The sequence below is a fragment of the Oxyura jamaicensis genome, chromosome 3, assembly GCF_011077185.1.
Source record: "Oxyura jamaicensis isolate SHBP4307 breed ruddy duck chromosome 3, BPBGC_Ojam_1.0, whole genome shotgun sequence".
Lineage (NCBI taxonomy): Eukaryota > Metazoa > Chordata > Aves > Anseriformes > Anatidae > Oxyura > Oxyura jamaicensis.
In genome coordinates, this window is record NC_048895.1 from 112,022,479 (window position 1) to 112,151,644 (window position 129,166).

Genomic DNA, 129,166 nt, shown 5'->3' on the forward strand with positions numbered 1-129,166 from the left:
ATAGACTTACTGAAACACTCTCCTAAGGGAATGTTCCATGTCCAAAAAAAATAAAAAAAAATAAAAAGATATTTCATGCCCAAAGGGAAACTTTCATGTCCTTCCTGACTGGGTTTTAATCCCCATTGCAGTGAGATTTATTTAGACCACCTGGCAGAATGATGGTAGCTGACAACACCAGTAACCAGTATAACCTCCAAGGGTATGTTTGTTGTATCTGACCAGGCACCTGGAGGTCAGGTATATGGTCTGAACTTGTCATTCAGGAATCATCAATAGTCCCAACACAAACAATCATATCCAAAGGCTATTTCACCCCATGCTAACAAAAAGATCTAGTACAAGTCTGAGATGAACCTCCTGCTGGAGATTTCTTCTTGTTGATTATTAAAAGATTTACCTAACTAGATGTTACTAGGCACATAAGCTTTAAACAGCTAATGATAGGTAAGTTGTATCCCATCCCATAAATGAAGTTCATGACTTCTTATTGTATAATAATTCAATATTACAATACAAAATACACTGTAAACTTTGAAGTTATAGGTAAAATCTATAGCTAATAAAATGCTAAAAATAAATTATATGAGACAAAATGATGACATTTTCAATTAGGTTTTTGCTTCAACAATAAATATCATTAATATTTAATTTGAAATCCACACCTCTGTTAATCTACTTAGAATAGCCTAGGAATTAGATATATAGTTACAGTTATTTATATAAATCATTTAAACTAAAACAATTTCAAACAGCTCAGAGTTCTTACTAAAGTTATAAAAGAATGAAGCCATTTAACCCGTGAAGGGCATGGAGCAAGTAATAGAAGTGGAATTTAAGAGCTAAATTGATGCCAATGCCACTAGACTGTTAGTCAAGGCAGAACATTTTCTACTTATTCCAATGATACATTCAACTTTTTTTTTTTTCTTTTTTTTTTTTTTTTTTTTTTAGGTGCTACTTCATTCAAAGTAAGGAAACCAACTGGGAATCAAAGTGGGAACATTTTTTATTCCAGTCTGGAAGGATTATATGGCATAGGGTACAATTTAACTATCATTAGGTGTAGAGAATATGGAGCTCTGAAGCAGTCAGTGCAATTTATTTATAGAGATTATAGTTTAAATTCATCCTAGATGCAAAATGTCTTTAAAATCTCTCCTGCTTTGCTTATGCATCTACGACATTCAAGATAATTTTATTTAACTAATAAAAATGATTCTTATAATGCTTGGTTTCTGTACTTTAATTAAATTCCAGGATCCATGCAAAAGCTATTTGGCATTTACTGGTAGGGGGAGAAGGGGAAGTTAATTAACTCCTTAGTAAATAATCAATTTATCATTCACACTTTTTCAACAAAACAGAAATTTAAAAATAAGGAACCTAAATGTATGTTATTCTGAGTTATTCTGTGTATTTGCTTAACTAAATTCATATAAGTAGACAATATCCAATATTTGCAGAAGGGTGTCCCTGATTCTGCCGACCACTGAAAATTAACGTAAAAACATACCAAGCAGGTTTTCATACTTCTTAATATTGTATTTTGTGAGTTCTTGAGAAGGGTAAGGTTGAAGAAATATATTCTGCTTCATGGATGATGAGCTTCATCAGGAGGAACCCCTTCATTGGGAGCAACTCCATTAGGGGGAACCCATCTATTAGGAGGAACTTCAAGACTGAGACCACTGAGAAACTCATAGAAGACTCATAAAACCTTTCACTGCTGGAAATCACACCCCTTCTCTTGACAGTCTTATGTGTTCATTTTAAAAGTTTTTGGTGTGAGAAGAAGTCTAATGACTTTCTTGCAGAAGTTTATTTCGTAGTATTCTATTTACCAAGGACACATAAAACATTAAATCTTCCTTGTTTTTGACTAAATTGCAAATATTTTGAAAAAAAAAGAAAAATCATGTCTGCTTTGTTCTTTACTATAGCATATGCAGACTGCAAGGAATATTTTCTTAGACAGAGCAGTACTGTCTCAAGCTGAAAGTACTGAAGTAGAGCATGAAGACCTGAGAAGTCTGCAGAGGGAAGAAAGTTTAGGGTTAGGTACACATCTCATAATACTCCACCATTTTCTAGACATTAACTGGAAATACATACATCTGATAGAAACAGGTCCAGTAGATTCCTAAAACACCTTGATGGTCACTTCTTGGTACAGGTATTAAGAGAACCATCTAGGAAAGGTGCCCTCCTAGATTTGTTGCTTGTAAACAGAGAGGGTCTCATGGGTGAAAAGGCAATTGGCGGCCATCTTGGCCATAGTGACCATGAAGTAGACAAGTCTAAAATCTGTTGTTATAGGAGAAAAAATGCCACTAAAACTTCAACCTTGCATATGGGGAGAGCAGACTTCAGGCTGCTCAAGGAACTAGCTAGTGAGATTCCCTGGGAAAGTGCTTTTGAAGGCATTGCGGTCCACCAGTGCTGGTCAATTTTTAAGTACCACCTGTTAAGAGCACAGGAACAGGCATTTCCAAAATGCCAGAAGTGAAACCTGTGGGGCAGAAGGTCATCTTTGCTGAGCAGAGGCCTTCTGGAACTTAGGCAGAAAGAAAGCGTATGGCCACTAGAAGCAAGGTCTGGCAATGTGGGAGGACTACAGAGATGCTGTTCACTATCGTAGGGAGAAAATTCATGTAGTCAAAGCTCAGTTAGAGTTGAAGCAGTCCAGTACTACTGGGAAGAATAAAAAGGGTTTTTTAAATATTTTAACAGCAAAAGGATGGCCAGAGATAACATCGGTCTATTACTTGATGGTCACATCACAAATAGGAACATAGACAGAGTTTTTTAATGCCTTCTACACACCTCTGTATTCAGCCATCTGATGATGGGCTCTGAGACTCCTGGAGCCCTGAGTTGGAGAACCATGACAGTGGTAATGATAAACTGCCAGCCAACCCTGAACCTGTGTGGGATTTGCTGATTCACCTGGATGCATATAAGTGTATAGGGCCCAATGGGATTCATCCCAGGATACTCAGAGAGATGCCTGATGTCATCGCAAGATCTTTCTCAATTATTTTTCAATGGTATTGGGAATCTGGAGAGGTCACAGTCAATTGGAAGCTGGCAAATGTTGTCCCAGTTTTCAAGGGCAAGAAAGAAGATACTAGCAATTACAGGCCTGTCAGTCTTACTTCAGTGCCTGGTAAAATTATTGAAAACAATTATTCTGGGAGTTATTGAAAAACACTTGAAAGACAAGGAGGTCATTGGTCACAGCCAACACAGGTTCACAAAGAGAAAAATTGTGCACCCAGAGGGTGGTCGGGCACTGGGACAGGATCCCCAGGGCACTGGTCACAGCACTGAGACTGACAGATTTCAAGAAAAGTTTGGACAACACTCTCAGATGTAGGGTCCGGTTTTGGGGTGGCCCTGTGTAGAGCCAGGAGTTGAAGACAATGAACCTTGGGCCCCTTTCAACTCAGGATATTTTATGATTCTATGATTCTAAGTTAAGAGAAGCACCTACTGGGTTTCATAGCTACTGATGTTTGAGCTGGGCAACCTGACTACACAGGAGATAGAACTAGAAATATTTAAACAGAGATGAATTTGCTTTTGAAAAGTTTTGTTTATCTTTTATTTCAATTTAATTAAATGCCATTGAGATCAAATGATGAGGTTTCTGCTGTGGTAGTTACTCAGGCGATCATTTTCATGCTGATGATGACAGAATCTTGAAGTCAAACCCAATAATTAAATTCAGCAAAGAACATCAGAGGAAAAATATTGACTGAAGCATCAATTCATGTTTTTTTTCAGGAGGTACAATATCTCATGCATTGCAGTGGAACCCGTTTGTAGTGAAGTCAATCTGATGCATATCATGGCTCGTTTTGGGGTTAACAAGTATGACAGAAGTGGGCACCAATTTCTGAAGATTCCTGTCATAAAGATATGAATTTTCAAAGGATCAAGGAGGAAATCACTATTGCAGTGATAGAGATTTCTGTAACTTGAGGTCAGTAAGGAGACAGTGATGTTTTATGTCCCCTTCAGGGTGGGAGAAGGGAGACAGTCACATTGCCCAACTTAATTTATTTTCTTATATTACCTACAAGCAATTATAACAATCCTTCAACAAATGAAATGAACAAAAGAATGATGATGGCCTTTTTTTTGGTCAATAAGTAGGAATCAAAGTTCAGAGCAGACTGGCTATCATGAAACAACACTGAGATAAGTTTTTTCAAATGGTAATTGGTCCTCAAGTAATGTCCTCAGGATAAAAGTCCAAGCCTGGACTGCCCTGTACACTTGTAAATTGGAATGTACTTCTGCTTCATCTCTTTGTGATTTACAAAAACACTGTGGCTAAGATAAGCCATTTCAGGCCTTAAAATGTAAGCTGAAGGATTATGTGACACGCCATAGAAACATATCCTATATGACACAGTAAAAAATAATAAAAAAGTACTCAAAAATATCTATTAATACAGAAGTTTTGTATCCATTATTATTATTGGAGTGTACAAATGTGTTCAGTCAAATTGCATGCATTTCTTCCACCCTGTTTAGATTTCTATCCCATTGTATCATCTTTTCATCCCCCACTCCATTTGGTTCCATTTGCAAACGTAATATTTCTATTCTCTGTTTGATCATCCAAGACATAACTCAAAATATTCAGTAACACCTGAACAAATAAAGAGTTCTGAGAAATCTTTCACAGTCCAGCCATTTGGAAAATGAAAAAAAATAATAATAATAATTACTTCCATGCAGTCCTTCTATGACCAGTTTTTCATCCACCTTATTTTGGTTTTACCAGAAGAATGTCTCTGCAGTCCTTTTGTGAGAAAATAATATGAAATAATGTCAGTAGACATCCTAAAATGAAGTATTTTACTAGCTCATCTTCCCTATTCTGAAGCCTCCTATAAAAAGAAATAAATTCATCTGTCATTTTTTTCTTAGAAAAAAACTCAACTACTCATTTTTCCCTATGTCCTTTCAAATTGTTATTGTTCAATTTTACCTGTTGTTGTTTTGTTTTATTTTTGAATTAAATTGAATGGAAATGAAGTATGGCTGGCTTGTCAATATTCTTTGGGTTTTTCTTCCTACTCTTCCCCTTTAAGAATGCTCACTGCATTTACTTTTTCCTACGTTATGGAATCTTATCTGACTTCCAGGAGTTCATGGACACTGAACAATAGCACCAAGATATTTTTCTGTAAATTATCTAAGAATCCAATTTTAATATACCTAAGTGTTCTCTGCCATCTCTCTTTTTTTTTTTGTCTGTTTTTTAGTTTTTATTTTCTGACATTCACTTTTTTAGCCATGTGATGTGATACAATTACAGTTGATCCTCTTGTTGAAAACAGAAGAAAAAGTTATCAATTATTTAAATCTTCTTAAGGCTTCTAACAAATAAGGTGGAAAAGAGGTTTATTAAAATACCTGTGTTGCTGAAAGATCAAGAATATCCAAGCTAAGAAAATGTTTATGAGTTGGTGTATAGCAGTGTCCATTCCCTCCCGTCAATCAGCAGAGGTTTTTCTTCTCTTAGGCTAGAATAGTACTGGACTCTTGCAACAGAGGATGAATGCTGAGAGGAAGTACTCTATCCTTGTCTACAACAGTTTGCAGAAACTTGAGGGTTTTGGTGATGCCTAGAATCCAACAAAGACAGAAGAATCTGGCTTAAGGAGGTGATTTTAGGAAAGCAATACATGCAGAAGGGAGAGGAAGAAATGGGGGGACACAGTGTTTGTGTACCTGGCTGGGCTGTGAATGATGTGATAATCTTAAAATTTTGGGGGATAGGTGTAGTACGTCAGGTCTTAATTGTCTATAAATCTTCTCACTGTTCTAGCTATCTGTACTAATTCCCATATTTCAAAAAATTCCAGGCTCATTCGGGACTGGGGTGCTTTTCCTGCAGTTGCTACTTCTCTTTGTTCTTCTGTATTCCTTGTCTCCTATAGAAGTTATCTGAAATAACACCTCTGGTTTTGACAGAGCTACCCAATGCAGCCATGGAAAACTAGATAGGCTATGTACAGAAAAACAGGAAAATTTTCTGGCTGAGACAACTTTCACGTCCAAGAGTTTCTAGAAAAACTTTTTCCAAAATAACAGAATCCAGGGGATGTTCCAAAGGATGGGAACCCTGCTGATGCACTTCAGTAATAACAAATGATGAAAAAGATCTCCTGGGAAAGCCAGTGTAACATCAATAACAAACCAAAAGCAGAAGAAAAAAAAAAAAAAAAAAAAAAAAAAAAAAAAAAAAAGAACAATTAATACAGAATTAATAAAGTGTAAATAATTAATATGGAGTATTACTAATTAATACTAGTCTCCAAATTTTTACAGAAAACATGTCTCATAAAACAAATTCAATTTAAATATTTGATGATTTTCCAAGGCTGGCTAATTAAGGTAACAACAAAGATGTAATATATTTAGACTTCCATACGGTGTTTGACTTTTTGCTGCATAACATTTTGATTAAAAAATTAGCTCCATATATTATAAATAAAGTACATTTTAAAGAGATTAAGAACAGGCTAATTCACAAACCTGAAAAAGAGTTTGTCAATGGGAAATCGTGAAAGGGAGAGGATGCTTTTAGTAGAGTTCTGCATGGACTGTTGCTAGGTCTGTTGCTAGTTTGCAGTCGCCATTGGTAATATTTGCAGATAACAAAAAGACTGTCAGCATGCTAAATAATGCAGAGAATGGAGCAACAGTGCACAGCAATTGCCATCACTCAGCAAGTTGATCCCAGACAAGGTTATTTTGCTAGTAGTGAGGAGGAATGGTGAGGAGGATTCTCTGGGCTTAGCATGTGAACCACTCCACATGAGCTGTGATGTGTTAGGAAAGGGACGGCAACTTCTGTAGAGAGCTGACTAGCAAATAGAGCAGGGAGGTGAGTCTTTGCTCAAGGACACACTTTTTTCCCTCTCATTGCCACCTCATTGTTCACATGTGATTTTTCCAGTATAGCTTTTCCTCAGAACAAATCCAATTTGCTTGGATTAACTCTTGAAGAAACACCTGTTTTAGCTCCTCCTCATTCCTACTGACCTTTATAAAAATATATTGTCTCTATTGTTAGAGGATTCTTCATTGTTCACTCACAGGTATTGGCTAAGCAGTTTTCCTCACAATTAAATCCATTAAATTAGTCCAGTACAATAAAAATATTTACTACAACTCAGAATTGCCTTCACCAGTGCATATATTGCATCTACTGTGTCAAAAATTATGAGCATCAAGAGTTTTCCTTAAAGTCAAGACGCAATCTAAGTTAAATTCTTACTTTGCCAGGAATTTGAGTCCTAAAAACTGAATTTCTAGCTAGTGTAAATGTAGAGAAGATCACTGAGTTCTTGTTTTTATGGAGAAGTAATGGTCCTTCCTTTTCCTAACAGCATGCTATTCTTTTCTTTTCTTGTCTATCTCTCAGTTCCAGCCATTCATAATCCACTCTTCTATTTTTCTATTTTATAGGTATCCCACAGGAGTAATGTGAAACATAATCAATCAGTGTTTGTAAAGCACTCTGAGGCTATCAGATGGAAGGAAGTGTATAAATGCAAATTGTTACAATTGCTGTTACACTGCTGCCAGGGGACCTGCAAACAGAATCAGGCCCTCCTATATGCAGAGATACACAGACTTAGTCACACCTTGTGAAAGCACTCAGAAGATAAAAGCTGAGGTACTGGTAGGAAAACAGAAGTTTAATGAAGTGTAAGAAAGGATGGTTCTAGGTTTAAGACTGAATTCTCATTTAAGATGGAATCCTTTGGTCTGCCACAGATTTTTGCCCAGTTTTGCTCCTACTATTGACTACGACACCTAGATTTGGAGTATAATTACCCTGGGTGATCTATATTAAGATGGTGATCTAGTGTTTCTGTACTGCTCTTATCATCTTTGTTATTTAATTCATTTTTTTATGGTGCAATCCATGTGGCCATTATTAGACACCCACTTAACAATAAGTAGATTTTGTATGATGATAGAAATTATGCCCATGTGTTTCCATTGACAACCAGGTAGGCCCAGACAACTCTCTGACATGTGGGCAGCTATATTTGATTAAGCAAATCCCATCTTACAATTCCCTCTATCAGTAAATTAAATATTGCCAGAGAACATTCCCAAGAAGTGGAATGCAATCATCTAATTCTACAATTTGTAGAACGGTCCCTGGAATGATTTTGGCCCAGGACAACCAGAGCTTTCCCAACCCAGTCCTGAGTGTGGTTAAAGATTCAGCACCAACCAGGGACCATTCTGAGCTGTCAGTTTGGATACAGCTACCCTATTGCAGAGGCTGAGAAACTGTAATGCCATAGACACAGCCAGGCTGTGCCAGCTGGCCCTAGGGCTAGAAAATGGGCTCTGGCACTGCTTCCTCGGATCCGCAGCTCAACACCCATCATAACTGTGGCTGGAAACATTTAGCAGTTTGACAAAATAGACCCAGTGATCCCAAGCAGGTAAGACACTTACAGACCCAATGGATCTAAGCTATTTGAGTAACATCCTATAGGAACTATGTGGCAGCAACAGGACCAGTTCCCCTCCAAGCCACATTTAATTGCTACATGTTGCCTCAGCCTACTTCAGTACCTTTTTGTGTTGTTTTTTGAACTCTGCATTACTCTTAATACAAACAGGCAGAAAGAAAGAAGCAGTGCTTGGACATTTGGCATGTACCTACATGGATCATGTAGGTTTGCTCTTCATGAACCCCGTTCTGCTGGTCCCCTTTTAGAAATAAATTAAGGCAATGCAGCTTTTAGTAATAATTAAGTGCATCTTGAGATTATTTTCTTATGTAAAGCATTCATTAATCCTCATGATACCTTTTACCCTTTGGTGAAAATGCCATGCCCCTTCATACCTCCAAACAGCCAACAACAGCACTAGATCAGATTTATTGCATATAGTCTGGTTTCACATTGGTCTAAAGAAATAAAATCCTGACACTGACTGCACTTAAATGATACCTTTGCTCCTTCCCATCAGTTTTGATATCAGATTCTCTAACTGCATTCAGCCCTGTCCTCAGAGGACACACAGCAAAGGCCATCTCAGGCCATCTCAGAAAAGGCAGAGTCAGGCTGGCAAAATTAGCAGAGCTAGCCTGTAATAGAGGAGCATCAGGAAGTCTTTTAGGAGGAGTTTTTATGATGATGATCTCTACCATAAGACCAATAGTATAATTTTTTCATTTTGAACCCAGCTTTGTAAGCAGAAAATGACACTGACACCTGGCACCAACTTCTGATTTGGGCTAAAGAACAACACTATCCTCAATTTACAAGGAGGGATTGAAATAATGCAAGGCAAGTATCCAAGATGTTGTCAGACCGAGGATTAATACCATCCATTTTCTTACTGGGATTCCTGTCCTTAGGAGTGTCTTTTCCAGCTTCCCTGGGATCTGTAGCATTAAAAATACATTGCAGCAGCATCACCAGGTCAGCTTGAAAACCCACAGGATAGATAGACTCTCTTTATGAAGCCCTCAAGGAGGACACTGATAGCAGGTATAATTTACACTTCCATAGATCTCCATCTAGAGATAGATTTTAACAGACATCTTTGTTTTCAAAGTACTTTTCCAAATAGTCAGGGACATGAAAATAAAGACATATGGTGCCTGAAGAAATGAATATTCATTGTTAGTCTTTTATGATTGTAGGAAGCACAGTAACAAGAGCTGAAAATACGAGTTTTAATTTTTGCAGAAGTGATAAGGAGAGACACATGTGGGAATGTCTTTGTTTGATTATTTCACTCATCTGAGGTAGCTTTCTCACTCATTTCCATTTTCTCTAACTGAATCAATATTTTCTCTCTCACAAAAGAAAACAAAACCACAACTTAACCTCCCCACCCACACAGAACATATTACTTAACTGTCTGCTGCTCCCAGCTATCTTTGCAAGCTGTCTTCTGTTAGCATTTTAATTTTTCAGTCCTCTCAAGAAATATAATACATTGACATTATGCATTTTGTGAAGCTCTTATTTGTCACAGATCTCTCAGGTCTTTACTAACACTAGAGGATTTTATCAGGTAACAGTGTGAATTAACTATAGCTGCTTGGAAAATGGCAAGCATATTTTTACAACCAAAAAAAGAAAACAACAACAACAAACAACAACCAAAAAAACAAACAAACAAACAAACAAACAAAAAGAAACCTAAGCAGGAGCAAAACATGTTTATTTATTTCTAGTACATTTCCAACAAACCTCCCAATTTCTGGAAAAACTGAAAATAAAGAAATATTTGGAAAATTATTCTGAAAAAATATATATATATATTAAAAACCTATTACCAAAAGCTTGATTTTTGAACTGGCAGATTCTAGTTTTCAAAACTAAAAGATAGCGTTTGTTGGAGAAGAGATAATTGAGTAAATGCAGAATTAAGCAGTAGTTATATGCATAATATATTTCAAAACCTGTTTTTTGTATGTGAAAGCATTTCATGTGTTACTAGCTTTATTCAACAAATATTAACGTTTTGATATCCCTGGCTTGGCAATCTTTACTCATATAAGTACTCTGTTACTCATGTGAGCAATGTCTCCAACTGCCTTGTAGTTACGCAAGGAAATAACACCTAATTGGGGATTTAAAACTTTTATACTGAAGCTGAACATTTGAAAATATATCAGAACATAAAGGATCTGATACCTGCTTCCTCCCATACAAGAATTTCAAAGACTCTTTATGCACCTGCTTTTGCTTCTACTATTACAGCCTTGTCTCCTTACTCACATACTGACTGACCATGGCTTTTGTTAATCTTGTTTCTGTACAACACCTCCACAATTTATGAGTGAAGGTTTATGGGTCCTGAAGTATCTAACAACCTCCCCAAAAGACATCAGTCACCTCAGTGTTTTGTACCCTCTGTTTCAGCAGTCAGCAGGTTTTTCTCACCTGTTGTCAAAGGAAAAAACAGCAAACTGAAACACTGGTGTGATTTTTTTTGTTTGTGCGTGTGTGTGTGTCTGTTTTCATTTGTTTATTCATTTATTGTACTCTGGAGCTTGCCCTAGCTATTACATCCTTCCTCCCATGCCCTCATTCCCCTGCGCTATCCTCTCCCCTTTCTTACCCCTGCCTCCTTGCCCATCTCCTGCATAGAGTAGGTCCTGCAATGTGAGGAAGGTCAGAACTTAACTGAGAACTGTGAACGAAGGATTTCCTCTTAAAATCCACAACCCTAAAACTAAATTCACAGTCACACTAGAGATTTTCCCACTCTGAGGTCAGAAATTCATTTAAGTGTACAGACACAGAATGCCTGTCTTTGTCAAGCCTTTTATCTACGCTTATATACATAGCCTCTGTGGCTAGTCTAATTAATGACACTATTTATTGTCTTTCAGTACCCTTAACTGTTACTATACCCACCCCACTATTAAACCACAACGACTTAAAATCACTATGTCAATAGAACTCTAGGTGTATTTACTTCTTTTTAAATAAAATTTCCTTGCTTGTGAATGTATGGCAGTCTGGCTTTTGAGCATCCAGCTCTTCCTTCTTCTGTACCTAGCCAGTGCACCTATGACTTAGGATATCTCTGCAATTAAATTTGTATTGCTTTGTCTGTCTGATATATCATGTTTTTCCAAACTCATGTCTACCTTTCCCTGTGCTTTTTTTATTATTATTATTATTGTGCAGAATTATTATTCCCAAATAATTTGTGTCCCTTCTGGGAGTAGGTATCTCAAATTTATTTTCCCTGGTTATAATTGCTGGGGATATTTTTTCCAAACTAAATCTTGTTTTCTATTTTGAATCTCTTTGCGGTTTGTTGTTTCTCTGGGCTCTAGACCCTGTGAACCATCATTCAGCTCCCCCAGCTAACATTCCTGATGTGTTTGTTTTTCCTCTTTAAAGAGGATTCATATGAGGACACCAGGGGTGTATAAATTTCAACATATCCCAATGCTGTTTTCAGAACAGGTGTTGATGCATGGCTTGTTTCTGAGGCACACTTCAAACTGACTTTGATTTTGCTGTTTAAGATGACCAGCGAAATGCACTGGTCACTTCATAATCTTAGTTACCTGTGGGCTACTAATGCCAGATCACACTTGGCTGTGGTGTACTCCGAAGGACAGGCAAGACCAGCCATCAGTGCTGTTTGGAAATACCCTGTCATCTTCCTGCCCAGGAAGGAAGCAGCATGTGCTCAGCTTTAACACCTTTCACCACGCGTTTATTTATTCCTTCTTTGCATGATTAGTGCTTCAGCAACGCCGTGTCTGAATGCTCCTGGCTGACAACATCTGGGCAGACAGAAGTTGGAGAAGGCCCAGAGAAGCTACAGAGAAAAAACAGCCTTTATGTTATCTTATTTAGACACCTGAAGAATCTGCTTCTCCTAGGGTGATCCTTGTGCTGGGTTCCTGAACTCTTCCTCTGGTCACCAGAAAGATCTGGCCAACTTCCTGAGCAATGATGAGCTCTGTGGAGAGCTTTCTGGGCAAGGTCGTGGCATCCAAGAGATGTGCTTGTAGCTTTCTCCCTGCTGGACCAGGTAGCAGCACCACATAAGCCACATAGGCAAAGAGTACCAAGTACCCAAAAGCTCCAGGCAGAGATCCTGCATCCCGTGCTGAAGCCCTCAACGTGAAGGTTTTCCTGCCAGTAGCACCCACAGTTAGATATTATGACATACTTTGTCAAAGGCTGTTATAAGCCAGCCTGTGTTGTGATGAGGAATCGGGTTCTGACTTCCCACTCAAGGTCTTGTTCATGTGTGTAAGTACAAAGGCTCAATAAAGCCTTTACATTTAGACTTTATTCACTGGGAGCACTCAACCATTGGCATAAGTGCATCATAAAATAGACAAAGAGCTGTAATTTGTACCAATGGAGCTTAGCATTTCCTAGGGTTGTTGAGGCAGATTTCCATCCTGGGGAATGCTTTAAGCTGAGCAAATGGGAGGCTGATAGGGTCTTTTGTATGGTATTCCCCACCTTCAACCGCTCCTTCTTGCTCTCTGTAAGAACACCAGCCCACATTTGCAAGCATCTCCAGATCATCAATATCTAGGTCACTAAATAAAAACAGCTTGAATTTGAAAGGCATGATGTGCTTGCAGCAACCATTCAAATATTTTTTAAAATAAGCCAGTTTTACCAAAGCAGCTGTGAATCTAACCACAGATTTTAGTGAGGTAGGTTACCAAACCGATGTTTCTGGACTACCTATTGCATCACTTAGATGTTCATCTTTCCACACTTCTGCAGGACCTCAGGCTTCCAGTATGAATGAATCACTGGCTCTGTGACTGGATACAAGCCCTACAAAGCCCTCAAAGATGAGGTGTTCCTGCGTATGTCCTGTCCATCCACACAGAAGTGTGAGGTGTAAGGGGGTCAGCATGTAATTGATGAAATAAATGGGTTTTCTCCAAAACACTGGTAATTACCTCAAGCTGAGCACAGCCTGCTGCTCATCTTGGGCATAGTGTGCTGAGAGTCCCAAGTTCCCCAGTTTCCACTCTCCCTCTCCTTGTTTCAGGAAGGGTTTATTACAGCAGAACCTTGCTCTCTCAGGCTTTGCACAGTGTTCTTGGTCCCATCCCCAAAACAATCCAATTACTGCTTGACAAAACTAGCTAGAGTATAGCAGGAATTTGATGGTGGGGATGCACCAAGCAGAGATCCAGTTCTGGGAATTGGTTTTAATTATATTCCTATGACTTAGACTTATGATTTAAATATAAGCCTCCTGCAAGGCAAATCCTGCCTTTTCTCCTGCCTTGCCTGCGAGGGGCTGTCAGGACTGCCAGGGATGGATCTGCTGTCCCAAGCAGTCCTGAGCGAAGCTCCTGGAGGAGCAGAGAGCTTCCTGCCTGGAGAGTTGGTGGGCAGCCCTCCTGCTGCAAACGCGTGCATTTCTCTGCTGCTCTCCCTCGGTCCTGGGAGCTGCAGAATTTCTCTGTTCTTATGTAATGGACTGTCGGTGCTTTGCTTGGAAAACCTCGTGGTTTTTTCCCAGCTGGAGGGGTTCAGGAGCCCTGTCCTACCTCTGCTGGGTCACTGCTCACGAAGCTGCTGGCCGTAGGGGCAGAGATGCCAGGCAGAAGGGCTGCAGAAGGGGGCACCGGGGCAGCTTCTCCCCTTTGCCCCAAGCATCTCCTGGAGCCACTTTTTCCCTCGTAGCAGCGTGGGGCAGCTTCTCCTGGGCGACCTCGGGCTGCAAACGAGGGAAAAAGGAGTGGGGGAAAATTTGGGCCGGGGGGCTTTGCCCGGAGCTGTTCTTGTGTCCCCTCCCAGAGCCCAGGCGGAGGCTGGGGCAGCGCTGGGTGCCTCGGAGGGGTGGTCGGGGAGGGGGGGGGATCAGCAACCTTGGGGACGGGACACAGGGAGTGGAGCGTGGCTGCTGCCGTGGAAAGAGCTTCACAAAGTGTCTGTGCAAAGCCCTCCTCCGGCAGCCGGAGGGGAGCAGGGGGACCCGGGCGGGCGGGGGTCTTGCGAGGATGGGACGGGAGAATGGGGACGTGGGGGGGCACGGCGGGGTCGGGGGTTGTTAAAATGCAGCATCATCTTCTCGCCCCGTCAAATTTCCCAGTGTGTGTGTGTGTGGGGGGAAGAAAAAGGGGCAAGAAAAAAAAGGCGGGGGGGGAAGCAAAAACCCCCCCCCTCCCCTCCTTTCTCTGCCCGGTCCCTTCCACCCCGACACTCACACACCACACACACACACACACACACACACCCCATTGATCAATATTTGGCTGTCTTGCTGCAACTTGCTGCAGTCTTTTAAAGGAGTAGTAGAGCGAGAGAGGGAGAGAGAAAGGGAAACTGACAGGAAGGGGTAAGGAGCTACACATGTCACATGTGCTTTCTAAGACGGCCAGGAGCATCTGCAGGCTGGATCTGGTGGAGGATGCTGCGGCAGGTGATACACAGAGGGCTCCAGTCGTTTTTCTACAAGCTGGGCTTATTCGTGAGCAGGCATCCGGTGTTTTTCCTCACTGTGCCCGCAGTCCTGACCATCATCTTCGGCTTCAGCCTGCTCAACCGCTTCCAGCCTGACACTGACCTGGAGAGCCTGGTAGCCCCCAGCCACAGCCTGGCCAAGATCGAGAGGAGCTTAGCCAGCAGCCTTTTCTCCCTCGATCAATCCAAAAGCCAGCTGTATTCGGACTTGCACACCCCGGGGAGGTATGGCAGGGTGATTCTCCTCTCCAAACCCGGAGGCAATATTTTGCATCAGGCTGATGTGATCCTGCAGATCCACCGAGCCGTGCTGGAAATGAAGGTGAACTACAAAGGCTATAATTATACTTTTTCCCATCTGTGTGTATTGAGAAATCAGGATAAGAAATGCGTGCTGGATGATATTATTTCAGTGCTAGAGGATCTGAGGCAGGCTGCCCTCTCCAATAAGACAACAGCCAGGGTGCAAGTGAGCTATCCCAACACTAAATTAAAGGTATGCTCTTACTGCATGCTTTTGCCAATTAAAGAGGCAGCACTTCATTTCTTGTCCTAAACAGCAGGAAAAATATAATCATATCTATCTCTTTCTCTCTAAATATGTGTGATCTGGGCTTTCCTCGGGAAGCAGCTGAAACTGGTGCCTTGCTATTGTTCTGTACGAGGAGGGAGGGCGGGGGACACGGTACTCTAAGGAACCAGGAGCAGCAGGGAGTGGAGAACAGCCTCGGGACCTTGCAATGCCTTGACGGGTTAATGCATCGGGAAAAGGGGCAGGAGGTCGCGAACTTGGGGGGGGGGGGGGGGGGGGCGGGGGGGGGGGCCCGGGGGGGCGGGGGTTTCACTGTCACCTATTCCAGCCTCACTGTCGTGGCAGGGTAATTTATCTTTCATATGGCCAGAAAAAAAGGTTTTCCTCAATGGCACAGTGAGCTCCTGTGTCTCCCTGCCTCTGTGAGTGCCATAGGAGCAGGAGGAGGTTTGGGCCAGGAGAGGTTCCAGGTGTCCTGCCTTCTTTCTCTGCTTCTTTACCTGCATGCAAAGAAGGGGAAGGGAGGTGGATTTTTTTTCTCTCTGTGTGAAAATAATTAGATCTGGTGCTGATGGATGGGCTGGAGTTTTGGGACAGATCCCATCAGCTAGAGGCTTCCAACAGAGGCAAAATGAGGTAAAAGGTGAAAGAAGTTTCAGCCCTTCAGTCCTAAAATAATAAATAATTCAGCACAACTATCTCAGCAATATTCCCCTGGCACACGAGCACCTCTTTCCTTCTCACAGGGAGCAATCAGGCTCACTAAACTGCTATGAGAAAATAAGGTGTGAAGTTTGCAGGTGCATGGTGGAAGAAGTTTCTGCAAATTACAGCATATCTGCATGCTCCCCCAACTATTGCAAGATTTGGTTAACAAAGTTTAACAAAATCCTTAAGATGCTAAATACTCATGCTCAGGACATAGGGAAGAAGACGTGGTCCTTACCATAGACCCTCAAGGATGGGGGAGATAGTGCTGTTTCGAGTACATCCACACCCTAAAGTTATAATTTCTTTCTTACTGTTTGTTTACTAGGAAAAAAAAAGGGGGGGGGGGGGGAACAACAACAACAAAAAAGTTAAGTCAGTCCCTGCACCAAAATCTAAAGCAGAAATATAGATTGATTTTATTGGTCTTTTTCCTTCAGTAAAAGGGATGGTTGGGGCATGTGGGATTTGGTCCCAAAGCTGTACATGTTACAGTAATTGCTTTGTGCAGAGTTGTGGTTGTTTGAGCATGTGTAAATGGAAAAGTGTCCTTGCTCCCGTCAGAAAGTCCTGAGTGCAAGGAGTGCTAGAAACACTGAGTTACTCTGGATTAAATACCCACGAATAATTTTTGTCATTTAGGTCATTATGAAAACAACTCTGCTATTAGAGAATAAAAATGCCCTCTTTCCATTTTTCTTATTTTTAAAGTCAAGATAAAACTAATTAGATGGAGACATAGATAATCTAGATTAATATTGCTATCACCCAGCCTCATACAGAAATAGTCATTCTACTCTTAATCCAGATTAATTTCCTTGTGTAGAGAAACCCTAACTGAGCCTGTAACAACTAGGATGGGGTCACTTGTGATGTGTTTTTTTACCAAGAGTGTGCCTACGGCTCATCCTTTTTTTAAAGATAAAAACAAAGTTCAAAAAAAAAAAAAGTGGAATGAATTATAAATTTAACAGAATAACCATGATTGGTAGATAATTCACACACACAAATGTTTCCCCAAAGCATGGTACCTCCAATCCTCCAACTAGCTGTTGTGTAAAAAGTAGATGTCCTTAAGTATCTGGCTTTAAAGTGGGATAAACCTGGGAGCTTCCTACCCACCTCTCGGTAAAGAAAGGTAAACCACCAAAATCTCTGGGTGCACTTTAGAGAAAAACTAAAAAAATACAACATGTGTCTGTGGAAAGGCAGAGTCCCTGATGCTGCTGGGAAAGAGACACACACTTTGCTAGGGTTTTTCTTTCTCTGGTACAGCAAGGACTCATTTGTGGCATCATGGTTCAGCCCTGAACCTTGGCTGGCCTTCAGCTACCCCATGTCCTCAGAGATTCATCTTCACTGGTCTCTTTGACTCCAGCTGCTGGGGACAAATTACAGCCAAGTCTGCCTGACTTTACCTGGTTCATCACACTGACCAGTCCACGTCCTTGGGAGCTATCTCAGCTAAACTTCCCTGCAAGCCATAAGGACCCACCAGAGTCTTCTAGAGTTTCCTCACTTTTTGGTTAATAGTAGTAGATTTTGCTGTCTTGTTCTTTTAAGAACAACCTCAGATTGAATAAAATTATTCTAAGAATGATCCTGTGGGTTTACAAACCATGAAGGCATCCCAGCTGTGGTTAGTTAGCATCTGACACGGGGCGAGTGTCGACCTGGACTTGTTTAGGAACCACAGTGACAATCTGGAGATGTTCCAGCCCCTCTCTTGCTCTGTCTGGGACCTGCAAAACCTCTTGTACTCTTTTCCTTCCCTATAAGCCAGATTTCAGCAAACTGCTCTGGTTTTGTAACAGCTGCTTTGGGGCAAAGTGTAATGAAACCGCTTAGCTTTTCCTGAGAAAATCTGTCTTTGTAGGGTAATGATCATTTAATCATTACTTGCTGAAGTATTGGAAGGTCTTATAGCCTTGAATACATCTATCTTCACTGCCCCTCCATAAGGAAGGAAGTCCTTGTCTCTCCATTTGGCAGAGGAGAAGTAGAGAGGTGGCACTTACATCCACCGTGCAGATTGCAGCATGGTTTCAAATGCCTAAGGTGGGTTTAAAATCCACTCTGGCAAAGCAGGGGTCAATGTAGACAGGTTTGCTCCTCCGAGAGGCTAGGTGAACCAAGCTGTATGGAAATCCCAGCTCCCGTTGCTTTGGGGACCCTGGCCAGCACCATTACAGCCATTGCTACACGATGCTGCAGTCTGCAGCCCAGCCAGAAAAGTGACGTGCCCAAGGTCATGCAGATAGACCGTGGCAAGTAGGAAACCATAGGTGGATGTATGAAGCCTGGATGGAGACTTATGAGATACGTCGTGGGGCAAGGTTGCTCGTGCTTTCCCCAGTCCAGGTGGCACAGCAGTGTTCCTGTACTTAGGTTCTGGATTGTGCCCTTATCACATAAACCAGGCAAATCTACCCTGAGCGCTGACCCTTGTAAACTGTTAACTCACACGTGTGGTCGCAGGTATGATGTTTGTCTGGTAGTAATCCCAGACAGTGCCGGGGCATGGCCTGGGAGATAGTACGAGTCAGGGTCCTTTCTTGGTACGCATATCTACTCCACTTTGGGGATAATAGCCTGTATGGGTAGTGCTGCTTGGGTATGTTTTGCCCCTGACACACGGCCAGAGTATGGCCTGAGGCACATTTTATTTATTAGCATGGATGGGCTTATCGATTACATGGGGAATGTTTCTTGTGTACTGTCAGATACAAGGAAGGAAACTGTGTTTAACCCTGATTTGTCAGTAACCCCAGCAAATTTGCTGTCTTTATCAGGGAACAAAAATTAAAAAAGAACACTGCAAAGAATGAAAATTATTTCAAAACACAGTCCTAACCCGGAAAAAAAAAAAATACATGCATGAATGTATTTTTTCCAAGTATGCTACTTTTACTGTTTCTTTTCATGTTTATTGTCTGAGAAAAGATAGTAACTTGGAACTTATTTCTCTGAGATCAGAACAAATAGAGCAACTGCTGGTTAGAAGGAGTCTTTGAGAGCAGATTGGTTTTCGTAATACTGCCTTCAATTATTTAAGTATCAGTCATTTATGAACACTACATTAAACAGCAGCCAATAAAACAGACAACTCTATTTTCACAATTGTGATAAGCACATTGACAGGATATTGAATCCTTTATTGCTCAAGTAGAAAAGTTACTTGCATTCACTTAACATCTTGAAACCTGTAATTGCAGATTTGTTACTGGCCAGATTCTCTCTTTTTTTTTTTTTTTTTTCTCACTCTAGCAGCTGTACTTCTTAATGAGTCTTGCTACATTTGCATTTGTGGAGTTTTTGATGCTCTAAGATTAAACCCTCCTTAAATAGCCCTGGCAGAGTGTCATGGGACAGAGGGGATATAAGACTGGAGCCCATCCACACAAGAGCGGGCATCTGCATATCAGCAGTAGCCACAAACTGATTATTGCTTCTGCAAAGTTGTTTCAGGTATGAGATCACTCTGACAGCAAGGACAAGTGTTCTCCAGATGCTTCCTTGGCGGCAGTGCAGCTCTGTACCCATTTATGGTCCCACCCACCCCAAGCTAAGCCTGTGGCTCAGGATCCTGTGAAGTGCTTTTTGGCTGGCAAAAGCTGCTAAGTCAAATCAAAACAATAAAATGTGAGCAGGGAGAGGATCAGAGGAGGAAGGCTGGAGGCAGCAGATAGTTTTCATCTCAGGCTCTCGGATCAAGACATGATTGGGCAGGCTGTGCATGGAGCAGGTGCTCGGTAGCATGAAAGCAAGGCAGAATATATTTGAAGGCAAGTAGCTTCTTCTGGCTCTCAGGCTGGGAAAACATTTTTCAAAAAACAAAACCAAAATGACCCTGTTGCTCTTCCAGCTGCATTTCTGTACTCTCCAGAAGGACTAGGTAGGGGTTTGGGCCCACCTCGCTGGAGGAGCTGGTGGAGCTGCTGTCTGCAGCGGGTTTAGCTGTGCCCTTGATGCAAGATGTCCCTACAGCTCTTGTGGTCAGACAGCCTTGCTTCCTTAGTGTGGGCAAGAAATGAAGCATTTCTTGCATGTTTAGGAAAATTCTCCACTCCTTCATGCACTCAGTACATTAAGAAAGGTCTCTTCCATAGCTCTGCTGGGCTGGGCACTTGTCTAAAAGGAAAGTCAGACCATCAGCCCTGGGACAAGTCCAGGGACAAGTAACCGAATTAGTCTGTACCAGGACAAGCTGTCCTAAAGTAAATAAATAAATAAATAAATAATAAAATGAAAATAAAACAGCAGGAGCAGAGCAGAAACCTCTCAAAGAAATGTAAAGTTTTTGGGTGCTCTTTTTGCACTGCCATTCTGCAGGGCAACACATCACAGCCATAAATTTCCCCTGGGAAATTAATAAATTTCCATCGTAACCCTAGCAAGGCTGTAAATAGCTTATTCCTTGAGTTGGGGTCTCACTCCTTCCCCTCTAACAGTTGAGTTTAGTGGCCACGATGATGAATGCAAAGAAAATATTCTCCAATTGCTCAGGGATTCAGTAGTGCAAAGCTTGTGTGGATAACTCATACTCAGAGGTCTGACAACTGACAGGGACAAGAGCCTTTAAACTCAGTCCTGTTAACTAAGGATTACTAGCAGGAGCAAATTTTATTATGTCTCAACCTTATTATTGCTTTTCAAGCATGCTACATATGATGCAGATGTGTAAAGAGGCAAAGTCTAAGAATCAGGCAACTGTGAGACATACTGTAATACAGGCAGGGTATAGCACCACAGACTTATAGTTATCTGCTATCAGATAGAGGACGTGGTCTCCTCTAACGTGACAGATGCTGGTTTTAATTTGTCTTTGCCCTTGACCTTATAGATGACCCTGGTCAGCTGCTTCATGCCTTTCCTTCCCAGCTATTCCACTCTTTAGTTTTGTCAGCACTTGCGGGGAGGGACAACCTTTTATGCAATGCCAGGCCATTTGGAGACCTTGCCGTGACGTGAATAATAATAAAGGAGCAATTAGAAGGTTGTTTGGGTTGAGAGTAAAGGAAGATGCAATTCCAAGTCCCAGTGGTCAGTAATAACTGCTCACCACTTTGGATCTGGGCTGAATGTCAACCAGAAGCCAAAGGTGGAAAGTCCAGTAACACCTTACTGTCTTCCTCTGTGGAGAGAAAAAAAAATAAATTTATATATATATATATATATAAGCATATATATAAAAAATATCTATTTGTTAAATATTCATAGTTAAACTCGTAGCTTCATTCTGTAATATGCAGGATGCTAAAAATGCCTCATTTTCTCTAGACATCCTCAAAGAGTGTTTCTATGCTGACATAACTTCTTCTAAACTCAGCCATTCCCAATGCCTTTCTTTCCAAAATATGTTCGGAAAGTAGAGGAGAGGAAAGGAAAGGCAGGACAGGAAAGGACAGGACAGAAGAGGAAACCCTTAAAAGGTGGAGGAACACTGTAAGGACAAGATGTACAAAGAAGTTCTTATATTTAACATCCTGTAAGCATATATATATATACATGCTGCATATATGTCATTCTTAGTAAATAAAAATTATGTAGATAAGGTTTTGCTGAATATTTTGAAAATACTAATCTAAAAAAAAAAAAAAAAAAAACAAAAAAAAAGACTATATTAAACCTTATCAGATATTAAGAGATGAAAGAGCCTTATGCAGAGGTCTGCACAGTTATCATTACAGAAGTAATGGTGAAAAAATTCTGACAGGTTTTCTGAGAGGAATGAAGTGTTTAAAAACACAATCATACATTTCTATAAAAGCTTTTAATTTATGCAGACCCCACATCCATTGCACCCTCCTGGTGCAAGCAGCAAGGCATGCTGTGCATGGCTGAGACTTGAGCTGAAAAGCAGCTTTAAATACCTATGAAACAAAGTCTTCTACAACTTAGGAAAGCAAATACGGTGTGTAATGGTAAAGAGAGAAGACAGAAAGTGAAAGCTGTAAAGTCTTTATACCTCTGTTGCTCACTGTTTTACTCCTGATCTCTGATTTTCTACCTACCAAGGTGCAAGAGGCTCATGTGGAGAATAGATAGTAAAGGAACTGCTTGGTAGAGGAGCTGTGAGGCATCCTGCAAAGGGAGAGAGCAGTGAAAGTGATCTGCTGTACTGCAGGGATGCTCAGATGCAGTGGCATGAGAATTAGTCTCACTTTTACACTGGTCGGGCCACTGGGGAGCAGGAGCTTTAGGTGAAATGCGTGGAGATGGTCTTTGATGACACTCACGAGTGTGATCTGGTAGCAGCAGGAAGATTTCCAGCTATAAAAAATTACTGTGGAACCAGCTCAAGGACAAAGAGAATAATTTGTCAGTACACAACTCTGGTATAGCACAGAGATTTTGCTGGAGATTTTATTCTCCTTGACCCTGCTCAGGCATTGGTGGGTAGTTCCTGCACAAGGCCAGCTCTGCAGGTCCAGCAGTGGCTTTGTGAGACATTGGCCAGCTCTCTCACAGCCACAAGGTCGGCCTTTCTCCCTGCTTTTGCATTTCTGACCCCAATTGTTCACTCTCCCAGTGCACTCTGCAGCCAGGGAGATAACATGGGATGGCAGATTGTGAGACTGGCACATCACTACCTGGTTTTTAGTGCAGAAGGGTTTTACTCCGGTAATGGGCTACAATTAAGATGGAAAAAGTCACAGGTGTGTAAAATTTCTTCAATTCGTATGAAGGCAGACATTCTGGCATCTCCCAGGATAATTTTTTTCTTTAATAATACCTATTGCACCAGCCCCAAAGCCAGATTGCTTGTCTGCTCTGAGGGCATCTGAGAAGGCAAAGGGCTGTCCTGCCTGCCTGTCCCATGCCTTTGAAGGTGATGCCACCTCCCAGAAGATTAAAGTGTAATGAAGCCTACCCACCTAAAGTAAGTAATTTGGGATTAAAGATTAAGCACCTAATAAATCAGTCCACCTCAATTAATTTCCTTGTGCAGCTGGTGGGAGACCTAGGAGATGCCACTGAATACCACCATGGGAAAGCCTGAATGGCTAATCTATATCCTTTAACAATATACAGCAAACATAAAAATCACCGACAAGACCAGTTCAGAGGGCACCTAAAAAGTTGCCCATGTGTAAGAGAGGGTCTTGCTTTTCTTGCACCTCATGTAGCTGTTCCCAACAGTGTTACACAAGTGCTGTGATTCTGGTGGGGAAGCATCATTCTTTCCATATATGTGGTGCGGTTTTGCATGTGTGTGAAGAGCTAAATAAAGGGCACAATGATTCTGAAGTGAGCGTGGACCGTTTTGCTACTTCTGTGCTAAATCACACATTATCTGTGCTGCTTGTAGGGCAGGCCCATAAAATTTCACCTGAATCTTTTTCTCTGAGAAGTTACAGTACTCCTGAAAATAAAGGCTTCTCTGAAATAATGTCTACCTTGCCTTTAGTTTTTGTCTTGGAGGGAGAGAAGTGAAGGGTGGGGTCCGATAGTTTCACTTGGACATATCTCCAGTTAAATACTTATATTTTTCTTGTTGCAATAGTTCTTTCAGAGTGCTATTTCAAAATTGTTCTAAGGTAATTTGCTCTCATATTATTCCACAGATTAGAAAATAGAGGATAAAAATAATACTTTAAAATGAAATGTTTTCCCACATTTTGAACTAAAATAACTCTCAGAACTTTTTCATGTAGAATTTCAAGCTCTGGGAAAGTGGAGATCACTCCGTTTTGAATAGTGCAGAGAAAGGAGGTCTTCAAACTCTACCCAGCATGTTTGCTGCATGGCTGAGGACACAACCCAGACTCGATGGACCTGAGTGTGCCCCCCATCAAGACACTCTGGCTCTTGTGAATGCCGTATTTCATTGCAGACCAAGGCACTGTAATGATGGCCCAAGTGATCCTCATTCCCAGATTTCAAAAAGGGTTTAGTTCATAAAGCAATATGCAGTTTGTTAAGAAGAAAGATGCTGTTAACAGTAGTTCATTATGCAATGCATAATGATCTGTTTGACATGGTCTGAGACTTAAATACAAATCACCTTTTTCCTAGACATTTTCCAGGACGTCTTAGAATAGATCTTGATTCATTAACTAAATGCATTAACAATTTCAGAGATGAGCAGATGCAGCATGAAAATATTATTTTTCTCCTTTAAATCCAAACTCACTTTTCTCACTTTCTTGACTCTTGTTCTGCTGAGAGAAGTACAAAACGACCCCCAAAAGAGACCTCACCACAAACTGTTCTGGATCCAAATGGCAAACACGCTTCTTCTCTTCAGGAGCAGTTGAGAAGTGTGGTATTAGATGTTCTACCAATGATATTTCTTCATTAACAAACATTAATTATCCTTTCCATAACTTATTTTCTATCTGCAAGTAAATTCTGCTGGTCACCCTGTTGATGTACACACAGTTATCATTGTAAATTGCATAGGAAGTTGGGGCACAAGCAAAGAAACATAAGCATTGCTGAATGTTTACAGATGTCTCTCCAAAGCATTCTTTCCCCAGGCGTCAAGATTAGCAAAAGTATTAGTAGGCTTTAGGTATTTACCCAAAAATAAATTCACAGGCTTGACAAGCTTAAGAACTCCCAGCCCTTCTGAAGTTTTGCTTGATTTTTTTTTTTTAAGAATTTAATTTTAAAGAATATATATATATATATATATTAACCTCCTAACAGAATCAAGCTTTTATTACTGCAACTTTTGCCATTTTTTGGTTCTAGTGTAAGATTTCGGAGGTGGGAGGAAAAGGAGTGCATCCTTGAAGGGAAAATGTGTTATATAAATGCCAAATGCGGTAATAGCATATGTTCAATGATCTTTTCATCAGAATATTCATCTCAAAAAGAGAGTTAAAACAGGTAATTTGTCACTATTTAACAGATCTGTACAAAGCTTTGGAATGATTCTGATACTTTTTTGTTGGAAAACCCAACTAATCTTTGAAGTAGCAAAAATGACAGGGAAAAAATAAAGGCAGAAAATGATTATTTATTTATTTATTATTATTTCATTTTCACTTCCTTTAAAGCAGCTAAGTAAAAGGTAACCAAGATAGAGAATAGCCCAGGATGAAACTCAAAGAATCCAGAGCATCCTTAAACCATCAGATCAGTTTGAACTAGGTCTTTCTTATAGCCTCTTCAAGCAGAAAACAGGGCAGGAAGGACAGCTGTTTTGTAAAGGAACGCTTTGCACAGTGCGATGGTGATTTTGGTGTGGGACCACATCTTCAAGAATTCATATTCTGCTGCAACTAAGATCTTCCTCATCACATTGATTTTTCTATCACAGAGGAGTGCTATGGTGCATCTGGAGAAATTCAGTCAAAGAGGTGTTAGGGTTTTATGGGCAATCTCATGCTTCTGTGCAACATTAAGAGGTCAAAGATTTACAAGGTTTATAAGGTCAGTCTAGCCCATTTCCTGGCTAGTATGGGGAAATCCTATTAGAAAAACTAATTCAGATTGGCTTGGATGGGAAATCAGTTATGTGGGTTGGAAACTGGCTGAACGATTGTAAATAAAGAATCATGATAAATGATAATGTAACAAGTTTATGGAAGGTATCTTTCATGGTATCTTGAGAATTTGCATTAGGTCTGGTCTCATCTAACATCTCTATTAATTATCGGAAAGTGGAATTGAACTGTGCAGAAATGGAATTCACAGATAGTATTAAACAAGGAGGAGCTGTCAGCAACAGCTGAGTCAGAGAATTTACACAGACACAACTGGAGCAGTTAGGAACCTGAGCAGAAAATAAAACAAGTTTCTGCAGAGTTTTGGTTGCATTCTGGTCTCCACAGGCCAATCTGGGTTTGTCCCTTGAAACAGATTCCTATTAGCTGAGTATTGCAAATGTTGTATTGAAGATACAGTGCTTAAATGGTATGACCAAGGTCAAAGACAAAGTTGATGTGAAAGTCAGGATTTTATAGCCCCCACGGAAAGAGCATTTGGTTTTAGTTCTGACTCTGACACTGCTTAGCAAGCATGGATATTTCACCGCTCAGTGCTGTCCTTCATCTTTCATCTTATTAGCAACCAATTTCTGCAGGACAAATATCACTCAATACACTAAATTTGAACAGTACTTCAGATGTTGTAACTGATGTATTAAATAATCGTGAAAACCTTGATAGATTTTCATTTTGTCTTGGTCTTTTTTTTTTTTTTCCTTTTTTTTTTTTTTTTTTTAACTTTCTAGAATGAAATCAGCTTTCTTCTGGATTTTTGTGCTGACTGTGGATTTTTAATGGGCTGGACTTGTAGTGGTTTTGCTATTTTGTGCTAAATTCCCCAGCACTTCGAATTGAAAAACCCTCATAAGCATGATGTCACAAATTGGCTCCATGTTGTCCCTGTTGAATTATGTCATTCGCTAATGAGGTTCTGGTTGTGCCAGAGAAAAATTCTTGAAGCAGACAGTATAAAAGCTCAATTGAGCAGGATACTTAAAAATATTCAGCTGGATCTGTTCTGATGCATTTTGGTCCCAACTGAGTGCAACTGTAGGCCAAAAGCTGCACAAGTCTCCAGGAATACATTGGTGATGTTTGTAAAATGGATTGTGGAGTCGGGCCACTTCTCTTTCTCTTCACAAATGCCCACAACAGCAGGACATTTGCTACAGTGAGTGGTACTTGGTCAGGTCTGGAGAATCAGACCCTGCCCTACCACCCATACAGGGAGACACTGTAGGAAAACTTATCCTAAATGCCAAAGACGGGATACATTTCTTCTATTTGAGCCCTTTTATGTTCACTATCTAATCTAAATATCTAATCCCAATGAGTAGCCAGAGAAGGGAATGATGAACCTTCAGAAGCAATGCATTTCTTTTTCTAAACATCTACATCAGGAGGAAATAAACTTGCTCCTTGGAGACATCACAGATGAGAAAAAAATGCTTTGATTATGCATTTACCTTTCAGTTGTTTAAAATTAGGCAGCTGAATTCCACTACACATTCATTTGGAAAAATAAAAGAAAAATCACATTAAATTTCCAAAAGCATGGGAATATACTAAATCTGGAGATCATTACAGCAAAGACTCATGTCAGGTGAAGTGTTTCTGAATGACCAAGGGAATAATCTATATTTGCATTGACTTGAGAGGAAAATTCCCAGCATCTTTTCATGGGGAAATTTGATGTTTCTTCCCAAGCTCATTGCAGCTTTGTTTCACATCAAATCTCTGTCAAGATTTTGGAAGACTTCTATGGAAATTATTATTGGACAGTTGCAAAGGATCTAAAATATATTAATCTGAATAAGGAATGAGCTTTCACTGGAGGATCCAGAATTAAATATCATCCTCCTGTAAAATAGGTTTCCAGATACTAGCAGTTTATTGCATAAGTGAGACAAAGATTTTGTAGTGTGCTCAGAAGACAAATATTGAGATTCTATCCTCTGGCAATGCTTTGCCATGTGTTTACTCTTTGGCTTATTTTATCAGATTTTTCCCTAATATTTATTTCTTTAAAATCCAAGATTGTCTAAATTACCACAAAACCCCACGATCTGCAGCATTTTTCTTTTAAATTAAAAGGCCAGTCATTACCTTTTCTTCCACAACTAAAACATTTCCAAATAGATTATACTAATATGAATTACAAAACCACTCTGCACTCCAAGAGATTTTGAAATTACTTTTTTAAAAATATGTATATATGTATATATATATATTTTAAAGATATATTAAAGTAACTTTAAAATGTCTATGTGAGTAAAAATTTGTGATGTCTTGCAGGGAAACATCCCAGATATAATGGCTATTAAGTTATTATTACTCTTATTATATACAATGAATACATGTTAAAGTCATTCTTAACAATGGAACTACATTAACATATAAATCTAGGAACATGTATAACTCAACTTTAAGCATTTAATGCAGGTATTTAAATTGGGATTTGAGAAATTATTGGCTTTAAGAAGATTAATACTCCCAAGAATGAGACCCTAAGACTGAAATCAGCCTCTGGAGGAACCCAGTTTTTCTCATCCACCTCAGCAGACAGCCAGGTGGTCCCGGCATTTCTAACCAGGTAGGCTCCGTTAGGCAGTGTGAGTCAGGGCTTCAGGGAATAAATTTTGACTTTTTAAGTTTTGAGTCTTGTTCTGGTTGAAGAGACACATCCAAATCAGAAACTCTGCTTGAAGTTAATAGCAGCTGTGTACTCACACGAAAGGACAAATACTGAGCCGTGAAATACAGCCACCTTGAGGATGAAATTATTCAGGTGTTGCGAGCTGACACTGCCACTGAACTATAAGCCTTGAGCTCAAGAATTAAAGAAACCCTGAGCCAGCTGGCAGCAAGGAGGGATTTTTTTTTTTCTTTACCTTCTCATTGAGTTTTGCATAAACCTGGATTAGTTTTCCAGTTCAAATTACCTCATTCCACAAAAGTTGTTGCTCCTGAGCTTGACGGAGATGAGGTGCAGGCTCAGGAAGGAGAGGGAAGGGATGCCTATTTTGGCAGCATCACCAGGTTATACCATGAAATACAGCAACTAGGGAAACTCCAGCAACAGAAGAGAAGAACTTTGGAGCATGGGCAGCTTCTCTAGTTGTGTGTTTGTAGAACACCTTGCATAGAGGGGTCTTGGGCCATGCCAGACCCTCATGGTGACCAGTGACTACGGTCTGAACTGAGATCTCAGCATCCTCTGTACCTCTTGTGGTTCCTCTCTGGCCTCAGCAGAGCTAATGCTACATCAAGATGAATTGCTCCCAGCATGTGGAGCTTGATAACGGCAATTGTTACCAGCTCCTGCAATCTCTAGATGAAGGTTTCAGGCTGATGCAAAATGTTCAGGTTGTTGCACACTGTTGTTTAACACTTGTTTATCATTGCAAATGTGCTCTGTGTTGTCTGAGACAGCATAAGTACCCTCTCCCACAGTATATGGTTGAAAAAATAAATAAATGCTGGGCCTGTAATGTCAGCAGTCTTCCTATGGTAGACCTTTGCAGTGATGGGAGACAATGAGAAGCCCAAAGTGGAGATGATAACATGAACTTTTATAAATTTTTTGCTTATTTATTTATTTATTTATTAGATTGGTGTAAGAATTAAAGAATACATGTTAGAGAATCACCGAATGCCACCTTCAAGTTTATGGGCTACTATGAACAAAAATCTTATCAAGTAGGCTATGCTTTACAAGGTGATCTCAAGACGTATTTTGCAAATAGAAAACTACCTGCTTATAGTCATGTGTGGGAGTGAAAAACCTCCTTGAATGTTTTAAATCCAAAATACTTTAGGTGGGAGTCAGCTATTTCTTATGCAGATCCAGAACCACAGCAAAAGTTATATTTTAGTGCATGAATACCGGTGTACTTAAATGCCTCATTCCCACTATCCCCTTCTAGATTCAGGACCAACCTTAGGAAATGAAAAAAAACTCAAAAACATCTGAAACTTGACATTTTTTTTGGCTCTCTCCATCTACCAAATGGCCAAGCTCATTATAAAACAGTGTGCACTGGAGGGGAGGAGGGGAGGAGGGGGTGCTTTAGAGTAGAGAAATGGCTTCACAGTGCCAATTTTGAGATTTATTTTATTTTTTTTGAAAGAGAGAAAAAAAATGATTAATTCTCTCATAAGAAATAAGAAATTTTCAGCAAAAAGCACAAAGTGTTCTTAAATGTAGCTGCTCTGTGCAGCACCTTGCTATACCTTATGGAGTGCTGCATGAATGAAGCTTTCCTGAGCAAGACCTGGGGTGAGAGGAAGCAGCACCCTGCATTCAAAGCCTGGGCTTAGCTAAGCCTGCAAAATTCTTAGCTGGAAGTTAACGTCAAAACCACCCGAGCCCCAAAATCTTGCCACATCACGCTTGTCTCTGTGATTTCCAGCATTTCTTTTTTCCTTGCCTTTGATAAAACATTATCACAGCCTTTCAGTACTTGGGCTGCTGGTCCCCAGAGAAACTGTGGAGAGCACAGACAAGAGAAAATTAAAGAGATGTTTGCCAACATAAAACATAATTAAAAAAAAAAAAAAAAAAAAAAAAAGCCCTCTTTTCTGTGTCATTATTGAAACTTCAGATTGTAAGAGCTTAAGTGATTCCTGTGGATCTGCTATACTCCTCACATCCTATTCTCTGCTGTTTGTTGTTTAACATTTCCATCATATGAAGTAATAAAAAAACGGCAAGTCCAATTCCTTTTGCTTCTTGTCAGGTTGTCTTCCTATTTCTTGTGTGTGTTGGACAAAACAATGTAGAGAAAACAATTAAAAGAGGTACACAGTGGGATGAACACAAAGCCAGAGGGCTTATGAACCTGTCAGCAAAAATCTGTGACCCATTTTAGGGACAATTTTTGTCCCCTCAGAAACCCTTCAGCTTGGATATGTGAGTGCATTAAGTTTTACTGTTTTGTTCCTTTTTTCTTTTGTTGATACAGAAAGACAGAAAGAAGGCAGGAAAGGAGTTTTATTGTCTTCTGGTGATTTTTTTTTTTTTTTTACTTTAGGAATTAGGTTCTTGTTCAGCCTGTAACTGCATGGACTTCAGTGAAGCTTTAAGATTAATCCAATACTAGATATAGAAAAAAAAAAATCAGGTGTAATATTGTCCTATTTACACTCATGAGGAGAAAGCCATGGTAGTCTTGAAATAATAAAATGCTCTTGGGTGTCACTGGGGGCAAGACAGCTTTAACTCATTAACCTTGCTTATGCTTTTCTGCCAATTTCATTCAAATCGCTGCATCTGGGAGAAAGATTTCTTTGTTAGAAATTGGACAGTTGTGTTCTTTCTCCCTTTCCAGTCTTTCAGTCTTTCTTTTGTTAAAGAACAGGAAAGCCCACTATACCTATGGAACCCCGCAAAGCATTTTCCAGCTGTATTATCTCACACACTATCTTGGTGCATCATGCTTTAGAAATGAAAACTGGACTACATGGACCATTGGTCTGCACCAATATATATATGTATATATATGTATACTAACTGTAATTTTCTTGCCTTCCTTTGAACATTTTTAGCATTGAGTTTGAGCTGTATGTGAAATCAAAATTAATATGAAGTATTCTTTAATAAAAAATATCCATGCTCTAGATTCCGAGAGCTTGCTAAATAAGGAAGTTGGCAACTGCATTCTTCCTTGACATGCCTGCATATGCGAGTGTGATGGGTTAATGGTCTATATCCAAACACTGCTGTTTTGCACATCTCCCCTGAGCCAGTGCTCCCTCCTTAGTAATTCATTCCTACTTTGGCACAAAGAAAATCCTTTGGGATGAACAATAGCTGTGCACAAGACAAAGGAGAAAAGCTCAACTTTTCCCGAGTAGCACTTGCCATAGGCATAGAAATGGTCCCAGTTTGCACAGCTGGAGGGCCACAATTGTACCATCCAATGCAGAACTCCTAAAGCCATGTGGTGTCTCATTTTGTAAGTCAGTCATAAAGCAGGATTTGAAAATATGAAAAATGTGAATTCTGTCCAGCTTGTTGATGTGAGGAAGCATGGAGGTCCTGGGGTAGAATAACAATTTTGGGGGGAAATCACCATACTTTACTATGAAGCTCCCGTTTTGTTGCCCTCCATCCCACTGCTATGGAGCTGGGCTGAAAATAGGGCAGCTGGGGGAATATTTCCCTGCTCAAAAATTTCCAGTAATCAGGCCATGGCTCCTGTGCACAGTAAAGGTAAAACACTCAGCTGCAGTCACAGTCCTGGCTGCTTTCCAGACCAAAGGCAGCACTGGAGTTACTCATGCCACCCTCTCCCACACTGCACACCCATTGCATTCCAGGACAGTGGTGAGACCGCCAACAATGTGGATGGGGCTTGAAGCACCCCTCACAGGTCCACACATATGTCTAGGGTGGCATGGTACATCTGCACCAGGCTTGCAAACTCCCGTTGCTTGGGAGCAGACATGGTGTGAAGCATGAACCAAGGGAACGGCATGGAGCTGGGACAGGGGAGGGTCAGGCTGGGTGTTAGGGAAAGGCCTGCAGGAGTTCAAGAAGAGTTGGGACAATGCTTTCAGACATGTTTTTGGGTGGTCCTGTGTGGAACCAGGAGTTGGACCCAGTGATCCTTGTGGGCCCCTTCCAGCCAAGGATATTTTATGATTCTGTAACTTTGGGGGGTGGAAATGCTTGAAACTTCCCTTTCTTCTGTGGGGTTGAGCTTAGGGTAGCTAAAGATGGCCAGGAGCACTCTCCTCTCTGCTCAGCACCCTGGGGGGGTGGGAAGGATCGAAGTTCTGTGGGTAGCAGCCCGCAGTGCTGCTCCCATGCAGGGCTGCGCTGAGCAGCTGCCAGTGGCACAGCATGGTTAGGCTGCTCGGCTGCTCACAGGATGCAACTGCTGCCTTCATTACCTCTCATGCTGTATATTCTCCCTCCAGGCTCTTTAAGGAATCCTTCTCTACAGTCTCACTTTTATTTTGCATTTGCTGCAAAGCTTACTCATTTTTTATTTATTTTTTTTTTTTTTTTAATTTTTTTTAATCATTTCACCACTTTCTTCCTATGTACCCTACAAAGCACACTCCCTTGTCAGTCAGTTTGCCCATAACCATCCCTTGGACATGAATTCATTCATGGGTGGGCAGGGGAAACTGCTATTCTGTGTTGATTATTTTTGCTGTCATCCTTCATCTTGGGGTATTTTAGAAGACAGTGTTATGGGATGCAGCCCGACTCTTTGTTCTGTTCTAACAGAAAAGCTCCACTCACAGGAAAAAGCTGTGAAAAGCAGAGTGCTGCACTCAAGGTGACTGCTTTCAAGGCTTTCCATCCTGGACAGGACAGAGCACAAGCTCAGAGGACAATAGAGCAGTGGGCAGGGAGCTGTGGCTCTGTGCCTGCTGGAAACAAGAGGACAGCAGTATTTTAAGACTGACTAGATAGATTTACACACCCAGGCTTAGGCACAATTTGAGAGGTCCTGCCGACACGAATTCCCTGGGGAAGACGAACCACTGTTGACGACAGCCCATTGTGCTGAGCCAGCCATTGCATGGCTCTTCCTCTCCTGTCGAGTAAACCATGTCACCAGTCCCCAGGCTGGGCACCCAAAGCCAGCTGTGCCCTTTATCCATCTTACATCCATCCCACAGGGCTGGGGTGCACCCACCTCCTGCTGCCTGCACTGTCAGTACCAATGCTATTTCCCTGCTGTGTGTGTGAACCTGCTGCTGGTAGAGGGAGAATTAATGGGCAGATAGATCAGCTGTGCCCCAGAATTACTTCCTAATGCTTGCAGTCCTTTCTGTGCTGCCTGTAACCTCTATCCTCCAGCAATTCCCTTCCCCACACCGGGGAGGTGTGCAGTCACAGTCAGCGTGGGTACTACCCGACAGCTTCAAGGACACCACTGTGTCCTTTGTGCAGGTTAGGCCAACCAGGGGCAAAGCTGTTCTGGGTTTGAGCTGAGCAATAAATTTAACCCTCTTTTCCCAGAGGAACTGGTCTGGGCTCTGACATGGACAAAGCAAGAGTTTGACCTTGATAGTGAAGGAGTCAGTTGAGCAAGGAAGAGCTTGAAGATAGGACAAAGAATACAGAGACTTGAAAAGCACGTGAAGGTGTGAAACAGCTTAGGAGGGAAGGTTTGGTGCAGAGTGAGTTGGTCACTGAGAGCACTTATCTTGTATTTTCTTTACTGTAGGACGTACATGGGAAGCAGAAGGAGAAGGGACACCCTTTTCAGGTTTCCCTCCAGCCTTCCCCTTTCAAAAAGTTTCACTTGATAGAGCTGCCTAGTTTAAAAACCCAGTGGTGATACCAGAGGAACAAAGTGGGGAAGACCACTCAGAAATGCTGCATGTCCAGCACCTGGAGTACTGAATCTGCAGAGAAGAGTTCTCTAATAGCAATCACACTTTGCTATTGCACCCTTATGAATTCCTCCACAATTTGATTTACTTGGAAGGAATGGATCTGGGCTAGGAATGATTTGCATTCTCTGTTATTAATCCTAGGATATATAAATATCTTGAAATATTTTTCTCCTGTTATTGTCTCTTTTAAAATTATCTGAATGAAAACTAGAAAACCCAAAACAGTTAGAGAAAGGAGCATGAGACCAGACTCATCAGAAAGAAATGCAGACATTTCTGGTTGTCTTTTGGGAGTTCTGGGTACACACGTTCTGCACTTAAAAACCACTCTAGTGGACCTTAATATCCCTAATAGGGTTTTCAAGCTCTGTATGTTTGTTAGCCTGTGGGACATGCCAGTGAAGGGGCCAACAAAAGCCAGGGATGGCAACACTGGCAGCTAGCTTCGTTCTTCCATCCTTCACTGGGGGTGGGTTAATCTCTCCTGACTTCTTAGCCTGATAAAATTTAGGATCATGTCTAAGTACTCTTATGGCTGTGCTGTAAGTGGAGAGAGACCTGCATAGGGCAAGTCTGTTTTCAGTTCATACCTTAGAATGGGGTAGATCATCCTCTGAACGTGCCTGCCTCTTCCCGATGGTGATAAAATTCATTTAGGCGAGTAGCTGGTGAGCTGAATATCACCATTGCCAAACAGCTGGAAATAACATAATTGCTCTTTATTGCAGCAGAGACCTAGGGTACTATTTCCTAGACAGCTTCTCATGACCATTTTCATGCATTTTATTTTTTGTTGAGCGAACATGGCCATTGATGCATTCCTGTTCCCAGTCAGCTGAGGTGCAAATTTACCTTGAATGTGTTGCCCTTGGGAATCACTTGTTCTGAACTGTTTACCCATAGCAGAGCAGTTCAGAAGAGTTGTAGATTTTCCTGAAGCATACAGGGACAAGCACAGCATTCAGACTGGTGGGTGTGCAAGAGCACCAACACAGCAATGAGGGCAGGCAAACTGCTCTACTGGCATAGATCAGCATTACATGCAACTGTTTCAAAGGGATGCTTCAGGAATTATTGGTAATTGGTGGCTTTGCAATTGGGATCAACTGGTGTAAAGTCTTCATGGATAATTATATTAGGGGCAGAGATGGAGAAATCTATTTGGTGAGGGAGAAGAACTCCCTCCAAAGTTTTACATTAAGTCTAGAAGGAGGCAAGAGCAACCCAATATGTTAAACCTTAACTAATGTTAAGGTAATAAGGAAGTATATTTTTTTGTTTGTTTTGTTTTTACCTTGAAAACCTTAGGTGAACTAAAGCAACAAAATTCATCCTAATCTGTGTGGATTTTAGTGTAGTACTATCTATGACCTGCATTTGGTAGAATAGGAATGTCCTTATCAAAGCAAGAAACGGCTGCATTGATCTCATTAAGATGTTTATCACACAACATATTTCAACAGACATCCCTGGTTGCCCTCTGCTGAACGTTTTTTAGCTTTTAAGATAAAATAGAGTTTAACTAGGATTTCATGCTTTGTCTGTGCATTGCCATAGAATCATAGAATTTTTTGGTTTTAAAAGGCCTTTAAGATCATCAAGTCCAACCATCAACCCAATGTAACTAAGTCCACCTCTAAACCATGTCCCTTAGTACCATGTCCACTATAATGTAGATTGATAATTAAATATCACTCTAGCTGATAAGAGCTAACAGCTAAATAAAAATAAAAAATAAAAAATAAATGAGAAATTGGATGACAAAGACCCTACAAAGATGCTTAGAATGGGAGTGGTATAGCAAGCAGTAGGGTGCTAAAACTGCAAGCTGGGTTTAAAGGTCCCAGCATAATTTAATAGTAAGGGAACATTGCTGGTACTTCTTTGGGCTAAATGCACAGAGGATCTATGACTAAATTAGCACCAGTAAAAGATATTTAGCTCACTAGTAGCAGCTGGTTTCAGCCTGTGATGTCCTGTCAGATGGCTTTGGGGTATCTAGGAAAAGAGAGAGGAGTGAGCAAAAAACAATACAACAGTCTCCACTGAAGCAAAGATTTTTTACTTGGCCTCTGTTAAAAATCAAATATCACATTACCCAGCAAGTCATTTATATTTCATACTATTTTTAAACATGCTCAGTTCTGGAAAGAATTGTCTGCCATCAGAATGGACGATGGGCCTTTTTGTACCCTAGTAGAACAGAGACCATGAAGCTTTGATTAGGCTAGAAAGTAAGAAAGAAAAAAGGAAAGGAAAAAGAAAGAAAGAGAGAGAGAAAGAAAGAGAGGAAGAAAGAGAAAGAAAACACGAAGTTACAGTCTGGGAATCTGAAATTCAGGCAAAAGAAAGTTATCATCTTGTGTTGTAGATGCCTTGGAGAAACATAGGTGTTAAAGGCTGTACAACCAATAAGTATTGTTAATGCTCTATTTTGGGTGTCTGCTTTCCTTTGTGCAAGATCAGAGAGTAGCAACATCTGCAGGTAAATCACAGAAGTAATCTGTAGCCTGAAACACAAAACTACTGTTATGAAATTTTAAAACCAGCATCATATCAACATATACCATGAAGAAGGTGCCAAATAATGAAAAATCGTATTTTGGGGGGTGGTGGTGGCTTGTTTGTTTGTTTGTTTGTTTTTCCATTGAGGAACTAGGCAGAATTAGGGATCCTGTTCAATAGCTCTTTGGTCTTCAGGACTCATCTGTAGAGGTCACTGTGGCCTCGTTTTTTTTTTTTTTTTTTTTTTTTTTTTTTTTTTTTTTTTTTCCCAAGCCTTAGGCCCAGTCCACAAGCTTAGCAATTCATGTCTGCTTCAAAGTGGTCCTGGAGGACAACTGAGAACTTGGGCTGCTGAATAACTCCCCTGAAGTGCCTACAAGTCATGGAAGGCTAGTTAGGTCCCTGGCTTGGAAGCCACTAGGAAATGCTAAAGGTTAAAGTGGCTATCCTTGGTCTCTATTTTTCTACACTTCAGTCCACATCCATAAAATAGGATGAATGGCAATAATTTTTCACACCTTTCTTTCTTGCTGAGGTTATAACCATTGATGTGTTAGCCCTGTCTAGGACCTTTCTCTCTCTTGCAGCATTTGAGCTGTATTATAAAAGTTCCCCATTTTCCCAAATGCCATGGTGGCAGTTTTATATTTACATGCTATAAAAGCATCAAAGGCAAAGCACTTGCATAGCTAGAAAGCCTTTGGGAGAAAGGGAATGAACAAAATGACCTCAAACAAATTCACCATCTGTGATTTCCTTGATTCCCTCTGAAAGCTCTCTCTCTATTTTGCTGACATATGAGCTGGGTGCCCTATTGTACATCAGTGTAACAAATAGCCGGTATCTTCCGTTTCATGGGAGATACGGCAGAACATGATTTATCTGTGCTTTCTCTGCTGCCTCTTTTGAAATGTTGCCATCGTTCGGTGCACTTTTCACAGAGGGGAAGGCAGATGGTCATCGCAAAGTTTCCTGTAACCTTGTGGTGCATGCTGCATAGTGAATCAATGAAATCTGAATTACAGTCCATTGTCTGAGATGGGAGCTGTGCTGCTAAAGTATCCTGCAGTGACTGAAAATGTTTGAATGTCAATACTGCATATATGCTGAGGAAATACGACATTTCTCCCTAAAATTTCAAAGCAGTGCCAAAGGGGATTTTTAACTGCAGAGTTGCATCCGATGTGAGCAGGGACTGCATTGCTCAAGATTTAATTACCAGCTTAAAAACATACCTTTTGTGAGTGTATGAGTGTTAGATATGATCCTCATTAGGGAAAAAAAAAAAAAAAAAAAAAAAAAAAAAGTAGAATTACTGAATCAAAATGGGTTTCTAACATTAATTGTCAGGGAGAAGGATTTTTGGAGTCCAAACAGCACCCACTGCCCCTCTGTGCTAGCTGTTTCAGCTTATATGACATCTGTAATGAGTCTTCAGGTGATTTGAGAAGCTGGCATTAGACTGCAAATCACCTTTTGTGTCAGCTAGTGCCAGGATACCTCGCCAGAAGCCATTATTTCAATGGGAAATAACAACTGGGAATAGGGAAAAAATGAACTTCTGAAAAGCACTTTGTCACATTCCCTGGGCAAATGCTGGAAACAGTATGAGCTCTTGCCATGAAAGCAAGCGTAGTGAGAAATTTCTCAGTGGGAGGATTGCCTCCTTTGCATACCAAGAGACAAAACAAGGTGAGTATATAAAACATTTTCAGCACTGTCTCTCAATTTCTGATATTTATTTGTTGTATGAGCAGATGTCCCAGAAGACATCTATGTTCTATAAAGCCTGGAACTTTGCTTCATTCATTTTTCCTTAGGATGGGAATCATGAGGAACAGCAGGAATAACCTCCCGCACAGGTCTGGCAGATTCAGGTAGCAACCTTAGTGCAGCACAGGTGTTTCTAGAAATGGTTAATGTTTGGCATGATAGATGATAAAAGCACCTTCCCAGATGTTTTTTCAGATGATGGCTCCGTGTGTGTGTAGGGGAGAGCATCACCCAGATTTAAGCTGTCAGTCAGCTCATTTCTATAGCACATCTAGGCGAAGAGTATTATCTCATGTGACCTCACTGCTGCAAGGTGTTTTATATATTAAATGACTTGAGAATTTTATGTTTTCATTAAATATAAAAGGAAAGAAATCTGACGGCTTTTAATCCCATTTACAGAAAAAAAAAAAAAAAAAGTGAAATGTTGTTATTTGGTGTTCTGCAGACATTTAATCCCTCATTTTAGAGTTATTTTGTTCTAAGAGATTACATGTGCTAGAACATTTTTATCCAATCTACTGAGTCTTCTTCCTGATGTGGAAGGGGAAGATCATAGTTATGCTAGAGAACTAGAATAACCCATGGCTTGAAAGTTTTATTAATTGTACCTAAAAATAAATAAATAAAAAATAAAAATAAAAAAAGCAAAAAGACAAAAAAAAAAAAAAAAGGCTAGGCAAGCAAACAACCACCAACAACCATCTAAATGTGAGCAGATAACTCTACTAAAAAAAAAAAAAAAATGGGAGGGACAGGGGAAGCAGCTGATTCTGAGTGTACCTGGTGTCTCCTTTAATTGTTTTTGTGGAATCTTCATGTTCTAGCATATACTGAAATAAGAGAGACCAGGTGAGGTTTATGTTCTTGAAATATAATCGTAGCTAAATCAAGGGCTAAGGTATATTCTTATTTCTGTGCCATCGAATCCATGAACTCTCAAATAAGCCATTGAAAGAGTCTGATTTTATTTATATTGTTCTAGAGCAAGAGTAGCTATTAAACTTTGCAGATCTGCCTACATTAAGGTACTCTTTGTACTAAGGACCCAGAACCTCATTTTTCTGTACATTTCCAACTCTAAAACCATTTTCTGAGTGTCAGAAAATTGCAAATCTTCCAGCTTCCAACTTTCATACTTCAGTAATTGGAGATTTGTTGTGGTCTGTCAAGTTAAAATGTGGAAAACCACTCTTCTCCCCTGGCATGAGGAGCTTGCATGCAACATTTCTGTCCCTGAGCATCTGGGACGGCAGTGAGTATCTGGGCAGTCCCTGAGCTGCAGCACAGAATTGCAAATGAATCTATAATGAATAAGAAACAGAGAGGTGTGGCAGGGACCAGGGATGTGACCCAAAGCCCACTGAAGTGAACAGCACAACTTCTATTGACTGCAGTGGCCTTTGAGTCAAGCTCTCAGCCCATCTGTGAAAGAAGGGCAGATTCAGTTGGTATCGCTGTGACACATCTTACGCAGGATAACCACATGCTCATCTTTTTACTTTCCCTCCCAGGATGGAAGGAGCAGTTTTATTGGCCACCAGCTCGGAGGGGTCATGGAAGTGCCCAACAGCAAGGACCAGAGAGTCAAATCAGCCAGAGCCATCCAAATCACTTACTACCTCCAAACGTATGGCTCTGTCACCCAGGACCTCATTGGGGAGAAGTGGGAGAGTGAATTCTGTAAACTGATGCACAAGATGCAGCTGGATCACCAAGATCTGCAGCTCTACTCACTAGCGTCCTTCAGCCTCTGGAAGGACTTCCACCAGACCAGTCTCTTGGCCAGGGGCAAGATTTTGGTGAGCCTGATGCTGATCCTCCTGACTGCTACCCTCTCGAGCTCCATGAAGGACTGCCTGCGTAGCAAACCTTTCCTGGGACTCTTGGGAGTACTCACTATCTGTATTTCCAGTGTCACTGCGGCAGGGATATTTTTCATTACTGATGGAAAATATAATTCTACTCTGTTGGGAATCCCTTTCTTCGCTATGGGTAATTATTTATCTTCATAATAATAGGATTAACAGAGCTTAATGACAGGATTGTAAATTACATCCTGGGTTATAAAGTGCAGATTTTACCTTGAGTGAAAGTCTAAGTTGTTTTCATCTTGTTAAATTGATCTGTGCCTTGCCAAAAAAAAAGGAAAAGGAAAACAAAACAAAGCAGTAACAACAATAAAGAGAGAATGACGTTGCTGGAATCTTGGCCAATATGAGAGGGGGGCAGTTTTATTGATCTCTGTTACAAAACAAAGGAGAAATTGTTATTGAAAACTAGTCAGCTCAGCACAGAAAATGGATATGTGTTGAACTGACTTGGATGGGAGGCCAGCCAAAAGAGTGAGTTAAAAAAAGGAGGACAACGTGGAAGGAAAGATTTTAACAGCCTTCCTAAGGAGGGCTTCTCTTCCAGCTCTGTCTGAGGGGCAGAGGGGAATGGGTTGGTGTAAGAATAAGATTGATGGACTTTATCGCAGAGAGGAGATTACAGCTGTGGCATTTGCCAGGCTGTAAGCAAAGGGGCTGTCAGTATCTAGTGCATAATCCCTCAGTTTGTGAAGTCCAAGATCAGCTGCAGAGATTTCCTTTGTGTTGCACCCTGGCAGAGGAAGGTGCAGCCAAAAAATGAACATAAAAACAGTTGTTTTAGCTGAATTGTTTTCATTATTTCCACACTCGTTTTGTTCCAGCACATTTATCTCATCTGTGTATTTAATTAGTTTGTTAGGAAGGTATGCTGGAAAGGAAGAGGGAAACATGTCCAAAATGGCTAGCTGAGGCAGTGGTGTTTGGTGCCATCACATTTACATCTGCCAGAGGTTTGCCGTATTGCTAGTGTGAACCCCACTTACAACTCTATGCAAAGTCTCAACAGAGGCAGCCCAGACCCCCAAACGTTATTTTTTTGAGGTCAGAAAACCTTATCTGTGGACATACCTCTGCATCTTTACAGTTAATTTCTTAAACTTCATGCTTGTGGTACTCAAGCTTAGCCCTCTGCTACAGTAAGAGATAACTAAGTATGCAAAAGCACAAGGTAGAGTTAAGATTTAGAGCAGGTCTTATATTTTTCTTTAAAACTTCACCCCATCAAAAACAAGGTTTACTTGCTCTTCCTTTCAAGAAAAGTCCCACAAGCATAGGCAACTTCCGGCCCTCTGCGTTCTATTTCATCTGTCCCCTGCCCATGCATCCATGTCCCTGATCAAGAAGGCAGGCTGCTTCTTTCTTGGTCTTGTATCCACCATCTCTGGAGCAGCTGGCCAGGGTAGGAAGGAACAGATTGGAGTGAATGGTCAAGAATCCAGCTGCAAAAGGGAAAAGTGAATTAAAAAGAAACACATGGATTTACAAAATTGGTTCCGCTTCATTAATGCAGATAGACAAAGCCATCCGAAAGTCTCTAATTCAATCATCAGCATTGTTAAATCCTGACAATGGCCCCAGAAAGTTTGATCTGTGCCAATTTTCACTCTTCTACACATATCCTATGCATGTTTTGGTGTCTTGCTGAAATGGTGTGGTTTGGATGCAGCATTTGTTTTTGGGAAGAATAGAATTTAGCTGCATGGTCCAGGGTTGGACCATTCCTGTTAGCTCCAGGATGAGAGGAGGACCTGAAACTGCTTTGTTTGAGGGATCTGTGTAACAGGATGGAGAAAAGATGGACAGTATCAAAGGGAAGACTCATGCTTGTTATCGGATTATGGTAACCTTTTGTTGGCTGTCAGGAGGTGTGTATCAACTAAATGGCACTGCCTTGCTTTGTGCAGCAAGCTGAAGTGAAGGATAAATATATATATACATATATATATATAGACAACCTGAAGTGGTGAAAAGCAACTTCCACTAATTGTTTATTTCTCTGCTGGCATCCCTTTTCAGACAGCTGTGGAGATCAAGGAACATGCTTTCTGCTTGAGTTGCCAATCCCAAGGAACAGCAAACACTATCTGTAGAAACTCATCTTCAGGCTGACCATCCATACATCCCAGGAGCATCAATTGTAATAACAGTACATTGTGCTTAATTCATACATATGCTGCAGTCCCAGGATTAGACAAGGGTAGGAGTTTCTGAAAGCAGAGTGGCTCAATTTCCCATTTAGGATGGTGGAAATTTAAGAGTTCACTGTCTAAGGAAAAGTACTATTTATAACTTCTGTTGTGCTTTGTACTTTTGTCACAGCCACTGCCAAGAGCAAAAGAACAACAAAAAAAAAAAAAAAAAAAAAAAACTCTCTTGAAATGAAACATTTCCAAGGATTGCTTCTGTAACATTATATTGAATAAACTTCATGTTGAAAAAGAATACATTTAAGTAACCTTTTACAAAAATTTCATTCAGGAATCCCAAACTGAATTGGAAATATATTAGAGATGTTACCAACAGTTTTTGGAAAATTTTAGGGAACAGTTTTATTGTTTGATCAACTAAAAGATGGGAAGCATGACTTTACAAAGTCGTACAAGGTTACTCCTGCAAAGAGTCTGATGCCTTTAGTACCATGAATGGTGGTGCCAGCTAATGACATCTCGCACTGCCCATGATATGCCCAGGGACTCACAGAAATAGGATCTTCACAGGGTAGAGATTTCTATAGAACCTTGTTTACTGTGAAGTGATCTAATCATTAGAATAGATCCATTGAAGACCCCAAGGCTATTAATTCTGCAGGGCAATGCATAACAATGGCCCATGTTGTACCAGTGTCCCTTGCTGGTAAAACAGTAGAAGCAAATAATGCATCACAAAATAATTCTGTGAATGGAAATAAAAAAGTCTGCAAAACAAAGTGTCCCAGAATTACAAATACAGATTTACAAGTCAGGCTTTCAAAGTCAAGCTCCTTAAACTGAAGAAGAAGAAGAGGAAGAAAATAAAATCAGGCATTTACATGGGTAAAACCACTAAGTGCATTGCTACCCAAAATACATGCACAGTCTGAATTCTGGCAGCTTTGGAATGATTCAACCTGACATTTGCAAAATCTTAATTTAAAGTATATTTTTTTATTCAGAAATAAACTGTTTATTCTGACATTCACTTCTAAAGGATTAATTTTAATGAAATTCTGTGTTGTTCATCTGCACTTCTTTTCATGAATAGCAAGATGCTGTCATGTGAATGACAGGAATAGAATCATAGAATCATCTAGGTTGGAAAGGATCTTCAAGATCATGAAACCCAACCATCGCTCTGACCTATCGAGTCCCATCAGTAAACCACATCCCTTAGTGCCACGTCTACACGTCACTAATACCTCCAGGGATGGGGACTCCACCAATTCCCTGAACAGCCTATTCCAATGTTTGATCGCCCTCTCCATGAAGAAATTCTTCCTTACATCCAATCTAAACCTCCCATAGCACAACAAGAGACCATTTCCTCAAGACCTATCATTTGTCACATTAGAATAATGCCTGGCCTTGTACAAATATTTAAGTCCATAATTCCTATCCTAGTGCAGAGCTTCTGTGAGTTTCAGCATGTGATAGAAGACTGAATAAAAGTGAAATGTTTAATATTTTTTATAAATTTAAACTGAATTACCTACACATTAATTATTTATGGCAGTCTTACCTGTAAGGGAATGATCTGCTGGGATAAAGAGTGTCTCTGAATATTAGGGGGAGACAATTAGCTCAGGCTGGCTTTTCTTTATTCTTCAGAGAGACAATCTTCAGCCATAATAAGGCCAGAGGACAGTGGCAGAGAACCCTACTTGCTCTGAGTCCCTTTTCCTAAAACCCTGGTCTTTTGAGGTGCCTCAGGAAATCCATTTTCCCCAACACAGTATCTACTCTGCTTTGTTCAAGTCATGAGGAGAAACTCTTAAGAAAGACCCTATGCAGCTACTGCTCTGAGTGCTAGAATCTCATTCAAGCAGGTGCTGACTTTTAGCTCTTTATACTCCAGTCAAATGTCTAAATATAATAAGATAGTGAAAAGGTATTTCTTTAGCTTCAGGGCTTGCTCCTTTAGGAACTGAACTGTTTTATTTTATATTTTTTGTTTGTTTTTAAGTCTGTTTTCATTAATTGCTATGTGAAATGAGAATATGGGACAGTCTGGACTTGCATCTAATGATTTATCTTCTAGGACAAATACAAACTGATATTTCTTCTGCAAGTTTGACACTAGCAGATCTATCATCACTGGAGACTTTTTGGAGATAGTCTCTGGTTCTGGATTAGTTCTAGACCTGAGAAATGTACCTAGTTAGATATTATATATGCCTTTTTTTGGTTTGGATTCACAACACAATTTCAAAGAGATGTTACATACCTGGTATAATTATGGTTCCCCATGTCTAATCATCACTAATTAATATAACCAGAAGGTTAACTACATAATTGAGATATTACTGCTCCCATGATTTGTGTTTTAATGCACAGGAACCAGACTAATATCATTAGAGAGACAATAATTTAACTCAGATGAGAATCTGACTGTATATTTTTAAGTACAGGTATATTAATTATGTCATTTTACACTATAATTATTTTTGGCCAGTCAATGAAGTACTTCATTATATAATGGAAATCTTATGTAAAAAAAAAGGTAACTACAATGTACTAGAGTGTAATTATGCTTTTTGTATTATAAAATAAGTGTTTCTTAGACAGATGGATTCACAGTGACATGGTATTTCCTCTCCTTCGTAATCCTGAAGATTATAAGATCTTTCTGGGAAATGCCACTTCTCTGAGTCTTAAGGCAACACTAAGCTCAAAGGATGCCCTACAACACATTGTATTATTACTACTACTAACAATTATATTGGTAGTAGTGCAGTAAATAGGTACAGAATCTATAGGAAGCTAGAGACTACCTGTTTCCATCAGTAAACCTATGCCTAACGTGAAAATGCTAAACAGCAAGGCAGAGATTGTGCCTACAGTGCAGGCCTTTCTGTTTAAATTCCCAGGTATTCCTTTCCTTAGCTGAATTATTCAAATGGGAAGAGGAGGCAAAGCAAAATCAGACAAGACTTCAGGCAGTTATTAATATTTCAGGTGGAAGCCATCTAACCTCTTTCAGAGGACAAATATAGCAGTTGTTAAAGCTATGACTGGTTATGACCTTTAAGTAAATTTTAGATGTCACAGCATTACCATTAGTGGTAAAATCATAGGAAATTACAGAAAAATGTCATAGTACAAATGAGAAAAGTATTTTGTTTTTAAATCTCAGAAGACAAATGTGAGGGCTAAAGTGCATGCTATCTCTAGTTTACCTGTACTTGACATACCTAGTATTTCTAACCTTAGAAATACAATTAATTTGTAATTGTATATGTTACAGTAGCTCATGTCCCCATCCACTTAGCAAATCATTAAGGATTTTGAAATACCTGTCCTTTATTAAAAAAATTCCGACCTTGACTCTTACCGTAGGAAATGAGAATAACAATAAAAACACAGGGAAGTGGGAGGAAAACAATGGAAAGATAAATATATATAAATATATTTAAAATAACCTGTTTGAATGGCCATATAACATAGATAATTCAAACCAATTTATTTATTTATTTGTTTGTTTGTTTGTTTGTTTTTCCTTGAGAGCAGACAACTAAAGTCTTCCTCCTACTGACTCCTGTGTGAACCTACGTGTCCAAGGTGAATTCTCCAAAGTCTTCCCTCCCCCCCCTTTTCCCCTCTCTTTTGTTAAAACAGCTTTCTCAGCTCTCCATCTGCAGACTAGTAGCTGTCATTTGAGCTGCTTCCAATTTGCTGCAAGCATTTCTGCAAGTCCTTTGAAAAAAAATAGTTTGATAAAAGAAGAGAACATGTTCTGAGTGAAAAAGTCAAAGGCTGAAAGGAATGGTTTTCTTTTGCACTTGAAAATGTATGTTTAGTACTCTTAATACACAAATTCTGTACAAATAGTAAAGGATGTTTCCTTTCAGGTGCCTCATGCATTTGCCTGAACACCTCTTGCTTTCATTTTTCTACCCTTTCATAGCAATCCTCATTCCTACCACTGGGTTATTTAAGGTTCTTTATTGGATACACCTTTTCTGCCCATTGATCTCATTTAACAGGAGTTTCATTCCTTGTACTTAGTGCGTATCGATGCACATCACATTTACATCTGGTTCATTCAAGATGGAAAGGAGCTGCATCGTGGCAGAAATATTTTAGCTCTACATATATCATCCCTAATAGGGCAATGTCAAATCCAGCCTTGAATAGCACCATTGCTAGCAGCTCCATAACCTGTCTTGACAGCTTGTTCCAGTGCTTAAATAGCCATATAGTTATACAGCTATTTCTTAATATTTTCTTTGCTGTAGTTTATGCCTATAACTTCAGAGTCTGTCTGGCCTGACCATGGGGAGCAATTTTTCACAGCATATATATATTTGCAAATACTTTCAGGCTATTTTATATGTAGGGCTGTGCATACTTTAGCATGGTTATCATTTCCTACCAGATATTTTTTCATGGATATTTTGCCATGGCTCATATTTTCTTGTGAACTCCATCCATCCATAGTGGCTTCTGTTTTTTGTTGGAACACTGTGGAGGAAAAATGCCGTTTTGCATTGTCCTTTATTTCAAGCTGGGCAGGAAAGGTGGGCTCTGCTGCCAGAGGCAGCATAGAGTGATTCTGTGCTCTGTCAAGCACACTATCTGCTCTCCATGGGTACCTTGTTCCTTTGTAGGAAAACACGAAGTTGAACTTCCATTTTTTAAGTGAAAATGAAATGCAGCGAATGCATATACCTTTTCCTGGAATACATCTTATGCACAATTAACCCCTGGAACTCACCACTGCAAGACAGTTATGTCCCAAAATTCAGCCTGATCTGGAAAATGGTGGATTGTTACACAGCCAGTTAAAATTTGTTATTCTGAATAATACTGCAACACTAAAAATTAATAGTAGGGAAGAAATATAAAAATTAATGACCAAGATCAAAATCCCAGTTCAAAAATGGTCACAAGGAAATTTCACTTGTGAGGAAATTTTCCCATAGCTGCCCTCTTTCTGTCTGATAATATTCTCCTGAAGAATCAGGAACAGGATACAGAACTGAATGGACCATTTGCCAAATATTTTAAATCATTATTTATCTGCTACGTTCATTGTAATATAAAGACTTTGTACAGAACTAAAAGCTTGAAAAATCTGTTGCAAATGCAAAACCAAGATGACTTTATTTGATATTTTATCATTTATATGTTCTCCATTGTGCAACCACTAGCCAGTCAAGGTTTTAATAATTCATTTTTCTTCAATTTCTGATCCTTTTTTGTAGTCCATTTTTTCTCCCATGAAGCAACTTCTCGTCTCAAGTGGGATAACTGCCTGCAGTTACATACTGCATGCTGAAGCCACAATGGCTCCAGGCTCATTCTTCCATGAGCAGCAACAAATAATAGCAGCAGCCTGCTTGTTCAACAGGTGTCTGCTGTTTCATTGGCATAACTCGGTGTAACTAGCCCTCAGACAAAGGTACACGCAGCTACTGCTGCTGTGACTTTCCATGTGTTAATGCTGCTGGATGTGGTGAAGCAGGCAGTGCTTCATCCATGCTTGGCTAACTGCAAGATGAGGAAGGACATGCTGCTATTTTGGATGCTCACAGCGGTGCTGAGGGTTGTACCAGCAATGGGTGTCAGCACAGGGCTGCATGTGGTACCAGGTGAGTGAGACAAAAATTCAGATCTTTGCAGCTTTGGATCACTAGAGCTGCACTTCCATTTTTGTTCCGCCAGAGTGAGGATACCATGCTCATTGCCTTGGCTGAGTTTCAGTGTGGATAATTTCATTTCTATCCTCTTCAAATTCCCCACCCGTGGGGTCTAGGAGAACTGTGCAGGTGTAGCTCTGTGCAGAAGTGTTAAGCAACTGCTGGTTTTTACTCAGACGTGGCTGTATTTGATTGGTGAATGCAATGACCACATTACATGGCTTGGCAGTCTGTAAATCATTGTCTTCCCTGAGAATCCGTAACTGCATCCTGGCATGTTCTCATCGCATTTCCCTGCAGTCAGCTGAAGTATTTCAGCAGTCCAGAATTTTATGCTCATACTTACACCTGAAGTCCAAGGAAGAGAAGTATTTCTTTATTTCTTTACAGTCTGATGTGCCACTTAGACCTGTCTATCCTATACATCCCTACCCATATTCAAACACAAATCTGCAACAGATATTTTAAATGCTGTAGCTTTTCCTGGTGTTTGATCTCAATAGCTGTTGATACCTTGCTTATGGAAAAAAACATTTTGTTAGCACAGCCATGATGAACCTATTGTAGAAGGAGTAATGAACTTCACTCATTAGAGAGAAGCAGTGACATATTTTATTGATGTAATATAGTGATTTAACAGTTTGATTGTAAGTGAAATACTGACTTAACAAGGCTCGATGGCAAGGTAGACCCAGTTATGCACAGAGGATAGGGTTAAACGCACTTGCCCAGGAGAGCCTCCCATTGAGTCAGGAGGATCAGAACAGACCCCCTTGCATTCTAAACTCCTTCATTTGCTAGCCGAACCATAAGACCAATCAGTACTATGTCAATTGGCAAACTTTACATAAATTCAGAAACAGCAGGTATAACCTACTAGAGCACTAAAGAACTTGCATTGCTTTATGAAGAGGACCAAATAGCAGATTACTGCACACCCTTTGAGATCCTAGATGGTGAAATTTTCTGCTTCTTCACATTTTAGATGATATTTTTACTATTATTTTGGAGAAATTGTTATTTTCAAGGGAGGATAAAGAGTTGCAGGAGAAGAATGCAGAGAGGTGTTGTGTATACCAGGTGCAGAGCATTGAAGCTTTTGTCCTTCTACAGTGACTTTTAGAACAGTCTAGCATGAGGTTTTTGGTTAAGGCATTTAAAACCTTTTGAAACCAGACTGAGAGCCCTGGGAACAAAAAAAGCTGTTTGTGCTTGGAGTAGATAACACAGCAAGGAGAAAGGTGAAGAGCAAAACCAAAATTCTTCTAATGCATAATATCAGGGGAGAAGCTGTAAGGGAAGACCCCAAAGGAGAGTTGCTAGCCACACTGCTGAAAGCATTACCAGAAATTGGGATATTGAAGCTAACAAGAACTGATTATGCTAGTCAAAAACAATGCAAATACCCCTTCTTTTACACTGCCTCTCAACTTCAAGGCACCACTTTTAAAAGTGAGAGAGGTTCTGAACTAACCTAGTCCTCATCTCTATGCAAGAGTACAGCTCAAAAGATCTCTTATATGGATTGTGACCTCTAACATACTTATTCTTTCCCTGGGGGGAAAGTAATAAAATTTCTTTACAGACTATTTCCCAAAAAATATAGAAAGTTTTTATGATTAAAATCTCTTCTGCCCTGCTGTAATTTTTGAAATTGGTCAAGAGGTACAAAAATAATAGGTAGTCAAGGACAAACAAAAAAAAACAAAACACAAATGCATTCCCAAAAAAAAAAAAAAAAAAAGGGCAAAAATATTGATCCTCTTTTTTATATAGTATAAGCAAAAGATATATATATATATATGCAGTAAACAGTCATGATTCAGCTTTCACAGCAATGAAATCATTAAACCTCATCCAACTGAGACATTCATTCAAAAGATGGAAGAGACATTTTGTCAGCTTTTAGAATATTTTCAGTACTTAGGAGACCTTTGCTTGTCTTTTGTGACCTCTTTTACCCAACCCTGTCACATTTGTATACCACTTCACAGGGACCTGACAGTGTACTGCAAAACTGTTGAAAAACAGAGAGCAATACTTGCAGATGAAGTTCTTCCATGACTTTTGTGTAAATGGTGTCTGTGACAGGGTCACTGATCCACTGATCACTTGAATGGAAGGTGGATTATAAGGTGGTACTGGACGTCCCTTATCAACAAACTTAGTCTGATTTTGTTAAGGGATGATCTTTATTTTCCCATGGAGATGACTTGATTTAACTTTATATGAAGAAATAATGATGACATGTCTCAGGATGATAATTTTCGCTCAGTATCCCTCTATTGAGTTTGTTATATGGCATAATGGGTAAAATTCAAAGGAAGCTTGAGATCATTGAATCCAACTTCTTGTGACTGCAGAGTCTCAATGTTACAATGTCTTAGATCTGAAACACAGTGGATCACCCCAGATGATATTTCTAAAATGTGGGTATCTGATCTAAACCCAAGGGTCATTTCTCCTGTCATAAGGAAAACAAATCTAAGAATGACTCTGCCAGGCTTGTCTATAGATTCATCTAATTGAATGCCCTATCCCTGCCCATGGCTGGTAACAGATACCTTGGAAAACACAGAAGACAGGGAAAGCTCACAGTTCCTGGACGGTTCCCTTGGTTCAAGGATCCACAGATAATAACTCTGCAGCTAGCAGCTCTCAACAGTTTTTCATTCAAGGATTTTGCTACTCAAAAGCCATAGGACCCATATATATGTACAGGTTTTGGTACCAATGACACAGAATTAGCAATTTCCTTATTTGAGTTCCTTAAAAGAAACAACTCCCCCAAAAAAACACGGAACAATAGACAAACCATCACTGTAATCTAGAAACATATGTGGAACTTAAACATGTATAGCTAACTTAAAATTTAGTTGACAATAGATAGGTAGCCAAAGGCATTATAGAGCAACATCACAAGGTAATTGCTCAAGCCTCTCCAAGACCTTAGCAGAATTCTGAAGCCCCTGATTAACCTCTGTAGTCAGTAAATCCAAACTGACCCTTGTTATCTGTTATCTGGATTAGTACAAAGTTACTGAGGGTGATATGAGCTTTATCTACACATATGGATTGCTTGAAGGCCAACAAACAATTTAAAAATATTCCTTTGTCATTTTGTGACTCTCATAAGTGCTTGGATTTATGTTTCCGAGAGTCTTCAGAGAACTGAGGATGCAGGTTCACCAGAAGTCAGCAAATTTAGACTGTTATTTCTCAAAAACTCCTTTGAAAAGAGATAGTATGTAGGAGTTCCAAGATTAAGAAACATTTTTTTCATTGAGAAAGAAAGAAAGATATCTGTTTCCAGTTATCATAATGTTTAAGTTCTTTACTTTCCATTTTAATACTTATTTTTCTTTCTTTTTTTCCCCACCCATTTAGAAGAGTGAAATGAAACAAATTGGAAGAAAAAAAAAAAGTATATGATGAAAGGAAGAATCAAAAACTTTTTCTTTTTGAACTGTAAAATTACAGGAATATATAAAAGATTTAAGTAAAAATAAATTGTCATCCTATTCAATATTAAGATTTTTAGGAGACAAATGTTTTATCACCTTAGATCAAAGATTTATCTGGAAAAGTCAGTAAATATGCAATAAAATGGGCTTTTAAATGGTGCAGTAATAATTCCCTTGATATCACAGAAAATAAGCCTTATCAGACACCGGATTTTTTAAAAATAAATCTACAAATTTGCACATGAAAAGAAACTATGCTGCTGTAGCATATTGAGATAATGGCAATTTGATTTACTTCTGCACAACATTTTGATACATGCATGTATTTGTACTATATTAAATCACTGTAGCTTCTATTAAATATAATCATGAAATATTAATTTACAATTGTACACTCTTCCTCCTGGGAAGACATTATTAATCAGGCCAAAAGGAGTTCCTTTCTGTGTTCTGGTGTGAAAAAGAAATCAATAGTAGCAAAACTCAGATAATGCAAAGTTTGGCAGATAATAATAAGAAGAATGCATCCCACATCATTATGCAGGCTTCTTTTTGTCAACACGTGCTTCATCACAGATAAGTGCTAGATTATGCATCTAGAAATAAAGAAACTATTCACATTTGCAAGATGAGGAATTGCATCCTGAAAACAAGAACAATGATATCACAGCAGATCATGCACTGAACATGAATTCCCAGAGTGCTGCTGTTGTTAACATGGAAGAATGAAATTGAAAGTGTGTTAGGAAGGTGAAAATAATTTGGTGAACAGCATTAGTAAAATGCTAATTAGCATTTTGAATTGATTCACCTGATCAGATGTAGATTTCTGTAGTGTAAGCAGTATCCATAGCTGAGCTGGTCTCCACAGACCAGTCAATGGTGAAAAGTTTGGATGGCACTGTTTAGCCCTTTCTTAAGTACTAAAAATAGACCAGAAAACTGGAGTTGTTTACTGGAAGAAATAGCATTTGTGCTGATGATTTCTTCCTAATTCTATGATCCTTTTGGACTTGTTTTTATGTCTTTGATAATATGCTTTTACACCTTTGTACTTTATTCAGTGGTCAGAAGCTTTATATTATGCTCAAATTTACTGTATATGTGTCCTTTTGTGTGCTAGACTCTATTTCTTTGTTCTCTTTAATACCTTACAAGGAATATATCAGGTTTATAGAAGTTATTTTGGATTTCTTTCTTCTTAATACAGACATATTAATAAGTGTTTGATCTTCACTTACCTATCTGATATACATAGAGGTTTCTAAACTGCTTTTTGAGTTTATTTTTCCCATAACTATTCTAGTTTTTAGTCTTTTCAGCACAACAGTGACTCATCTGGAAAACTCTTGTAGGCCTACATGTCTTTTTATTCAAACAGGTCCAATGCCCTCAAAAATTCTGGAGATCTATCATTATTCATACGGCTCACTGACTTTTGATCATATTTTCCTTGAACTGATAGAATGGTAGGAGTGTCTAGGTAGGAAATCAAAGGGATTTTCTTAAATCAAGACAATGCATCTCTTCCATTAGCTTTTGTTCTCCAGTTACTTCCATCCACACATTGTTCTTAGCATTTCTCTTCTATAAATCCATCCAGTGTTTACTACTTTGTGGCTAGGGTGGAGTCCCAGCAGAGAACCAGTGAAATGCTCATACATCTCTTGAATCATGTGTCACCTCTCAGCAAAGAGATTAATTTCATCTAGTTCCCTTATCTGGTACCTTGATAAGGGTATTCCTCTTTAATACTTATCTTTGTTTTTCTAGACATGAAAGCTAGTTTCAATGGTTAGTAATTGCTGTACTCCGTCTCTTCAGATGAACATCATGATTAGTTTTTCACCTCCTCGGTTCTTTGACATCTCTTTTTGTGTCTTTCCAATACAAACTGGCAGTAATTCAGTGAAGCTGGTCACAACCATAATTCTTTTCACACTGCTATGGTAGATGACAAGGATGAGAATTTTGGCTTTATGGAATACAGTGAAGTAAGAAGTCATGGTAAGAGCTAAAAATCAAGTTCTTGATCTGGGTTGTAGCTCTTGCTTCTTAACACACTCATTTCTTTTCTGATAATCATGATCTGAATTTCATAACAGCATAAAAGCCATATCCAGCATCTCAGATGGTAACATAAGAAGAAATAGGTCTCTTAAAGCTTTCTCTCATAACAGCTACACATTTTTGGCTGTCCTTGGTAGCTTGCATTCCTTAAATCATTTCTGGATACTTAATTTCCAGCTTTACAGACTAAAGCAATACCAAATCATTTGGGAACCCAGCACTTCCTGGAAATCAGAAAGTTCTGCTTTATGCAATCTGTGTTTAGAAATGTTAACAGAAGGCAGTGATTTTTAAGGAAAATTGAAGTAAAACTGTTCTATTGCTTTTTCCTTTTTTTTTCCCCCAATATGTGCAGTTTTATTTGCTGTTGATGTATTGCCATATCATTTGACCACTTCCTCACATTCACCTAATCATATATTTTTCTGCCTTCCTGTTTTTTCCTCCAACATTCCATGCTTCCTGTGATCCATGTAGTTCATAAAATGTTCTTTCATCCTTTATTCCTACAACCCTACATGCCCTTTTCTTTTTTAGCCTCAAACTGTGATCTTTGTTGTTTCTTTGTTTCCAGGTGTAAAGTTTGATTCTTCTTTGAATCAGACATGACAAATGAACACAAGCTTCCTCTAACCACTTTGTAGGTCTCTTCTCTGGTTCCTAAAAAAATTAGGGTAACATTTCCCCACCACCTCTTGTTCTTAGAGGCAGCATCCTTGTAAACCCTCTGAGTCAACATGCTTGTATGGAAATGCTGCCTGTACTGATAATCCTCAGATGAAGTGACTTTGTCCAACCATAATCCATAGTCTCCTTGCTGCCTCTTCATATTAGATAACTCTGTTCTTAAAACAAACACAATAAACTTCTCAATGATAACTAAGTCCTCGACTTCTCTGCACAGAGCATCAGAGGATCCAAGCAGCAAGTAAAGCTACAAGGAGAATTTGCTTCCAGTGCCATCCCATAAACCCTGCAATGTGCCGCCAGGTTGCCCAGGTACTGGTTTGTAGTAGCTTCTCACTCCAGCCCCTGGAATCTGTGAAAGCACAGCTCTGCAGTGGAGCTAGGTGAGGAGCACCAAAGGACCACACTGACTAGAAAGGCCTCAGCTCTGAGCATCCTGGAACCTTTTTCTATATTGTTGGAAATTATAGAATCAATGTTTTTTGTGTTTTGGAAGGACCCAAAGAGCATCCATTTCCAACCCCCTGCCATAAGCAGGGACACCTGCCACCAGACCAGGTTGCTTAAAGCCCCAGCCAACCTGGCTTTGAGCACTGACAGGGATGGGGCAACCACAGCTCCTCTGGGCAACCTGTGCCAGTGCCTCACCACCCTCATAGTAAAGAATTTCTTCCTAATATCTAATATACATACCCTCTTTTAGTTTAAAACCATTATCCCTCATCCCCCAAAAAAGAGTCCCTGCCCAACTTTCCTGCAGGCCCCCTTTATGTACTGGAAGGCCACTCTGAGGTCTCCCTAGAGCCTTCTCTTCTCCAGGCTGAACCACTCTCAGTCTTCTCTCATTGTTCTTCAGAGAACACAGTGGTAAAATAACCAAGGCTACAATATTCATCTGCACTTTGAGTCTTGGCTTTTAATTGGTGAAGTTCTGTTAGGCACACCAGAAGCTATGTCACTAACAGCATAGCTGGACTTGCCCATTTTTCTTCAGGCAGTATTCAGCTCTTAGTTTGTATTTGTCCCTCAGACCCTCTCTTCGCCTGTCATAGACAGTCGGTGTTTGCTGTAGGAACCTCCACTGACAGGAGGCAGATCTGTAGAGCTCCACATTGGGTGGCTTTTCAGAACCTGTCTCTGCCCTTCCTGCTCTGTAATGTTTGGGCCAGGAGGGGCTTACTGATGTGGTCCCAGAGTGAGCAGAGAAGTACACCATGAAACCAGACAGTTCTTTGTAGCAGACACTTCTGAATAATTGACTAGAACATGCTTGTATTTTACTGCTAGAAATATATATATATACTCTATTATACATATATTGCTGGTTTTGTAGTGAGGAAAAAAATATATATGTGATGTCCTAAAGAAGGGGTTTCTCTACTTTTGGGAAGATCAGAGACTTACTAGAAATACCTCTTAAAGGAAAGAAGAGGAAAATTTCTATTGCTCAGTGAAAAGATAAGTGAACAGGCTATGTGTCAGCCATGGTGCCAGCAGAATTGCTGGCAGCTTTACCTGAACAGTAGCAGTAGCAAATAACAGTAAACCCTAGCTGAAATCAGCATCCATCTCTTGAAGAATCTAGCTGAGGTCACAGCATAATTAATCTTAACTGGGATGTACGAACAGCAATGCCTTGAAGAGACTCACACTGAAAAGAATATATACTGTCACACCTGTGAGTAGGAAAATCATATTAAATTTCTTACCAGAAATGTTGTGTTATAGGAATAAAATTTGTTTAAAGATATAAGGCGTGAGCATCAGTCTGTAAGAGAACTTTTTTTGCATCTCAGAAGTAAGTGCATACAAAGCCACAAGCAAGATGAGGCTCAGCTACACACTTGCATGGTTACCAAAGTGCTATTGATTTGGTATATTCTTAATATACAGTTTAGCTATCACGTACTTTACACCAGAAAAGAAACTAACTGCCAGAAAAGCCCAGCAGGCTGTTTTACAGGCTGCTCCTGGGTTGTGTACTTATTTTGTGAAGAGCCCTACATTTTATATCTGGGACTGGCAAAGAGCAGCCACATTTGCAAGACTGTTGAAGCTTTATCTTGTTTGGCCCTCCAGCACTGCAATGTATTTAGGTAAGCAAGAGCTCTGAAATTACCACTTAAAAATGGATTACTTAAAACCAAATTTTCCTCTTTAAATATGTTTGATTGAATAGGTAAGAAGGTTAAACTCAGAAAATTACTGAACATGAGGTTTTTGATCTGAGAATTGAGCCTGGAATAAAAAAAGAAAATGTGAGCACCTTCCACCAATAGCACCTTCTTGCACAAGAATGGAAGATCTATATAATGTGGAGTAAATGTGGGAAGAAATAAGCTAGGTGAAAAGGAATCCTTCAATAGAAAAGCTCTGATATTGAAGTGAGCTCATGAGTTTCAGGAAAAAAGAAAAAATAAAGAACACCCAAAAAGAAACAACCACACACTCTGAATCTTCTATCTGTTCTGGTGAAGTTTTAATGACTTAAGTTACTCTTTGTGTTAGCTGAAATATTTTTAATATATTCCTACACAATCAATTTCTACTCTGAAGAAAAAGCATAAGTGATATATTTTCAGAAACAGCTACTGTAATTACACAATAGTTATGATGAGAGGATAACAGCTATATTGCTGTTAAGTTTGAGATACTTTTCCTGCCCATTTTTCACATAACGGACAGTCATCTATGTGATGGAATTCTACTTCCTTTGTGCTTAATAAGCACAGTTTTTGGCATAGAACTAACAAAAAAGCATTTGAGCCTAAAATATAATTTTGCGGAAACCACTTCACAATTATGGCATAATTGAAATACCATTATACTCTACAAGCAGTTTTTGTACAATGTAATGTACAAAAAAGTACAAAATGTGTATAATTGGTAATTTTTGAAGTGATTAGATATTTAGGGGCATTCCTGGCAGTGGATGGAACACAGATGAGTTAAAAATATTATTGGGTTTTCTTTCAGAAGGAATACCAGTTCCATGGAAGGGTTTACACTCAAATCTGCAATTCGCTCATCCTTGTTTTAAATAGAACATTCAAAAATACAGATTAATATACAGTATATGGATTCTTTGCTCACCTGAGCATTTTAACAATTTTCATCTTTGATTTTGTCCTTCCAGCATACCCTTAACTCCAGTATAAATGAGAAAAAACTGAAGGTAGGAACAAAATGGTATGTGAATTAAAATGTCTGATAATTAATGAATTACAATGGCAGCATTGCTTTCTATTTTGAGCCAAATGAAATAAAGAGGCTAGAGGGATTCTTTAATTGTAAACATGGATCTCTAATTCCTTTTTATGCTCTGTGATCACATACAGAAGATCTAATAAAAATAATTGCATTAGATGTCCTATTTCTGGAAAAATGCATAGCTAGTATTTAGGAAGACTCTTATTGCACTGATTTATCTATTAATGAAGCAGAACCTACTTAATTACCTAATTTGCATTATATTTTGCATCCACATAGAAACTGGTATGAGCATTGAGAAGCTATTTTACGTCAAACCATTTTTAATAAGGTAATGGAATTGCCTGGGCTGACTCTGCAGATGAAAACATCAGGTGTTTTTCCTTTTGGACTAAAAGTTTGAAAATCAAGGTATAGATCAAACAGTCTTTGACCTGGGAAAGGCAGTACTCAAGCCTATCACTGCCAGGGTCCTGCACTGGATCTGTACTGAGCTGTATCAGAACTGTGCATCAACACTGGGACCCTAACCTGCTTGAGGTCCCATATTACTGTCCCATTGCCTGCAGTGGAGGAAGTGAGGAGGACATTGTAGCTTGTAGCTTTCCTACACTGCTCCAGTGTACCATTGCTCTGAGACAGGATACAGCTCCCAAAACTGCCAGCCAAATCTGAGTCTGTAATAACCAGGCAGAAAGTAATAGGTCTGCTGCTGCTTTTCCCTCCTTTTTACATTGTACTTTCTGTGCTCCATAGTATTTCTTCCCACTCCTCCTCTGCCAACCCCTCTCTCCCCTCACTTATCCTTCCATCAGTGTGTGCTTGATGTTTCTGCACCCCATGTATCTATCAGGAGAGAGTCAAGACATAACTCCCTAAAGGAAAGAAAATACCTATACAATATTCTGTATTTCTCAAGTCTTATTCAGTAGCCAGTCTGATTTGCTGTGTAAAGATGTGTGCAAGAATGCACCTTTCCTAAAATTAGCTATTTAAAAACAAGGCATCCAAGCTAAGACACTTGTCCAGGCTGAACTTCAGAGTCCAGGGAGTGTTTTCTCCTACCCTGAGGTGGGAGTTGGAAACAGGTTTTTGAAATCTCTCCTTCATGTTCTCCTGTTTCTGTGTTGATGAGAGAGGGAGCCAAGGACAACAAATTGAGATTATACACAAAGCTGTACATGATTAAAGTTAGGAGAGATTAATTTCATCATTAAGGTCTTCTGGAAAACTCCCACATGCTCTATGCAAGCACAGAAAGTGTCATTAAATACAAAAATTCATGAAATAAACTAGGTCTTAAAATGCAAACATCTGCCATTGCAGAAATGCAGGAATTTGGCAGGAAAGAGCTCTCTGAAGATCAGTCCATAGTCTCCCAATATCTGTTGCTTCAAGTAACAGCTACAACATATGAGCTGTTTAGTACCAAAAAGAGGGCAGACTCTCATCACTGAAAATAAGTTACTTGTTCTGGAGACTCAGCTACAACATAAAAGTAACAGCCAGCTAAAAAAAATATTGTACTAATTACATTGGGTCATATATTGAAATATGGTAATTTGAGTGCTGAGTCACCAATAGTGCTGAGGAAAAACTTTCTGCTACAAAACAAAATTGTGATGTCTGTGGTTTCTGTTTTTAAAGCCATCACTGGGAATAAGATATGTAAAACCACACTGGCTTTTGATCTAATCAGCACAATTATGCTTGATTTTAATCCCCCTTTGTTTATACATTTGGAGTTTTATTCAGATGATTTACCTTTTTGCCTAAGATTAATTTAAACCACTAATGTGACATTGAAGCTCAAAAAGCAATTCAAGCTCTTAATTATCTTAATTATCCAGGGCAGAAAGACCACGGCTCTCTCTAGACCCAGTAGAGAGAGGTAGATGCCTACACAAGAGTTCATCTTGTGTACCATAGCTATTCAGAAATCAGGCGTATAGCCTAAATTCATTTTCTAGACTATTTTACTTGCTGGTGACAAGCAGCTACCCCAGAAAATAATTCTATTTTACCTACTCTGTGGTGTGGTCAAGTTCCCGTCTCTCTGTAATGGTTTTAGATGGACTGTGATAATTAGTGTAGACTAGGTGCATAACTTTCAGATTGTTAAATTATTGAGAAGGATCTCATCTGTGCACCAGATCTCTGTGCACTCCTAAATTTAAAAGTACATAGTGGCAAGGGCAGGCAAAGGAGATATTTTTACCCCTGATGTTCTACAGCACTCCATTCAAAGCCAGAGGCGTGATTTACTTGAGCAAAATCTGAAGGGGGGTTATGGAAACAAGTTTCCAAGACACTGAAATTTCTAGCTTGTTGGACTTTAAACATAAGTGTCAGTAGAAGATAGTATCTGCATGAAAGAGTTTGCAAAAACCATAGTTCAATACAAATGGAAGCCAGTAGAAAGCCTATTAACATCAGTATTTGTGTCGGTATAGCCATAATGCAAGGAAACATTTCTGTTTAAGAAAGTGTTTAATACTGATGTTAAGTAAGACAAAAAACACTCCTGAAGAATGTGTTTAGCACATATTTAATTACGGTACTGTAAGGCATTTAAGACACTAAAAAACAGGAAAACCATGAAATGATCAATCTCATTAAAGCTGTTATAGCATACTAAGGATATGCCTGAACTACTCAGCCGGTTTGGCTTCAGTGGTGAGGAGGCAGCTCCAAAGGGCTATTGTCCCTCATATAGCCCTAGGAGGACATGGGTCTCTTGCTGTCCCTTTGTTGCCAAGGAGAAGACTGTCCTGAGAAGAAGACTGTCATCTCACCTAGATGTAACAGTGAGGGCAGAGGAGTACCAACTCCAACTCCTAGTTCTTGTGATAACAGCCTATTTGAAGAAGTCCTCCCTGAATATTTTTACCTATATTTCTTTTCTGACTCTTAATGCTGGTAGCTACTGGCAGAGTATGAGATAAATAACCAGGTACCTACCAGACCATTGCTATCCTGTGTTTTCTGAGTCTAATTTGAGATCTGAGTAGCTCTCATGTTCATAAGATGACCCTCTCATGCCACATTAATACTTATTATACTTAAGTGTGGAATACTAGTACTACACTAATACCTGATTGCCCATAATCTGTAAGAGACGAACACTTCCAAATACAAGCTTTAGAAAGTACTTGGCTTCACTGGAAAATGTGCCAGACACCTCAATTTCACACACAGAATCATCTAGGTTGGAAGAGACCTCCAAGATCACTGAGTCCAACCTCTGACCTAACACTAACAAGTCAGCCACTAAACCATATGACTAAGCTCTAAATCTAAGCATCTTTTAAAGACCTCCAGGAATGGTGACTCAACCACTTCCCTGGGCATCCCATTCCAATGCCTAACAACCCTTTCAGTAAAGAAGTTCTTCCTAATATCCAACCTAAACCTCCCCTGGCACAACTTTAGCCCAATTCCCCTCATCCTGTCACCAGGCACATGGGAGAAGAGACCATTCTTTTTCTTTGAATATTGAAGCTTTGAATATTGAAAGGGCAATATGATCAAGTAAGCAATTTAAACTATTACACTCTGCATTCTTTTCTAAACATCTCCCTAAGCTTAGGCCAATAATTATGGGCATTTTTGATATTTTAATATGAATTGCTTTGTTTGCTTTGAAGCCTGAAACATAATGAAGTAGGGTTACACCATTTAAAAAAAAAAAACAAAACAAACAAACAAACAAAAAAAAAACTGTTACCCCTTACTAATATTATCATAACATAGAAAGCATAATACTAACCTAGGACCCAAAAGTAAGAAGCAGTGCTTCTGCATTCTTCTTTCTATTTTAACTTCTGATGCTCTTGAGGAACAATACAATAATCTCTTTTTTGATTAGGCTATAATTTCCATCTCAAAAACATACAAATGTGTGGCAGAGTTAGCATAAATCAGTTGCAGCCTGATGAAGCTTACAATTAATTGAGTTGTGCTGTTTTACCCAATAATTTTTTCCTAAGCATTATTTTTTAGCCCTGGGTGATGTGCTGATGGAGCCCATTGCTTCACGCAGCACAGATTCATGGGCACAAGCACATATATTAACACTATGTCCATGTTGGAATCAGGGTGACCTCGCTACCAAGTTTTGGTGGGTACTGTTTTCTACCACAGTGCTGAAAGTTATGCAGAAAGCACAGGCAGAAGAAAAAATGTCAGTTCCAGAATTTAATAAGTAATCTTGTGATTCCTGTGAATCATCTGGTGATTTAAGAGACTTTCTTTCAATAAGCAGGTGCATGGGACAAAACACAAACTGTAGTTCACCCCTTAGATCGTCTCCTCTCCTCTCCTGGAACAAGTCCAGAGGGGGGCCACAGGAATGATCAGGAGGATGGAACATCTTTTGTTGATATTATTTAGTACAACTAGATATCAAGTTCAAACTCCCTAACCAGGCTGGCATTTAGTTGCTCTATCCAATGAGTTGGGAAAAATTATCTTAAAATAGAAGTATATAAATATGTGTTTGTACTTCTGAGAACAGAATTAAAGTGTCTTTTCCCATTAGTGAGAACAATTTTTTATTTTATATATATATATATATATATATTAGCTGAATCTGAGATGTAACAAAGTAGTAACATGCGCTCTGGGTTGATAAAACCAAGTGAATTTCACAGCATGGGCAGATTAGGTTGAATTATGTCATTATCTGATACAATGATGGTGTGCATTCCCCAGAGGTGGGAGAGGACCATTTCAGATTTGCTGAGGACTGGGGCTTTTATGGATGTTTTATGCCACATTGCTTTGGTGTCTGTGCTAGGAGATACTTTCTGCATGAGGAAAAGAGCAGCTGACACTGGAACTTTCCAATCAAAATTCTTTGTAGGGCAGAATGATAAAAGAGACCATTGTGACTGTCTGGTGGAACCCCACTCCTAGGACCAACAATAGAAATCCTTGTGTTTCTTGAGCCAATTGAACAAAGCAAGAAAAAGAATGCCAGGCAATATGCCCTCCTTTTCCTTGTGCTGTTAACTCCACTGAATTTGATGTCTGCCCTAGATTAACGACCCCCAGTGAAAATCACAAATGGGGCTGTTTGAAGGTGGTACTCCAAAGTGAGTTAAAACTTCTGAAAAATGTAGGCTGCAGTCTTATTCCCCATGTCCACTGTGTTGGGTCAGACAGAATTTAAACAGACAATAGAGAATATTGGGAATTGGTATGACCATGGGGAATAAAAACACTCATGAAGAGGGTGTAGGAGTAGAGGGAATCCCTTGGCAGTAGATACAGTTCCTGTGAACTGTAATGTAATTAATGACAGACCAGAGGAAACTTGGCTCTTCAAGGGGAAAACAAAGAAAGGGGAAAACAAAACACACAAGAAAAACAGCAACAACGAACAAAAATAATAAAGTATTTCTTAAAGGAAATATTCCATAGGAACACAGGGGTCAAAAATGAGAGGTTAATTCACCAGGGTTAAGTTGGTATGACCAGATATTACTCTTTCCATGGTGTACGTGCTCTTCTGATATTTACTATTGCATTCCCTTTGCCTCATGCCTTTTTATTCTCAGTTATGTTATAGAAGCTTCCTCTTTGACTGGGTTTTGAAGACAGAAATTTGTCAGGAACTGCTTCTGAATTATATCCCCTTCTTCAACCCACATGATTAGTTTCCTGGAAGCCATCATATAATTTACTTTTTTTTTGACATCTTCCTCTGATGCACCCTGAGGCTCACTCTGCTCTCTCTGAATTCCAAGCACTTGGCTGAGATGCCTTCTTGCCCAAGGCTCTCTGTATAGCCAAAGGGAAAGAGGGATCTCCAGCAGCTGTTTTTGATCTCTATAACTTTTCTCTTTCCAATCATTCTAAGGAATCCTGGCATAACTGACTGGTAGTGTAGGTACCTCTTAGTTTCCTAAAATTAGACGGGAAGAAGCCAAGTGGGGAATCTAAACCTGAATGCCATATTCCACATAGATGATATATGATAAAGATTATTCCCCTTGTCTTAGGATATTGATGACCTAAACTGGATGAGCCCTTCTTTGAAACCATGCAATGCCTGCTTGATCTGCTATTTTTCAGCATTACATCTTTTGTTTCTTCATCACTATTTACACAGTGATACATGAAGATGTGTACTTAGGTATTTTCTTCCTTTTCATTGCTAGATTGTCATTTTCATTCAAAATTATTCTCTTGATTTCTGCTGTCCATGAGAATAATTCTGTGGAGTTTCACCGATGTCATTTTTGAGAAGCACTTGAAGAGAAAACAGATTGAGAAGGGATATCTCCTTTACAATGAGAGAGAGCTACCATCACATGGTAAACTGAGAGTGATCTCTCATTCTTCAGTGTCTCCAAAACTTTATTGCTCTATTTTTGAATTATTGAATCATATGTACAACTGTGAGCAGTGAAGCTGGAGCCTGGGAGGCTAAAATATGAGAGCAAAATCTCATCTAAGCTTTGCAGTAGACTTCTGTGATAATTGCATTCAGCATCATTCACCAGCACTAGGGAATGTTCCATGATTTAGCACTTCAATCTATTTCTTTGTTGCCAGTATGTGCCAAAAGGAATATATCTATGGATTAGCTATTTGAATGACATGAACAGGAATAGTTCCAGTTAATGGCAGGGTTAAGTTCTCTAACCCCCTGTAGTGAATATGGTACTATTTTCCTCTCCTGGAAGACTATATAAATGAAACAGAACAAAATATACCATGATATGTCTGTGATCCTCTAAAAGCCATGTTTCTGCAAATGCCAATACTAGATGCTTTGAGGGGTCAAGCAAAGAGATCAGTTTTGCGGACTGGAAAATGTGTTGGGAGTAATCATATGATCCTAGTCCTCCTCACAAGGGAAATTGTTATCTTGTATATATATAAATCTTATAATACTTTCTTTAAACTTCAAGGTATTGATGTTTCTCTAAAAAAAAAAAAAAAAAAAAAAAAAAAAAAGCAGGCGCATAAATTTAAGTTGTTGTAATTTTATAACGGATGTCTCTAGCAGATGGCACATTTTAATGAGGTTGAAAAATCCCAATGAGCTCAAAAGAAGAACGGGGAATGTAATAAGCATTTCATAAGCAAGATAAATCAAATCTGGTTTTAAAAGATATATATATATATATTTCTAAATAACCAACCTATATACTGATCTTTTTATTCTCAGGGGTCTTTAAAACAAATCAAGCCCCAACCAACTTAAATGTGATTGAAAATCTTTTGGTGTCCTCTAGGATGTTTCTCATAAATGTTTTACATTTTGTTTCCACCATTAGCAAGCTTGAAGAATTCTGTAGAGAATTACTGAGAGTACATTTATATTTTCTAAGGGCTGTGGCCAAAATAAATAAATAAATAAATTACCTCTGTCCTAACTTCCATCAAGACAACCTAATTTTTAGTGTAACTTCTCAGATGACTAGAGATCTGCTTTGAAAAATTAAAAAATAAAAATAAAAAATAAAAATAAAAATAAATGAAGCTGTACCTATGGAGCTTATTCATACAGGATTGATTCCACAGTACTTTAAGAAATTTTAGCAGATGCATTTGCCTTTACGATAGCATAATCAAGATGAGAATTCAGAGAAGTATTTAAGTACAAATGTAACTCGATCTCTGTTCATGCTCAGCTTTAGACATGTGTTTAATTCAATCACATAAGCACATGCTTAAGTATTTTTCTGAATGAGATGTTTTCCTGAATCACAGCTTAGAATCTAGAATGATGTTCACATTTAATGATGCACAGCATATTTAGGTAATGTTACACTTAACATGTTATAAGAATGGGAAACTTAAAATAGTAGTGAGGTTTTAAAACACCCTTAGTGTTTATTATGCAGACTTGTTTTGTGGCTTTGGATTTAGAATTGTTTTGACCTCTTTTTCTACTCAGAAAAAAAAAAAAAATCTAATTCCTTTTTTTTTTTTCTTTTTTTTTTTTTTTTTTTTTTTTTTTTTTTTTTTTTTTTTCTGGAGAGCTTTGGTTACAGTATCATTATGTTTTGGACCCTTTTCACAGATCAATCTCTTTAAGAAGACCAGTCATTAGAGAGAAGAGCATGGGGAATTTTAGAGAAAAATTCTCTTTGTATCCTGCATATAGTATAGCATAATATAGTATTTGGATATTATTTTTAAAATAAGTAGGACATGATTATGATTGGAAATTAGGAGACAATGCTTCTCAGAGTAGTCAGAATGTGTAGTCCAGGGAGGTGGTGAAGTCACCATCACTGGGGATGTTCAAGGAAAGTTTGGACACGGTCATGTCCATTGGTGGTAGGGTGATGGATGTTGCTTTTTTTTAGGGAAAAAAAAAAAAAAAAAAAAAAAAAAAAGCACAAAGAGCACTAGTCACCTAGTAGTTTCCAGTTAACTGGAACTATTAACAAGTTCCAGTTATCTGAAACTGGAAGCAGTACTAAAACTAAGATATCCATTGAAAATGTTAACCAAAATGAGCTTACTGTTAGAAAATAACTTCATTTTCTCACCAACTGTGATACTCTGAACTGTTCTTCTTTATAGACACAGTTACTTAAAAATACCGTGCAACCTCATTCTGAATGAGATTATCTGTGGGTGTATGGCTAATTTTGTGGAAATATATCTACTGTGTTCACCTATATCTCGTTAGATATCTTGCATAAGAAAAGAAAGTGGGCTGATATTTCTTCATGCTTCAGGCTTTTTGTTCTCTACACCTTCACATTTCTGATATCACTACAGATTCCACTACAACACTGGAGCTGAATACTCTTGGCTATTTTTGCAATTATATTTTTGTTTAGAGTAATGTCATAGAAGGCAACTTCTTCCTTCCCCTGCATTTGAAACTCTTCAGATAACACACCTTATATTCTTCAGGCTATAAGGGATATATGCTATTGCATTTCTAATCCTGATGGATGTCTCTGGACAATATTTTAGTAAAATACATTTATTGCCAAATGGCTTTTCAAAGTTAATGGTCCATTGTTAAAAATGTTATGTCATGGTAAATTGAGCTTCTTCTGAATGTAGAACACTTCTCTATGCAGCAATGTAACCTCATCAGACAGAAAAATGAATTGTTATGAGTGATATCCTGATCTACTTTTTTATACCTTCTCATCCGGTACAGTTAGATCTATTCAATTACCCAGACATCTGCTGGGTAAGCAACTTGGCCAGGCACGCGCAGTCCAAATGGTTCCTACAATGCATTGAAGACAATTTTCTGACGCAGGTGGTGGAGGAGCCGACGAGGCAGGGGGTGCACCTGGACCTTGTTCTTACCAAGAGGGATGGCCTTGTTAGGGATGTGAAGGTTGGGGACAGCTTGGGATGCAGCGACCATGAGATGGTGGAGTTCCAGATGGAACTAGGCAGAGGAAGTAAGGCTAAAAGCAGGATTGCTACCCTGAACTTTCGAAGAGCCAACTTTGACTTCTTCCGGGACCTGCCTGGGAGTATCTCATGGGCTAGGTTGCTTGAGGGCAAGGGTACTTGTGAGAGATGGGCTATATTAAGCAGCACTTCTTCCATGCTCAGGATCAGTGCATCCTGAAGAATAGGAAATCGGGGAAGGGGGGCAGGAAACCTGCGTGGATGAGCAAGGAGCATATCGATAAGATCAAAAGGAAGAGGAAGGTCTATGAAACGTGGAAAAAGAGCCTGTCCTCTTGGGAGGAGTATAGACATGTTTTCAGGGCCTGCAGGGACGCCACGAGGAAGGCTAAAGCCCACCTAGAGATGAGGCTTGCCAAAGAGATGAAGGATAATAAGAAGGGTTTTTTCAAGTATGTAAACAGAAAAAGGAAGACTAGGGATAATGTGGGTCCCTTGCTGAACGAGGGGGGGGGTCCTGGTCACAGAAAACACCAAGAAGGCGGAGATACTGAATGCTTTCTTTGCTTCAGTCTTTGCTTCAAGTACACTCCCCTGGGACTCCTCACCCCTGGCAAGAGGACAAAGGGTCTGGGAAATGGAGGGCTGCCCCCTCGTAAATGTGAGAGTGGTTCGGGAGTGTCTGAGTGGGCTCAACGCACACAAATCCATGGGTCCCTATGGGATGCATCCGCGTTTGCTAAGGAAGCTGGCAGACGTGGTCGCCGAGCTGCTCTCTATCATCTTTGAAAGGTCCTGGAGAATGGGTGAGGTGCCTGAAGACTGGAGGATAGCCATTGTCACTCCAGTTTTCAAGAAGAGCAGGAAGGAGGATCCGGGAAACTACAGGCCAGTCAGTCTCACCTCTGTCCCTGGAACAGTGTTGGAGCAGCTTGTTCTGGATGCCATCTCCAAGCAATTGGAAGAGAAGAAGGTTATGAGGAGTAGTCAGCATGGATTCACCAATGGGAAGTCGTGCTCGACCTACCTCGTTGCCTTCTATGATGGCATCACCAGCTGGGTAGATGGGGGGAGAGTGGTGGATGTCATCTACCTTGACTTTAGCAAGGCTTTCAATACTGTCTCACATGACATCCTGCTAGCAAAGCTGAGGAAGTGTGGGATAGATGAGTAGACAGCGAGGTGGGTTGAGAACTGGCTGACTGGCCGAGCTCAGACGGTGGTGATCAGCGGAGCAGACTCTGGCTGGAGGCCTGTGACTAGCGGTGTTCCCCAGGGGTCAGTGCTGGGTCCAGTCTTGTTCAACATCTTCATCGACAACCTTGATGAGGGAATAGTGTCTGCCCTCAGCAAGTACGCCAACGACACAAAGCTGGGAGGAGTGGCTGACACACCAGAAGGCTGTGCTGCCATTCAGCAAGACCTGGACCGGCTGGAGAGATGGGCAGGAAGAAACCAGATGCGGTTTAGTAAGAGCAAGTGTAGAGTCCTGCACCTGGAAAGGAACAACCAGAAGTATCAGTACAGGCTGGGGGACAACCTGCTGGAGAGGAGCTCTGTGGAGAAGGACCTGGGGGTCCTGGTGGATGACTGGTTGACCATGAGCCAGCAGTGTGCCCGGGTGGCCAAGAGGGCTAACGGGATCCTGGCGTGCATTAAAAGGAGGGTGGCCAGCAAATCAAGAGAGGTGATCCTCCCCCTCTACTCTGCCCTGGTCAGGCCTCACCTGGAGTAGTGTCCAGTTCTGGGCTCCCCGGTACAATAAAGACAGGGATCTCCTGGAAAGAGTGCAGCGGAGGGCCACAAAAGTGATACGGGGCCTGGAGCATCTTTCCTATGAGGACAGGCTGAGAGACCTGGGTCTGTTCAGCCTGGAGAAGAGGAGACTGAGGGGGGATCTTATCAATGTCTATAAATATCTGAAGGGTGGGAGACAGAAGGATGTAGCTAATCTCTTCTCAGTGGTTTGTGAGGATAGGACAAGGGGCAATGGCCGCAAAGTAGAACGCAGGAAGTTCTGCACCGACATGCAAAAGAACTTCTTCACGGTGAGGGTGAGGGAGCACTGGAACAGGCTGCCTAGAGAGGTTGTGGAGTCTCCTTCTCTGGAGATATTCAAGGCCCATCTGGATGCCTCCTGGGCAGCCTGCTCTGAGGAACCTGCTTTGCAGGGGGGTTGGACCCGATGATCTATCAAGGTCCCTTCCAACCCCTACAGTTCTGTGATTCTGTGATTCTGTGATTCTGTGATCTTTTTTTCTAGAGAAACACAAAGTAAAATACAAAGATGCTTAAATACAGAAAGTGTTTTCCAAACCAATTTTTATGAAATCTTGCAATATATTTTTCTGACTTTGTCTGAAAAAGAAATTAAAAATTAGGCCTCTTTTTAATTTTTTTTTCTTTTTTTTTTTTCAAAAAAAAATGAAAATATTTTCCATATTTTCAAATATTTTCAATATTTTCCAATAGACTGGGAAAAGGCAAAAGCAATGCTTTGCCTGCCTCATGTGACACAATACATACAGCAGGTTTACCTTGGTAGGACATCCTTTGTCCCCTCTCCCTTTCTCAAGTGTTCCAAACCCTCTAGTAAATTTGTGAACTTTTATGATTTTAACTCATTTTAAAGCACACTAACAGTAGCAGAAGCTGTAATTTTTTTCTCTAAGCTCAAGCTGAGCTACAGGATTAGGGCAAAGCAAATGCTTACAAAAGAAGAAAGAAAAAAAAAAAGAATTCTTTGATATCTCTTATCTCACCTTTGGATAGATAGGAAGGAGAAAAAAAATAATATTCTTTTATCTCTTCCTTTCAACGGTTACAAAATCAAAAAAAGCCTGACTTTTCTAAATTAAACTTTTCAATTTATTTTTATTATTTTTGTTCTTCCTGTTGTGTACAAGTCTCTGTCAATTATAGCTGACCTCACAGAAAATGCTTGCTGAACATTGATCGGAAAACTTGACTTCCAGACATTTCAGTTAAGATAGAGGCTGTTTTTATTATATATTATACAATACTTAAAAATAAACAGTCACCTTGGGAGATTGTGATATTGTACTAAGAACTTCTTGCACTAAGAGCTTATTCTTATCCTTTTTTTTTTTTCCTAAGAACATTAATTATGCAAGCCAAAGATCAAAATCCAGAAAAAAAAAAAAAAAAAAAAAAAGAAAAAAAAAAGAAAAGAAAAAAAAGTGGAGAAATAACTTTTTATTGGCTATTGAGGAAACAGTAGGCCAAATGTATTAATGTTCCCTGCAATACCATTTGTTTTGAAAAGCTGCAATAGCAGAAAAAAGCAAGTAGTGGTGGGAACACTAGCTATGAATGGAAAGGACAAAGAGATAACATTCATGAAACTTGGTATCTGCAAGTGCTCTTGAGAGTGACATCCAAATATGTTCAGCTAGTCCCCATAAATCAATGAGCCTCTGGATAATTCCAGACTTCTGGAAACAGAAGAAATAACTCTTGCCTTCCCAGTTTTTTAATATGGCACAAAACAGAGCATGACAAGACAAAAAAAATGAACAAACTAACAAAAAACTACACTTACCTTCCTTACCTACTTGTCACTGTTGTCCTTAGTAACTTTATATATACTTGCCTGATTTATTTCTGCACTTGCAATTTCCCAGAGTCATTGTCATATATTCATCTTACATATCTCTCTCTTTCTAAGTATTAAATTTATTCATGGAGATTATGTAAACCCCTCTCAATAGTTGGATCAGTCCTGGCAGCCCTGATAAGGAAGCTAACCCTCCAAGTGGGATATTCCAGGAAGAAGACCCTTATTTCAATGAGTGATTTTTGATGGCCACAAAATCCCACCCTCTTGACCTTTCTTGCCAGAGAGTAGAAGCAGTTCAGTGGTGTTCTGAATTTGGGACTGAAAACAATCCATGTCTCTTGATGCCAATCCAATAAATATTGGAGTATATGATGTGGAAGTTGGAAAGTTCCACCTGATGTAGACTCCACACATAGTTTCTGCTATAATGTCAGAATAGAGATAGGTTCTGGTACCCTATGCAGGAGTTGCACAGAATTTCATTGTTTGGCCATGATATCTATGTGGGAACAACCATAGAGACTATTTCCTGGCACTGGATGTGATTCACGGCCAAGAAAGGAGGAGGAAAAGAGGAGGAAATAGGAAAGTGAATCGAAAGAAGAGAAATCAGGTAGTAGATGAGATTTGCATGAAACCTGTTACAGAAAACAGCAGTCTCTTTACAGAAAATTTTACTCATGTTTTAAATTCCAAGGAACCTTGTCTAAGTTTGCAAAGCTGTTTACTATTTACCCACCCAGCAACTTGCAAGGAAAACACAAGAATAAAAGGAAAACATTTATAGGACTTCAAGTAAGAGAGAAAATGACACTCAGTGCAGGAAAGGTAATTTAATGTGAAAAGAACCCAGAAGTTCAAAGGTATTTGGATATCTTATCTCATTGATATCAGTCAGGATTAACTTCCTGAGCACCACTGAGGATTTAAGAAAGATCGGAGGCATTTTTATTCATAAGACACATTTACCAACCCATTATGGAAAGAAAAATAACATGGAATTACTGAACTGTGCTAATTATTTGTTCTGAAAGTCTGAACAAGCAATTGAATTGAGACAGTTTGGGAGTTTCTGTTGACTAATAAGCAAGAAATATTCAGGAGCTTAAAGGCATGGAGTGAATTGAGAGTGAATGTTTATTGATATGTGATTGAATTTACCAAAATAAGGAGAAGTTTATTAGCATGTTATTGCTATTAGTTCTTCTTCTACAGAAAAGGATAATTTGGAAAGAGTTTAGATATTTTAGGCACATTCTGAAACAGAAAATTATTCAGACAGTAAAACGTTAGAGTGAAAACCCTGAAGGAGAACAGATAAGATGTACAACAATCATCATTCTTATGTAAAGTGTAAACAGACAAACTAGACAAACAGGGAAGAAATAAAGAAACTAAATAAAGAACTTAAAAAAAAAAAAAGAGAGAGAGAGAGAGAGAGAGAAAAGAAAGAGGCTAAGAAGGAATTATAAAGAATAAAACATTATAATAAATATTTTACAAAAAAACAGAAGGACAACACACACACACACACACACACACACACACACACACACAAAAAAAAAAAAAAAAAAAAAAAACACAGGAGGAGAACTGACTGATCCAGAACTTGTTTAAATAGGTTAAAGTCCCTTGGTTTCTGTACTCTGATGTCCACTATTGTGCTTTAACCCAGCCGGCAGCTAAACACCACTCACCCTCCACTCTCCCTTTCTGGGAGGGGAGAGAGAAATGGGAAAGTGAAGCCTGTGAGTTGAAATAAATACAGTTTATTAAGGCAGGAAAATAATAATAATAATAGTGCTACTAATAATAATGTGTATGAAACAAGTGATGTACAATGCAATTGCTCACCACCCACTGACAGATGCTCAGCCTATCCCCGAGCAGCCACCCCCCCACCCCCACCCCATCTAGCCACCCCTATATATTGTTTAGCATGACGTCAGATGGTATGGAATACCCCTTTGGCCAGTTTGGGTCAGCTGTCCTGGGTCTGTCCCCTCCCAGCTCTTGCTGCACCCCCAGCCTGCCTGCTGGCAGGACAGAGCGAGGAGCTGAAAAGTCCTTGGCTTGGTGTAAGCACTACTCTGCAACAAATAAAACATCAGCATGTTATCAGCACTCTTCTCATCCTAATCCAAAACATCCTACCAGCTACTAGGAGGAAAATTAACTCTGTCCTCACTGAAACTAGGACATCCACTAAGCCCTGCAGAGCAGTAAAAGTTTGGCAATATAAATTAAAAAAAAATAAAATTAGAAGGCAAAATTTAAATCCTGAAACTCACACCTTTAGTGAGATGAAAGAAATAAAGGGTGTGCTTCATCTCTCATAATGTTAGCCATGCACTGTATAGAAGTCTGAACTGGTTCCCCGAGCTACTCATCATAGATTCCCTTTGCAATGTGTGGGATGAAATATGCAGTTAGGTCATAATTCATCTGCCTTGTTTTAGAAGCTCTCCTAGACTGAAATGAACTGTGCCCTTAACACAACTATTCTCTGATGGAATAAAAATAGTATCTAAACAGCTAGCTCAGAGTTAAGTTTGCCGAGATGAGCTGCACTCCAGATGTTTTGTAAATGTGTGAAAGACCAAGGAAGAAAATAGGGTCTGTTGTATTCTATGTAGAAACGATATGTAGCAAAGAAGAAAGATAATTTGTAGCTTAGGTTCCCATTCTTGTACACATTTATACACCTAATAACCACTGGAAGCAATATCTGTACCCATGCTAGTCACTAAAACTGTGCTACTGTTTGTTCTTTGGCCTGGAAGCCTGCTGGTAGTAACTGACAATATCCATGTATTTTAATTCTCTTAGCCTTCAACATAGAGCAGCCATATCCAAACTGCCAGCTGGGAATGGTTCCTGGCCCATGATACATCCTAAACTATCCCTGGGAGCTATCTGTGAGAATGCTACTTGGCCCCAGCCAAACCTGTGCAAGGGACATCTCTGACAATCAGAAATACTACAAATAAATTTGTTGTTTTCATTCCAGGGCATTGTTTAATCTACTAATATAGAGTTACCCACTGTAATTTCTAACACAGCTTTAAGAATTTAAGCTTCAGTATCTGGACCACACTTTAGCAGAGACAGTGGCACAAAACATAACTCAATGCATGATCCAGTTACTAGTTATCTTGTCTCTATTTTCAATAAAATATAAAAGATTTAGAAGCTAGGACAGAAAGTGATAATATAGTGAAAATGAATGACAGCTGGTTCTGATAAAGGGGAATATTTGCTGGGTAACAAGAATATAAGACTATAAAAGATACAATCTATGGGACATGGACATTAAACTGATCACTGGCAAGTCAGAGCAGATCAAAAGAAGAGAAAATGACTACACAGTTTCTTTCTGATCACTGTATATTATAACACAAAGCAATCACAGCAATGTATAGCTAAAATTACAGCTTATCTTTTAAGTTGATAAAAGGATAAATCTGGAGTTCCATAAAATTGTGTATTTGTAGATGTGTAGTAAGTAGCCCAGTATGACTTTGGGTATATCCTGACAAATCACACTGATCTCAGTGGGAATAGGTGGCATAAGAATTTCACTAACCATAATGTTAACAAAATATCTAAACCATTATGGAGATACAGGCTTTCAAAAAGTGTGCCAGGGTGAGTAAAAGCCAACTTGGGTTCCTGAAGAACAGCAAACAAAACCTGGATGATTATCACTAGGCTTTCCCTAACATCATCATAAGTTCAACGGTTATTGAAAGAAAAGAAAAAAAAAAGTTACAGAAATACAGAAATGTATCTGAAACATCAATGGACATTTATGTTCAGCAACCATATTTCATCACTAGTAAACAAAGCATAGTCACTAGAGCTTTCAGCTGATCAAGTAGAGTTGTCTGCTTCAAGATGTGCTGAATATTTTTTGAAATCTCACTGGCTATGAGGAGGATTCCACTAACCATGAGGAATTTATTAATACTTTCCTCACAGGATCATACCTACACTGATACCCAAATTTAGGTACCTGAATTTAGATTTGAATTCCCTCCTCTTTCTGTTGTCAGAATCAACAGATTCCTCTTTCAAGACCCTATTCAATTTTCTAGGGGTATAAATCCTGTCAGCTGTTTTTGTATATCTTGGATACTGTAGCAGTGGACACCAACATTTAGACAACTGAATTAAGCCCCTAGTGATTTTGGGTAACCATATACTGACTGTCAAGAAAGATAAATATCTCCAAGCCAGCAGAGTCTGATAAGATTTATTCTGCAAAAGTTCAAGGAACTATCTGAAATGATCTTGTAATACTGAGCAATTACTCCCTCAAAACTTGTGTAGGCCAGAACAGGCATCAGAGGATGGAAGAAGGGCAGACATAATATTTATCTTTGAATAGCAGGAAAAAATAAAAAGAAAAAAGAAAAAGAAAAAAGAAAAAGAAAAAAAGAAGAAAAAAAAATCCAAAAAGTTATAGACCAGGCAACCTAACAGTGAAAGTCACAAAGATAGAGGAAAAGATAGCTGAGCAGTCACTTTGCAGACACTGGAAGAATAATGAGGTGATAAGAAAGAGCTAACGTATTTGTACATATTTGTCACAGGTCACATCCAACCAGTCTGATATCCTTTCTTGATGCAGTAACTAAAAAGAGAAAGCAGTACAGGCAATATGCATTGACTTTGTAAAGTTCCCCACACCTTCCCAAACAACATTCACATAAGTAAACTAGGGGGACATGGCCGAGGTTAGAATGTTGGATTTGGTGGGTTGGGCAAACAGCTGGTTCAAAAACAAAGGAGAGAGGACATTTGAGGTAGGGCCCCAGAAGAATTGCTCTGTGGGGAGTATTCTAATTCAAGATTTACAACAAAGACTAAACAGTGTCTATATATAATCTGTAGATGGCAAGCTAGGTGGAGTAGCAAGCAGTTTGACTTCCTTACCTCTTGAAGATATTACGGCAAAATAGAGTTTATGTAAAAATAATTTGGAAATAATACTTGTTTCAGGCAATTACACGTGGATGATTTTCTTTAGTTGAAGAAACATGAAGTTTAATGTGAAAATGGAACATAAAGTGATTTATTTTAGTGATTTTTGTATTTATTTTCATTTTGCCATAAATAACATATCCTTAGTCTCTCTTTGTGTGCTTTTTATATCTTGTATGTGGCAAATGCCTCTGTTTGATGTGTGGTACTTTACTAGGAAAATGTCATAATTAATTGGCATTCTGCAGTAATTGTTGTACCTTGGCTAACATGATAGAAAGCATAGATGCCAACATTTGTCATAGAAGTATTGCCACCATGAGAAATTACTCACAATCTTGAGGGATTCCCCTGAATCACAGTTCTACAGCTATGTCTATCATGGTCAATATTTCTCAGTTAATCACATTCCACATTGATGCTATCAGCCTTATTTCCCCAATACTTACACTGGAATTCAGAATGCCATTGGATTAAACACAGTTAAGCTACACTGATGTAAGAGAGATATAGCAGGTTTTCTGAGTTAGACAAACAGTATTAAACTCAAAGGTCCTTTTAAAGTGAAAAGCAGAGCACTCAGTAAAATTGTTTATAAAGGTTCAGAAGTCCAATTAAGATTTAATATAAAAATTATTGACTAGTATTTGTGAAAACCCAAGGCTTCGTTCTTAATCTTTTTCTGCTTAAGATGTAATAATGTAAATGTCTACAGTGTTCAACTTTTTCTTTTGCCTCTATCATGGTGAACTTTCCAGTATGAACCCCTAACCATAATATTTCATTACATGGAACCTGCACTGAATTATAAGTTCTCAGGAAAGAACTCAGCAGGTGGAAAGATGTATAAATATTTTAAAAATGGACTATAACTTGGTGCACTCATCTTTCTCAGTATATAGATTGTCACTACTTTTACAGCCTTCAATTTAAAATAGTTCTCAGGAAAACTGGTAGGGTGATATTTGTGAAGTTGAGCATAAATCAAATTACAAAAGTTTCAAAGGGAAAAGTGAAAAATGGTTAGATGTTTACACATGCAGACAGGCTTACAGAGGGATTTTCAAAAATGCCCTTGACATAGATGGAAAAATGACTTAGATTTCATAACTGACTGACATCTACATTCATTTTCAATTGCTTTTTTTAATGTAGTGTGTGCCTAAAATCTCCATATTATTGCACCAAAAGTTATCAGTTTTAAAATTAGATTTCTAGACTCCCTCAATAGTTTGTGATGTGGGGTGGGTGTCCCCACAGGACTATCCATCCACCTATTTTAAGATTCAATTAATCATTTGTTTTGTCTCAAGAGGGAGCCCAGGTGCCTAACTTAGACTTGGTGTCTTTGAAAAGTAAATGAGAAATACTGGGGTTTACCATGGACAATCTTGCTGAGAAAACATCTGGGAGTTGGAGCTCAAGGAACATCAGGCTGGTTGTTTCCCATTTAAATTAATTATGGGCTGAAAAATGAATGTGAACAAGCTAAGATTTCAAGATGTCAGTCTAGGACCACATATATTAAGATCTCTAAAATTCATGTGAAAGTCAGTGTTTACTAAGGCATTACAGAAATGGCAAGGTCCTTTTTAGAGTCCTCTAAATCATCTGAAGGATTTTCTATATGAGAATTTCTTGATAGATTTGTAAAATTCTGGTTTAAGATGGGGAATATCAGTCTGAAAGACATCTAGTTCTCCATCCATTTCTTGACAAAATCCTGGTGAAAAAAAAATATACTTTTTCATAAAACATTTAATTCAGCTAGAATCAAAGCACATTTTTAGACCCTTGAAAGCAAAACAAAACAAAGCAAATAAACAAAACCAAAAAAAAAAAAAAAAAAGCAATTCAAACAAAAAAAAACTGCTAGCAAATGATGAAGAAAATGGTTGGCAAATGATCCTCTTCCTGCAAAGAGATAATGGAAAGAGCACCAGCACTTGTTCTACCAGATCCTGAGTTTGTTCCCCAACATCACCAGTGTCCACTTCCATCACGATATCCAAATCACCAGGCAACAGGAGAACTAGGGGGTGAGAAAGTGCTTATGTGGACACAATTAGTCTACCGTGACAATGGCTGTTGAATTCAACTGAAATATCACTGTATTCAGTCCCAGCTGAGTAACATAATCCCAAAACAAGACATTCTTTTTGTTCCCATTTTGTCTTATCTACTTGGTTTATCGTTTACAAGGCAGGCACCTACACTAAACTAGTGCCAGAACTGTCCCCAAAGGCAAAGGAAGGACAGACAGAGTACAGACAGCTCCAAGGGACAATTCATGCAACTTGCAAGCATTTTCTTTAAAGGAAGGTGACTGGGAGCTTTTAAATTCTAGATAACATTTGTTGAATGAATGAATCCTTTCCTTAGCTGCTCTGGTAGTATACAAAGAAAGTGAAGGGAAGAACATCATGCCCATTACATGTAAAGTCTTGTTAATGGGCAAAAAGAAAACAAATCCTATATATAAAACTAAGAACAGCTACCTAATTGAAATCTTAACAGTGTCATTAAAGAATCATTACTAGTCCAGGTGTAATTATTATGGAAAGGGAAAGCTATGCAGAAAGAGGTTCAATAACAACAATAATGCTCTTTAAGTACTTGTACACACACTTGTTTGTTTCTACACCTTTTCTGGTGTTGTGCTCACTCTTCCCCTGCTTCTCTGGGTCCTGAGGTCAGTAATTTCAGTCTCGTGTTAGTGGACAGGATGTTACAGCAAGTTGTAAATACCTGGAGTCCTTCACTAAGAGGAATGTGATATTCATGTTCATTTCTTCTTCCTCCCTCTCAGGTCCTCTTGGACTTGTTTTTATGTCTATGCTAACACAGTTTACACCTTTGTGCTTTCTTCAGTGGTCTTCAGTGGACACCCAAATTTACTGTACATGGTGCCATTTCATACATTAGATACTATTTCTTGTATTTCTTTGTTACTCCCACAAGTTCTATCTACTCTAGGTCTGCATTTCTTTTATTGTCCATGGGTGAGTTCTTTATCACTGAGAGGTCTCTAATGCCAAATTTGTATCCTAACTCATATCAACCTGTGACAGTACACCTCCACTCCACATTCTATATCTCCATCTTCTCAAAGTCTCTTCTGTCTTACTAAGCATCTGTTTCTCTAACCTGCATCACCATGTTGGAGTCATAGATATCTAATTTAAGAACAAATAACTGCTCGTTATTGTTATTTGTGTATGGTTTTATCCATAAAACTATGGTTGTGCCATGCAAAGATGAATAAAATTAAATCAAATGAGCCCTAGTTTACTGGTCAATTAGAGAAACTGGTGTTACAGCTAAATCACACAAAAAACAGCTGGAGGCAAGTTAAGAAATGTTCAGATAGATTAATACTGAACGATTCCGAGGTCTGGCAAACAGTACAAAGCCTGTAGATGGTTACTGGTAACAGGAACATCACATCAGACTTGGTGCTTAGGGACATGGTTTAGTGGATGACATTGGTAGTAGGGTGGAGGTTGGACTAGATAATCTTGGAAGGCTTTTCCAACCCTAATTATTCCATGATTGCTGGGCTAAGTGTTTACACAGTGTGCCTTGGTAAGAAAAACACCCTGTAGAAGAAAGGAGAATGCAAATCCTTGTGACACTGATTGTGAGAAGGGAAATCACCCAACATCTCCCTTCTCCCAGTGGGAACCATGACCTCCTGGGTAGGAAGCCCTTAACTTTGAACAGGCAGAATGCAGAAACCAAGGAATAAATTTTCAGGGTACTCTTTTACAATGAAAACAAGCTTTGTCAGCATGAGTGCAAACCTTTCTTTGTAAGGCTCCAAGATGTATATCTAGAGAATTCCTCCTGGAGCGTAGGAGTAACAAAGTTTTGTCCAGCCTTTGAAATTTTGGGGATGGCATAAAAGTCATGTAAACCAGAATGAATGTTTGCAGAGAAGTTTTCTAAAGTTTAGAAAAGTCTTTCTGGAGATGTGCACTCCATTTACTACTCACATTTGTAAAGCTAACTCCTAAGATCAGGGGAGGAAAGAATTACTAATATTTACATAACACATTAGTACTTTACATTTGCACTCCATATATTTCTAGCAATCTGAAACCAATTTTTATGGTACAAGATAACAAACAGAAGGAACTTTAATGACTACAGTTTTGTTGGTTACCTCAAAGTTTTCCTATGAAGGTTCCTCACTGTTCCAAATCTGTTCTCAAATAAGCCTAAATCAGTTTGGTTAGCACTCTTATGAATGCTGAATACTTACAAACAAGACTTTAGTACAAAGTAGTTCCTCTTCATTAGTAGAAAATAAAACGTGGATGGGAAGGATTGTTGAGATGTGATAGGATACACCAAGAGCAGTGATAAAACTTCTAAGAATAACTGCAATAACAAGATTTGCAGCTAGCTCACTTTGAATAGCTGCCTCTTAAAGGAGGAATTCAAGTCTAACTGTATCTGTGAAGGTTACAACATGCCCCCAAGGTTCTTCAAGGGATGGTGAACATGGGATAAATTACAAGTTACAAATTACAAGCTAACAAGCCACAACTATAGCAAAAGCAGGACCCTTTCCTTAAGTAACTACTATACCTGTGTATTATAGTTTACGTGCTTCACCTTTGTAGACCAAGAACTTAAAACTTTTGCTTCCTCTGAACAAAAATTTGTGAATCTCATAAGAAGTTTGTCTTCTTGTTAAGGCAAGCTCAGGACCAACTGACCAACATTAAGGTTTTTGTGTTTTGTTTTGTTTCCCCCTTTTTTTTTTCAGGCTAAAATAGGGGTAATGATCCACAGCAAGGCTGCAGTTGGGTTTTCTGCCATGTAGCAAGAATCACTGAAGGGAAAAGGGGCAGGCATCACTGAAAGCCCTTCTCCCAGTGAATAGACACTGGAGAAAAAGCAAGTTATGCCCCAACAAACAAACCCGTTTGTCAAAAGCAATTGAAAAAGATCTCTCAATCACCTGTGCTAAAAGGAAAAAGAAAAAAGAAAAAAAAAAAAAAAAAAAAAAAGAGAGAAAGAGAGAAAGAGGGTGGGGGGGCAATAGTGAAAATGGTGAAACATTTCATTTTCTGTTCTACTCAGTTCATGAAACCCCAGGGAGCAGAGAAGAGATATATGGGCACATCCTGCCATCATCTGGGCTGCTGACAAGTTTGCTTGGACACAAACTGCCCATTCTGCTGTTCCAGAAGTAATAAAATCTGCCAGCATCATACAGCTAGTGCCAAAGGCAAAGAGGAGTTTTCTGCAGAAGGGGTTACAGAAAAATTTTTTGATGACAGGCTTCTTGGCAGTTTGCAACCATAACATTTGTATGATGTGCTGATGCCATGCTTTTATTCCCTGCTAATTAGATATTGCTCTCTTTACTGTGCAAGGGCATCTCTTCCAGCTATTGTTGGTATGGAGATGGCAGGCCTCCATACAGTAATAACTCAAGAGCACAACAACTTTCATTTCATAGCAGCACATATTCTATAAGGTTTCAGAATACTCCCCAGAAACAAACGCAACACAACAGCCAAAATATGTCAATCTGCCTGACCACCTCATGGTGTAGAAATCAAGCTTTGCAAGCCTCCTCCTTGGCCTCCATACAAATTCATACCTCACCAAACAAGCCTAAGATATTCCTAAGAGACAATCTCCAACTTTATTTACACAGACCTAGATTCATCCCACCTGACATAACTGAGTTGTCTACATTTGAAGCTCTGTCTTTCTGAGCTCCCCATAAGTTAGTAGAACTTAGAAATGTTAGCAGACATCTATACATCTCCAGAGCACCAAGCTGGATTGTTCTCTCTCTGTCTCTCTGGCTACAGAGGGTGATTGGACACCTCAGATAAATACCTAAAGTTACATAGAAAAGAGAGAGAAATCAACTCAGAGAGCTGCTCAAGGTACCTGAGTGGAATGAATGTCCTTCAGGTGACTTTCAGGCTGTACCTATATCAGTAACATCATAGTGCCACATGGCAAGCAGGACACCGGATCCCCTTTCTCTGTACAGTTGCAGAGTCCCTCCCTGGCATGCTCACAGTTTCCTAAGCAATTCTCCAACACTTTAGAAGTAACTCTTTAGAACTAGCCATTCTGTTTGAGAAGAAGTATGGTATTAAGGCTATGATCAGAGCCTGCTGCTGGCCTCCAGACCAGGGAATGGTCCCTACCTTCATTTCTTTACCAATATAGATATAGTCATATTGATCGGATCGAACCGTGGAGACAGACTTGAGGAGTAAAGAAGGTAAGACTGCAAATACTCAGAAGTCTATAGTGAGGAAAGTTAGGTGAACTACACACTAGCTTGGAAAGATGTGCTCTGCTGTGGAGCACTTTTCAGGAAGGCAAGTTGATAACTGCTGCATTGATACATCCCAGCAGAAGGCACATCAGAACAGCTTTGTATCCCTACAGACAGAAACAGTTGTGACCGTGGTCCCCCGCAGGTGGAGGCAAGGAGCAGACAATCTGCAATGCCAGGCGGCTGATGAGCAGCACAGAGAGCAGTGCAGATTGCATACCTATGAAACAGCTGTCTGCATGAAATGACAGCAGGGGCTACCCCTCCTGCACCGTGGGACAGCCTCAATCCAGAGCGGTCAGCAATGTAGAGGGACCAGAAATCTGCCCTGATGTATCCCACTCCTACATGATTGTAGGCTCTATTTCTCGATAGATTTGTGTCTGTGGTTCCTGTGACTAACTAGCATGTAACTGCATCCCTCTTCATGTCCCCAGCATGTTTATCCCTACCCCCATACTGCCAGGTGAGCTCCACACCTTCTCGCCATACTGCTAAGCATCCTTGTGCCCCACCTTCCCCAAGTACTTTCTATTCTCTACCTTTTCCCACAATACTCCCAAAGTCTTCCTAGGTTCCTTATGCACTCATGTTAAAACAACCCCAGCTCTTTCTCTTATCCCTTACCTTTCTCTCCATATCATCAGCTTCAGACAGGTTCTTAATTTTCATAAATACATACTTCCAGAAATATCACAATTTTGTCCCCTCCCCATGCTTCCTGCAAGGGTAGGCAACTCTTCTTTCTCTCCCAAAGAAAAGAGGGAAGCAGAAGTGAGGAGCCTGTGGGAGAAGAATAAGTCAGCCCCAGTACCTCATGCTCAGGAGGTGACCTACCCCATTGCAGACTGTGCCTATCACATGCTGGAGCTGATCATTGCTCTTCCAGGACATGGTCATCTCCAGCATGAGCTGTTTTCTCATGTCACCAAGAAGGCAGGACTGGTTGCAGCACCAAAATTAGCAATTTGTTTACTCCAGCTGTGTCAATATAAATTTTTATGTTGTTTATCCTCAGAATACCTTCCAAGTGTGCTGCTCCAAAACTCATCTTTAGTCCACAAGCCTCTCTCTCTTTTTCTGTGATGTGGGGCATCACCTAGGATAGATGTGGTTGATTTAGAGAAATGCATGTGTGACTGTCATGGCAGCTTAGGCTTGCTGGCCAGTTGTCAGGCATTATGGGTTAGAGGAAATAGCAGAAAAGCTCCTTTGCTGTTCTGCCCTGCAAGGAGATACTGAGGAAATCTGTAGTTTCTTCTCTGCTCCTGGTTCTTGTGAGATTCATAGCAATTTGACATCTCTCACTGAGCTAAATTTGAAAGCAAGAGTTGAGAGGATGGAAAAAAAAAAAAAAAAAAAAAAAAAACAGTAATGTAAGTCTCTGTTATTGAGAACAATATCCTATAAAACTAATTAGTTCTTTATATGGGTTCTGTGAGCCATAACTGGCTGGAATCATAGCAGTTGAGGTGAAGTGGTTTGGTTTACTGCTTAACCAATATTCAGCAAAGAAAATAGATATATTAAAAGACATAGACCTCTTATATTTCATATACAACTTTTAAGACAGTAGAGACTTTAATTAGAAAGGCAATAATTCTAGTTCACTGGAACTTTTCCAGAAGCATGAGAAGTGCTTCCAAATAAGTTGAACGGCCTAGGAAAAAAATAATAATAAATAAATAAATAAAATTTCAACACTGTGGAAGTTTTGCAGCAAAATTCACCTTGAAATTGTCTTTAAACTTCTGAGACAAGCAAAGGGGAAGAGAAGATGGAAGAAAAAAGCAGAGCATAAAAATCTTCATTTTGTTCAGCTGAGTGTCAGGATTCTTGTACAGGACACCAGAAACTGGAGCTGTTAGAAGATTCACTGCAAACCCTGAGAAAAACACTGCTACCCTGGTAAGGGGTAGCAGGACTCTGGTGCTAGTCCTGCAGAGCTCTGTATATAGCGAGAGCATGGTTACATGATGTTCTTACCTTCCCATTTAATATATACATATATAAAATACATATTTAATACAGAAATTACATCTGCAAGAATAACATTATATCTAAAAGGAGATTCAAAGATGCAGATTACATGTGATTTTTTTATTATTTTTTTATTTTTTCTAGGAATAAATATTTGTTTTAATTACTTACTGCTTTTCTTGAAAAATACACTTTGGAAGACGCAGGGTACATCTTACAGACCTCCGTAGTTGTTACAAGAAAACAAGCTTTAATACTCCTTGCTGTTATGCTTTTTAATTTTTCCCTAGTGCTCTGGTTTCTATTCAGCAATCTTTTAAGATTGTGCAGTGCAGGCAGAGCCTTATGAATGGGAACAGCAATCATTTATCAGCTCAAGAGATATAAACTAAAACTGTACAAATTTCTGAGTCAGTCTTATAATGATAACTTATGACAATATGTGAAATCACTTTTAGTTCTTTAAAACTGGAGGGAAACAGCAATTTGTAATGTCATAGTTTGGATGAATGGGCAACATTCTCAGAAGCAATCATCTAAAATCAGCTGAAATATAGGTTTCTGTAGGAGGCAAACACTCTTGAAATGTCTTTTTAAAACAAAACATAATTTTGGATTCTGTTCCACACGTAAATTGCAGTGATTTATATAAATAGTTCATTCATTTTATATTTATTGTTATTTGCCTAAGTAAATTCAGTGCACTGAGAACATGTTGTGAAGTGCTACTCACAAAGCTTTGCTGACATAAAAGTAATATAAAGAGAAGTATGCCGTGAGATCAGTGATTCACTGAGAACAGTCAGCACCCTGCTTCTTGTATAGATTACATTTTTATTTCTTCTGAGCTTAGTAAGGAAAATCCTTTTTTTTTTTCTTTTTCTCTCTCTTTTTTTTTTTTTTTTTTTTTCTAGCATTCTGACAGACTGCTACTTTCCAGATTTTTTTATTAAACTCCCAATTACAACCATAAAGCAATTAATGTGGTCTGCAGTCTGGGCTCAGGTTATCTCTGTTTTAAGCTCCTTGTAATGACTAGCACTGCAACGGTTTAAAAAGAATCAAAAGCACTAAAAGCAGAAGGATTGAAGGAGCTGGATCTAGCAATTCTTCATTTTCCTTTCACAACAATGGGATTTTTACAGGGAATAATGTCCTCTTTGTCAGACTTTTTAGAGGAGGAAAAGAGGCAGAGATCATGCCCTCAATCCCTATTAACATGCAAAACTTGTCTATTTCTTAATGGCAGAAGAAATTGACAAATACACACAGTAATCAGTGACATAGGAATGACAGAACATTTTAGTGTCTGGTCCTAAAACCAACATTAGTGATGTACTCTTATGTCAGTTATCCTATAAGGTGAGGCAGTCCCTCTCCTTCCCACTAGTGCTTTCAACTTTTCAAGTTAGTGCTTTCAGCCATACCTACAAAAGAACAATAAAGTATATTGGCACACTGTGCTTTCTCCCATGTCCACAAAGAGACTAAGACTCCTCATCCATGTTTATAGGTATAAATACAAAAGTTACATATCTTAACTGGACCAGGAAATTCAGTATCTACAGGGTTCTTGTGCATGCACAGTTGACAGGCCAGCTTCACTCTTTTGCTAAAGCCTCTATTGAAGAGGACCAGGGCACTAATTTTCTATTCTGTATTAAATAGTTAGATCCCTGGCATGATTTTGTTCTCTCTATGGCACTTTCCCAAATAATTCCCAGGTGCAAAGCAGGATTTAAATGTGACTATGCTATTTTGGAAGCTGAAGATGAATAATGCCATGGAGATGCTTAGACTGACTGAGTTGGATTTGGTGACAGAGATTTAACTCTAGAAATGTTTAATTAATTAGAATCGATGTAGAATCTTCGATGACTGCTGTAAGGACATATGTACAACAAAAAAATTCATCAGAGTCCTCTCCAGTCCTTCTTCCACTCTGTTCCCCCTTGATATAATAAGAAAGTACACTTTCCATCTAATCTCATGTTCAAAATTATATCCAAAATTATAGATATCAAAATAATAATGTGGAAGAAATGGGCAGCTAAACCAGCAGGCTCATTGCTGTTGGTATCCCCAGCAAAAAGCCCCCCCCCCCCCCAAAAAAAAAAAAAAAAAATAGTTTTCCTATATCACTATAGGTCTACATTGAGTGTTGCCAGCATGATACTTAAGTGAAAAGCTTAATTATACCCCACTGGGACAGACTGCTAAAGGTCAGGTTTCAGCTACATTAACGAGCAGCTAAATGCTGCTAACTGGGAAAGGCTTTTTTAAGTCCTGCACAAGCCAGTGCTCATATTTTTAATGCCAACAACACTGGGTATATCAGATGTCTGTGGGAGCTTTGCCATGAAATGAAAGCTCATCTTGTGCTTTATTTACAACCATTTCACCAGGTTTTATGAGAAGCAGCTTGGAGATGAGGTCATGCACCACAAAACTGGGAAAGAGCTGGTGGGTTTAATTCCAGCTCTGCGCATGACCTCTGGGCAGAGTTCTGGGGCTGAATCAGACCCTAGCAGGGAAAGAGACTGTTGTCAGTGGCAGCCTTGCCTATTGAAATGTCTGAAGAGCACCAGGGGAAGGGAAGGCATTGAGAGCTTGTGCAAAAAGCATCATCATCTGCTATCTTCAAAATTGGGAAAGCAACATATTTTAACAGTTGTCTGTTAGTTTATATGGTTTATTTCTCTGTATTTTGCTCTACCAAGATATGAATCCCCCAAATATAGCATATGCATTTTATTGATTGATAACAGGATTTAAACATATAAATTGTAATAGAAGTTCTGTGATACATGACAACAACCAGGCCTGGTCAACTCTATGCACATGGATGGATCCTGGTGATATTTTAAAACTAGACTTCTTTTTTGTATCAATTGTCCTGCTTTAAAATTAGGGTGACACCTCTAACAAATTCATAATGTCGCAATATGCATTAATGTACGTAGTGCATGTGGGAATTGATGCACCCACCACTATTATCAATCCACGGCAAATGAATAGATTTGTAATCAGTGCTATGTTCAAATGAGGGGAAATAGGGCCTCAGACCATGCAGTGAATGTGGTGAGTACTTATATCAGTTCAAAGACAGGTTTCTAAATGGCATTAAAATAAGACTAAAATTAGTATCGCCAAAATTTAGGGGATATAAGACAAAAGAATTAAGGGCAGGAAGAGTTGCAGAGTTTTAATTTATTCTTCACATGCATAGGATTTTAATGTGGTCAGCCCAAGAATATACATAGGAACAAAGAAGGATTTGGATTGGTTCAGACAGAGAAGTCTGTCTAGCTCAGCATCTCGTAGTAGCCAATAGCAAGTGCTTCAAAATGAGGATATCAACAGGTCAAGCATAAACACTCCCTCAGGCTCCACTTGCTTCCTGGTTCACTGGCTTCCAGAGCCAGATCTGATTGTCTCTGACTTTAATGACCCTTTTAATGCAGTTTTCCTCTACGAAAGTATGCAAGTCCTCATAACCTCCTGACTGGCCCATGTTACGCAGTATTACACTCTTTAAAACAGCCTTGATATGTGTCTAGCTGAGAGTCGTTGAGCAGCCAGAATAGCATCCATATGTTGCAGCTGTATTTTTTTAATAGAGCTATATACAAGGATCGGGATTTTAACCCAGTCATTTGGATGAGTCATTTCTTCGCTCTGCTTCATTTTGCTTTTCATTCTTGCAATGTAGAGAGTGGATTCTTAGGTCCAGGAATGGGCTCTTGCCCATGCAAAGGTACTCTGAGGACCATTATAACCATCCTGCATCCCATTTGAAAGAATCCCTATATCACAGCATCCCATGGTACTGATGTTTGATTCCTGGTATTTAAGTAACCTATAGATCCTGGATCTGCATCCTATGATGCCCAGGGTAAATTCATAAGGGCAAACTGGAAATATGGCAGAGGGTTTCTTCCCAAATGCTGGCTCAGCAGAGCAGCCTTCCTTCATATTGTTGTGCAATGCAGAACCGGGGCTTGTCTGGTGGGGAAGGGAAAGGGAGTTTTAATTCCTCTCTTTTGAATTGCTGAGTCAGTCCACTGTACTTCTTTCATACCCAGCAAACAGAAGGAAAAGGCTAGCAATGCCTCCTGCTCTGCCTTCCCATCTCTTTTCTGAAGTAAACAAATGTCAGCAAATTCTGCCTCAGAGCGTTGTTAAAAATATCACCCTAGCAGCAGATGTGTTTGTTCGCTTCGGTCTGGAGCAATCTCTTCATTGTGGAAAAGGTGTGTTCTTACATCAGGATAAGGAGTTTAGTTGGAAAACTTAAGTGGCTGAGTGAAGAGCAGGCATGCTATGTGCTGCACCACAGTGTCACCAGCTGGAGCAATTTCTAGGCAGAAATTATTAGAGAAGGAATGTATTTGACCTGCACTACTTACTGAGATAAAGGTTAGCCCTGCTTTTCTCAGCTAGAACCTGATCCTGGGATAGCAATTGAAAATGAGCTATTCCGGTCAAGGCGCAGTACTTGCACTCTTTATCACAACTGTGAAACAAGTTAGCCACAGGAACGGTGCTTCAGCCAGCCTAAAATGATGGTGCCGCATTAGTCTGCGGGGATGTATGAGAAATATTCCCTATCAGACACTCTATATCCCTTTCAAAGGGAGATAAATCCACACAAAACTTTGTCCAGGACAGCTTCCAGCTGTTCAAGCAAATGGATGATCCTATCCTGATTCTTTGAAGAATCTACTACTCTCCCATGTGAGTAATTAACAAGTAATTAAACTCATTGTGTCTATAATAATTCAAGTTTAGCACTTCTTTTGTATGCAAGAAGCCACACTAGATCAGAGCACTTTCATTTCTGAAGAATCACTGGTACCTTATCCGTCTGATTTTCTTCTGGTTGTTGCTAGTCAAAAATCCAGTTGATAAACAAAACTTCTCAGTGTCACAAATCCATCCTATTTTTTTACCATAAATTAATGTATAATAAACTAATTAATAGCTTGATCTAAATGCATTCTGTTGTCTTCTATATGTCACTTAAACCCATATCAATAAATGACAGTTTCTGTATGTGCAATCCTTGTTTACAATGTTCATTAACAGGCTTAGATGAGAAGAAGATAGAAGCATTTAAATTCATTGCTAAGCACAGCAGAGAACTAAGCGGGATTTCAAGTTTATATACAATTTGTAAGCAGCATATATAAGCTCAAACGTAAATCTCAGTAAATGAGGTTTGCAGTCTGCTGACTAATCACATCCATTGAAATCTCAGCTGAATGTTCAGCTCCGTTTCAATGCATGAGATGGGGGAGTTGCTATTAAATATTTCACTTACTTTCAAAGAGAAGAAGAGCTTCTAAGCAAGAAAAATTGTAAAATTTGACCTTATAACAAATTGTGGAAAGCAAAAACTTGAATACAGATTGGTGTCAACATGGTTCATTTAGAAATGTGTTCAGGTCTGAACTAGCAGGTCTTTGGCTCATTTCCAGTGCTCAGCCCTGAGCTTCTACATAGTGCTGCTTGAGGTGAAGCTCTTAGAAAGGTCTTTTCAATATGAAAGATCCCATATTGGATAGGATTTAAAATCCAAAATGCCCAATTCAAGTAAGAATTAATTACTCTTATTCAAATCAAGATGAAGGTCCTGTTATGCTGGTCTCTATATAAGCAGCAATAACAGTTTACTTTGGAGAGTCTAAAGTATGAGAAATAGAAACTGATAAAAGATTGAGTTTGTAGAGAAGGGGTGTGATGTCTAAGTAAATGATCACTGTATTCTTTCACTCAGATAGACATAAGCTGGTTGCTTATGTCTGGGATTCTTTATTTTGAGGTGGATGGGAAAGAGTAGACTGATGGGGCTGGCAAGGGCTTTGGAGCTGATTAGCTGAAGGTAGCATATAGAAGACTAAAAGAACAAGTGAAGCATCACTTTTTGTCTGTGTTTCCTAAAGATTGGTACTGATGTAATTTACAGATTGGCATTCCTCAGGATCTTAGAAGGCAAATTAGCAAAAAGACTTGCTATGACTGGTACATCATTCGTTTATTTTCTTATACAGCATATGCTTCTGCATAGACTTCCTTCTGCAATGGAAGGATTTAAGAAACCAGGATGAAGACAGAAAACATGATTAATATCACATAATTTTAGCAGTCTAAAATCAGGCTCATAATCTAAATCTTTTAACCAAGAGAGAGGCATTTTCATTTGGAGAGTTGCTGCATATATGTAATCTTAGGCTAAAGCAGTCACCATCTTCTGCTATGGTCACTTCACAGATACCATCTACTACAGCTCTGGCTGTGATGAAGAAGTTTGCAATGTTTTGTGGGAGCAGTGATAGGCTGATACTGGTTTGTTCTGAAAGGCCAGTATGTAGCAAACACCAGCCAGAATCAAGTGTTTCCTCTTTCCTTATTCTTTTTTAGCCTCAAACATTCACAGGGTTGACATTTGTCAGACTCCATCGAAATACCCATGAGGAGACAAACTTTTTTATGTTCTGGTCTCATCAGCAATTCCCATAATTTTTTTAAAGGTGTTTAGAAGTGCTCATGTGAAATGAAATAAATGCACTTACATGAAGTATCAGTCGTAGTCTTAATATTTAATAGAAATGCCCCAAGATGCACAACAGGATTGCAGCTGGTTTTTTGAAGGGGTTCACAATGCAATGGCGATACCACTGGGAGGTGGGAGCCACTAATGTGTGCAGGCCTGCAAAGTGCCCATTCACTAGCAGAAATATTTTAAGGAATTCAGAATATCCATTAAGCATAACTGCCTTCATTAATGATATTACTAATAGCTTCAAAAACATTTGCTGTTTCTGTTGAAAGTGCTAAAATCTAGCAATACCAACACTCTTATGTAGCACTGGAGATTTCCCTGAGGTCCTTGTTGCTGAAGATGCATGGCTCATCTAGCTGAGGTTTCACTGCACTTGCTTAAACACTCTTGTTATTGAACCCAGCTCTGTAAATTAGCCAATTTATTATGATAGGGATGTGTCATTTAAAAGAACAATTCTTCCCTGTGTATTTTTCAAGATGAAAAGACACAGCAGGGTATAAAGTCCTCTGTCAGCAAGTCTACATAAATCTGGTTAGCTCAAATGGGAGAAAAAATGTATATGCTATGGCATCACAAGGAAAATGTACCTAGAAATGATTTAATTTTTCTGTTTAGATGCTTTTTTATATCACAAAGAGCCATGTCCCATATGAGAATCTTATGTTTAGAGAAAACAAAATTTCTGCAGGAAACTCATCGGCAGATCTTGGCTGGACTTTATTTTTTTGTTGTTGTAAGCTCAATGACATCCAGAAGATACTATAATAGCACTGATAATCAATTTGGCTCAAGAAATCTTTGGAAAATGCTAGTGAGTGGAGGACATTGCTTCCACAGTTATATCCTTTATCCACAAAATCTAAACCATTCCAGGTGTCTTAGAGGTAGGATGAGAACCTTCTTCACTTCTCTCATTGAGGTACTGGACAGAGACAGAAACACCAACCACTGAAACATTAACCACTGTGAGAGAGGTTTAGTACCTCACCTGCCTTAGTTAGGGGATCAGACCCCATTAGTTACCCAAGTTGCCACTAACAAAGCACACAAGTGAAAAGTAAATAAAGAAGGTATGGTCAGCAATCCGACTGTGTTCCATTACAATTATTTTAGAGTGTAAGTAGAGAAATAAAAAGAAAACCACGCTTTTATCCGCATATATTTTAGATTACTTCCACAAAGTACTCTATCTTTCTCTTACCCTTAATCAATCTGGGAATTTGTTTACTCAGCCTCATGGACAAGTTTTAAATTCTTGCCCAGATGCATTGCCCTGGGATTTACTTTCATGGAAGAGGATCTAAATTAAGGTACACATTTCCTCATCTCTCCTCATGGTGCCTGAGGTCTCACCAAGAAATCCTTCTTGCCTTCTACACCAGGGACACCATGGATTTATTGACTCTCCTTAAAGAAGCAGATTAATCATCCTTTCTATTCTTTCTTCCCTTCTGATACTTGAATGGCCCTTAGCCATGGAAAGTATAATCAGCTCCTGTCTGGATGGTCGAGAAAGTCTGCAAATTAGTGTCCCAGTATCTGGCTAAACTACATAAAAATAATCAAGCTACATGTCAGAGTGAAGGTCAGCTATTGTGAAGAGCATTTCATGTTCTTAAAATTATATTGCAGGTAAATTTGAAATGTCATTGCCAAACTTTACACCTGAAAATTAGTACAGGGGAAAAATTAGTCTGGCAGATAGCTGACATAACAGAAAGAAGCTATGTTGGGATGGTGATGTGATCACAGCTTTTGATTTGGCTTTGAGAAAGTTGGTATTTCAATATATTAGCAATTAGTATTTTCTCACCAGGTACCAGCTGAGTTCTTTCTTAAAAGTCTGATTTTTGTTAAAATTATATGTAGCCTTTTATGTGGATGCAAATAAAATTATATCCATTCCTTGCTCAACTGAGTACCCTAGTTAACAATTATCACTCTGTGATCAGTTTGCTTAACTTCTTTATGCCTCAGATTTTAAAATGAAAGTAGGGGTACTAATATCAGTGATTAGGCAGAAGAACAAATGAATCCTACATACATTGCACTGTGCTGAACTGAGAAAAAAAAAAAAAAAAAAAAAAAAAAAAAGTGATTATGTGAGCCTAAGCTATCTAAAAAGGGGACATATTTTGAATAGTCCTAATAGTCCTGGATAAATTCATAGCTTTATAAAGTTTAAGGCTAGAAAAGAGCATTAGTTCACAGCCTCACCTTCTGAATACTTCAGACTTATCAGTCTATTTCACCCAAATAGGTGATGTGATCTCAAAACATTTAATTAGACAGAGATTAGCTCATGTCAATATGCTACGAATGGCCATGGCCCCCACTATCATGAGGCATTGATTAGATAAAACAAGCCCAGTTGTTCCAGAAGATGAATTGGGCTCTCTAATGTTAAGGGAGGAAAAAGTCTCTATATACTCTGGTTGTCTACTCCCAGGGAGGGGAAAAAATAAAAAATAAAATAAAATAAAATAAAATAAAATAAAATAAAATAAAATAAAATAAAAAAGTGATTCTATCCTTAAGGAGTTATAGGTTGTTTTTCCTAGACAAAATAATGGAAAGCTCATTTTCGACAATCAGCAAATAATTTTAGGTTAAAATATATTTCCTGTCCACTTATCCATTTTAATGATTTCAAATAAAAAATTGAATGTAATAGTTTTTGCAATCTTATTGCAACAATGCTGAGTAAAGCTGTGCTATGGTACTTGCTTCTAAAGCTTTTTTTATTTATTTATTTTTTTTTTTGTCCCTGTAGTTTAATGTTGTATGATATTTTTGTGATTATATTATGGTTTATTCCCTGCAGGCAGCTAAACCCCACACGGATGCTCGCTCACTCTCCCCAGGTGGAATGGGAGAGAGAATCAGTGTACGAACTGATGGGCTGAGATAAAGGCAGTTCCCTAGGTAAAACAAAAGTTATGTGCAAGCAAAGCAAAACAAGGAATTCACTCACTACTTCCCATTTGCAGGCAGGTGCTCAGCCACATCCAGGAGAGCAGGGTTCACCATGTGTAACAGTTTCTTGGGAAGACAAACATCATCTCTCTGATCTCCTCCCCCAATTCCAAACCCTACCCCCACTCCCCCCCCCCTCCTTTCTTCTTTACCCCAGCTTTTATTGTTGAGCATGATGCCACATGGTATGAAATATCCCTTTGGCCAGCCTGGGCCAACTATTTTGGCTGTGTCCCCTCCCAGCTCCTGGTGCACCCCCAGGCTCCCCGCTGGCAGGGCAGCATGAGGAGCTGAAAGGTCCTTGGCTGTGTGCAAGCACTGCTCTGCAACAACTAAATCATCATTGTCTTATCACCACTATGTTCATCAAAAATCTGAAGCAGAGCATCATACCAGCCTCCATGAAGAAAATTAACTATATCCTAGACAAAACCATGACAGATTAAAAGTCACATTATAGCACCTATTGCAGTTTCTGTTTCAAATACAGCATAGGCAATGTGGATATCACCTACAGAAGCATTTTTTTTCCTTATGCCTTGATGCAAAAGAGCACACAGAGTCATGCTCACCCTCCTTCTTAGAAAGTTTACAAAAACTGGCAGTACCCACCACCTCCTTTCAGCAGTTCTAGTGGCTTCATACTGGGGTCTTGATTAATATTATAATGAATGATAAATTCAGATGAAATTCCTACCCCAAGAAGTTGACAGGTTGTGGCAGAAGCAACATGAATGCTGAAAAGTCATGTGAACACTGAAGGAAGGTTGGTTTTCAGGCTAAGGTACTCTGAAGTATCTTAACCAAAGTACTTTACTATCTTAAGTCAAAGCAGAGATGTAAGAGACCTCAGGATTCACCTCACAGTACTAAGAAGGAATATACATAGCACCTGCATTGACATTTCTTAATCTAACTTTTTTTTTAGAACACTATATGACCTTATTAGATAGTGTGTAATAAACCTTAGAGAAAGAAAGAAAGAAAAATTTGTTTTTCTGATATTTAACCTAAATCTTTTTTTTTTAATCTTCCTTTTATTTATTTATTTATTTATTTTTCTGCAAACGAAGCTGGTATTTCCTTGTCCCCCTCCCTGTGGAAATGAGATATAATTGATTGCTGTCTTCTTTATAATAACTTTTTCATGCTGAATGTTATTGAGTCTCCATCTATGTTCTAGTCTGTAGGGGAAAAAAAAAAAAAAAAAAAAAAAGGACAATTAATTCAGCATTTCTTTGTGCTTTCTGTATTTCACAAACAGGTTATTGCTTATTGGTTTTATTCCCCAAGGTATTCACCTCAATTTTTCCTTTTTTTTTTTTTGTAAATATGATGCTCCATTTCAAAAAAATGCTCCTTCTTATGCCTCCATCACGCTAAAGTAAACATAATTATATAATTTTTGCCTTCAAAATTTTGTATGTTATTTCTGTTAATACAGTCCAGGATAAGCTTTTTACATGTTGTAAAGGGATATTATTGGCTTACTCTCTATTGACTTTGAAGTTCACCATAGCATTGAACAATCTTCCCTTTCACATCTTCTTTAGTTCTTATACCTTATTAAGTAATTCTTTCATTTGTTTTCCTCACAAAATTTATTGCTTTGTGCTTCTCTACATTAAATTTCATCCACAGACATTCTGAAATTTTTGACCACTTCTCCAAATTTTAATCTTGTTCTGCAGAGGATTTGAATTCCTCCCCACTTTAGCCTCACATGAAAATTTTGCAAGTGTCCAAATCAAAAAAGAACTAGGCCAAAATATCCTTCTGAAATGTCCTTGATAGATCGTTGAAAACAATTCCTTATGTGCATAATTTCAACCAGATTAATATATATTTCCTATGTTTCCCTCTGGACCGTGTACCTTTAATTTTCTTGTTATGATACTAAACAATATGGTATTTAAAAACTTCCTAAATCCAAGAGAAAGACTTTAAAAGGCATAGTAAGATAGATATTGGGTTTCCTTTCCATTAAGACAGTTACTTTTCAAAGCATGAACTGAGGTTCATTTGAAATTATTTGGTTTTTATAAATCTATTAAATTTTTATTATCACTTTCCTGTCATCTCACTGATGGTAAATTGGTTTGTAATTGTTTGGTTTTTTATCTTTGAGATATGAATTAATCTGTTGAACATTAGGCTCTGCAGGTCTTCTTTCTCCTCTTTGAAGATATAGGTACTGTGTGTGCCCTTTCCATTCTTCTTGGACCCTCCCATTAACATTCATTCTCTAAGGCGACTGCTAATAGCTCAGAGATTGCTTTGGCTCAGCTTCTAATTGATTAATTTCTCCATATTCTTCCAGCTTAAATAAATTTAATAGGATCAGGTGATCTTCAATGTTATTTCACTCTTGTGGTTTCCATCCCTATCCTCTTCAAACTGATGGTAAATATCTTGTCAAAATTAACCTTTTGTTTTGAAAATTGAGGCAGCAAAAGCTTTATACACTTCTATCTTCTCTACATCCTCCCCTATTTGCTCTTTTAACCTCACAAATAATGGATTTATACTATCTGTTGTCTCCTCTATTCTTAAGTAGTCATAGACTGTTGCTTGTCTAGCAAATAAAAAATTGCTGTACTTCGTTCATGTCATGTTAACACCAGAGAAACTTGACAGTTTTGACCCAAAGCCAAAGACCTTGTGAGCCTTCCTAGAACTGCTCAGTGAACTTAACTCCTTTGTCAATTGTATCAGTGACATTAGTGATGGAGCTGAAGGAACAGAATTTCACAGACTGTGGTGTCTGAATCATCAGAAATGTCAGGAAAATATTGGTTTCTGTCCAGTTCAGAAAAAAAAATGGATTTGTATCCATTGTGAGAAAGGGCAATAGACCTGCTTATCTAGGGAGAAGAACGGAGGCTGACTGGAAAACTTGGTATCAGAGTAATGATGTGGGAAAACCAGTCAAGGAAATATTTCTTCTATTAGCAGCAAGGGAATTACTGCACTGTATTCTCCAGTTCCTGTATTTGTGTGAGATAGCTGAAGTTTAAGTTATCTGTAAATTTTAAATTTGTGCAATAATAATCACATGAAAATTAGTGTCAGTTTTCATACTCAATAGGTGAGGTAAAAATATGTTCAAATATCAATATTTTATTTCCTTAAGACATTATTTGCTCTATTAGAAAAACAAACAAAAACACAACAAACAAAAACAAACAAACAAACTCTTGAGTTTAATTAGAGTATTTAAATTTTGAGTATAACACAAGTTAGTACATACATACTAGTGCGTACACTTGGGTAGTCTTTTCATACACATATGTTTCACAAACAAAAAGCATAAGACCATAAAAGTAGGTATGTATCACTGGGAAGGAAAAATAATAATAATAATAATAATAATAAAGTAGGTATGTATCCTTACAAAAACATGGTAAAGATGCAACTGTGAACATAATCTTGCAGGTGAGTAGAGAAGTGAGATCTAACATCAAGCAGAGAAAAATCAATATTACTATAAATTTTTGATAGAGCTGATAGAGCATTCCTTCACCTAAAGCTTCTTTGAAAAGTGCCAATTCATCATAGCTCTAACTGTTTCAGTGAAAGGACTGCTTCTAATAAATTTCCAACTTAAAGGCATTACAATGATCCATAGTATCTGTTTTAACATTTTCAAAGTCTTCTTTTTTTTATTTAATTTGGCTTTACCAATTATTTTTAGCTCTAATTTCTAACAGAAGGCACAGTTATTGCCTCCATACGTATAACAATACACTGCAAATTATGAACCCATTTCAGAAGGCCCTTATTGAGGCCTATAGAAGCAGGATAGAGATCTCATAGACTATTGCAACCATAGAAGCTTTATAAAAACTGAATTTTAGAAAGAGGAAAAAGTCCCAGATTGGTACCTCCTCAAGGAGAAGAAGGCAGAACTCAACTATTTTATACTGTATTTGTTACATACAGATGGCAAATTAGCAAATGTGCCTTGGACAGCCAGCCAGGGAGCACATGCATAGCTGTGGACGTGTGATGGAGGAAGGATGTTGGGAATGTTAACTTGAGCGATTCTGGGAAAAAAAAGGACACATCCTTTGGACAGGAGGTTTGATTAAAGCCATTACTCATGGAACAACAAGTTTACATTTTGCTTAATTCAGCCATAAAATTATACTGGCTCTGAGTTTGAACCAAACAAAAGTATGTATTTTTTTCATTCAGAAAGTAATAAAGTTATGGAGCTTCTTGTAGCAGGAAGTTTTGATGGCCAAAAATGTGAGTGAATTTAAAAATTGATTTGACAGATGAATAAATGTCCCTCAACGTCTCCAAACATGACATTGCAAAACCAGCCTCTGGTTTTGGCAGACCTTTTGGTTGACTGCCAGACTCGCAGAGCTGAAATGGAAAAATTATGTGTGCCTTGCTTCCAACATCTTTTAAATAAATAAATAAATAAATCTGTCCCCTTTATAACATCAGCTCTACAGAGGAAGAGCAACTTCTGACTTGACCCAGTGTGGCTACTGTCATGTTACAGGGAAAACAGAAGAAAGATGTTATCAGAGTCTCAGATAGACCCTAAATGAGGGTTCACAATGTGAGCTCTGTAGACCATGATTTCACTTAGTCTTAGATCACAGCCAGGCACTTGGGAGAGTAGGAGTATGAGGGGGAACTCAGAGGTAGAAATAAGCATCTCTGCTCAGTGTGATTCATCAGAAATATCTGGATTTCAAAACTGGTCGTTAGATGGGGTGAACAAAGACATGAGGAAAATCACTGTGCTCTACTGTCCCCAAAAGAGAATAACACACAGGTCCTATAGCATTATATTAAACCATGCCTGGCCATGAGCACTGGAAGTGATGACCAGACAGCCTGGTCCACACGCTGTAGGGTACTTAAACTTGTGCTTTAAGCACAATATAAAATCACAGCCGAGTCATTTGATTCTGCAGCTTTTCTCTGTCCAAAGAGATGATTCTTTCTGCTTGACAGTCCAAATGTGACAGTGTACAAGACGGATGTGCTTTGGGAATTTGAACTGACTCACCCTAAACTTACCAGAGACTCCAAGGTCCCTCCTGAACCAAGATACTGATTCATAAGACAGAAGTATTGCCATACAGGCTTTTTGCTAACTGCACGATTTCTGTACTACTGTATGTTTATCTTTCACTGGGGAGACTGATTTGCAGTAAAACAGGTAACGTTCAAAGAACTTGTCAGTTTATATTGTAATCTACCCTGTCTAAAATGGCTGTCAGGAGTCTGTTTTGGGCAACATAAGCAGCTGTATGAATCCAAACAATTTAAATCAAAAAACAAACTCAACAGACTTTTTGTTTACTATTATATACTTCATTATTTGCAAATCTCCTGGTCACATTTCTGGTTTAGTTACAAGAAAATTAGCTGCTGCTTTGTTGCATGCAGTTCTACTGTAGAGAACAGAGGCACACAGAGATCTGCAATCTCCTTCTCCTTCTTTCACTGCTCAGTAAGGTGTTTAATTATCTTGTTCAGAATTTTACCAGCATTGGATCCAAAGTGCAGAGAACTTTCCTCTTTGTCATTAAAATGTGTTTTTAATTTTGAACAAAAAACTTGTTTGATAGTCAAACCCTTTTGGCTATGTTTTTTAATCTTACATTTTCCTCAGAATTTGAAATTCTTTACTGGTAAATAATATATATATAAATTATAATATACATAATATGCATATTATATATATATATAATATATACATTATATACATGTATAATAGAATAATATATTTCTAATATATATATGTATATTAGATATATAACAAACATATAAAAGCCACATATAAATTATCTGAATATATATATGTGTATATAATGAATATCTTTAACAAGTTAAACCTTTTCCGGTAAACTTAGCTTAAAATTTTTCATTCTGTCTCAAAGTTTAATTGCTGTAGATTTTCTGGACTATGGCTGTGATGAGTAAAATTACAGGAAATCTTCCTTAAGCTTCCATTTCTTGTAGAAAAAAATATATGTCTAAAATAGTTCTCAGAATTTAATATAAAATAAGAACCTCTGGAGCACTGTTTGCCTCTGTCTCTTTCTTGAATGTCTGCTAATGTGAACTAAAGGAATTCCTTCTCACCAGGATGAGCTGAGAGAGAAGGAGAGAGAGAGGGAGACAATAATGAAGAAAACATCAGTTTTCCAGACAATTAGTGTGATCCAAGGATCTAGCCAGTCCTGCACTCTCTGTAATTACCACCAACACGTCAGTTTTAGTATAGTGTGGAAACTTGCACACAATCACTGAGAAGAGCCTGTTTTAGTTAGAAAGTAGAGAACCATCATACAAATTTGTCTGGTTACTTGATGGCAGTATATTTTTTCCTTTGTCAGGCATTAAGAACCAAGGTGTCTCTTGGTCAAACCAATTTATTTCTCCAATAACACCATTAATTTCTATTTTCTGGAATAAAATGTTATTTGTATTAGTAAGCAGTTCCAAATGAATCCCTTAAACCTTGAGAGATGTAGTAAGTTGCCAGAAGGAATTTTGAGAAACAACCCTGAACTTGAGCTAAATTTAACGTTTTCCTTTTTCTTATATAGGCAGTTCATTTGGGAATTGTTCATTAAAATCAATGTGTACCTTTCAAATGATATTTCACCATTTCATTGCAGGGATGATAAGCATTGAAAGTCTCAGAATATCAGGTTGTTCATCTTAATATCTGCATATTATTTCTGGTATCTAGCTTTACACAGACACATCACAATTTTTCATTTGTTTAAATGCTGACAAAATCATAACAAAACTTAGCTGAGGTTTTTTGTTTGTTTGTTTGTTTGTTTGTTGACTGCTGGAGGATGAAAAATTCGACCTCCTTTATCTGTGCACATGTATATGCTTTGTTTTCTCATTTCAGGTCATGGAACCAAAGGAGTATTTGAACTTCTTTCAGGATGGCGTCGAACCAGAGAGAATCTGCCATTCAAGGACAGAGTAGCAGATGCCTACTCAGATGTCATGGTCTCCTATACAATGACAAGCTCCTTGTATTTCATAGCCTTCGGCATGGGTGCAAGCCCTTTCACCAACATTGAAGCTGTAAAAGTCTTTTGCCAGAACATGTGTGTCTCAATCTTGTTAAACTATTTCTATATCTTCTCCTTCTTTGGCTCCTGCCTGGTCTTTGCTGGCCAGTTGGAGCAGAATCGTTATCACAGTATCTTCTGCTGTAAAATCCCTTCAGCAGAATACCTGGACCGGAAACCTGTGTGGTTCCAGACCATGATGAACGATGGCCATCAGCACACTTCTCATCATGAGACCAACCCATACCAGCATCACTTTATCCAGCATTTCCTCCAAGAACATTACAATGAATGGATTACCAACATCTATGTCAAACCATTTGTGGTGATACTGTATCTCATCTATGCCTCTTTCTCCTTTATGGGGTGCTTACAGATTAACGATGGAGCCAACATTATCAACCTTCTTGCCAGTGAGTCTCCAAGTGTATCCTATGCCCTCATACAGCAAAAGTATTTCAGCAACTACAGCCCAGTGATAGGCTTCTATATTTATGAACCTCTGGAGTACTGGAATGGCACCGTGCAAGAAGACCTAAAAACATTGAGCCAGGGGTTCAACACAGTGTCCTGGATTGAACAGTATTACCAGTACCTTCGAGTGGGTAACATTAGTGCAACCAACAAAAGTGACTTTATCAGTATCCTCCAGAGCTCCTTTTTAAAAAAGCCAGAATTCCAGCACTTCAAAAACGACATCATTTTCTCCAAAGCTGGAGACGAGAACAACATTATTGCTTCTCGTTTGTACCTGGTGGCCAGGACTAGTGAAAACACACAGAGGGAGGCAGTGGAATTGTTGGAGAAGCTGAGACCGCTCTCTCTTATACAGAGCATCAAGTTCATTGTGTTCAATCCTACCTTTGTTTTTATGGACCACTATGGTTTATCAGTAACCATGCCTGTCCTGATTTCTGGTTTTGGCATCCTGCTGGTGTTAATACTGACCTTTTTCCTGGTTATCCACCCTCTGGGAAATTTCTGGTTAATTCTCAGTGTCACCTCAATAGAGCTGGGTGTCCTTGGCTTGATGACCTTATGGAATGTAGACATGGATTGCATTTCTATACTGTGCCTTATCTACACTTTGAATTTTGCCATAGATCACTGTGCACCCCTGCTTTATACATTTGTACTAGCGACTGAACACACCCGAACTCAGTGTATAAAGAACTCCCTCCAAGAGCATGGGACAGCCATTTTGCAGAACATTTCTTCTTTTCTTATTGGGTTGGTCCCCCTTCTCTTTGTGCCTTCAAACTTGACCTTCACACTGTTCAAATGCTTGCTGCTTGCTGGCAGTTGCACACTTCTGCACTGTTTTGTTATTTTGCCTGTCTTTCTAACCTTTTTCCCACCTTCCAAAAAGCACCACAAGAAAAAGAAACGAGCCAAAAGAAAGGAACGAGAAGAGATTGAATGCATAGAAATTCAGGAGAATCCTGATCATGTGACAGCTGTCTGAAAGGCTCAGAAAAAAATATATTTCCTCTTTTAAAAAAAGCGTTGCACAGAGATGCAGGGAAAATAGAGCAAAGATCTCAGCTGCTTGTGCTGGCCAGGTCTGACAAGGCAAGGAAGATCAAGAAGGGGTATTCATGACACATCAAGGTGCAAACTTTTTTTAACAAAAATAATGAAAGAAAAAATAACCACAAATATTTCCTTTGAATCCTCATTCTCCACCAGGGAAGAGTCTATTGGCCATTAAATGTTCCTGAATCTCAAACTGTAGCTCTAATGGGAATTACCTGATCTGTCATAATTAAGACTGAAGCGAAGTTGAAAAGAAAAGTTACCACTAAGAAAACAGTAGTGAAAAAAGACAGTATGCTTTGATAAAACTGTCCACAAGAAAACAAACAAAACATTGCAATTGAGAAAAGGGAACAAAATCAAGAGAGATTTTAAAATGTATTTTTTTTATTATTTTCTTGAGCAAGTTGTTAAGATAAAACCTATGCACTTGGGAAGTCAATGTTTAAATCAATCTAAGCCAAAGTACTTCCCAATTTCAGTATATCTACAACACCACAGTTCAAGTTAGTGTGAATTTAGATGGCAAAGCTGTACTGCCAAGGGAGAGAGGTATTGTTTATATAAGAGAAGAAATTACCATTGGCCATTTGGAAATTTAACATTTAGTGTCTTTAAAGCTGACACATGCCATTTATTCCAAGAGGTCACAGCTGGTAGCTATCACCATACTTACATTTTGGCATTTCTGAATTATGAAATTCCCCTTGAACTAGCAGATCCCAAGAAACTAACCCAGGCCATTACCACTGCAGCAGTATTTGCAGTTCCTGCAGTGTAACACTTCTGAATTCTAATTTATCAGTGTTGACATTAAATACTGAATATTAATCAAGCAGGCGCTTTAAATGTAATGATGGATTGCATATCACAGACATAATATGATCGTGTTACAGCTGAGTCAGCTCTGGAGCACCCACACGGTATTATTATTATGTATTTGGTCCAACAGACGAAGGGATATGTTTGCTGGTCCCTGCAATATGCTGCAGGAAGTGGGATTTTCCCCTTCCTTAAGCAAAACATCAGTCAAATACTTGTGACATTAAAAAAAAAAAAAAAAAAAAAAAAAAAAAAAAAAAAAAGGGTTTGCATGGGGCTGAAGAAACCCCTAACTGTAAAAAGAAGATCAGTCCCCTGTGGGAAGGGCAGGGGAGGGCAAAATATCTTTATTATTATTACTCCTAAATATCTGAGTGTTGATTGTCTGCAACATAAAGCTTTGTTCTGGCAGTTGAAATTTCACAAAGAGTGCAGAAACTCCACATTTACTATGTGACACTAGAAATTGCACTGTAAAGAACTATGAACAACTTTCTCTGCTATACAGCATAGTAGCCCAAGAGAAGGGATGAAATCCGATTTAGCCATTTCAGTTTGCTCTTGGCCCAATTCAGCGCTGGAACTCGCCATGTCCATCTCCCCTTTCAGTATTCTAAAAGGGCTTGCTTTCTACTCTCTGGAATATGGTATAGCATCACCTACATGAGCAATGTCTTCCTAAATATATAGTATCCATGAGGACACTATGTAAAGATATCACTATATGGAGTGTTTATATCTACTTTGTATTACTTGTGGGTACCTTTAAAAGACATCTGGAAGCTGTTTGTTTTCCAAAATGTGTAAACGTGTTTATTTGTGGCTGGTTAACTGAGACTCAGACATGCGGAGTTTGCTGACGAGGTGATGTACATATGTTTCACTAAGAAAAATCTCTGCAAGAAGTTGATTCTTTGTTCTGTGACATCTCCCACCTCTTTCTACTGCTTCGTGATTAGGGAGAGCCAGACAAAATTCACCTGCAGCACAAAAAGCCATGTGAATGTCAGTTCTAATGTTCATTAACTGCTTCTGTTTTCAAGATATGCAGTTTTTCCTCCTTTCTGTCCTTTCTGTACTTTTTCATTACCATTTGCCAAAAATGACTTCTGTGTTATAGGAGTGGTCAAACCTCTTGATTGTTCAAGGGACATTTTATGTGCAACAAGTTCTAGAGAAAGGTAAACTTTCTAGATAGGGAAAGCTTCCAAAGTCTGAATCCAGATCTGAACTTCAGGTGTATCTAGATCAAGGTTATTGGTTTGACCCAAGATATTCAAGGGTCAGCTGCAAAACCAAGGTCTAACTAGTTTGGTAAAATTTAGGAGCGGGGATGTTTTAATGTTGAGTTATGGCTCATATTTGTCTCTAGTTGGGAAGTATTTACTGACTTTGATCTGCATCTTGAAGACATTGTGCAATATCCACCTCTTCAGAACAGTTGGTTCTGAATGTCAAGGCTTGCATACCTTTTCTTACATTTCCTCCACTGTCCATACAAAACTGGATTGTCGTAGCACAAATGTGACCCCTGTGTATCGCTTCTGAAGGTGTCCTTTTTTCCACCTGCTCTGTGTGTCACAATGGAAGCTATTGGTCTTCTTTTGTACCACAGAGATGTATCCCAGGGATCTCTGTCATGCATTGTTTTGAAGAAAGTAACATTTTCCAAAGCCATCAAAGCAGAGATTCATCTCATCTAACTGTGGGTGTTAACAATGTAGATATTAATATCAAAGCTTCCTTTATGGATATAAGAGGGGGACAGATACCTCTGGTCTTTTTTACTTCTGTTCATTAGAAGTAAATGAATCACACCTTTAAAATGCCTGTTTCTGAATATTGGTAGTAAAGGAAGCTCAGAGCAATTCAGACACAGATATCAGCAATGCCAACACATCTAAGTTTGGTGAGATTAACCCCACCTAAAATATCCAAATACCAAGTGAAAGAAAAAAGAAAAAGCCTTAGAAAATTGCCTTCCAAGAGTCTATTTTAGGGATAATTCCCTGGTGTAACTCAGCTCAAAATTTGTTTGGCATATGAGGCCCTTATGCAGAACAGAGCTTATAAAATTGCCAGGGAGAATAGTGAGCTAAGAAATCAGGGGATTTTAATGTTGAGGGTGGACTCACACAAATGAGTTAGAGTATAATGATATGTCAAACCAGTTTCTCTCTCAGTACCATACATGTGCAGTAGGAGACACAAAATATATAGAATGTGCTCTGGGACTTGGAGTATTTTATTTTGATGTCAACGCAGGACTAGAGCAAAAAACAAATCATATCAAAACAAACCAGATCTTCCATGGAAGTCATTTTGTTACTTAACCATTTTCCGGACCTACCAGGAAAGACCATTGCAGCTTTTACTTCTGCAGATATGTCAGTCTCCGTGGACCAAGGAAAACTTCTACTCAAGCTAAAAAAGTGATTATTTTATTCTATAATTCAGCCACACCAGAAAAATTTGGGGATGGGGAGTCCATATTTTTTAATGTCTTCTCCTATTTTTTGCTTGTTTTCCTTTCAATATTTTTCTATAACTTTGCCCCTTTTCTGCAGTCTCATGGCACGTGTTCAGCTCAGCTGGAGCTACATATGTATGTGTGAACATAGGACATAGCCCACACACCAAAACAATTTGACACTCTCATCCAAGCTGCATATTGGATCTTCATTATACTTTTTTTGTTTGTTTGTTTGTTTAAACCAGTTTCCTTAGTTCCCTGGGATGGTGTACATCTTCCTTTAATGTCTGTTTATAAATATATATTCTACATAAGCTGGCAAGAGTTCTGTGTGATTTTCCTACTTTGGTTTCATTGCCTCACTGTTAAAGTTCACCGTTGAGATAACTCTGTTGAAGTCAACAGGTTTATTGCCATGATATATATGGCTTTGCATGTTTTCTATCCAGCAAGAAATGAAACCATGACAAATGAACCTCTTCATTGTTGATAAGCTTGTTGAATAATGTATCTGTCTATATAGCCATTGTTGCATGCTGCATTCAGGAGGCTGGAGTGGAGGTGTCCTGTAATTTTTTCCATTACACTTTTCCATACTGACTGTTTTAACTGTAACTAACCTACTCCTGTCTTTTTTGTTAGAATTAGGGTTTTACCTCTGTAGTCCAGTACTTGAAGTTTCATGAATTTATTGCCTAACAAATCAACATACTTTTTATGGCCAAGATAGGTATGAATGCATGGCACCTTGCATGTATAATGTAGAGATTACCTTCAGGACTATCATTCTCAGCCTTTTACCTCAAAAACTTCCTATGTAGGACGTAACCTGCCACATGCTAATATCTATCTGAGTTCAGCTGAGCAACTCTAGTTTCAAAATTTTCTTAAGGGGGAAAGAAAGGAACTAGGGGGGGGAAGGAAGAAATATGAAGTAAAGTAGTTGTATAATCAGTGTTCTTTTTTTACCTAAAAATCTATCACTGCTCTGCTCTTAATTAAGTCACACTGAGTAGTGACTCAAGCATAATTAAGATTTATTTCAATTGAGTTATTCCATATTTCACTATGACAAGAACTTGGCTTATTTTCCTTAAGGAAGCACCATGCTAAGTCTCTTAGATTAATTTTTTGTTTATTTGTAGTTATAGACTTTAATAACTTGTTTTTCATTGCAATACTAGGTTTTTGAGTTCCTCAAGCTCTCATTTGAAGACCTAGGAAATACTAAACAGAAGCAAAGTTAGGCAATCAGTGAACAAGAGACATGTTAGGGAAAAGGGATACTTCACAGAGAGGCCGTGTATCCTTCAACAAAGCTCTAAATAAAAAAAAATGATGTTAAGACTGTCTCAGAAGTATGTTACTGTGATGGAAATTGCCAGGTTAAAGTGAAGTGGAAACCAAGTGAAGCATGTTGTGTGGAGGATAATGTAATCAAATTATAGACAGTCAAAACTTTGATTCTTGGCCTATACAATCTTACTCAAACAAGAAGACATTTGAAATGAGGAGACTGAATATGGAAAGAAGTTCATCCATCACGCAAAATGTTTCTTTTCACCATAGACTTGCATAAAGGAAAATCATAACCCAAGTGCGTGAGCCTCTCTATAACCTGTTTTCCACTTGCACCAAAGAAGGGATCACATCCTGGCTTTCACAACCCTGTGGGAAGAAAATTCAAAGCTGCTTCCTTAAGTGATACAGTTGTGAATGAGAACTGTAAGATTCACACCATGTTGCAAGAGCACATGTTCCATGCCCTCATTGTTCATTCTCTTCCTTCAGCAGCACCACAGTCTCCTGGAGGTACCTGCCTGGCAGAGTTCCTGAATTTCCCCAGGAATAATCTGGGATTTGTCATCACAGCAGCACACAGGCAAACACCTCACACCACGACATTTTCAGGGTTTTTTTTATAGGTGTTCTTTGAGAGATCCCCATTTCTCACTGCAGAACACCTAACAAAATCCCACCTGCCTGACACTGGAGAGGTGCACTTCTTCTTCTGACACATCAGTCAGGAAGTTTTGGGGAAGATTTTCATCTTAATCCACAAGGCTTTCTTTTACCTATGTGTTTCAACCTCCTTCATAGCTTAAAAGCAAATGATCCAATGTGAAACTTAGATGTTCATCCTACCTATAGTAGTGTGCAATGTTGCCTATCCACAAAACTGATGTGGGTTGTTATTTTTCAGCACAAACATAGGGATCTGACCTCCTTGCCCAGACCCCCAGACAAAATCTTGCTGAAAACAAAAAAGGATGAAACAGTTTCAAACTTCATCTTTCCTTGGATTCTTTGTCGTCCCTCTGTCATACCAGCGTGCCTGCACCACTGCTAGTGTTTTTTTCCTGCTTCCTCATTAGAGAAAGTAAAGCTTCTCCTTCCCACTCCCTGAGGCTGTCTTTCCTTTGCAGCTCAACTTATTTTGTACTTTTTTTTTTGTACTTTAATCTTCCGTGTGAGCTCTCAACCCCTTCAAAATTTTCCTTTATTTATTTATTTATTTATTTTTAAATCTCTGAGAGCATAACCCTGTTGAAATAAATGGAAGATGCTTGGATGCATCAAAGTGCAGAGTCTGATACAGAAGTAGCTAATTTATAACAGCACTCAAAAAGCTCGAAACTTTCATCAGACAGAAAATTGTCTGTAAGAAAACTCAGGAAATAATTAAGCTTAATTTTTTCTGCACTTTTTATCTCATAAAATTCTATTATTTGTGTTCTTTTTACAGTAGGCATTATTTTTTTTTAGCACTCCTTTATCTTAGAAGTGCATAGTTTTCCTCTACATTTCTGTCTCAGAAAAATAAATGGATATTTCTTCATGCCCTAGAAAAGAAAATACTGTCCATGCTAGGAACATTTTGTGCCAAGTTTCTGCTCAGAGCACATTTTCCAGGCTGAATTATACAAGCCTCTGGAAGCAAGTATTTCTAGTGGAAATGCTGATACAGCCTTAACTAGAGAAAAATTAATGGTACTTCAACATTATACTGCTTAACTTCATCTTCCCTGCATCAGCCTGCTGGATATTCTGGGCAGTATTTCTAATACAGATTAATAATGGTGTCACCATTGCTTGCCACACCACTACTTTAGCAATATCACATGGGTAGTTCTCGTAAACACACATCAGAGCCTATCCTGTTTATGTACTAAATTCCTGTCGAGATTAGCAAGGCTTCTGCCAGAGCAGGGATATATTCCAGGACAAAGTAGTGTGACAGCTCTCTGCTGTAAGCATTCTGGGTTTTGGCACCTCCCAGCTGTATGTTGGATGTTGCACTGAGTTTCTTTGTAAAGGACAAAGAGCATTATTTTTGTTTCAATAAGCCACTTGAGAATGTATCATGAAAGAATTTAGATTCAGTCATGGATATAATTTTTTTACATGAGAGTTTGAATAGGAATGTCAATTGTGTGAAGTCTCCACAAATAGAGAAATCTTGGTCCAAAATATTTTTTTTTCTTTTGTTTCTATTGCATTAGATGTCTTTAATCTTATTTCCTCTCATTGATATGGACTGGAGTTTTTTCACATGTTGCAGAGAAGATAAATATTAATCTACAAAAATATCCTGTTTGTCAGAAGCAGACTTTCTTTTGGAGGAAGCCCCATTGCTTTCAGCTCCATGTCATTTGAGTTGCAGCATCTGGCAGCAGCAATGTTAGTTTGTACCTCTTCAGAGACAGGCTCTTACTCTCATTGTGTACACATGAATATCAAATACGTTGGATCTGTGGGATGTGTGATCTTGTTTTGTCTCTACATTAAAAAAGAGGTGGTTGCAAAATTTAGTTCTGCTGCCAAATCAACTTTCCATCATTAGGTAGAAAAACAAAGTGTGACAAAGTCACTTGTTCCTGTGAGAGCATCACAGAAGTATCATCTGGCTATGAAAACAGCTAGAAACAGTGACAGCAGCTAGGCCTGAAGAAGAATTTGTTCTCTTCTGACTACCTCAAAGATCCACATGTATAAAAACAAATTGCTACTGAACAGTGCCATGAAACTTGCTCATACTGGCCATGATACAACCAAGTGAAGTACAGAAGTTAGGGCCCAACCTCTTAAGACCAAGACAATTGCCTTTGGAGGTGATTCCAGGTAATTGCGACACAGGGACTGGAATTAATCTTCAAAACTATGAAGTCTCTAGGGAAGATCCTGGCACAGTTTTGACCTGGAAAACTACTTTCCCTCCCCAGCAATTTCCAGGCACAGTCTGGATGCTGGCATGTTCAAGGGATCATTCCCACCAGACTGTTTATTTGCAGTTACCCGTTTTTCAGAATATAGGACAGTTCAACAGTATTGACATTGACAGACCATGCCAGCCTCCTTCAGGGCCAGAGAGCATCCATCACCTGTCAATGCTTGCTTTACTGGAAAGTTATAGCTTTAGACCCTAATGTAGCCTATATTCATACTGGTATTTTACTTCTGAAGATCTTAATCTGGCAAAGCACTCAAGTAAATGACTTCATTTAATCAAATTCTTAAGTCTCATGGACTGGGACATCTTTAGATTTAAGCATGTGTTTAAGTACTGAGCTAAATAAAATGCACTTATCTCTGCTTCAAGTTAAATATGAGTTGTACAGAAAAAGAGGCCTTAAAAGAAAAGGCCCATTTCCCATAACATACTAAATCCTGCAATTATAGTAGCAATTTCACAATATATAGGAAGACCGTGCCAAGGACATATATTTTTCAGGGTTTCAATTTCCCTGATGTGAGACATCTCAGGGACATTTTAGTGATTTGTTACAGTCATACAACACTCAGGCAAGAACAAAGCCTTGCTGAGCACTTCTCCTGGAAAAAAAAAAAAAAAAAAAAAAAAAAAAGTAACAAGAAGATTTTTGACTCAGAATGAGAATACAGTATTTTATGATGTTAAAGTTAATTTTTAAAAGAAAAAATGAAACTTTCATTTAAAGCCATTCATTATTTCTTTCAAGTGATACTCTGGAGAAGTGCTGGATGTGCCTCAGTTATGGAGACGAATTGCTTAATGAAATTAAATCCAGCTTTACCAATAAAAAGAAAAACTGGTTTTGTGCCCAGTATAAAACTTACTATGGCATCATCTGCTGTTTTTTAATTAAATTAAATGTGAATGATGGCATGCATGGGACAGAAGTAGAGAAGCATGCTCTACATGTCCTTGAGCTGCATCTGGTGAGGAACACCTATGCACACCAGGAAGAGAGACTGTCTCCATTCCTGCAAAAAACAGGTGCAACTGCCAAGCCAGAAACATTGTGAATAATCCCATTGGCTTCAGTGAAGCCATCAGGATATATTTAAAGATATGCACATAAGCCTTTGCTTGAGTGAGGGTTGAGACCAGGAGATATGCTAATATTAAAAGGAGGGTCTTAAATCAGGCATTTCTTCAGCATCTGTAAAAAGACTCAGTGTAACTAAATTGTTCCTTAAAAGAAAAAATGCTTTTTAAAAATAAAATGTCAAGCTCAATAGCAATACAGGCAATATAAGTATTTAAGAGTCTAATGAGAAAGATAAGAGTGTATTTTCAGGAAATTAGTCTTCCCTTTGTGATGTCTATAGCCAACGTACTATGGAAATGCAGAACCACACAAAAAAAAATGAAGTAGCGGAATTCATCTGTCCTAGCTCAGGCACACAAAAAAATCAGATATCAAATAGCTCCCCTTCTGCTTGTAGTCAAAGGAGAGAAATAGGTACTGCAATTCATCTAGCTCAGATAGCTGTTCTAGGATGAGGGCCCTTGCACGCATCCAACAGCAGCTCACAATGCTGGTGAATAGCCCAGGATGAGTAGAAAATATACCTGTGAACACGTGTCTAAAGAGGTATCAGATTAGCCACTCCAAGGTATCTATGCTCATAGTAACTGCAATGAAAATGCTGATAAATAATTTTCCAATGATGGGTATCAATAGGTTTGATTTTTGCATTGTTTGGGGAAGGGGTTCTAAAATGGGTCATTATGGCTCCAGGATGGGTGCAGGGTGACTGGAACATTGCGAACCATGCAGTTGTGAGCAGCCGAGAATCACTGTAGGGAGAATACAAAAATTAAGGAAGACTGAATTAAGCAAGTACTGCAGGGTCAGATGAAGGACTTTTTTTTTTCAAATGTTATTTATGTCCATTTAAACTCTAATTAAACATAATGTTTGTTCTTTTTTTTTTTTTTTTTAAGCCCATGGTGATTAGCTTTTCTATCTCCCTTTTAAGTTGTAGAATTTGCTTAGCCTTTCTTTGGATGAATTTAGCATTAGGTGTTTAATTATTGAAATTTCTCAGGTGTGGGCAATATTACTGTGCTAAGAATAAACACCATGAGTCAATATTGTTTTTCATCCCTCATAAAGCTCCCATGTTGCTGAAAACTGTTAATATTTTTCAAGATTATACCATGACCATATTTGTATAAAAGCCTTTTTCTGAGCTTGAAATTCTATACCAAATACTTATGTCTTTGAAAGACTGGATTCTTCAATAAAATATATTCGTCTTTAATATTAGAATTTTCCCTTTCTTTAATGGAAAGATATTCAGTATTAATGCACATTACAGGATGATTTTGTCAGGTACCTGTTTCCTCACATTTAGTTTTAGAGGAAATGTACAGGCTTTTTGTTTTGTTGTTGTCATTTTTTATTTTATTTATTTATTTATTTTAAGAGCAAATGTGAAGATAAAACCTTGGGCAGCACCAGGAATTGGCACCTCACAAGGTGTGCAGGGCATCTTAGAGACTGGGGAGAGGGGGGTGAGGTAGTTGGCAGCCCTGAGCTGACATATGGACCCTCACAGGCTATCAGCAGATACACAATTTACAGCTGCCCTGAAGCTATGCTAAATGCAACCAAATGTTTAAGTTTCACAGACAAAGCTGACTAGATAATTGCCTCTATAGGACATGACCCATTTCCTCCTTCACCACTGGCTCATAGACTCATATCAACACCTCCTTTCTCACCAAGTTATGTCTCAGCTTCTCCCCTTGCTTCCACAACCCTGGTAGTATTCAGCTTCTCTGTCCTCAGCGTCCTCAGCAGTAGTGTTGGCACATTGTGTCCTCAGTTTTTCTCTGACCAGCTCTGGGAAGCCCAAGGGAACCTGTGCCCATGGTGCTCAGTGCTGTCCCTTTGCCCCTGCCTCTGTGCTGTCATTTCCCTTGCTTTTGAAAATGAACATGCACAAGCAGATCTCAGGCCCCTGAGTAAATTTACTGTGTTCAGCTTTGGGCCCCTCAGTACAGGCACAAGAAGAACATCAAGACCCTGGAGCATGTCCAGAGCAGGGCTATGGGGCTGGTGAGAGCCTGGAACACAAGTCCTGTGAGGAGCAGCTGAGGGAGCTGGGGATGTTTGATCTGGAGAAGAGGAGGCTCAGGGCAGACCTTACTGCTCTCTGCAGCTACCTGAAAGGAAGGTGTGGTGGAGCCTGGGGACCTTTTTTCACGGGTAACTAGTGATAGGACTAGAGGAAATGGCCTCAAGTTGTGCTAGGGGAGGTTCAGGTTGGAAATGAGGAGACATTTCTTCTCAGAAAGAGCAGTCAGGCATTGGGATGGGTTGCCCAGAGAGGTAGTGGCATCACCATCCCTGGGGGTGTTCAAGGAAAGGTTGGGCATGGTGCATAGGGACATGGTTTGGTGGGTGACATTGGTGGTAGTGGACAGTTGGGCCAGATGATCTTGGAGGTCTTTTCCAGCCTTTGTGATTCTATGATAAATGGTGAGCTTAGGACACATTAAAATGTGTATTTCACATGCAAAAATCCCTTTCCCATCCAGGGCAAATGTTAACCTCTTGGTTTTCCATTGAAGTCTCTGGCTATATCCTGAAGTCCTTATTTTCAGTACGCTGCTGTATAGGAAACCTACTGGACTAAGGCTCTGTCCTTATCCACAGAGCTGGTCTCCTGTCAGATGAGAAGGACGGGTTGGCACAGGACCAGGTGACACAACCTTGTCAATCACATTGGAGAGGGCACCTGACCCAGCATGTAGGCCTGTCCCTCTTATCAGGCTATTTTCTGCAGACACGCTTATCTTCCATTTCTAAATCAATCACCATTTCCCTAGGTGAGTTTTCTAGATAGTGGTCTCAAAATGCACTAAAAGGGCACTGCTGGAAAAGTGCTTCTGCTAGCGGATGCTGGCAAAACTCTCCTTGGTGAAAGAAAAGCTGCTAGTTTTAATTTTATGAGGTAAAAAGTAACTGTGTCTGATCTTGGTGCCACCAAACACCCCCACTGTGAAATCTGGGTAATACTGAGTGCAAGAAAGACAACACATGCTAATTGTACAATACTGAGGTTGTTCAGCTGAATTGCAAGAAGTCATGAAATTACTTCAATTGAAATATAATTTGTCATCAAAATTTTACAGTGCCTGTTGCAAATAGCTAGTCAGACTTCAGAAATTTTTCATGTTTCTGCCTAAAAATTCAGGACTACAACTTATGAACACAGTCAACTCACACAAAAAATGCTCAGCAGCAGCAATATATCTGTGCTGGCCCCATGTCAAATGTCCTCTTGTAAATCAACTGCACAGGGGCTCCCCTCTTCTTGAAATCAAGCTAATTATTGTATCAGAATGATTCCTGCAATCACAGCCAAGAATTCCAGCTGATATAAGTCAGCCTGCATGATATAATGGCAAATGAAGCTCATCTGCTCACCTACAGAGGACTTCATCCTCAAATTTTAGTGTCTGACTAAGGGTGTTTTATCATGTTTAACCAGCTCATTTAGTAGCATTGCTGTGAGTTTTTTTTTTTTTTTCCATTTTCTGTTTTTATTTAACTGTCTACACAATTTTCTCCATTCTTCTTCTTCTTCCATTGGATTTATTTGGAGTTGAAACAAAAAATATTTTTTTCTTCATTGCATCTATTTACACAATCTTACTTGGGACTGCAAATTCACAAATAAATAAATAAATGCAGCAGAGGCTACTGTTTTAGGCTTTGGCTTTCCATGAGATCAGGAGGATAAGTCAATACTACTTCTATTGACCTCAGCTAGATGTTAGATGCTGCCATTTCTGCTTGTGTTAATAGTGTGCCAGTTTCACTTTCATGAGGAAAGAGCAAATTTGACCCGAAGAGAAAAAGGTACCTCACAAAATTAACTTTCTCTTTTTCTCCCTGTTTTCTAAGGAATGCCTCGTCCAGAAACTTCAGATTGCTATGACTAAGAAAAAGTAGGCCAGAAGTTCTCAACTTCCCTTCACTGCTAAGGACACAGAAAATCTTAGCAAGGTTTTCTGAGCATGATGCAAATAAGACTTTTAGAGACTCTCTTCAACCAGTATATTGGTTAAGTATATTGGAGTATTAACACAGCGAGCCCTTGGACTCTGCTGAGCTCAAAGAAACAAGGACAATGTACGTCTGGCTAGGAGAGAGATACCCCAAAGGCTATAATGTGGTAAGGGCTTCTGCAACTACTTTTGCTATTGAAATTAGTAAAAAGATTAATATAATCTTCACAAATAAATTTCACTTCTAGATCTCTATCTGTGGAAGGTTTCTCTCTCTCCCAACCCAGATTTGGTCTGGGAAGTTTTAAGGATAAAACAGAACAGATGAAAACAAAACTGCCCTTCTGCCTTTCAGTGGAAGTTCTGACCTGCTGTCTGCAGGATTTCATCTTGGTAGATCATCATTCTAAAGTAGCAATTACAGTTCTGTACTTAACTGAGGACACTCAGGTATAATATAGTCCCAGGGTAATTACTATTTTTAATTTTTGAAAACTGAACAGTAAATGCTGATCAATTGATTGGGAGAAATAAAAGGTGATATATGGATATGAATATATATATATTTAAAAAATCAATACATAATTATGGAGCCAATAAATTTAAACTGTTGCCAGCTACTGAGATTTTCAGTAAATTCCTCCTTTTTTATGCAGGTTGAATTTTTAGTTCTAATTCTGCCAAATATGTGTGTGTGTGTGTGTGTGTGTGTGTGTGTGTTCATTGTCATTATTGTTATTACTGAAAATACCTCCCTTGTCCCCTCTTTCCTAGATCTGTGTGGATTTTGGTGGCATGTCAATTGATGGACCTTAGATCTTTCATGGGTTGTTGGCTCTTTTCCACCCATTTCAGTAGCAGGTCTGCATTGGTCAAAGTAACCTCTCTGTGTTAGGCAAAATTAGGTTGCATGCGTATATTTTGTCCTCAGATAGAGATATATTTGCAGCTGCTCCCCGGGAAGGATCTGTCTTCTCCTTAGAAAGATTCTACACTGCTGCCACAAAGGCAGCAAGTGCATAAATATTAAACATCCAGAATTTAAAGATCCTTACCTTGAATTTAGATAGATCCTCAAGGAGAAATCAGAGTGTAGAGTTAAGACAGGCGGTATCTTCATGGCAGTGCATGATGAGAAATGATGCTGTGGTTTGAAGCATACAAATTTTCTAGGAGCTCATAGCATCTTGCAAAAAAAATATATAATAATAATAAAATAATAATGTTCAAGGTTTTGCACCTTAAAGGCTTAACAGAGTCTCTTAGAGCAAACTAAATATTTCAAAATGTTATCAGTGGTGCTTCTATAAGAAACTATCATCTGCAATGAACTGCCCTATATATCCCACCTGATTGTGGGTGTGTGCATGGGCATAAGAGAATGGAAAAAAAAAAAAATAGGATTTTACGCTGCCCATCTTATTCATGACCACTTTTAGATTTTTAGCTGTAAATTATATTTTGCTTCGGAATTATGTGGTTTTGCTTACATCTGTTTCTCCATCTATCCTTTAAATGAATACTACTTAGAGCTGTCCTATGATGCATCACAGGGATAAAACTGCAGGGTAGGGGATGCAAACAAAACACTTCTGAGAAGAGGGGGAAGTGCCTGAGCAATTGGCTTGCACTGAAATCCCTGCTGCCCAAGTTATCAGCAGTACATATATTAGTGCTATTAAGACTGAATTAATCTGTGGCTCCCACACACATTGCAGCACTCTGGCTTTGCCCAGTGCTTGGCAGGACAGGACAGGTCAATGCAGCTGTAATCTGTATGTGAAGGAGCTGTGGTGATCTTCCCTTGCCCAAGTCAATGAGACATGCCTGCTGAATTTGTTAGATGAATGATCGGTCCAGGCTAAGCAGCTTTTCAACTATGATGATGTAAGGATCAGAGGACCAGTGCGAGATACTGTGTCAACAGGATACCACCATATGGAGAGAAATGGTTTCTTGCTTTTATTCTTCCAGGGGATAAATTTTACCAATCCTTTTTGTCTAGATTTCCTTGCCATAGAATTGAACAACTTGAACAGGGCTGCATGATGTCCAGGTAGAAGTTTGTTGTTCAGATCATACTCAATATCTGAAAATATCTGGGGGGTATCATCAGAGTTTGCTGGATTTAAGCTTTTTGTTTGTTTGTTTGTTTGTTTGTTTTTGTTTTTTCCTGCAGCCAGGTCAGGAAACAATTATGTTCACAGATGACGTGCCTGAAGGTAGCACTGAACAGCAGGACCAGAGATGGAAAAATACAAGACTTAATGCCGCACTAACATTTCTTATATCTTCTGCACAATCAGAGCTGCCCTCCTAATCATTTCAATCTGGGCCAGCTTAATTGGAACCTTCCTAACCATGAGTCAGCCTTGCACGTTTTCTGCATCTTTGCTAATTAAGAGAATTTTCACCTTTTATAGTCACTTTAGTATTCAGAGAAGTCTGCCGCAGGCTAATTATAATCATTGAGTGATGGCTTTAGAATTTCATGTTTGTGATGACATTTTATCACATTAAATTGGAATCCCATTACACTTCTTAAACTATGAGTGATAGACAAGAAGGTCATCTCTATGCAGGGTATTATCCATCATGCAAGTTTGGGCTGATAATAGGCTTCTACCCTGTTTTCTGCAAGTAAGTGCATTCAAAACCACAGTCTTTTCTGCTGTTTGGCTGAAGAGGTCAGAAATCCAGCAGATTCCTAACAAAGGAACACAAAAATACTGAGTTCAACATCCATGGGACAACCCATTTACTTTTGTCCCACAGATGCTGTTGTTTTGTGTGATTTGGGATACCAGGACACTGAGGGACTGGGAGGAATGAAGCAAGGCCATATATTCTTCATGGCATTGCTCCTCTATTTCCAAATCCATGGCATTTTAAGAGCTTAATCACTGATGCTGTGTGGAACATTCAGTCCCCTTGGGCTGAAGGAGCAATTATAGGAGCTCAGTCTCACCACAATGCAGTTGCTGCTTCTTACAGTCAGTGTTGTGTAACAGCTTAGAGCATCTTTCTCCCTGGCTCTGTAAAAACTCCTGCAGTGGCTCTCAGGGGCTTCCCAGCATTGATGCTTCTATGAAGCAACCCCTAAGAAAGAGCTCTCAAAGCTGCAGACCAGGACAAGTTGATGTTAAGGCCCTGAAAATTCATCTTTGCTTCTTGGCCAATAGCTTTGCTGTTTATCAATTTAGCTGGTTCAAAAAAGCTGGAAAGAGCCAAATCAAGGCATAAATTAGAAGAAAGATCACAAACAAATCATATAAGCATACTTTACTTAGCCTCATTCTACACTGTGCAAGGAAATATATCTACTGAATTAAAAATCTGCACAAACTCAGTCTTGTGGGGAATATTTCCACACTGAGCAGTGCTGCAATGATGAGAAGACAAGGCAGCTTTGTGAGCACAGATGCCGAGCGGTGTCAGCATGGCACTGTGCTAGAGCTAGTTACTCCTACTCAGGAATCAGACCAAGTTACCGTAGGAGTAACATCACACTGTATAAGGATTCCCCAATTTTCAGAGCTGATTTAGTACCTTTACACAGATCCTTTACAACTAACATTAGTATCTCTAACCCTGCATAGTTTCACAAGCATAAATATTCTGACTTTTGCTCATATCTTTCAAGCACAGGCTCACATCTCACTGGTGTCTGTGGGAGAGAAGCATGTGCTTATGGGCTTTGTTCATTTTGTTCATGCAGGATTTGGGGAGTTTATTGAACTGTAAGTAGCTGGATATTTAATTCCTGCTAAGGCAGCAATAAAGACCAGTTGCAAATGGGATTTGCTTTGTTCTTGGTTGAGGAAAAACTACAAAGCTTAAAATGAAATTTAGCAAAGCATATCATAAACATGCTTCTGTTTCTTCTTGGCTTCTTGTTAAATGAGTAAATGTTTCTGGGTATAGATGATAAAACTAAGAAAATAGAGCAGATCTCAATTTTTTAAAGGGCCTTCTTTTCAACTCATATGATGCTAGAGCCTGGTTTTCCTGAGTTTCAGATAGTCTTGAAAATTTGCATTTAAGGGGTTTGCATGCTCAGGAAATAATGTCAAAGCCAATGGTTGAGAAACTACCACTGTAAATTTCAAGCTTGTCATTTTTGACTCACTATATACCTTAGCCTGATATTTCTTCTATCTGCAGATTGGGTAATTATTGCTCATATGTCTCTGCCTCTATCCTATTGTACTGTACAGATGATAGGTAGTTCTAAATAGTTAACAAAAAATAACTCCTCCAACCCCCCCCCCAAAAAAAAAAAAAATATTAAAAAAAAAAAATTCAAATCCCTGAAAAGTACTGTTAAGGATCTGCTTTCTTAGGACTACTCTATATAATGTGCAATTGTGATGATACAGGACTGTTATTCTAGAAAACCTCTCCAGACTCCACCATTTCCAGAACAGAGATTCAAACTTATGCACCATTACATTTCAAAGATGCCTGGAAATGTACCACCATATGTCTGGCAGTTATCAGTCCTAATAATTTTCTAGAGTACATTTTAAAAGAGATTATCTCTGAAGGAGTTCACAGCCTGCAGAGTATTATTAAATCTATGAATGCATAAGGAAGGGGGAATCTCACTCCCTTTGTACATATATAATGTCTGAGATCAGCCAACAAAATAATTAATAAAAACTGAGAGGAGTACATATATTTTTGGAGCTTTAATTTTCTTCTTCTTCTTCTTCCTGGCAATTATACAAATACTGGTGGTTGCAGACATTTCTGATGGCAGGAGAAATTGATTAAAAAATCTGGTATTTCTTCATTTTTCTCCTCTCTCATCTAAGAGGCAAGTGAAAGGCACCAGCTCCCTGAATGCATCAGGAAGTGGGCAGGGGGAGCAGCTTCTCTGGCTCACATAAAGCCCCTGCTTCTCCTTGGGTTCAAACCAAGAAATTTTTACATAGGTGTTTTTCAGAACTGTGCTGCCGGTCTAGTTGTACTCTTAGTTATTTTTATGTTTGCATTCCCAGTTCCTTCTTCTGCCTACCTATCTGTCTTTCCCTGCTACACAGAGCTTCAAACACTCCAAAATTATTAAGCTATTCCTTCCCATATAGACTGCTCATTCTGGATAGTATTTTGGGCTTGTGATGGATGGAGATACATAGGTTGTTTCACTCCATGGTTCAGTAGGTGAGATGCATAGCCCACTTTACTGTCTCAGTCTTCTTTCTTCCTTTTCCCCTGAGGCATATCCTATGCGATCAGTTATGTAATGAGGCTTTTTTCAACAGAAAGAAGCCTTAGCCTCTGAGAGCTCTGAATGAAGCTGAATTGAAGCTGAATGAGTCTGGAATATACTATGCTACACCCACCAAGCAAAATAATTAGTCTTTCATTAAAATTATTTTCTCTTCTATCAGCAATGCTTTGTTTATCACTGTAAATTAGAATTTATAACCGTGGTCATTAAAAACAGTTACAATGGTACACATTTCCCATCCACATTCAGCTGCAGAGATGAAAGACAACTTTTTAAATGAGAACACATCTATTCCTATATATAATGCACTGTAACATCAAAACTCTTCCCCAAATCAGTTTCTACAAGAATGGGATACAAATGAGGATAACTTCATTTTTTTTCTGGCATCCTTATAATGGAAAAAGCTTAGTTTACAAAGAATATAATTGGTAACAGCTAACAGCATGGTAGGATATAATTTTGGGGTACTTCTGTGTGTTATTATTTTCTCATTTTTCAGACCTTTAATTCACATCCTGATATTCAAACAGAAATCCTTTCTTTAGAGCTTCACTGGAACATTTTTCAACAAAAACCTCTAAGCAGCACAGTTTTCCCATGTCATCTTGCCCATCCTATTATAAATAGCTCAGCTCCTCCACATGATGTTGCACTCATGTTCTTAATTAATTAGGTTGCTATTTTTAATTCTTCTGAGGAATCCCCAGAGGAATAGCCCTCTTAAGACCACAGAAGCATGAGGGATCTCCTGCTCATAAAGTTTAACAAGCGTCCCTTGACAGCTGGTTCCTGGAAATGTGATTCATGTGTTGACTTGCTAAAAATAGATGTAGGTGAACCAAAATAGAAGATCCAATGTAAGAGAAAACACACACAAAAATATAAGCAACCTCCACAAAGCACTAAGGGCACAAGGTGGCCAACAGCTACAGAAGTCAGGAAATGTGGCAGATTTTTGAAGAGATGCCTAAAGATGGTGCCTGGCTCCCATTGATTCTCACTGCTTAGAAGCTTTTAAAAATCTAGTAGAAGTGTACTTTTATCTTTCTAAAGGCTTTGAAAAGCCTGGTTGCACAGCACCTTTGAGGTCACCTCATGACTGGAGTTCCCCAAACTGAGGGAGCTTCAAAAGGCCAGCCTTTCAGAGCTTGTATTTTCACCACTTTTGTATCCCTGAAGGGATATCTAATCAAGGACTTGAAAATCCTTAGATGTGTTTGAATATCCTGGTCATCCTCGTGTTAATAGGGGAACCCAAAAATCATGGAATTGCCTGGAAATAAAACTGAAATAGACCAAGTTTCATTGCTTTTGAAGAGTGTGTTGCAGAAGGAAAGGGGATGCAAAGCCAGTTAAAAAGGCATGAATCTTTTAAAAATTCACTCATTTTTAATAACATAAGGTATAGTTTCTGTTGATGCATATACAGGCAACCTGAAGAGTCTTTTTTTTTTTTTTCTTTTTACTTTTTTTTTAAAAAATAAAAAAATTGACAGAATTCTTTTGATGTCTTAACCCTCTACCTTCACTTAGCAGGAGGACAAAGGTTCAATCCTGTTCCTTAGATCCAGGCAGAGGCTCACTGAAATAGGTCACCTGATGTACAGCCCTCTCCAACCTGACCCACTTCCATGATCAGCTACTCAAAGCCAGTAAGTCTGTACTCTGAAGTTAAGTCCAGGCAAAGATTTATACCTGATGATACCACTGCTTAAGTGCTCAGAATAAAATATTTTGGAAAATGCTCAGGAAAACCCTGTGGAAATTGCAAATAATTGGAGCACGGGCAATGGGCATGTATAGCTGAGAAGGAATAAAGTTCTCTTTATGAAAACTCCTCCTACCTGAGCCAAAGAAAAGCCCTGTAGATTAATAAGCTTGTGCCTTTTCAATATTCAGGTAGCACATTGCCCTCCTGCCCTTGGCTCTGCAGGTGCCCTGCACTGTCTTGACAAGCCTCAGGTCAGCAGAAATTGTTTCCAAGATCTCTCTGGTGACTTAGCAGCATTCAACGTGCAGGTGCAATCTTCAGCTTTCTCCTTAAAATTTCAGCTCTGCTTGTCAGAAACAAACCACAACCACAATTATATCCTAAGTGGAGACAATCTGGACACTCATACAGTTTGTACTTGTGACTTATATTTGGAACTTTGGGAGCAACTGGATCTGAATGTTTGATGGGAGAAACTGAAAACCACATAAATAAGAGCAGAACAAAGAACATCAGGTCAGTGAGTACCTTTTAGTTGAGTAAAACAAGGCAACTAAGAAAATTTTTCAGGGCAATTTGAAATTCGACAGTTTAAGCAAAGCAAACCAAAACAAGAGCCTATTTTTTAATTAAATTAACTGGACAGTTAAGAGAAAACCTTCTCTAAAACACTACAGTCAAAGCAACCATTAAGAATATATTTTTACAGGCATCTCTGGCATAATTAGCATCATAAACTAAAATCTTTGAAATATGAGGGGACTGTTCAATCCACAGGGATCTGCAAAACTTGATGACACAATGAATACATCCACAGGGTTGTTAGTGATGGCAGAGAAAAGCTTATAATTGTGCATTGCTCCTGTTCTTATCATATCCAGGTACCATTAATCTCTCCAAAATCAATAGGAAAAAAGAATTCAAAATTTCTAGTGTGTGAAGAGCCAGATCTGAAGCTTTGGATACAAGCATACTAGAATTTTTTTATGTGAACTTAGTAGCTGTGAAAACTAATGGATTGACAGTCCTAGAAATGTAATGCCTTGATGCAGCCAAAGAGATAAAGCATGAAATGCCAGATAACACAGTGAAGAATGTAGTGAGGAGATGAAGGAAGATACGGTAAATAACAACAGAATAGGAGGGTAGATAGCAACCGAATAAGAGGACATTGTTAAACTGTTAATCTGCATGAGCTGCATCATGGAGCTGTAAGGAGTTGTGCCAAGTGCGTACAGCGAATTATTTTGTCCTGTGAGAGATTATGTCTGTCTGAAAGCTTTTCACGTACTTCTCACTGTGTACTGTGTTTGTGCATTGCCCATGGTGTTGTATTTGCATAGTGGTAAATACAAATAGTCTGCCAAGCCCCGCAGTAAGGTTCTTCTAACTAGCAGCTTTGTTTTGGTAGCTGTTGAATTTTTTTATTATTTTTTTTTATTTATTTTTATTTTTTTTTTGTGCGTAGAAGGATATGTTTATTTATGTAGTGCCAATGCAAATGTCTCTTGACCTGAGAGGACTGTGTAAGTATCTATATGGGGATGTGCACAAAGTCAAGGCTTTGTGTAAAGGGGTGCTGAGGGCTCAGTAAGTTTGTCATTTAATAAGTGAGGCGGGTATAGGTATGTTTTACATTGCTTTGCACTAGCAACTTGACCTATGATGTCTTCCCTGTGTAAAGTTTGAACAATCAAATAATAAATACAGTGATCACCAGTCACATCACACATGGGAAGACTTCTTGTTTGAGGTGTTCAGAATTTCTCAAGGTAGTGGCAGAAACTCTTAAAAAGAAGTAGAACTGGTACGATTTCCTGATCAAACTCAGCAATCTGTCTCCTCTACGTTAGCTCAGCATGAAAACCCATTTGCTAGTGATTTTCAGTACCTTGAGTTACTGTACAAAAGTTTGTTTCTCCACCATGTATTTGTCAATCTCTATAGCCAAATGGCATATCTCAAGTGGTGTCAGTGTGGTATATTTATAAGTCCCCCTAAAAAAAAGGGGTCACAGGAGCATCAGATCCCAGGGGAATTGCATTGACATCATGGGAGAAGTAGCCCAGCATTGAGCCATTCAGGAGGCTCAAATTATGTCTAAAGGCAGTGTGCAATGAGAATGGAACAGTTTAATCTCCCAAGGACATGAACTGAAACAGCTTAAGGTCAACAAATTGAAACAAAATATTTTGACATTGAAATATTAAAATGCTCCATCCCATTTGAAAAAGAGAAAAAAAAAAATACTGGAGGAAGGCAGCTTGGCAGCTATAACCCCAGGTTGCTAGATAAAGACAGAGTAAGGTAGAAGAAATAATGAGACGGTTCTGGTAATAGTTGCCTTTGAAATCTGCCACAAATTTAAGTTAACGGATTTACGATGGATTTATTTTGGCAAAACAAGCAAGCAAACAAAAAACAAGCAAACAAAAAACAACAACACAGATTCAACCCTTGTATAACCCTCTTACTTTCATAATTGTTCTAGGTTTTCAGTTTTGACAAGTGGAATTAGACTATTCTCAACAGACATAAAATGGAAAAAAAAAATGATGGCAGAGATAAAGGAGCAAGATCCCATTTCTGCTCTGCCTGAAAGTCTGGGCAAGGAGCACCATGTGTTTTCCCATCTGTGCAGCAGTTCTGCTGATTGCTCTGGATCCAGATTTAAGGGTGGAAGGACACCAGGGATTTTATTTCAGAACATAGTGATGTACAACACTAGCAAGAAAAGTTTCAACGAAATTTTGCATCCCTATTCTTGATTTTCCACCGCAGGGATAAATAATAGATGAGCAGCCTCATGTTTTATTGCAAAGTGTAAATAAATGATTCATTTATTTTATATGTATATCTATATATATTTAAACAGCTGTTTGCAATCAAATGATAGGTTCTACTAGCTCATGACCCAGAGTTTAGTTCATCCTCCATGAAAATAAAAATTTACAGTATGAATCAGCAAAAGGCTCTGCTTTCTCTGCACATACATTGCAAAGAGTGACATTTCATGCATCACCCAAAGTGAATATAATGCTTACTGTAAAGAAGGAACTCTTAGTTTTCTGTTTCTGTGCTACATCGTTTTCCAATAACAATTACCATTGAGCATTAAGATGTCCAGTGTTTTAGTAAAATCATTTAAATTACACTCTTATAAGAGTAGTGTGCCAAGTGCTTGCTGAACAGTGGCTTGTAAGACTTTATGCATGTTTGAATGCCATGACCATCACTACAGTATAAAAAAATCGTACTAAATCCCACAAAAGGAGGAGTAGTTACGTGATAGCTTTTTAAGACTTGAGTCCTTTTCGATGTAGGCTGCCACTTTTACTCATTTTGTCACAAATTGTAATTCACTTACCCTGAGGACTGTTCCACAGCTTTCCTCAACTTTTGGAAACTCTCCCTTTGACTTCATTGTGTTTCTATCACCTGCTACAGGTGAGGACAAGAATGAGCTGGTTCTGCTTCCAAAGTTATTATTATTACTTGACTGAAATATAAATGACAACAGTCATTTATGGAGGTAGATATATGGAACAGCAATACATTGAGGACAAATGCAAACATAATCCCCAGGATAACTTTCATCATTCTTATATTTGTTTTTATATTGTCTGTACTTTCCTAGTATCCATTCAGTCACTATTAATATTTTCAGGACAAACAGGAGATAATGCTTTCTGATCTGTTTTATTTTGAAATTTCCTTTTCTTTCTGAATATCAAAATGGGAAGGGAGGCTATGTTGCATTTTTTACAGGTTGTTACATTCCCAACTCAAAATTCTTCAACTTAATGTTTGAAGCTGAAACTTCAGTCTTATTAACATCATATATTCCAGTATGAAAGACTTGTCTTATACTTTTTTTTTTTTCTCTTTTCTTTGGAGCTCTCTGTTCTTTTAATTATGAAACAATCAGCATTTTGAAACATATGGAAGAGCTTGAAATGCATCCATATATTTAGCCAAACCACCTGCACATACAATGTTGATTCTTTTATTTTATTTTTTTTTTTTTTGATAGAATCTGATATCCAGCTCTATTTTCTTAGTTAAGACAAATTCCTTCTTCAGCAATTTATGCTGTTAGGAACCCATATGCAAATTTAAGGTGTCAGTTTCTTGAATGGAAAGAGTTAAAATCAGGCTTTTCTGTGTGTTTGAGCTAAACAACCCCACTGGCTTCTGCAGCTAAACTTTGCCTGACCTTGATCAGAATTGACAAGTAAGAGATAACAACTTTTAAGACTTCCAACCCAAGATTATAAATTTAAATCAAGGCTCCATGAGAGCGTGGGATACTTCTGACCAAAATTAGGACATCTGCATGCAGACCTACCTTCCTAGACTCTACTCTTGGACAAGTGGGAGAAGTAGGCGTTTTCTGGACACAATCTACTGTATCATAATGAAGGCAGGGGGAAAAAAAAAAAAAAAAAAGAAAAAAAAAAAAAGGAAAAAAAAAAGTAAAGTAGGAAAAATGAATTGTGTCCTTAAAGCACCTATTCCTTTCTGTTGATGAGGAAGGGAGGTTGGGATGATGTCAACATTGCAGAGGTGAGGTGAGGTGAGGTAAGTCCTCTGTGATTCTGTGAAGGGATTTCTGCAGAGTACAGCTTCTCTGAGGACGACAGCCAACAGACAGAACAACGGGTACAGCCAAATATCTGGAAAAACTAACTCTGGGGGAGTAACAGGAAAACTACAAACATCAGGATGAGGCACAGGAGAGACCTGCTTGAAGCCTAGCAACAAGAATATTTTAATGAGCATCAGTGGGCTTTGGAACAAGCCTGCTGAGAGGGAAATCAGAGAATAAATTGACAAATGCATCTCAGAAGAGGTACGGATGCATACAGAGGAATCAACAGTGAAGTGTCTTACAAGATGAGCAGCATTATTGCTGTACTCATTGTTGATCCTGACCTTGGGGTGAAAACAATTAATTATTTTCAGTAGTGCTTCTATTAAAGTCCAGAATTAAAACTATACATTTACTGGTAGCTTGGGGGAAGGGAAAAATCATAGAAAATGATCTAGACAGTGTCTAAAAGTTGGTAATTTAACAGTGACCATGTTAGACACTGCAATATACTTATTCAGTGCAGTAATAAATTATGTGCAGTTTGCCAAGTAATATACCCAGTCCTTTTTTCATTATTTCAGCTTCAAAATGCTTTAAATAAACTGTGACATTAAGTAAATGACTGTGTACTTATTTAACTGTTTCTCTTAGACACTAATCATACATGCAAGAAAATACCATGTATTAAATGCACTATGCAAAATAGATACAAAACCCCAGACTTTAGGCTCCGTTCAATTAATTAAATATGAATGATGAACTGCTCATAATTTTAATTAGGAGCATAAACTAATGTAGATACTGTACATTCATTTTTCATGTGAGATTTCATTTTATCTCTTGGACACTTTTTTCCAGTGAAGCAGCTGCTTTGTAAACACACAGTAAGCAAACTTTGTTTTTTTTTCAAGTACCCTGACGTGTAGGTGCATGGTTGAGTTAAGCAGTCATCATGTTATTTAATGCAGTTCTACAGAAATATCCAGGTTATGGTGTTGCACCTTTAGTCAAAGTCTTTTCATGCCAGTCTCTTATGGAAGGAAGCCCTAGTGTGTTCAGCGGGAGAGCCCTGGTCCATAGGCATACCCACACCTCATAGACAGCACAAACACACCAGCAAATGTTAGCAGCACTCTGGTGAAAAAAAAAAAAAAAAAAAAAAAAAAGTAAAATTTCAAGCTTTAGTGCTTAATCAACTTTAATGCTAATTAATACTTGGAATTTTCTTTAAAAAGAGATAGTACTATAATAATTAAATTTGACTATGTGCTCCCCTGCAGAGAGTTGTTTTGCTGAGTTCAGAACATTAAAATTCCCTATATGAGTTTAGATCTCAGCCAGCTGCATTTCAATTCTTGCCATTCAGAGTCTGAAAAAAATATTAACAAATCATCTAATTATTAATATCATCCTTTCAAGTCATGAAAGGCTGCAATAGAAATCTATGACTTTCAAATAAAGGTTGATACCTATAGGCTTTTTTTATAGGTAAAGTAGTACAGGGGGGAAGATAATCTGATGAATGCTATTATTTATTTTCACTTTTATATTAGGTTCAAAGAAAAAAATATTCTCTCTATAACCTAGAAAGATTTATCAGCTTGTGATATTTTATAATAAATAAAAGACTGGTTTTCTAATTAAAAAAATTGTCAAGTAAAGAAAATAAGTGTGCATGTATTTTCTCTTTTTGGGGGACCGTCATATGAAATAAAATGGTCAAGCTGCATTTGCAAAGTGCCGTGTCAATGCATTTCATTACTGTTTGTAGATCCATTCAAACCTCCGGGGACTGAAAGCAATAGACAATGCATTTGTAAAAAACACAGAACTGTGTGATCTCTCTGAATGCTTAACCTGGCATTAATTTCAATTTTAGCCTGCCCATTTTTAGATGGATGTGCCAAGGTTCTGAAAGCACCTTAGGCAATTTTATATGGATATTTGTTTTGATATGTGATGGATTATCCTATGCTTATCTCTCCCCAGTTTTAACTCTATGTGAGCTGAAGTGAAACCAAGCTCTTTATTTAGAGTGGTGAGGGGAAATTCCTTATCATGTCCTGCCAAGAATATATATATATGACACATTGCCTTAAATCATACGGGAGAGAGCAAAACAGACTGAACGACCACCAGTTGCTAGATGGGAATAAGGTGTCTGGTACAATAAGATCACTTTGTATTTAAGTATCCAAGATGCAAGATAATTTTATGGTGAAGAGGCCTGCTGAATAATTTGTAGTCTCAGGACTTTAGAGATTTGGTGCTGTTGGTCCAGATGAGCAGAAGTTTTTTTTTCTAGATCCACATGAAACAGGAAAAGATATGCATGATATTGCTCCCCAGGACAGTGGTCATGGCATTGAGCCTGCCAGAATTCAAGAAGTGTTTGGACAACTCTCTTAGATATAGAGTCCAACTGTTGTGTGGTCCTGTGTGGAGCCAGGAGTTGAACCCGATGATCCAACTTTTTTAGAACATTATATAATTCTACTATTTTTTGATTTATCTTTTATTTCAAATGAAGATGCATCCACTCACCAAAACCCTGCAACATTTTTTTTTTTTTTTTTTGGGGGGGGGGGGATTGAGAGAGAACCCTGATGTGCTACTATCCATCAGCAGTTCTCTCCTGAGTTCATGACATCTTTTGGGAGAACTTTGCAGAACTCTCTAAAAGTCTGCAAAACTACCACAACTGTCCCTCCTTTGGAAACCATTCCTGATGTGGTGCCCATGAAGAAGTTTTGGCATTAGCATGGGTGCTGCTGTGCAGAAACACATTTAGAAGCAAAGGGCACAAACTCAAACACATCAGGAAATTATTCCTGTAAAGGTGACAGAGCACTGGCACAGGTTGCCCAGAGAGGTTGTGGAATCTCCCTCCTTGGAGATCTTCATAAGCTGCCCAGACATGGTCCTGGGCACCCTGCTCTGGGTGTCTCTGCTGGAGCAGGGGTGGACAAGATGGACCCAGAGGTCCCTTCCACCTCAGCCATGCTGAGATTCATGCTGAACAACTATGTACCACTTTCAAGTACCTACTTGTCCTCATCCACCTGCTCCCAGTCTTCTTATACTCATCTCATCCCTTGCCTTTCTGTTCAGATCATAAGCACTTTGACCTTTCTTTTTTTCTTTCTTTTTTTCTTTCTTTCTTTCTTTCTTCCTTTCTTCCTTCCTTCCTTCCTTCCTTTCTTCCTTTCTTCCTTCCTTCCTTCCTTCCTTCCTTCCTT

At 38.8% G+C, this 129,166-nt stretch overlaps 1 protein-coding gene across 2 annotated transcripts; it reads left to right on the forward strand.

The window, feature by feature from the left end:
• Positions 1-14,683: 14,683 nt before the first annotated feature.
• PTCHD4 (patched domain containing 4) lies at positions 14,684-109,930 on the forward strand. 2 transcript variants are annotated; one of them, XM_035321659.1, is made up of 3 exons: positions 14,684-15,480; positions 39,818-40,298; positions 100,095-109,930. In XM_035321659.1, exons 1-3 carry the CDS (start codon positions 14,881-14,883, stop codon positions 101,726-101,728), a joined length of 2,715 nt encoding a protein of 904 aa, XP_035177550.1. In that variant the 5' UTR covers positions 14,684-14,880; the 3' UTR covers positions 101,729-109,930. The 2 variants fall into 2 exon arrangements, with proteins under 2 accessions (XP_035177550.1, XP_035177551.1); XM_035321660.1 differs by having other exon boundaries at positions 14,684-15,306.
• The last annotated feature ends 19,236 nt before the right edge of the window (positions 109,931-129,166 follow it).

Excerpts from the sequence above, each read along its gene's own strand:
- PTCHD4 (XM_035321659.1), top strand. The coding sequence starts at position 14,881 with ATGTGCTTTCTAAGACGGCCAGGAGCATCTGCAGGCTGGATCTGGTGG. Across the intron at positions 15,481-39,817 it reads ATCCCAACACTAAATTAAAG|GATGGAAGGAGCAGTTTTAT; the intron begins GTATGCTCTTAC and ends TTTCCCTCCCAG. Across the intron at positions 40,299-100,094 it reads AATCCCTTTCTTCGCTATGG|GTCATGGAACCAAAGGAGTA; the intron begins GTAATTATTTAT and ends TTCTCATTTCAG.